The following is a 144,179-nucleotide window of genomic DNA, read 5'->3' as shown; positions in this document are numbered from 1 at the left end:
TATTGCTGGAAAAAGGACCGGCAAGACCCCTTCTCACAAGGCAGAAGTGGGAAGACCCGGCTATTGTCTGAGGTGACCTATATAACATAGGAGGTCTAGAAAGGGCTAGAAGGGACTAGGAGGCAGAGACCCTGGTGTGGAGTGAGGACCAAGGGCTTCATCATGGTAGATTAGGATTTATGGTTGCTGTCCAAATAGTAGATAAGGGGCCCTGCAGCTGCCCAGACCTGAAGGTCACTCTAAGGGGCTCTTGTTGCCTTATATGGTGGTAGCTGCTCCAGAGGAGTGCCATTTCAAGGCAAAGGGGGGCTGGAGGCTGATTATTTACTGCCTTTACTAAATGGGCCTAGTATTGCCTAGGAAAAGAGCATGCTAAGCTATGGGAAGAAAGCTCATTGGGCTAACATTGAAGCCTTGAGTTCAAGCCCCAATACCAATACACACACACACACATACACACACACACACACACACACACACACACACACACACACACACACACTGCAAATATTTGTATAGGGGTACTGTTTAAGGTAGTTGTTTTGAGAGTGGTAAATAACAAGAGGAATGAATGAATACATGTTTTAGTTGTGTACAAACCTTGTTTGTACCTTGTTCCACTCAATCCTTATAAAATCCATGTGTTAGACATTAGTAATCTCTTTTACAGATGAGGAACTAGAATTAGAGCGATGAATGCTATGCCCAACATCACATGTCTACTCATTTCAAGAGCCAGGAATTGATGCTGAATTTTACTCTGGGTTCTGTGTACTTTACTAGTGCAGCGCTGTTTTCAGTTCAGTTGATTGCACATGGCCCTGTGATCATTTATTTGTTGACAATTCTTCTGAGACAAACCACCTTCCTTTAAATTAAAAAAGGAGAAAAATCTTTTCCACCATCCTTTAAATTAGGAAAAGAAAAATGATTTAAGGGTTTGCAAGCTAACCAGGGCCTAGGCAGTTATCTTTAAATTTTTTTTCTTCTGGAAAAAAAAAAACAGCCTTGAAAATAAGTGATGTATATTAGATTGGAAGTCTTAGCCTCTAAAATTTAATAGCAGGTCAACACATTTTTTCCCCCAGACAAACCACTGCCCTTTCCAGAGATAAAGGTAGAAAGATACATGGAGAAAGTCATTCTGGTGAACATTCTCAGCTTCTTTCCCCAGAGAAACCAGATCTGGAGAGATTAATGTGTCACCAAATAAAAGAAAGTGAAAGAAAAATGGAGTAATTAAGCATTGCATCTCCAGTTTCATATAGCACCAGCATACCAGAACCCTTTCCCTCTGGACAGAAACACACTATCATTTACTGCTGGAGATTCTCACTTGTCACAAGGTACTTTATAGAATTATATTGGAAAAACACCAGTGAAATAGGCAGGCCCTGTAGGTCATATGCTGGAAAATTCCTAAATAGAAGGTTGCTAATCTTTAGGTGGCATGTGCATTGTGCAAAATACAGCTGTACTCAGATTTCCTTCTGCCCCTTTGGTGCCTTCTTCCTCTTGATCTTTCTTCTCTAAAAACTGCAAGAATTATTCATGGTTGAAGTTCTCCATGGTCCAATAACTCTGGTGAAGGAGGATGTGAATTAACTCTTTCATCATAAAATGAGATCATTGATTATTTGCAATAATAAAGTTAAAAAGGGACTTTTAGGGAAATAAAATTTTTATCTCCTGTCCCAGCACTTGTCAACTTTTAGGCATTCCTATGCTTTCGGTCAGTAACTGCTTAAGCCTTCATTGATTCCTATGCGTATCTGACTGCCCCATTCACCTTAAATAAGAATGGGAAGAAGCCGAGCCTCCTTGACCATGGACACAGGGTATCTCTACCTAACAGAAATGATCTATCTGCAACAATGACAAGGTCTTTTCCACAAATTTCTTCTTCTCAGAACAGAGCTGGGGACACATACATTTCATGAGATCAAAGAATAGCCTAAATGGATGCTGACACAGAATGCATGTATAAATAAAAAGAGATTTGTCACCTGATTATGGACACTGAGAGACCTGTTACCCACGTTTTGTGAGTAGAAGACCCAGGAGAGCCCATGACGTAGCTCCAGCCCAAGTCTAGAAGAACCAGGAGAGCTGTGAAAGTGAGCTCTAGTATGAGAACTGGAAAGCTGAGGTCAGAGAAGAGCCAATGTTTCAGTTCAATTCTAAAGGCAAGAAAAAGATTAATACCCTAGCTCAAACAGTGAGTCAAGTAAAGTCCCCTCATACTTGGCCACTTCTGTTCTAGTCAGGTCTCCTACTGACCAGATGAAGCCCACACTCACTAGGGAGGGCAATTAGCTGCTCTGAGTTCACCAATTTAATGGTTACTCTCATCCAGAAATGACATGTTCTCAATGATAGGCTCTGAGTGATAGTTAACTAAATGTCTGGACACCCCATAGTCTAGTCAAATTGACACATAAAATTACCTAAGATAAGCAGGGCACCAGTGCCTCACAGCTACTCAAGAGGCTGAGATGTGAGGATCACGGTTTAAAGACCAGCCCAGGCAGGAAAGTCTGTGAAACTCTTATCTTGAATAAAAAACACCAGAAAATAAGAAGTGGCACTGTAGCTCAAGTGGTAGAGTGCTAGCCTTGGGCTGAAGAGCTGAGGGACAGTATCCAGGCCCAGAGTTCAGGTCCCATGAACTACAAAGAAAAAAAAAACCTAACATACATATGCATTGGGGAGTCAGTTAACATATGCCTGGAAGAGATGGCTTTGGGCTGATACAAGCACAATGTATGTTACATCTTCAATCTAAAAAGGCTCTAGAGATTACTAAGTATGTATTATTTAACTATAGCTATTTGATTATCCTACCTGCTATTTTCTCTAATTGAAGAACTATCCAAGGAATTTTGATGGCTTAGCCCTTATTCCATGTAGATCAAATAACAGCTAAATTCAAATTGAAGATGGTTAGAACTTCTGGAACATTCCCCCATCTATTTGCTTTCTCCCCTTATCCACTCTTTGACATTCTTTTCCTTCCACCTTCTCTCATTTTTCCTATTTTTATTCTGAATGCCTTGTTTGCAATAACAAATAGAGCAATTTTTTAAAGTTCTTTACTCCCCATTTATTTATTAAATTATGTATTTATGACTGTTTTTATTTTCTCACATATATTTATCACTCTCTGCATTTATTTTCCTTTCAAAGTCCTGCATCTTTTTTTTTTTTGGTGTGTGGTGGGGGGGGGGGGGGAGGTCCCGTCGTGGGGCCTGTACTCTGAGCCTGGGCGCTGTCCTCTGGCTTTTTTCTTTTTGCTGATGTGGTGCTGAGGAATCAAACCCAGGGTCTCAGGCATGCAAGGCAAGCACTCTACCACTGAGCCACCTTCCCAGCCCCAATAGAGCAATTTTTAATTTAAGTGAAATAACTAATGACATTTGTTTCATAGTGTTGCTGTTTTCTGTTTTAAAATTTTAATTTCTGGGGCTGGGAAGGTGGCTCAGTGGTAGAGCGTTTGTCTTGCATGCCTGAGGCCCTGAGTTCGATTCCTCAGCACCACATAAGCAAAAAGAAAAAAGCCAGGAGTGGCACTGTGGCTCAAGTAGTAGAGCGCTAGCCTTGAGCTGAAGAGCTGAGGGACAGTGCCTAGGCCCAGAGTTCAGGCCCATGACCGGACCCCCCCCCCCCAAAAAAAAATGTAATTTCTTTGTCAAGGTGATGTACAGTGCGGTTACAGTTCCATAGGTAAGGTAATGAGTACATTTCTTGTCAAATATTGTTATCCCCATCATTTTTCTCCCACTTTCCCTCCCCCAAACTCCCTCTCCCCCAGGTTGTAAAGTTCATTTCCAACACATTGTCTTGTAAGTATCTCTACTGCATTGGTTCACCCTTTATCCTTTGTCTCACCATTTTGTTGTTCCCCTTCCCTTCCCCAAATCAGATAAACATATATACAAGACACAGGGCATCAAAATCAAATATAGTGACAACAAGGGATAAACCAAAGGGGGGAAAAATGAAAGAAAAAAGAAATAACTTTAATGTACATTAAAAACACAACAAAGAAAAATCTCTTGTTTCCATATCTTGGAGTTCATTTCAATTAGCATCATCTTATATGGCCATATATACATAGCTGTGAGCTATTGTGATCCTCTTCTAGGACTATTCTAGGCATATACTAATTATTTCAACTGAGGGAAACTAGGAACCTGTGTTCCTTTGGGTCTGGCTTAGTTCACTTAATATGATTTTTTCCAAATCTTTCCATTTCCTTACAAATGGGGTTGTGTCATTCTTTCTGATGAAAGCATAGAATTCCATGGTGCACAGATACCACATTTTCTTGATCCATTCATCTATGGAGCGGCATCTGGGTTGGTTTCATATCTTAGCTATGGTAAATAATGCTGCAATGAACATGGTTGTTCTGGTAGCTTTAGTATGGAGAGAAGAGTGAAGACAGTGGACATCCTTATCTCATTCCTGATTTTAGAGGAAATGGTTTTAACTTTTCACCATTAAGTATAATGCTAGCTGTAGTTTGTCATACATAGCCTTTATTATATTAAGGACTGTTCAATATTCCTCCAGAGCTTTCATCATAAAGGGGTGCTGGATCTTGTCAAATGCTTTTTCTGCATCTATTGAGATGACCATGTGGTTCCTGTTCTTGCTTCTATTGATGTGATGAATTACATTAATTGACTTGTGTATATTAAACCAGCTTTGCATCCCTGGAACGAATCCTATTTGATCATAGTGTTTTATTTTTTTTGCTGAGTTGTTGAAGTCTATTGGCCAGATTTTGTTGAGAAGTTTTGCATCAATGTTCATCATAGATATGGGCCTATAGTTCACTTTTATGAGTCCCCCTCTGGTTTTGGGATGAGGGTTATGGTGGCTTCATAGAATGAGTTTGGTAGTGAACTTTCACTTTCAATTTCACTGAAGAGTTTGAGAAGTATTGAGTTCTCCTTTGAAGGCCTTATAGAATTCAGCTGTGAATCCATCTGGTCTTGGGCTTTTCTTGGATGGGAGGCCTCTTATTTCTGTTTCTATTTCATTACTTGATATGGGTCTATTTAGTTGGTTTAAATCTTCTTGGTTTAGTTTGGGTATATCAATATTTGCTAGAAATTTTTCCATTTCTTCCAGATTTTCAAATCTGTTAGCATAAAGGTTTGTGAAGTATTCCCTTAATGTTCTGAATCTTGGTTGTTTCCATTCTTGTCTCTGATTTTATTTGGGTGTGTTCTCTTCTCTTTTTTTTTGATGAGTTTTGCTAAGGGTCTATCAATTTTGTTAATTTTTTCAAAGAACCATCTCTTCGTTTTGTTGATTCTTTCTATGTTTTTTTTTAATTTGGACTCTAATTCATTTAATTCTGATTTAATTTTAATTATTTGTTTCTATCTACTGGATTGGTGTTTGGCTTATTGCTCTTTTTCAAGAAGCTTAAGGTGCATCATTAAATTGTTGGTTTGAGATTTCTCCAATTTGTTGATGTAGACACTCAGAACTATAAATTTTCCTCTAAGGACTGCCTTTGCTGTCTCCCAGAGAAGCTGGTATTTTGAATGCTCATTTTTGTTAAATACCACAAACATCTGAATTTCCATTCTGATCTCTTCAATGACACACTGGTGATTCAGCAATGTGTTGTTCAGTCTCCATGAGTTACAGAATTTTCTATGGTGGCTTTTAATGTTGAGCTCTAATTTTATTCTGTTATGGTCTGAGAAAATGCAGGGAATAATTTCAATATTTCTGAATTTTCACAGATTTTGCCTTGTATAATGTGATCTATTTTGGAGAATGATCCATGTGCTGCTGAGAAGAATGTATATTCTAGTGTTACTGGGTGGAATATTCTGTAGATGTCTGTTACGTCTAGTTGGTCTATACAATTATTTAGTTTTGAAGTTTCTCTGTTGAGTTTTTGCTGTGTGATCTATCCAGAGGTGACAGTGATATGTTAAAGTCACCAACAATCAATGTGGATCTATATGTGTTTTTAGTGAAAGTAGTGTTTGCTTGATGAAGCTAGGTGCTCCAGCCATTTAGTATATATTCAGGATAGTTATATCCTCCTGTAGGAGAGATCTTTTATTAATATGTAATGACTTTCTTTGTCTCTTCTCAGTAATTTTAATTTGATGTATATTTTATCTGATATTAGATACAGGTTGCAACTCCAGCCTGTTTATGGGGGGGGACATTTGCTTTGACAGATTTTATGTTGCTATTTTCAAAGAGTAAGTTAGTTATAGAGATGCTGACTTTTTACTCTTTTCCCATGAGTATTAAATGTAAAAAAAGGTGTCATATATAAAAAGAAAAAGTATCTTTGTTAGGGAAAAATCTGTTTGAAGGGGGATGAAGTTAGAACCTCTGCAAGCTAATTGCAGTGATCTTCCCTCATCTTTGCTTACTGGATCTAATTTTCTCAAACTTGGAAGAAAATAGTAATTTTCCTAGGTCGACTTAAGCACTTCAAACTTTGCCTGAATATAACACTTTGGGGATTTAAAAATTTTTTTTCTATAACTAGTTTCTGTGTTTGTCAATAAGTGGAATTGACATCAAATAGTACTTATCTGTAATTCTGTTTTTGCAAGTGTGTTATTATATAATTAGCAATTTAGAATTACTATAATATTCAAAAGGGCATATATTTTGATAATATGCTAATTATATGGCCCTCAGAATATCATAATTTTCAAGGAACTGTGTGCCTCTGAGTGTTTACAGAATGTATACAGTGGAAAGTCAGTTCATCTGGCTTCTCAGCTGCAAACCACTTACCAAATCCCGAATGAATTTTAGAAATGCCAGCCCTGCTTTCTGAAGGGTCTATTGGAGCAGCAGATTCTGCTGATGGAAGAAGCTTTTTGTTTTGTTTTGTTTTACAGCCTAATCCTGCAAAAAAAAAAATTCAACAGAAAGCAGAAATATCAGGTGAAAGGGAAGAATATAAACCCAAGAAAGGCTATATTATCTCTCTAAGTTATGGTGTGGGATGAATAATTGAAGTGAATCTATCCATTTTAGAAGTGTTACTTTTGCTGTTTTTAACTTGGAACATTTTATATTGTGTCCTGTCATTAATTCAGTTGTGGAGAAATATTTGCTGTAATTTAGCTCTGAAATGTTTCACAGAGGCCCACATATTATAGGTTTAGTCTCCAGCCTGTGGTGCTATGGGCAAGTGATGGGACCTTTAGGATGAGGGGCCTAGTGGGTAGAAGTTAGGTCACTGGGGCTTGGCCTTGAAGGCAGTATTGTAACCCCAGTCCCTCTACCCTCTGTCTTTTGCTTCCCAGCTATCATGAAAAGAATAGACCTTCTTCCACATGCTTTTGCCACAATGTACTCTGCTGCCACAGGACCTAGCAACCATGAACTGAAACCTTTAAAACCATAAGACAAAATAAATCTTTCCTTCTTACAAATGAATGATTTCTTATCACAGCAACAGGAAGTTAATATAGTATTCATTTTAAAGAGGTCATGTATAATGTGTGTGTGTGTGTGTGTGTGTGTGTGTGTGTGTGTGTGTGTGTGTGTGTGTGTGTAAGCCAAGGTTCTAAAATACAGTAAATAATTATTCCTTTGTTCCTCCTAGAATATAGAGAATTGAAAATGTGCATAAATTCATGAGCCAGGATTGGCATGACACTAATCTCAGAGAAGATAGAATCATATTATTCAAGAGATTTTACAGGGAGAACCACACCAACTTTTTGAGTCATCATGATAGCAAAGGCAAAAAGACAGACTTGAGATGAAAATGATGTTTTAACCCAGTATATCTGTTTATAATTTCAACACATAATCAATATAAAAATTATTAGTAATTTATTTTATGCTATTTGTCTATTCTTTGTCTTTGAAATCCAGTGTGTATGTTATGTTAATAGCATACCTTGATTTAGACTAGTCATATTTCAAGTGCTCAGTACCCTCAGAGGGTTAGTGGATATCATGATTTGGACAGTAAAACTAGGTAAATCTCCCAAAGACTAGACCATCTGCTTCTCAGATTTGAGGACAATAGGTAAGTGGTTTTTTTAATGTATATTTTTATTGATGCATAAAAAGCACTCAGAAAAATACTCAGATCCTAAGCACATTTTGATGAGTTTTCAAGAACATCATTGTTTTAATTAGAACTCAGATCATGAGCTAGAATATTAAGACAACCCAGGTAGTCCTTCTTGCTCCCTGTAGACTTTTCTAATGAAATAATGTAGGCTACAATGTTGCTTTCTGTGCAGACAAATTTCCAAAGTAGACCCACATATATAATTAGGAAGAGGATGTTGCTGACATGTTGAAAACCAATCCTGAGTATTCTAGTCATGAACCTGAACCTAATTTGTGAATCCTCATGAATACAAAGCCCTCATGAGACCACACCAAGAAAGGAGGACATAGCAGACTATGTAAAAATGTGGACATATACAAAGTACTTGAGCTCAATTCCAAGAACACAGATGCACACATGCACACACATACACAATGGATATTTCTATATGTCAGGTTTCATCTAGTTTCAAAATATAGTGTGGCTTGGACTTCATCTGCTTTCTTTCTTCACTATTATTAAATGAGTAGAATGATGAGAAGAAAAACCAATTTTCAGTTCTATCTATTTCCCTGGGATGTGAACACTGGAAATGTTTTTAATCAGGCAAGTTTTCTGTTGGCATATAATGTGTGTGTATAAATACTTACATATGTATATGTGTGTATATATATAAGAAGTATAAGAAGAACTGCATATAATGCGTCTATCTATCTATCTATTGCTGGGAGAGTGAGAGGCAAAGCAAACATTGGTGTAATTTTCTGAAGACACTATTTGGAAAGTTGACTCTGAGGTTTATGGATGCAATGTGTTTCTAGAGCCAGGAAGAGGGGGTCACAGAGAGGGAGTAAGCATGAAGGCAGGAAAGCAACATTGCTAGAGATCCAATTGCACACATCTCTGCTATTTCCTTTAGTACCTTCTGCTGGGTAGGGCCAGGAGTGAGGTGAATGCCTTAAGGACCCTTCATAGAAAATAGTCCATCAATGATGGCACAAATCCTGAAAGGACAACAGAATCCCTTATTACTGCTGTGAATCTCTCTCCATCCCCCGCCAGCCTTCCCATGAGGATGACTTTTCTTGGGGGCTAAAAGTGTCTGAGCTATTTTCAAACTCTTGAGGAATGAAGGGCTAGTCTGCCACATAGCTATTTAGGTGGTTAAAGATAGAAGATGATACTGGCTAAAATCCAGCCTTTCCATAGCATCGGGACTATTTTGACATATCCTATTTTGAAAAGAGTGAAATCATTTTACAATACTGGTATAAAGGGAAAGGGGCAGCATATCCTATGTTTATTTGGTGTTTCTTAGAATATAATTTAACCATTCACGTAAAAGTCTCAGTATTCGATGGGATTATTCCTTCCCCATGAAACTTTTGGGGGTTGTTGTTTGATTGAGTAATTAATTAATTCTTTAATTAATTAATTAATTAATTAATTCTTCTTTCACTTGAGGAACAAATGAGAAGGATGAAATGAAGGGGAACATAGAGACTGTATGATAAGCAAACAAAACCGACAATCGCTGGGCTCCAGTGGCTCACATCTGTAATCCTGGCTACTCAGGAAGCTGAGATCTGAGGATCATGGTTTGAAGCCAGTAACTATCAAAACCACAGATCTGCCAGCTAAGTCTCCCCCAAATCTCCCTACTTCTCTAAAACACACTTCAAAATCCTTACTGACAAGTCCCAGGCTCTATTTAAGAAGAGGCTGTCTTCTCTCATGGCCACTTAGTCCACTCTTCACTGCTCAGTGCTGTAGCTGCATCCGGTGTTCTGACACCTCTTTCTAGACTGCTCTTCTACTTCTAAGAAGGCTTCTCTGACTCCTAGGACTCAATTAGGGCCTCTCCACATGGATCTTACTGTTTGTGTGTCTTTTTCTTTTTCTTTCTTCCTCCTGCTCTTCTTCTCTCTTTGTTTTTTAATACTGGGTTTCAGGCATGCTATACAATCACTTTTCCACTTGAGCCATACCCTCAGTTTGTTTGTTTGTGTTTGTTTGTTTGTTTTTGAGATAAGGTTTCACTAAATTTGCCAAAGCTGGCTTAAACTTAAGATCCTCTGTCTCTACCTTCCAAGCAGCTGGGATTATAGGCAAGTACCTTCATGCCCAGCATAGTTATGTTATCTCTATATAACTTCTTCTCTGTTCTTGAACAGTCACAAGAACAGTTTTCCCAGTTGCTAATGCTGTGGAACTCAGAGTATGATACCCCAAAGTATGGCACATTGGCATGTTGAGCATTTGAAGCTGAAGAACACTGGAAGAGCCTCAGAAGCAAAGGCTCCCTGACCTTTTCCTGGCCATTCCTGTCACCCACTACTCTTTCTCCCCTAAATCTAGTCACAGAAACCAGAATTCCTCCTTCTAAAGGAGGGTCATAGAAACCAGATCTCTTCTTCTGACGCATACTATACAACCTAGAAAGCTCACCCCTTTCTTTCTCCTTCCTCCTTGGAAGAAGGGCTGTTGCAGAGACAGGCCAAGAAGACTGAACAGACAGGCTGCTTTTCCCCAGTCTATTACATTATATCGCCCCCTCTATTGTTTTCTTTTTTTGCCAGTTTTTTTTTTTTTTTTTTAGTTTAGCTTAGCTTTATTTTTTTTTTTTTAATTTAATTTAATTTTATTTGTGAACATACTGTACAGAGGAGTTACAGTTACATGGGCAGGATAATGCGTACATTTCTTACCAAGCATTGCAGCCTCCTCCTTTGTTTATCCTTCACATCCTTTTTGCCAGTTTTGCACTTGCTAGCTTGTACACTTACTTGACTGGTGCTCTACCACTTGAGCCACACCTCTAGCCTGGACTGTTGATTATTATTTTGGAAAAAGAGTCTTGTGGACTTCTCTTCTCCCTGCTGTTTGAATCACTGATCATGAAGACACACACACACACACACACACACACACACACACATGGCATGGTCAGCCTAAGAAGGTCAAGGTGGGAAGGAGAAGGTTTCTATTGCCCTTAGACTCTCCCAATTGTACATGTAATGCCAGCAGCCAAGAAAAAGCAAGTTTCAGTATGGAGAATTTTTAACCTTTAGATGTCATCTGCATGCATTTTCTGTCTTTAGTTAAACTCATTGTATAATCGTCCACTAAGAATGTAAGAAGGAATGTTTAATATTATTAGGTACACAGATAAAAGTTTCTAAACAGTAAGTTCTATAGTAGAGCTTAACGACATCACAGACTGAGATTGCAATCATTCAGCCTTACCTTTTTTTTTTAAGGAATTATAGCTTATGAAGAACTTTATATGGTTAAAGTCTTAGTGTAAAAGAGTATAAATAATTCAAAACATGAGTGACAATTAACAGAGCAAAGAGATTATTCAATTTCTTTTATTTAAGAATTAAATTGTCCTAGAATTCATTTGCCTAGCGTACCAGAAGCGTCATTTACATAATAATTGATATGCTAATTAAGATCTATCTAGGAAATCTACAGTGTGACAAAGCTCTGTTAATATATTTCAAGATATTTAAGGAATTTGAAAGTTCAAATTTTGATAGACAGTAAGGTTGTGAGGGTTGGTTTTTCCCTCTAAAATCAAACAGTGTGACGTGAAAAATTAAGATGAAACAGACAAAATTGTCTTTTCAGAAGGAAGCCATTTCCCATGTGAACAGAATATTTTTTTATACATTACTATAGTTTGAGTATCCATCAACAGTCCACTGTGGGCAGTATTGGGAGGTAATATGTAATCTGTAACAGAGGATACCTAATCTGAGCACAGTGGCTTACTCCTGCAATCCTAGCTACTTGGGAGGTGGACATTAGGAGGATCACAATTTGAGGATAACTTGGGGAAAAAATTCAAGAGACTCCCCATCACCAATTAAAAAGTTGAACATGGTGACAGACATTTGTCGTCCCAGCTATTAAGGAAGTATACAGGCCCACCCAGGATTGAACCAGACACTCTCAAAGATAACTGAAGTAATAGAAGTTGGAAATGTATCTCAAGTGAGAGAGCGCCTGCTTGGCCAATGCAAGGCCCTGAGTTCAAACACCAGTATTGCCACCCCAAAAGAGGTGGGGCCTAGTACAGGTCTGACTTCAAAAGGATAGGAGTGTTTTCTCAGGAAATCTCTTGGTAGTTCTGTAAGAAGTTGTTCCCTCTCTTCTGTGCTTTCTTGTTTTGGGTGTGATTGCTGTGTGGCTGAGGTTTCCACCAATCACTCACTACTGGGCATTTGGTTGTACAGGGCACTCACCAGATGCCAGGCTAGGTGATTTGAATTTCTAACCTTCAAAGCTATGGAGTAAATTGACCTCTTCATAACTGGCCTGTGTCAGATATTTATAGAGATGAAAAGCTGAACAATATGCCCATCTCCCCACGAAATGAGTAGAAATTCTATCATAAGTGTGTAAAACTTTTTTAATGTCTATGTATTATATTTGTTTCTGTGTACATACAATGTGCCTTCCTCCCCCAGTTGCTTTTGCAATTTTGTATTTGTTATAGACTATTGGTTTGATTTTTATGTATTTTGGTGTTTGTTTGCTTTTATCCTCATTGTGATTTGTTAAGACTCTTGGATCTTTCTCATATTTCAGGTATTTGTTGAGAAATTTAAAAAAATTGAGCCATTAGCTGGGCGCTGGTGGCTCACGCCTGTAATCCTAGCTACTCAGGAGGCTGAGATCTGAGGATCGCGGTTCAAAGCCAGCCCGGGCAGGAGACACCGTGAGACTCCTATCTCCAATAAACCGCCAGAAAACCGGAAGTGGCGCTGTAGCTCAAGTGGTAGAGCGCTCGCCTTGAGCTGAAGAGCTGAGGGACAGCGCCCAGGCCCAGAGTTCAAGCCCCACGACTGACAAAAAAAAAAAAAAAAAAATTGAGCCATTATTTCTCTAAATATTTTTTTTCAATTCTCTCTATCCTCTTGGGATTACACATGGTGAGTGTCTCAGTTTACTGTCTTTCATTACTTTTCCAGCCATTTTTCCTCCATGTTTCATATTAGGGTTTATGTTTGCTGTGTCTTCTATTCACTGATCTTTCCTTTCACAAAGTTAAATCAGTTCTTAATTCCATCTGGTGGAGTTTGATTTCAGATTTTGTCTTTTTTCATCACTAGATGTTCCTTAGATATACTTTTATTTCTTTCTAGTTGGGTTATTCCCCTTGACACATTTTTTTCCTTCCTTCCTTTCTTTCTTCCTTCCTTCCTTTCCTCCCTCCTTCCTTCTTTCCTACTTTCCTTCCTTCTTTTTTTTCTTTTCTTTTCTCTTTTTTAGTGCAGGGCTTAGGTGGCTCTACCACTTGAGGCACAGTTCTACTTCTAGTTTTTTGTTTGTTTTTGTTAGTTAACTGGAGATAACAGTCTCTTGGACTTTCTTGCTTAGATTGGCTTAAAACCATGATCCTCAGATCTCAGCCTCTGAGTAGTAAGGATTACAGGCATGAAACACTAGCACCTTTCCCCTCCTCTTAGATATTAGTCACAGTGTCAGGCTCTTTGGCATTTTTACTAGTTTTGTACTGAATGCTGGATGTTAGGAATATGATATGGTTGAATGCATGGGGACGAAGGGAACTTTCTTCCATAAAATAACAACAGGTAGACTAATAAGAGAAATAGCTTGTATGGTTATTATGAGCATTAGTTGATCACAGGAAAATGAGTGTCCAATAATTTGGTGTTTAGAAGTTTGAGAGGAGAGGGAAGTGGAAGTCTAGGTAATTTTTAGAAGAAAAATAAACTATTTTCTGGAGAGATGAACAGTTATATAGAACAGATAGTAGCAGGGGACAGAGATGTCTGCATTCTAGATATGTGTCAACTCTAGCTTTCTTCCTTTGGAATCTAATCTTCCCACTGATGAGACTGTAGGGAGGGATCTTAAGGCAGCTGCATTTTTTTCAGTCACAGAAGGGAGCTTCAGAGAAAAGGTCTTGCTCTCCTGTCTGACCTTTGCCATTTCTCAGGCACTCTGTTTTAAGTCCAAAGTGGCATATTTGCGGGGGGGTCTCATATCCTGAGCCCTAACCAGGGTCTGAATCTGTCTTAAAACTTCCTTTAAAGAGTGTTGGCTTTCAACTGATAGGCCAGATTTTCGTGGCCCAAGCTCCAATGCTTTGGAAGAGAGGTCTACAGTAGCCTTTAATCTATGCTACTTTAGTTAGTGCTATTAAGTTGATAACCCCCCCCCCCACTTTTTTTTAATCTCTATTGAAAGTTCCAGGTTTTTACTATGGTCTCTTCATTTTCCCTAGTTAAAAACAAAAGAAAGAAAAAGAAACTCAGCAAGTATCTCCCAGTCCTGTAGAAGCTCTGGAAGTTTTTCAGTTTACAGTTCCTTTTCAGAGCTCCATAGAGTCATTGTGCTATATACATGACACTTAATTATCTAGCTGAAAACTCAATCAACCTGCCATGGTTTGAATACCACCACTGAACCTCATGTGGAAAATCCCCGACTCTTAAGCTGATGACACTTGGGAGAAAGGGATTCCAGGAGGTTGGTTGGGATTAGATAAGGTCCTCAGAAAGATGGGGCTATCACTAGGACATTAGTGGTTTTGTAAGAAGAGAGGAGCCCTGAGCTGACCCTCTTGCTCTGTCTCTCCATGGAATGTCAGTGCTCTCCTCCAGCCATGTTATGATGCAACACAAGCCTTTACCAGATGCCTAGTAGATGTGGGTGCCAAGTTCTTGAGCTTCCTGTCCTATTGGAATGTGAACTGCACAAACTTCTATCATTTATAAATGACCTTCTCTCAGTATTTTGTTACCGAAACAGAAAACAGACTGAAATATGACCCTTGTGTGGTGTGGACACACAAACCTAAAGTGCTGTTCCTGTACAATTCTCCCCTTAGTATTCTGACTTGCAAATTCCACTTACCATGGCATTCCCACTCTCCAACCTTCCCATGGTGCCTTTGGCTCCCCTTTGCCTGCACTCCAACCCAGCGAATATATCAGGCTGAAACAATGGTGGTTGTCCATCTCATCATACTGATTTCATTTCCTTCTGCAATCACTGTCTTGACTATTTTTCCAGTGTCTAAAACCTGTAGTTTCCAATATTTTGTCCAATTTTCCAATTATGTATGGGTATTTCCGCACCAGAGATTTATGTCATGGCTGAAAGGAGAAGAAATTTGCCCTTTCTCTTGGTTGCATTGTCACTCAATCACATGAGAAATGACCTACTTCTGGAACTGGATGCATAAGCCAATAAATTTCTTTTGTATTTTAAAACGGCATCAGTTGTATTTTTCTGCTGTCTACCACCAAGATATGTATCCTAAGTGACAGACAATACAAAGACTTAAATGACAGCTCCAAATGGAAAGTCTTACTTGGTATTTTAATATTTCTCCTACATTTCCCCCCAAAATTGATATTTAGCAATATCAATTAGCATTGCTAGCAGTGCAAACATTGTTGTAATTGAGTTGTTGCCTTCTGCACACATTTATTGAGTGCCTAAATGTAATTCAGATACTGTAAGAGAGCAAACTGCCTTGTCTCCACTAACTAGTGCTTACTAACAGAAATCTACCTATAAATGAAGATACACACACTGCAACTTATTGTGGGTTAAATCAGGTCTTCAAAGAGATCTGTGGTACCTTCTGGTACTACCTTCTGGTAACTGTGGAGATGATTTTGTTCAAAGGAGGGGCAAAATAATCAAATGAAGATAAAGTCATGCCAAATGAGAGCAGGCCTTCATCTAGTGACTGAAATCTTTATAGAAGGGTGGACTGCAGGTACAGAGAGGACACCCTGTAAGAACAGAAACATAGAGAAACACAGGGGAAAGGAATCATGAACACGTAGACGGAGATGGGAGTGAAATATCCACATGCCAAGAGTACCAGGCATGGACAGAAACCACCAGAAGCTAGGAAGAGGCAAAGATAGAAATTTTCTCTAGAACCTTCAAGAAAACTTGACTGCCAACATTTTGACTTTGGACTTCTAGCCTTCAGAACTGTGAAAACAGTAGATTGTTTTTGTTTCTAGCCACCCAGTTCATCGTACTTTGTCATAATAGCCCAAGGATCTAATACACAGCTTGATATACACAACAGTGGATGTACATAGGAAAGACACAACATTAGGGAAATAATAGTACTTCAGAACTCCTGGGTCCTGGGGAGTATCTACTAGTGGTCAGGGGAGGAACTTAACCACCAGGCACTGTTCTAGGTTCAAGAGAAGCCAGAGAAGGAGGGGTACTAGCAAAATTTTTGAAGAAATATGGATAAAAATTTTCCAAAGTTGACAAACCCCACAAATCCAACTATCCAAGATGCTTGGATCTCAGTAGCAAATAGGGATTCTGAAGTTCATCATAGCTCTGGGACAATCTCTGGAAAGGCTGCCCCCTGGTGCCAGCCAGAGGGAACTACCTCCGCCTTCTGACCTGCATCACACCATTTTCAGATAGCTCCAGAACAGGACCCTTCTAAATACAATTTTTTTCCCCTCTACTTTGTCTGGAAGGTGAAGACATCCTATCTATACCTAGATCTTAGGGCTCTCCTGCCCAGTCTTTTCTTCCTTTTCCTCTTGTAACTTTTATTCCACAATAAAAAAATAAATATCTCAAATTCTTCCACTACAACTGCTTTCTGGGAAAAACAAAACAACGCACACCACACACACACACACACACACACACACACACACACACACACACACACACACCAGCCTGTGGATTCCTCTTTTGTTCTCCTCACTCACTGATGGATTGTAAGAGTGAAATGAATTGAGGAAGATATCATTTAAATTGAGGTCGAATTTTAATGAAAACAGGTCCAGGTAAGAGGCCAAAGTGGCATTACTTGATGATAAACTAGATGGTCTGAGTCATCTTCATAGAAAGAAATGTTATCCTATGGTCTTTAGAAGAATATGAATGCTAGTGGCATCCTGGGAAGCTGGCTGCAGTCCATCTATGGGGAGACAGAGAATCATAATGGCCTTTGTATGAGTCAGTCTTTGGTCACTGTGATGAATATAGGAAAGAAATAACGTAGGTCAGCCGGATCCATTGCTTTGGGCCTGAGCCGAGGCAGAATAACACGATGGTGGGAACACATAGCAGAAGCCGTTCATCTTGTGGCAGGTGGGATGCAGAAAGAAAGGTATGGAAGGTCCAAGGAGGAAGTATAGCTTTTTAGGGCCGCCCGTAGTGACCTGCTTCCTCCAGCTAACTTCTAGCTGCTCCTTTCCACCGCGTCCCAAAGCAGCGCCATCTGCTGGAAATCAAGGGTTCAACACAGTAGCCCGCCGGGAGGACCTCACATTCAAACCAGAACCATCTTGGCTCATTACTCAAGAAACCAGAGCCTCTTCTCATGCTTCCAGAGCTAGGCCATAACTGAGCAGAGGAAAACTCATGAACCACCCAAGTGAGATCTGAGTTGGCAGATTTTGCAACATCTAGAAAGGGCCTGGAGCTAAAGCTCTCTTATGTAGCCGGGTGCTGGTAGCTCAGCCAGTAATCCTAAACTACTCAGGAGATCATGGTTCAAAGCCAGTCCATGAGACTCTTGATCTCCAATTAACCACCAGAAAACTGGAAGTGGTGCTGTGGTTCAAGTAGAGCGCTCACCTTGAGCTGAAGAGCATAGGGACAGTGCCCAAGCCCAGAGTTCAAGCCCCACGACGAACAGAAGTAAAAACAAAAACAAAACTCTCATGTTGTGGGACAACCAAGACCGCCTTAATTTGGTCCTATAAAGAGATTTTTAGTTCCCTAATCTCAAACAACAGATTTATGTTGATGTGGTACTTTGGATGCTTACTGGAATAGGGGAGTAATGACTTGTTCATTTAAAATTTTTATTTATTTATCTATTTATTTGTTTGTTTGTTTGTTTTTTGTTGGTCGTGGGCCTTGAACTCTGGGCCTGGACTCTGTCCCTCAGTTGCTTTTGCTCACGGCTAGCACTCTACCACTTGATACATAGCACCATTTCTGTATTTTTCTGGGATTAATTGGAGGTAAGAGTCTCATGGACTTTCTTTCCCAGGCTGACATCAAACCTCATTCCTCAGATCTCAGCCTTTTGAATAGCTAGGATTATAGGTGTGAGCCACCGGCACCTGGCGCATTTTTAATTTTTGCAAAGATTATTTTCACCTCTGTCCCAGTTCAATGTGGTTTAATCTAGGGCTCGAGGAGACATAGAGTAATACTAGGAGATGGGCTAATGTGAAGGTCAGGGAAGACAAAGGAAGGTTGAGAGACAGTTTCAGATCAGAGCAGACTGAAGACATTTGATAATTAAGCCCACATGAAATCCTAGATCAGAAAAAAATACTTTAGTTATAAACTACTAAAAATTAAATAATTCTGGGTGGTCAATAGTATTTTGTCGATGATGATTGCCTGGTGTTATCATCTGAGTATGATTATATAAAGGTATAATAGAAACAGAACTGGGTTGAGGGTCTATAGGAACTCTCTGAACTATTTTTGACAGTTTGGGGTATTATAAAGTTACTTCAAACATAAGAGTTAAAAAAGACAAAGGTTATCAGATTGGGTGAAAAAAACAACAAAACAGAAAATGCAACCATGTGTTATTTGAAGGTGTTCCTGCAAATGTAAGGTCACTAAAAGGTTGGAAGCAAAACCAATTAATTTTAAAGGTTAAAAATAATGTCTATCATGCAATCACCTATTAAAGAAAACTAAATTAAAAAGTAAAGAGGAGAGGATGGACATTTCCTAATGATGAAAGGGTCAATTTAACAAGAATGCATTAAAATCATAAGTATGTGTATATAAGCATCTTCCACCATCATGTGAAAATACAGACATATGTAGTGTAGCAAGGACACGTTCTGAGTAATGCATTCTTTGTCAGAGTTGGGGTCTTAAGAACAATTAATGCTCCCAGCACCTCTTCTGCACACAATGTTTCCTAGAGATACCCAAGGATTACACTGAAAAGGGTTTTTAAACAGAAGTAATGAGTTTAATATCTATTCTGTATCTACCAAAACAATTCATAGTTTTCTTTAAAATGTTAGACTAAAATTATTAAGTAGGTAAATCTAATCCTTGCAAGCAAGATTTGTCAGGGCACTTCTTTAACAACAATATTAAAAACAGAAAAAAAGGCATCAGCATTCACAATATAAACAGCAGAAACTGGGTGGTAAAAATCTTCCAAATGACAGATTCAGGCCCTTAAAAAAGGACCACTGCTTCTATAATATGTAGGGGAAAAGATGTGTGTGGATAAAAAGAGAAAAGCATTTGGGGATGACTCTGTATTGCTTTTACACTCTATGATCTTAAAGTATTCCCCTCCTCTCCCCCACCCTTTTTTTCAGATCCAGGCCTTAGGAATACATAAAAAGGGGCCAGTAATCCATTTCTCCTGAGTTATATCCAATAAGCTGAAGACATTGAAGACATTAATAGGACGCCTGAAATTCTTACTCAGAAAATGTTTAACATGTATTTTTAGAAATATGTCTTGACCATTGGAAAGTTGTATTGTGATTTTGTAACAAATCATTTTGCTTATCCAAAAGTTCTTAGCATGCCCTAATGATAGTCTTTACTTTCAAATATTTATAACATACTCCAACTTCATATTCATTTCCAAACTGAACCCCAAACTCCAATAATGTGTTGATACTAAATTTAATATAACTTAGCTGAGTTCAGGGTGGACTCTCCCTCCTGCTAGGGAGGGTGTTCAGTGTACCTTCACAGATCACAGTGGTCAACATGCCACCAGAAAGCCTTCAGGTCACACTTCCTTTCCTAGTGGTACTCGTGCCAATCATAATCCAGCCACAGTCTCTGAGCCAATTTGGTTAAGGAAGCCCAAGAGAGATCAGACTCAGAATCCTGGCTTAGGTCATTCCATTTGGATTACCTTCCTACGTAGCATTACCAGCCAAGAGAAGAACTCACAGGACCATTCTATTTACTGTGAAGGCAATACACACAACCACATTACACTTAGCACCTTCCTTCAATGCAGTTAATACTTAACTGCACAATGATTCAGCTTTCTCTTTTCTTTCCTTTTCCCCCCCTTTCCTTTCCTTTCCCTTTTTTCCTTTCCTTTCTTTTCTTTTGTTTTCTTTTACAATATTAGAGACTGAACTCAAGGCCTCATGCTTACAAACACAAGCACTTTGCTAAGTTAAGCTACACCTCCAGTCTTTGTGCTTTCAGTCTGTTTTGTCAGAGAGGAGCTCATGCTTTTGCCTAGGGCTGACCTTTGACCAGGATCTTTTTACTTCTGCCTCTCAAGTACTTGGGATTATGGGGGTACAGTACATGCCTGGCTTCCACTTCTTTTTAATGACACACTAAGTAACCAAAGATAAACTCGGGGAAGCACTTCACTTCTGCTGTGACAGAAGTTCCTACTGTTTATCCACCAGCATGGGTTACCCATTCCACTCAGGGGGTTGTCAGTGGTAAGAAGTCTCTCTGGGGTCTCCTTCACAGGAGGAGATGTTATCTGAAAGTAATATAGTGCCTCAGACATCTGTTATCACTCTTTGCCTGTGAGTGGGAATTACACAATTTTCTTTCACACTGTTTAACCTCTAGTTTAAAAAAAAAACCAGACATCTCCATCACGCAAATCATAGAAACCCAATTCAAAGCCAACAGGATGCACAAGCTAGTCTAGAGACTTAAGTAACTGCTCCTCATGGACCTCATCTATTAAGTTAAGCTGATTTTAAAGGCTTGGAGTCAAGTATACAATGAACATTATCTTCTCTGGAACTCTATCATTCAGGCTTTAAATGATCTTTTTTTTTTTTTTTAAACAGAGGGGGCTGACTTTCCTGTATGTGAGGGATCTTATTTTACCCTGTGCATGCTTAGCAGATTACCCTTTTGAATAGCCAACAGGATTTCCCACTGTTTCATGACCATTTGCACCACAGTGTCAGTCTTAGGAGCCTTTAATTTTTTTTTTTCTCCCCTGGTACAAGAAGACAAACTGCACTGAAATGGTGCCAAGATTTCACTTCATCCATCGCATGAGATGAAGAGGATTTACAAGCGTAGAACTCCCTTGAATGGCTGCCAAAAAAGCAGCTAACTTTTAAATAACACAATGTGGTGGAAAAAAACTGCCTTGTGGCAATGCACTGTCGAGAGAAATAGCAACTACTGACAGTACATGTTGGCAAGCTGTGCATGCTTAAGCACTAGAAAGGGTGAAATGTTGTCCTGTCCACTTTCCTGACACCAGGGTGAACAGTACAGGAAATAGAAGTCTTATGTGTTTATTATTGTTCTAATTTCAACCGATTTACGCAACTTGACTCTGGGACTAACTCAGTTGGGATGAAAATTAACTCAGAGGCTACATTGAAAAAGGAAGAGGTATGATAAATTACCTAGCATCATAGAAGTGTGTCTTCAGAGTTGAAGCAAATTTAGGTGCATAAAATATATATACAATGGGTAATTGTTTTCTTGACTGAAGAATTTGTCATAGTTTGGGTTGCTGCAACCAATAGCACAACTTAAATGGTATAAACCATGCTTTTTTTTCCCTCTAAGTTTCGGAGGCTGGATATTCAAGATCAAAGTTCTGGCACGTTTGAGGTCTGGTCAGTGCACAAAATGATTTGCAAAAGGCCGCCTTCTGACCGAGTCCGTGTGTGTGTGTGTGTGTGTGTGTGTGTGTGTGTGTGTGTGTGTGTGTGTGTGCATGTGTGTATGAGAGAGAGACAGACAGAGACATAGAGACAGAGTCAGAAACAGAGACAGAGATAGAGACACATACAGAGGGTAGACAGAGAGTTAGGTATGGAACAAGAGGAGAGGAGAAGAGATGGGAGAACAGAGGTGAGGGAGAAAAGGACAGGACAGAGAGAGAGAGAGAGAGAGAAAGAGAGAGAGAGAGAAGACAAAGGAGAGGGAAGGAAAATTATCTCTTCATTTTGATTTTTGCTTTCTGCGCCCATACTGGGCCTTGAAGTCAGGTCCTGGGCACTGTCCCTTAGCATTTCTGCTCAAGGCTGTCACTCTATCACTAAGTCACAGCTCCACTCCTGGCTTTTTGTTAACTAATTGGAAATAAGAATCTCGTAGACTTTCCTGCCAGAGCTGGGTTCAAATCTAGAGCCACAGATCTCTGCCTCCTGAGTAGCTAGAATTACAAGTGTGAGTCACCAATACCTGGCTTACCTCTCTTTAAAAAACTATTTTTATTATCTTTAAGTAGTTGTACAAAGGAGTTACCATTCAACAAATCAGTTTGTAAGTACAATGCATCTTGATAGATGGGAACCCCTTCTTTTTATGAGCGTTAATCACATCATAAGCACCTTTTATCATAACCTGATATAATCTTTATTGTACCTTGAAAGCCCCACTATGGAGATTAAGGTTTCTGATAGGAATTTGGGGGTGAGGGAACACAAACATTCAATCTATAGCATGAATCCTTTTCTACCAAAAGTGATTTACTCTTGGATTTCTCTGAATAGTGAATTTTCTTAATGATCTTAAGGTATAATTAGATTTCAAGAATTCTTTTCAAAAAACACTTTCTGGGAGCATGTCTACTGAATCAAATGTTTGTAATGCTAAACTTAGAGCAAATTGATTCAGGAGAGTTGATATAATTATGTGATTTAATTAGTTTCCAACACTAATAGGACAGAATGTTCATGGGTGGTATGTGAAGGTGGTCATAACTAAGGGCATGGATTTAAAAATAGACAGAATAACTGGGCATGGTGGTTCATGCCTATAAATCTTTTTTATTTTTTTTTTATTGAAAAGATACTGTACAGAGGGGGCACAGTAAGGTAATGAGTACATTTCCTATCGAGCATTGTTACCCCCTCCATTGTTTTTCCCCTACCATCCCTCCCTTCCTCACCTCCCTAACTCCTCCCTTCCCTGCCCCCAAAGTTGTAAAGTTTATTTTCCACATAGTGTCTTGTACATCTCACTGTTACAATGGGTCAACCTGTATCCTTGTTTCAGTATTTTGTTATTTCCCTTCCCCTCCCCAAATTAGAAAACTGTATATACAAGATGCAGGGCATCAGATTCAAATATACTGAAAACATGGGTTATACCATGGGGGTAGAACATAGGAAAGAAACAAAAAAAATCACATAGTACATTAGAAGTACATTAAAAAGAGCAGCAACAAAGATAAAAACTCTTGTGTCCATATCTTGGGGTTCATTTCACTTAGCATCATCTTATATGGTCATAGGTACATAGCTCTTGACCTTTTCTGCTTGTCTCATAAGATTATACTAGACATATACTAGTTATTGCAAATAAGGTAAACCAAGGGACCTATGCTTCTTTAGGTCTGGCTTACTTCACTTAATATAACTTTTTCCAAGTCTTTCCATTTCCTAATAAATGGGGCGGGGTCATTCCTTCTGATGAGTCCTAGGATTCCATTACACACACACACACACACACACACACACACATACACACACACACCACATTTTCTTGATCCATTCATCTACTGAGGGGCTAAGAGATGGTGAATTTTTTTTTTTTATTTGGTCGGTCATGAGGCTTGAACTCTGGGCCTGGGCACTGTCCCTGTGCTCTTCAGCTCAAGGAGAGCACTCTACCACTTGAGCCACAGTGCCGCTTTTGGTTTTCTAGTGGTTTATTAGAGATAAGAGTCTCATGGACTTTCCTGCCTGAGCTAGCTTTGAACCGAGATCCTCAGATCTCAGTCTCCTGAGTAGCTAGGATTACAGGCATGAGCCACTAGCACCCGGCTGAGATGGTGAAATTTTTTTTTTTTAATTTTTATTTATTTTTTATTGTGAAAATACTGCACAGAGGGGTTACAATTACATGGGCAAGATAATGAGTACATTTCTTATCAAGCATTGTAGCCTCCTCCTTTGTTTCCCCTTCCCATCCCTTCCCAGCCTCCCCTGTCCCCCCCCAGTCTTACCCCCCCCCACCAAAGTTGTAAAGTTCGTTTTCAACATGACAACTTGTACTTCACATTGTTGCAACGGGTCCACCTGTATTCTTATTTAAACGACTTGTTTTTCCCCTTCCCCTTCATGCCTATAAATCTTAGGTACTTGGGAGACCGAGATCAGGAGAATCACAATTCCAAATTATAAAGGTGCCATAGAAGGGTAATAAATTTGGGACATCTACTGCACAATAGGGTTGCTACTATTATTAGTTATTAACTAATAATGTATTGCAAAGTTCAAAATAATTACAAGTGTGCACTCTAAATATTCTCTCCACTTAAAGAGATGCATATGTTCATTAATTAAGCTTCCCAATTCCTTGGCTTTCTTAGTTAGCCATTTCTGCAAATTTGTTTTAAACCTTCTCTGAAAGATAAGCCTAGAACCTCTTCCTCCCACCTCGGTAACTACTATACTATGAATCTCTCATGTCTTGGTAGCTAGAATGGATCTTGTTTATGGCAAAGGAACAGCAGATGGTACCACACTTAGGATGGGAAGCAGCCTTGACCTTAGCAGCTCTGTGATGCGAATCTGGGGCTGGCTGTTTTGGTGGTAGGATTCTCAAACAGTGACGACATGTTTGCTTTAAGAGAAGGGCTGGAAATGTGGCTTAGTGATAGAGTGCTTGCCACCATGCATGAGGCCCTGAGTTCAATTCCTTGGTACACATAAACAAAAAATAAATAAAATAAGAGAATGTCTTATTGGGACTCACCTGTGGCCCCAGTGGAAAAAAAATCTGTTGTTTTTTGTGGTTATTTTTGTTTTTTTTTGGTTGGTTGTGGGGCCTGAACTCTGGGTCTGGGCTTTTCAGCTCCCTCTGCTCTTCAGCTCAAGGCTAGCGCTCTACCACTTGAGCCACAGCGCCACTTCCGGCTTTTTTCTTTTTGCTTATGTGGTGCTGAGGAATCGAACCCAGAGCCTCATGCATGCAAGGCAAGCGCTCTACCACTGAGCCACCTTCCCAGCCCAACTCTGTTTTTTTTTGTTTGTTTGTTTTCATTTTTTCTGGTCTTAGGGTTTGAACTCTGGGCCTGAGCACTGTCCCTGAGCAGCTATTGCTGCCACTGCTGCCACTGCTGCCGCTGTTGCTGCTGTTGCTTCCTCCTCCTCCTCCTCCTTCTCCTTCTATTGTTATTATACAGTTGATATGTAAAGGGGTCACATACATTTACATCAATCAGGTAATAAATAATGAGTACAACTCTTTTTGAACCATGTCTCCCTTCCCTCATTCTCTCCCTCCCATCCCTACCCACAAGAAGTACAGTTCATAGTCCGTATAGTGTCTAGTGAGTACCACTATAGTATTTGTTCACCCTGGTTCCACCTTTTCTGTGCCCCCCTTTACCTTCCCAAATACAAACTAACAAGACAGAAAGGAAAAGCGAACAAAAACAGCAACAATGACCACTTAAAGATGTCTTGTTTTCTCTTCTTGGAGTTCATGTCATGGACTATGATTTTATGAGACTCTTTTTTTTTTTTTTGGTCCAGTCGTGGGGCCTGAACTCTGGGCCTGGGCGCTGTCCCTCAGCTCTTCAGCTCAAGGCTAGCGCTCTACCACTTGAGTCACAGCGCCACTTCTGGCCTTTTTCTATTTGCTTACATGGTGCTGAGGAATTGAACCCAGGGCCTCATGCATGCAAGGCAAGCACCCTACCACTGAGCCACCTTCCCAACCCCTAGACTATGATTTTATATGATCATATGCACATAGCTATTTAGCCCTTGCCAACACTCCTATGTATAGCATCCTTTGGTCTCAGTAGATGAATGGATCAAGAAAACGTGGTATATATATACAATGGAATTCTATTCATCCGTCAGAAAGAAGATATTAAATCATTTGTAAGGAAATGGAAAGGCTTGGAAAAAATTACATTAAGCAAAGTAGCCAGAGCCAAAGAAACATAGGTTGCATGATTTCCCTCATTTTTGGTAACTAGAATGTGCCTATAAATATGCAAGCAAACACATGATAAATTATATAGTACTCTAGACATTCACACCCTGAGCTTCTTTTGCTCAAGGCTAGTGCTCTACCACAGCTCCATGTCCAGCTTTTTCTGAGTATTTTATTGGAGATAAAAGTCTCACAGATTTTCCTGCCCAGGCTGGCTTCAAACCACAATCCTCAGATCTCACCCTCCCGAGTAGCTAGGGTTACAGGTGTGAGCCACCAGAGCTGTAGACAGTTTTGACAGATCAGGTAGCTAGTTTCTTAGGAAAATATTGTGAACAAAAGAATTCCAAGAGACATGGGAGAAAGGGAAGGTTACTTCTGTTTTATTTGGTAGTTCTGAGAGAGGAAAAGATATGTTTCAAATTTTAGATTGCTAGTAGTGGTCATGGTTAGAAAACCAGAGAGTTCCTACCACTGCTACAAATGATATATTATCTCTTATATCCACAGTGTAGATCAAAACCTCTCTTCCCGAAGCACAGAAGCATTGCAGCATGGTTAGAACACTGTTAAATCTGAATGAATACATCACTGTTCACGTCAGTGGTAAACCTTTACTATAATCATTTCATGGTTTTTCTTTAAAATGTCAAGATGTTGGGGAATGAGAAAGTTGACCCTTTAATTGACAGTTCTTATACAACTGTCTGGGCCCTGGTTGTTTTGAGTAGAAGGTCTTCCAATCAGACAGCTAGATTTCCCTCTTGTTAGGAATGGCTGCTTTGAACTCAAAGCCCAATTCCAGCTCCGGAGGCACTGCCCCTAGCTTACAACTTGCCCTGGACATTTTACTGGCACAAGCCTTTAAAAATTCTAGAAGACTGTAACTGCTTCTACTCAGGTGAGAGTGCAAGTATACTCCCTTTCACTGGGGACCTAGCAAAGACCTGTGACTGCGACAAATGCAGTCACATCTGCCAAAAAATATCCTTCTGTGTTGTCCCTGGCATTCAAACAGCAGGTCCAAGAAAGACTCTGGAGTGGTCTTTCTCACCTACTTTTGATTTTAATCACTTATGGAGTTGTTGGTTGAGCTAGTACCACAAAGAAACAAGAAGTGGTGAGAAGAAGCAGTAGCAGGGTGGTACCAGCAGTGGAGCAACTGGAACCATTCAGGTAGGCATATCAGCAAAGCTGTCAGGCGGCTTCCATACACAGGGACCAGAAGGCTGAATGGCAAAAGGCCGACAGCCACCACCAAGCCTGCTCAGAGCTGATGTCAGAGGCTGGCAGGCCCTGCGGCAGTGGTGGTGACAGATAGGTGGCAGTCATGGCAGCCGTGACAACAGCCAGACTAAGAGAGACAGAAGAGAGATGAAGTGGAAATAGAGAGAGCTGGAAAGCAGTGAGCTGAGACTGAAGAAGATCAGAAGACTGGAAAGGGCCAGAAAGAAGAAATTACAAACCCTGGTGGAGCACTGACACATTAACACTCCTCTGCCTCACCCCAGGACGGTCACCCACTCCAAGACCGGAAGCCCAGAACACAGAGCCGTCACACAAGCTGTCCAAGATGCATGGTGCTCATCAAGTGACATGCTTCTTAAATTAAGAAAGCAAAGGGCTGTCACACTTGCCTCCATCCTTAAAACCTGGAACGTAGGAACTATAACACCCCCTCAAAGGCTGTTCAAGTAAGTCCCTGATCCCCAAGGCACAGGAGATTTAACCAGAGAGGCCAGAGCCTGCTCTGAACCACTACCACCCATCACTTTAGCTAACAAATTCCAGCCAAGAGCCTGGGGGAGCATCTCCTCACTTGCCTATGACTTTTATCCACGTAGAGAAGAAAGACTCCAGCCAGCTAGTGTAGGATAGATCTGTAAACTTCTGATTTACAATCTGCGCCTATCCAAAGCTTCATTAGCTTCCCCAAATGACCAGGAAATGACTACTAACCCAGTGGTAATGAATAACCAATCTAGAATCCAGATTATGTTTTCTAATTGTCATTTTCCAATACAATGAACCCGGCCAGGTTTCAAACGGAAAATAGACAACATGAGCTGGAAGAATGCTTCATCCTAAGGAACAGGGAAACTCTAGAAAATCCTTTGGTCATATCAAAAGGACACAAAGCCCAAGGTAAAAGGGTGTCTATTAGTCAGATAGAACACTTTGGAAACCAAACAGATTATCAACTGCAATGTAAATATGTCTCATTCATTCATTCATTCACAGATTCCTTCTGACATTTAAAACAAATCTGTGTAATATTTTAGAAATCCACAAGTTTATATGGACATTTAAAACAAAACCTAAATCTTATCTCTAGAGATATTGGGAAACAAGATATTAAAAAAAAAACCCAATGAAACAACTTTTCCATAGGGGGTAGAGTGATAGCTAGATTGATGGTAGAAGAAGAAAGGAAGGAAGGAGGAAGGGAGAAGAGAAGGAGGAAGGGAAGAACAGAGGGAGGGAATAAATTTAAATTACAACAGATTAAGTCAAAATGTGCTTATTTGTAGATTAAAATCTTAACAAGTTACAAAAAAACTTAATAGAATTAATAAGGGAGCTTAACAAGTTCATATGCAAGATCAATGTGAAAAAATTTTGTTTTTTTAAACTAGAAAATGAGGGGAGTTATTTTTGGTGGTGTTGAGGTTTGAACTCAGAGCCCTACATTTGGTAGGAAAAAAGCATTCCAACCTTTCTTGCTGTAGTAATTTTTCAAATTGGGTCTTCTAGCTTTTATTTCCAAGCTGGCATTGGACCACTATCCTCTCTCCTCTACCTCTAAGAGAGCTGAGGTTACAGACATGACCTACTACACTCAGAGCTTGTTCTTTGGGATTGGACCTTGCTGAATATTTAATGCCTGGCCTGGCCTTGAATAATGGTCTTCCTGTCTCAGTCTTCCAGGTAGCTGGGATTACATCCATGAGCACTGGGCCTAGCTTTCAAAAACTGAAATTTAAAAAAATATTCCTTCTAATTGTATAAAGCCCCACAAAATACTTAAATGCAAGTTTAAATAAACACAAAGGTGAGGCTTATATATGCAGAGAGGTATTTTTAAATATTCAGATAAATGGAGGGACATATGAATTAGAAAACTCACTTATTAAGCTGTTAATTCTTTCTAAATTTAGCTTGGATTTAATGTAATTTTATTCTAAATCCCAGCAAGTTTCTTATAAAAATTGACAAGCTAAATTTAGAATGTGTAGAAAATGCAAAAGAACTTAGATTGCCCAAAACAATTCAGATTTTTCTTTTGCAAGACTTACTATAAAACTACAAACATGAAGATATTGTAGTCATAGTAATGTAAGGACAGATATGTTGATTTAAGGAAGGGAAAAGTCGCGAAGCAAGCCTACCTATCAAGCATAAATAATTTTTTACAAAGATACCAAGGTAATTTCATATGTAAAGAGTACTGTTTTCTTCATGTGGTACTAGAACAATTTGACATGTCTGTGTACCATAATCCTTAAATCATGTCAGCTCACAATATACACAAAATTAAATTAACAATCTAAACCATAAGACTTCTAAAAGAAAAAGAAACACTGTTTTCCCTGCTTAGGGTTAGGTAAAGTGTTCTTGGATAGGGCAAAACAAAACAAAGCAGAACAATAACAATGAAATCTAAATTTTTAAAAAGATGAGCAGTATTTTTTACAAAATATGAAGTTTCTGACATTTGAAAGACATTTATCTTTCTTTGGTGTGCCAGTACTGTGACTTGAACTCAGGGCCTTGTTCTCTTGCTTGACCTTTTCACTCAAGGTGGAAGTTTTACCTCTTGAACCACACATCTACTTCCTTGTAAGATATTTTTGAGAGATGAAAAGATCACCAGGTTCAGCAGTATATACCTGTAATCTTCATGCTTAGAAGCTGGAAGCAAGAAAATAGTGAGCTCAGAGCCAGACTGGCTTATATAGCAAGACTCTGTCTTAAAAAAACTAAAGGATTAAGGATGCAGTTCAATGGTAGAACATTCCCTGGTATGCACACAAGCCCTGGATTCAATCCCCAGCACCATACAATGGTAGAACATAAATAAATATCTGATAAATGACCAGAACCTGGGATATATGAAGAATGTTTTTGCCTGTATCAGGGCTTGAACTCAGGGCTCTGCATTCTCACTCAGCTTCCTTGATCATAGCTAGCACTCTACCACTTAAGCCACACATGTAGTATGCCATTTTGCTGGTTAATAGAAATGGAGTCTTATAGGCTTTACATCTTTACATGGCTGCAAACCTCAATCCTCCACATCTCCACCTTCTAAGTAAGTAGAATTTCAGGCCTGAACCAATGGCTCATTCTTTTTTTTTTTTTTTTTTTTAAATTTTATTTTATTTTATTTGAGAACATACTGTACAGAGGGGTTACAATTACATGGGCAGGATAATGCATACATTTCTTACCAAGCATTGCAGCCTCCTCCTTTGTTTACCCTTCACCTCCCTTCCCAGCCTCCCCCCTCCCTCCCACCCAATCATACCCCCCCTCCCCCCCACCACCGACATTGTAAAGCTGGTTTTGACATGACATTTTGTACTTCTCATTGTTGCAACAGGTCCACCTGAATCCTTAAACGACTTGTTTGTCCCCATCTCCTCCACATGTTATACTGACATCAAATATAGTGAAAGCGGGGGTTACACTGTGGGGGAGGGACATACAAAGCAACAAAGAAATAATCTTATAAATGCGTTAGAAATACATGCATGAAAGAAACAAAAACATTAAAATACATATTTGAGGTTTCGTTTTCCTAACATCACATTATCTGACTTTTTCCGCTTGACTCATACCTATACTAGATATTGCAAATAAGGGAAACCATGGGACCTATGTTTCTTTGGGCCTGGCTTACTTCACTTAATATAATTTTTTCCAAGCCTTTCCATTTCCTAACAAATGGGGAAATGTCATTCTTTCTGATGGAGGCATAGAATTCCATTGTGTATATATACCACATCTTCTTGATCCATTCATCTACTGAGGGGCATCTGGGTTGGTTCCATGTCTTAGCTATGGTAAATAAGGCTGCAATAAACATAGTTGTGCTGGTAGCTTTAGTGTGGCCTTGTTTGTGATCATTTGGGTAAATGCCCAAAAGTGGGATTGCTGGGTCATTGGGGAGCTCTATATGGAGTCTTTTGAGGAACCTCCATACTGCTTTCCAAAGTGGTTGAACAAGTTTACATTCCCACCAACAATGAAGTAAGGTTCCTTTCTGTCCACATCCCCTCCAGCATCTGTTGTTGTTAGAGTTCTTGATTTTTGCTGTTCTAACTGGAGTGAGGTGATATCTCAATGTTGTTTTGATTTGCATTTCTTTTATGGCTAGGGATGTTGAACATTTCTTCATGTGTCTATTGGCCATCCTTCTTTCTTCTTCAGAGAAGCTTCTCTTTAAGTCTTTCGCCCACTTACTTATTGGGCAGTTGTTTCTTTGAGGATTTGTTGTTGGGTGGTTTAATTTTTTGAGTTCCAAGTATATTTTAGATATGAGACCCTTGTCCGTTGTATGGCTAGTAAAGATCTTCTCCCAGTCTGTGGGCTTTCTATTGATCTTGCTAGCTATGTCATTTGCCAATGGCTCATTCTTATACTCAATAGTAATAAACTCAACAATCCAACCAAAACAAAAACTATCTGAACAGGTAGTTTATTAACATAAGGTAGAGAAATATCTAACAAGCACATGCAATAAGATCATCATTATTAGTCATGAAGGAAATGTAAATTAGAAGCAAAAGACACCAATTCATGCCTACCAGACTGGCTAAAATTAAAAGAACTTACAATATCATGCACTGTAGAGTACATATGCAATAGAAGCTTATTCACTGGTGGTTTTAAATGCAAATATGGTAAAGTTCCTGTGGGAAGCAGTTTGGCAGGTTCTCATAACATTAAACATGCACACAGCATAAAACTCCCAAATTCAATGCCTGAGCATTTTCCCCAGGAAGTAAAAACATGTTCTCGCAAGAACATGTATACAAATGTTCAGGTCAGATTTGTTTTGGGGAATTCAGAGTTGCAAAGAACTCAGATGCCCAATAGCCAGTAAAAGGATGAGTGTTGAACCCCCTGTGGTGCAATTATATTTGACACAGAAGAGGAAGAAGCCAAGTGCAAGTGGCTCACGCTTGTCATTCTAGCTCCTCAGGAGGCTGAGATCTGAGGATCACAATCCAAAGCAGCTTGGTCAGAAAAGTCCTCTAGACTGTATCTCCAATTAACCAGCAGAAAGCTCAACTGGAGGCATGAGTCAAGTGGTAGAGCACCATAAGTAAAAGCAGTCAAGAGGAGAGCACAAGGCCCTGAATTCAAGCCATGGTACTAACACGAGAGAGAGAGAGAGAGAGAGAGAGAGAGAGAGAGAAACTGGAGGGGGGAGAGAGAGAGAGAGAGAAGCTACTGGTAAACACAAGACTATCGACAAATATCAAAAGGATTCTAAATGAAAGGAATCAGCCATGAAAGGCATTCCAGAAAAAAAAAAAATTATGGGGAGAGAAAACAAATCAGTTATTCCCAACAAAAGTAGGTTAGAGACATGAGGGAAATTTAGGAAGATGGGAAGATGGCAAGGTTCTGTTTCTATTATGGTGATGGACGCACACTATAAGCCATTGTCAATAGCTCACTGAATGTGTATGTTAAAATAGGTATGACCCAAAATGAAAAAAGTATCAAATTATTTCATTAAAAAACTGTACATTGTCCAGGTGCCAGTGGCTCACATCTGTTATTCTAGCTACTCAGGAGGCTCTGAGGATCGCAGCTCAAAGCCAGCTAGGACAGAAAAGTCCACACGAGACTCTTATCTCCAACTAACTACTCAAAAACAAAAAACAAAACAAACAAACAAAAACAACCAGGAGTGGAGCTGTGGCTCAAAGTGGTAGAGTGATAGCCTTGAGCAAAAGAGTTTAGGGAAAGCACACAGGCCCTGAGTTCAAACCCTACAACCCCCAACAACAGAAGAGAGAGAGAGAGAGAGAGAGAGAGAGAGAGAGAGAGAGAGAGAGAGGGAGAGAGAGAGAAAGAAAGAAAGAAAGAAAGAAAGAAAGAAAGAAAGAAAGAAAGAAAGAAAGAAAGAAAGAAAGAAAGAAAGAAAGGTAAGAAAGAAAGAAAGAAAGAAAGGAAAGAAAGAAGGAAGGAAGGAAAGGAAAGAAAGAGAAAGAAAGAGAGAAAGAAAGAGAGAGAAAGAGGAAGAGAGAGAAAGAGGAAGAGAGAGAAAGAGGGAGAAAGAGAGAAAGAGGGAAGGAAGGAAGGAAGGAAGGAAGGAAGAAGTGAAGGAAAGAAGGCAGGCAGGCAGGCAGGCAGATTGTACAACTTGACTTAATACTGTATCTTCAGAATGTAATGATAAGATGTATGTATTAGTTCAGAACATGGCAATAAAAGTCAGGCCTCACTCAATTAAAGCTCTGCCATTGCAGAGCTTTATGCAAATTATGTCAACCATACCTCATATAATTATAGAGAATATTCACTGATTTCTTTTAAACACTTTCTAACTTCCTGGTTCATAATAAATTATCCACCAAACATTAGTCACTTGAAGAACATCCCAAAATAGCCTATATGAGAAGACATCCACTTATATATATACAGATATATATATATATATATATAAATGCATAAGTTATAATACACATGAAGATAATAGAAATAAAACAAGTGTAAAGTATAATAATAGCATAACATGGGAAATTATTTGTGATGTGTAGAGAAACCAATAAAGACATTCTGGAATAAAACAAGACTAAGATATAAAAAACAAGTAAGTAGGGGCTAGGAAGGTGGCTCATTGGTAGAGTGCTTGCCTTGCATGCATGAGGCCCTGGGTTCGATTCCTCAACACCACATAAGCAGAAAAAGCCGGAAGTGGGGCTGAGGCTCAAGTGGTAGAGCGCTGGTCTACAGCTGAAGAGCTGAGGGACAGCGCCCAGGCCCAGAGTTCAGGCCCCACAACTGACAAAAAAAACAAAACAAAAAAAAAAGTAAGTACTTTTCGATCAGGAGAGTGAAGGGTATAAAATCTCATGGTATACTTGAATAATGATGATCAATTCTCTTTTTTTTTTTAAGAAGAGAGAAGCTATTACAGAAGGGAATCAGAACCAGAAAGGACTTGAACGCCAATTTCAGAATCCTGTTGTTTCTCATCTTGTGACAGAGGAATTAAAGCCCACAAGGAGAGAGACATATTAGACTTGCATCTTAAAAAAAATTTATTTGATCATCATGGAGAAGATGGATCAAAGCTAGCATGAAGCCAGAAGATCAAAGACCTATGCAGAAGGAGTGGTAATATTCTCAGCTTAGGTTATGGGAATGGAGAGGTAAGTATGAATCTAAGAGACTTTTAGAATCCAATAATTGTGTATGAAGGAGAATGAGTGGCAGACTTCAAGTTTGGGGAGTTCAGTGGAGGTGGTACTTCTTGGTAAACAGAAAGCATGTTAATACTAGGAAAATTAAGTATTTCTGTTCAAGACCCTTGTAGACTCTCTGTTGTGAAAGAATATACAAATCTACAGTTCAGTGTCAAAGTCTCATATACACATACACACACATATATAAATGCATACATACATACATATATATATATGGCAGTTGAATTTACAGATACAAATAATACTACCCCAGGAAAATGCAGAGTGTAGAAGGGAACCAGGAATAAGATCCTAGAATATAACAACATGTAAAACTCTATAAAGAAGACCTTAAGTAATGATCATGAAAATCAGAAGAGGATCAAGAGAATATGGTATCCCAGAAATCAAGGAAGGAGCTTCAAGAAAGAGTTTGTCATCAAACATATTACCTGCCCAGAAATACCAAGGAAGACAAGGACTAAGAAACACCAAATGTTTTTGGGTAGGGACAAAAACTAGATCACTACAATCTGAAACATGAATGGGAAATTTAAAATGTGGAAGTACATAACTCAGATTACTTTTGTTTTGGAAATGTCCAGGAGAAGAAAGAGAAAGAATGACAGCTAGAAGACTTAAGACACCAAATTTGTTATGATCTGGAGGAATGTTTCCCAAAGATTCATATGTTAGTAGTTTGGTCCCCAGGGTGGTACTAATGGGAGATGCTGTTGAACTTTGGGGAGGTAGAATCTAGTAAGAAGTCTTCTATCATTGGTGTAGGCCTTCAAAAAGGATTGTGTGAGCCAGTGCCTTTTCCCAGGCTCTTCTCTAACTCATTCATGGTAAGCATTTTTTTTTTTTTTTTTATTACATGCTCCCACCATGATGTCTTCCCTGGCCAGGGACCCAAAGAATAGAACCACTCAATCTTGGACTGGAACTTACTAAATCATGAGACAAAGTAAATGTATTCTCTGAAGAAACAATTGTCTCTGGTATGGTGAACTGAAAGCTGAGAAGCAGAAATTGAGGGAGTTTGGGGATTTTTTTTTTTTTTTTTTTTTTTTGGCGTTGTTGGTTTTGTTTTGTCAGGCACAGGAGACTTGACTATGTTTATATAAAGATAAGTGGGGGTGGGGGAGCTGGAAGGGGAAAATACTGAATATACAAGAGACTATCAGTCAAGGTCCAACCAGAAGACAGAAATCACACAAGATATGCAACTGAAAAATTCAGTATGAAGAGTTACGTATTTGTCACCTGATTTAAAAGGTGAGGTGAAAACATGAGAGCATATGAAAGTAGTAATAGAGAGAAACATCTAACACTTTCAAGGAGCAAAGTGTAGGAACGTTGAGGGAATGAGTTCTGCTAAGGCTTGAGTGGTTGCTAGAGAGAGAGGGGGAAAGACTGAACCATTAGAATAGGAATTTTCTTGACTATCGGAATGTGTTTAAAGTTTATGTGAAGAAGCTGATGACTTCTGAGTAGGGAAGCCATAATGATGATCTGTTTGTGACACGTAATTGATGGTTTATTTGATGATTGAGTTTGGGGGACAAAGGAAGGGGGGGGAAGATGAACAGTGTCTTTTTTTTTTTTTTTTAATTTGGGATGACTGGGAAGAATGGGACAGGAGGAAGGGAGGAAGAGGAAGTTTTGAAGAGTCTGGTTGGTGGAACTGGACAATGGAAGGTGCAGGACCCAACGTGCGCTCTCCATCCCAGGCTCGCTCTGCAGCTCTGCGCGCGCTGCGCGCGCCTCTGCGGAAGCAGCCGGTGTTGCCTAGCAACTAGAGACAACAGTGGACCCGGAGGGGCGGGCCCACAACGGCTGGTACATTTTGCAAGGCTTGAGGAGCCGGTGCTTCTCTGGACCTCCTTGCAGGTAAATCCAAGCCTCCAACTGCCTGCACAACCGACCCTGCGGGTTGGAGATCCCCAAAGGAGGGGCCTGAGCAAGCCTGGGGAGGAGAAGGTGGTGCGCGGGTGGGGACTGCAACCAAGTGAGGGGTCACCACCTTGCCTTTAACAGGTGGCAGAGCTGAAGTCCTAGGAGGAATTGTAGGGATCTAAGATTGACTGTGATGGGCTCAGGAAGCAGGGCTTAACTGGCTCTAGTCCTTCACTTTCCCTTAAAACAAAACCAGAAACAAATCCTTAGAAAACATGTCCCCCATAGGAGACATTTAAGATGTGGTTAGAAGCATTCAGAGAAGAAATTCCAATGATCAATAAAACTTGTTGAGGGCAAGGGGAACTATGGCTCCAAATCAGAAGATGCAAATTCACACGAAGCAACTGATTTTATATCAACATCTCTAACTTGGTAACTTTTCACACAGCTGTTTAACTGCTGAAGACTGATTCTAAAGAAACTGTTGGAGAAGTAGGTAACATTTTTATGTTCAACAATATTCGTTGCAGCCCGGTCCATAATATCAGAAAATTGAACCTAAGGTAGTGGCTAATAATGGTTTTTAAAATATTATTTAAATGACATGTTATTATGATTCACTGGAGACCATTGGTGAAATAAATGGGCGTAGTAATTGTCTGAATTTGCTTGTTAATTTAGGAATTTAGGAAAATGGTCTGAAGAAAAGGAAGAGACTAGAAGATGAAATTACAAAGGGGATTGGGGTGAGGGGAGAAAATGAGGGAGAGAGTAACACTGTTCAAAAAGAAATGTACTCATAACCTTACTTATGTAGCTGTAACCTCTCTGTGCATCACCTTTGCAATAAAATTTGAAATAAATTACACAGTAAACTATCAAAATAATACTAATCTTCTTGAGCTTCTCTTTGGCAGACATTTGTTTTATTCATTGTCCCATTGTATGTTTTCCAAAATCCCTGCAATAAAATGTATGACCTTTGTAAGGAAAAAAAAGTCAAGCCAGGTGCTGGTGATTCACATCTGTAATCCTAGCTACTCAGGAGGTTGAGATTTGAGGATCACCATTCAAAGCCAGACTGGACAGGAAAAGACCATGAGACTCTTACCTTCAATTAATGACCAGAAAGCCTGAAATAGAGCTGTGGCTCAAAGTGGTAGAGCCCTAGCCTTGAGCAGAAAAGCTCAGGGACACTGCCCAGGCCTGAGTTGAAGACCCATAATTGACAAAAGTGAATAAATAAAAAAATGTCATCTTGATAACTTGTTGTCCCTGGCCTATAGCAGCTGTTTACGCTCTCCCTATTATTCTCATTCTTATATAAATTAGAGCCTGCTAGATGTTGGACCTGTTTATGAAGAACTATGAGCTCATTTTTTCCCTAGAGATTAACTGATGATACTTCTCATTGGTCTAGAATAGTTTGTGTGTGTGTGTGTGTGTGTGTGTGTGTGTGTGTGTGTGTGTGTGCCTACAATGTTAGAAACACAAGGCTTAAGTAGCTACAAAGGATATTTGAGATGGAAAAATAAGTTGATTCTAGTACATGGAAGAAAATGAAAAATATTAAACCTTTTATTAATATCAAATTTCATTACATTTTGAACACAATTTTCATATTTCATTAGAATGTTCAAGAATCCATGCTAATGGCCGAACTATTCTAAAGCAAAACTTTATGATGGTAATTACAATAGGGGATGTGGGTATATTGTAAGACATTAATATAGTAGCATGTTAATATATTGGATATAGTTCATTACAAAATAAGCTTTTCCACTCTTTCACCATTTATGTGGAACTGAAGCTAGTGAGTTGAAATAAAAGTCTTTCAGAGACCTCTATGAATTCTTATGAATATGTAGACTTTAAAAATGTATGTGTGGAAGTGGTGCTGTGGCTCAAGTGGTAGAGCACTCACCTTGAGCTGAAGAGCTGAGGGACAGTTCAAGCCCCATGAGCAACAATCTGCATGTGTGTGTGTGTGTGTGTGTGTGTTATAGTCTACTCTGTTCTACTCGGTGTTGCAGCTGTTTTTTGACTTTTTTCTTTTTACTCTGCTTTTATTTCTTATTATTATAAAGTTGATGTGCAGAGGGGTTACAGTTACAAAAGTCAGGTTAAGAGTACATTTCTTTTTCAACAATGTCACCCTTCCCTCACTCTCTCCCAGCTTTTCCCTCCCATCCTCACTCACGTGTTGTATAGTTCATTTTCAACAGTGTCTAGTGAGTACCACTGGCTGCATTTGCTTACCCATTGTCCTATCATTTCTGTGCCTCCCCCTTGCCTTCCCAAAGACAGATAAACGATAAAAAGACAAGACAAAAAGAAGAGAAAATGAAAAGCACAGCAAAGAAAAAACCTCTTGTTTCCATGTCTTGGAGTTTATTTCAATGAATATTTTGTATGATCAGATGCACATAGGCATTGTGCCTTGGTGTTCCTCTGCTAAGAGTATCCTCCTTTGTCATCTCTATGTGAGAGTGACTAGCATGTCTGGGTGTATTTGAGATTTATCTTCCATATATATATATATATACATATATATATATACCTTTTGTCTCTCTGAGCTTGGCATACCTCACTTAACATAATTTGTTCTAGGTCCATCCATTTGCTTTTGACTTTTGACAAACAGTTCAAATGAGCCCTAGCCTATGGTACTCTCCAAAGATTTTCTACTTTCCCAAGGTTTCTCTTGAGATTATCATCCAAGTTCCTTGAGAATAGAGTATACTAAAATTGTTCTAAAACCAGACAATTCCACAAATCTCATTGGAGAAAACTAGATGAATTTCTTGGGTTATTCTAATAGGCACTGATATCTTGGAAAGTTCTTTGTACCTGGTGGAGTTACTCCTCTGTGGTATAGCAATTAGGTACCTATTATTCCTTTGATTTTTTTTCCCCACACAGTCTTGGACATTGAAGAGCAGGTGGGGAAGGGCCATGGTCTAAGTTTCTGTAAAATGCGTATCTTCCCAGTTTGCTTTATTATTGACCTATGGCATGTTAACCTTTTTGATATCTAGGAAAATGACACAAATGTTGATTCAGATTTGGTAGATCTTTAGAACCATTCACAAAATCAGGAAAAAAAATAGAGCTAATAATATTGTAAATATTGAACACTTACTTTGTGTGAGATACTCTTGTAGGTATATCAGAAAGATAAGAGAAAGATAATAGACACACGCACAAATGACAAAAGTAGCTAGAACTGAATCTCTCAACTCCAGCATAGGGGAGTTATAAAGATGGCAAACAATGTTTTCCTTTTCTCATGCTTTCCTGAATCTTAAAACTATTTGAAAAGGAAGATAATATTAATGATATTTTGTTTGAACCACTTATATATTCTGATTCCTTATGTGGATAGTTGTATTTATTCTTTTTAAACATTTTTATTTTATTGTAAAGATGCTGTACTGAAGGGTTATAGTTACATGAGTAAGACAATGAATACATTTCTTGCCAAGCATTGTTACCTACTTCTTTGTTTACTCTCACTACCCCTCCCCCCCCAAGTTGTAAAGTTCATTTCCAACATAGTGTCTTGTGAGTATCATTGTTGCATTTGGTCTTCCTTTGTCCTTGTTTCAGCCTTTTGTGGCAAACAATTTTTGAATTATGTAAGTAGAAGTCATATCACAAGTACATTTTAAACTGGAAATCAACACATTAATATTCTATGATCAATAGTTTTCCTTTAAAGTTGTAGAATATGAAACAGATGTTAAAATTCTTCTGTACCTGCAATTATTTCTGCATGTGTTACATTCTCTTTTATTAGGTAAAAAATGTAAATGAGAAAAGAAATCTCATCACAAGAACTTAAATAACAGATATATATACACAGTTAGAAGGTAGACATGACTCTATTCATTTTTTTTTGCATGTTTTTTTTTCAGGATGGGTAAAAAGATAAAAAAGGAAGTAGAGTCACCCCCTAAGGATGTGGTAAGTTTCTGATTTGAATACTAGTGGCACTTCAACCATCAGTTTGAAAAATAAATTGTTCAAAGGGTTTGGCATGTACCAGTATATGCAAGAACACAGGGTGGCAGAAGTCCAAAGTGTGACTAATGATAAGATTAGTCAGAGAATTCTAATAGGATATAAACAAACATGTACAACACTGTCATTATGTAATTAGCACAATTAGAATGTAATGATTAGCTTTTCCAGTATGTGGATGGCACGTGTATAGCCAAGTTAATGAGTAAATAGTTTGGATTTGTTCTTTTTAAATACTTCGCATCTACATTCGCCAGTCTCTCATAATGGGATTCAACAAAGCGAATTTTCCAAAGTAACAAGAAGTAATGCTCTGAGACATGTGTCCGGAGTATCTGATGGTGACCTTTGATGTAAGAAGTCCTGTATTTTCCTGTTTTATGAATGGAAGCCTGAGGTTACTGGATCTTTCTATTCCAAAGCTAAGTAAGGTATTTCCCATTCTCTCTCTCTCTCTCTCTCTCTCTCTCTCTCTCTCTCTCTCTCTCTCTCTCTCTCTCTGTCTCTCTCTCACTCTGTATACTAAAGCTTTACTCAGGGCTGCACACTTACAAGGAAGGCACTGTACCACTGGAGCCAGGCCTCCAGCTTTTTTTCTTTATTTTAGGTTATTTCTCGAATAGAGTCTCGCTTTTTGCCTTGGCAGACCTGGGATCTCAATTTGCCTTCCTGTGCCTTCTGCCTAGCTAGGATTGCACGCATCTGTTGTCTTTAAGCAATTACTGAAAAAAATAATTATGTTAAAGGTGAAAAATGACCTTGGACAACTTTCCATTTAGAAACACTCTGAAACATATTCAATGTGACTTCCTTCAGCTAGAATGCGAGCAGAAAATAATCCATGATACACAAACTTAGAGCATTTTAATGTTTGCAGAATTTTGCCTCTACTGTAGAAACTTCCCCTGCAAAATAGGGTGCAGTGGTTAAGACCAAAAGCTTTGTCCATAAATCCACTCATGAACTAGGTTACTTTGGCCAAGTTGCCGAACTTAGCCAAAATATTTTGGTTTTTCTTTATCTCTTACCTAAGATTGTTGTATGAACAAAACTCGAATTAACATGAAGTTCTCAGGGCCTACCACTCAGCACTCATTGGATAAGTAAGATCTAATAGTGTGGGAATCCTGTGAACTCTGCTTCACACACACACACACACACACACACACACACACACACACACACACACACACACCCTGAATACCACACAGATATATGGTACTTTAGTAGAGAAGCTACAGGAGCACCTGTCTGCCCTCCTCTAGGAAGGCCTCACAGATGTAGCCATGGTGATTTGGGAGAGCTATTTCATCATTCTAGCTTCTTTTCTTGGTTCATACTCCTACAGGGTGGCGGATCCTCCTCTTTAATCAGCATATCCTAGCTTTGCATTGATCCATTTTTTAAAAAAATTTTCCTGACCAAAAAAAAAACTGTTGGAATCTTCTTAGCAAAAAGTGAACTCATGAATATAGTACTTGGCAACAAACACATGCAGACTAAAATTGGAATTAAGCGAGTAAGAGATATGAGTAAGATCTTTAACGATAGTGCCTAGCACTCGGTAAAAAATATGGCAAATGATGACATTAAGGATATAGTTAGCCGTGTGCTGATGACTCACATTTGTAATCCTAGCTATTTAGGAAGCTGAGATCTGAGGATCTCCAAAGCCGCCCTAATCAGAAAAGTCTGAGAGACTCTTATCTCCAATTAACCACCAAAAAGCTGAAGCAGAGGTGTAGTATGAGTAGAAAAAGCCAAGTGAGAGCACAAGGCCCTGACTTTGAGCTCTGGTTTTGGCGTACGCACACACACACACACACACACACACACACACGGCTGTAGTTGAGGGAGCTGTTTATCATTCTACAGACTTGAAGGAGTTTGGATGAACTGTCCAAGAAGGCCATAATATCAGCTGTAGGAGACCAGCTAGAAACCAAAAGCCCCAGAGGCCTGGAGTACAACCACCATGATTTGATCAGGCCTGTGAGTTTGCAAGCATGGCAACTGTCTTGTTAATGTTTTTGTGGCCGTTGTGCTTTGCTGGCTAAATTTACAGCATCTGAATTTTCCACATCTCTGACCTGGTCCCCAAATCTCAATGAGTAAGTACCAGGTGATATAACACTTGGGTGAATAGCGCTCAGCACTTTATCCTCCCATGGAATTGTTCTGGCAACTAAGCATGGTGATAATTGAATCAGCGCAACAGGAAATAGTGGAACGTGCTCCTTCTGTGGATTCTAGTCTACTTCCTTTCTGTGCGACATGTCTTCTGGTGCTTGTTTTCTCCACATCTCCGTAATTTGTGACAGATAGCAGTGCTATTTTAAAACAAAAACAAAATACATCACACACACACACAGACACACACACACACACACCAATGATCGGAGGGACTCATTTTTCCCTCTTTCTCCCTCATCACAAATAAAATCATCATGAATTAGTAACACAAAGGAGTATATCATTTCACAAATAATATATAAAGCTGTATGGTTGTTACCAAGCTGCTCTACTTTGCCCTATAAGTACACTACTCTGATTCAGGCTGTAGCGACAAGACAGATTAGCTACATTCATTTTAATCTTTAAGCAGGTTAGCAGATGTATGTCTATAAGCATTCTCCACCAAAGTTTCATATTAGAGAAATACAGTCCGCTTTCTCCTGTTTGTCTCTCTTTGCTGCGTAATTGGATCCTCGTGATCTGAGAGCACTGATGTGGTAAACACATTCCAATAGAAATCAAAAGCGCCTTTTATTATGCTTAGTACCACTATAAAAGTCACTCTCCTGATTTATCTGTTTTCACTGAGCTCAACTGAATACTTTTTAGATCTGGCGTTTGAGTACAGTAGCTATTAGCCATGCATGGCTATTTAAGTTTAATTTATTACAGTTAAAATTCACAACTAAAAGGAGATCAAAAACTCAATACCACAGGGCACTGGAGCTTCGACCCATAACCCTAGCTAATCAGAAGGCTGAGGTCTGAGGATCCTGGTTTAAACCCAGAGTGGGCAGGAAAGTCCATCAGACTCTTTATCTCCTACCAACCACCAAAATGCTAGAAGTGAATATGTGGCTCAAGTGGTAGAGTGAAAAACTAAGGGACAAAGCCTAGGCCCCAAGTCTGAGCCGCAGCGCTAGCACACACACACACATACACACACACACACACATACACACACACACACACACACACACATCCTTCAGTTCCTCCACATCTGGTATATTTTAAGTGCTCAAGAGCTACATGTGGCCTGTGAATGCCAGATTTGACAGTACAGAATCAGAACATGTCCACCATTGAATTTTACTGGACAGAGCACCAGTCTTGACAGTCTTATTTCCTGAACAGAGATATAAAAATATCTCTATAAGTCTCTCCAACTGTCCAGGCATAAAAGTCAGGGCTTTGCCAAAATGCCTTTCTTTTCTGTCAAATTATTTCTTTATAACTAATTTCAGGTCGTCATTTATTTTTGTACAGAGTGTGAAATTATCATATCGCAACAAGCTTTCTGGTAACCGCAACTTCCTCATAGAGAAGCAGAAGGGATATGTAATTACAGCACAGCATTATTTATTTAGTCAGGTGGCATTCTGTTATAGCTATCATTTCATTCTCAGTGCCTTTTTAAATAAAAAATTACTATAATGCTGTAGGCACAGTAGGAGAAACAAATGTCATGCCAAGTGTCTCCACTCTTTGCCAAACATTGGTATTTTTACAGGAATACAACTCTTTAGGTTGTAACTTCCCTTTCTGCTTCTCATAACCTGTATTTTCTTTGCCATCATGATGTCTGAAAAATGTGGCAAAGGACCAGAGCATTTTCTAAACCATTAAGACATTAAATGATACGTACTATAGTTTTTGTTTAAATGTATTTTATGTTCTTTATTCCTTTGAGAATTGTGGAAATCGTAATGTATATAAACTATATCTAAATGTATTCATATAATATATTTGTTTTGAATAATGTATATAAACTATAAATGTATTCATATAATGTATTTGTATAGAAGAATTATATTTATAATGTATGTAGGTATCTAAAATATATTTAAATATATAGATTATCTATGTATATATGTAGATATATACTCAAGTACATATATATTATATATATATATATATATATATATATAATATATATATGTTCTGAATTTGTGGTAGCTGGAGAAGGTATCCAGCTAGAATGTTAGAAAACTGCCTGAAGCAATTAAGAGACTTCCTACCAATCTCAGGGGATCTTGTGCAGTCAGGGGGCCTTATGAAGGTAGTATGGAAAATGTAGTTTCTTTCTCCACACATATGGACCCTAGATTTTTTTGTGCATAATTTCAACAGGAGAATATGCCTTTTGAAGCTCTGTGAATTTCAGATTTAGCTTTTCTGACAGTACAGTTAAGGTTCTTTTAAGTTCACAAGCATTAAAAAAAAAAAAACATTTCTAGGGTACTTTAAGATATTCCTTTAGAGGGCTGGACGTGTGGCTGAAATAAGCATACTGGGTCTAACCCACACCATCTTGGCTATGTGGATAATAGAGAGTTGGGTTTAACTGGTATTATTTTATCTTTCTAGTAGAGGCAGGGAAATTCCACCCCCAGGTGATGGGCGTGCCTGAATTCCTAGAGGCAGGGGTGGCGATTTGGAAGATAGGTTACTGGACTTGTCAGTCCTTGTGAGACTCTCTATGGCCCTCCCCACTGCCTCTGACGCTGTTTAGGCCCAGACTAGCTCAGGTGCCAGGACGCCATACCTCTTGTCTCCTGCCTCCTGGCTCTCCTCCAATTGCTATGGTGTCCTACTTCACCCCTCCATTGGAGTTGATCTGGTTTGTTGGTATTGTTTTTCTGCTCTTTTTTGCTTTACTACTGTCATGGCTCAGTTTTAGTCAAGGGGCTGCAGGTCTTTGTGACAGGAGGCCACCTGCAATCACCAGCTTTCTAATAAAGACTCCCAATTACACCTCTCAAAATGTGGTCTGTTTCTCATGACTGAATTCTCATACAACATGGTTGAAGTGGTAGAGTCTGTGTCTAAAAAGAGTGAGGTTCTGTATTCCTAGCAGCATCATTAAAAAGTAAGACACCCCTGTATATTTATGGAGTACTTCTAAATTTCGAGTACTATTCTAGATAGTGATGATAGAAAAGTAATTTCAGGGTCCTTTAACTTAAGAAATTCATTCACTACTAGGCCAAGTATTGAGTGCATACCATATGCAATTGTTCAACATCTTGAGCCTCAACACAGAGACAAGTTCAAGCTCCAAGGCAACATGTCTTACGATGAGGAACACAGTTCACAAATAATATAATTCAAGTTAGTGAGAAAAGTAATGAAGAAAAATAAGACAGGATATAGAAATGGAGAGCAATAGGGCTACTGTGGACAGTAGGTCAAGAGAGACCTCACACATGGGCGAGGGGTTCATTTTTAAAAGACTTAAATGAAAGGAGGAGTACGCTACGCACATACCTGAGGGAAGCACCCTAACCTAAACACAGAAACAGGCCTTACTTTGTGTGTTGCAGGAATGTAAAAAATGCTGGCATGGCTGCAGAGTCAGAAATAAGGAACCAGGAGGAAGGTTATGAAGTTAGGGCCTTTGGGTTATGCTCAATTTTTTTTCCTAATGTACAAAAAGGAGAATCCATTGGAAGCTGGCAAGGAGATGAGTAGTGACATCAGATTTATGTCTTAAAAAATAAAATCCAGGGAAGTGGTGCTTGGCTCAAGTGGTGGAGCGCTAGCCTTGAGCTGAAGAGCTGAGGGACAGCACCCAGGCCCACAGTTCAGGCCCCACGACCAACAACAACAACAACAAAAAAGGTTAAAAAATAAGATCCAGGGCTGGGAAGGTGGCTCAGTGGTAGATTGCTTGCCTTGCATGAATGAGGTCCTGGGTTTGATCCCTCAGCACCACATAAGCAGAAAAAGCCAGAAGTGGCCCTGTGGCTCAAGTGGTAGAGTGCTAGCCTTGAGCTGAAGAGCTGAGGGACAGCGCCCAGGCTCAGAGTTCAGGCCCCAGGACTGACAAAAATAAATAAATAAATGAAGGGAGAATGTACACATTGTGGGAGAATAGGAGACTATTATCTTGTCTAATAATGCTACTATTACTGTCTAGCACATATTAAGGGCTGAATAATTGTTCATGGAATGAAATGAGTTTAAGTGAACAGATTAAAAATCCAAAAATTTTAAACAATTTACAAATCCTAGACTGTAGCCGATAGGAAGAACATTTTCTCTGAAATGATAGAAGGAAATGTGCAAATGTGGGTTGATTTGAGTCTGTGAATTGGCAATTACCGGAGTTTCCATCTGCAATGAATGATCAATGGGCCCTATTGATTCAAGAATTAGAGAAAGAGGTAGAAGGAACTTTCAAAGTAATAACAACACTTCTGCTCTGACTAGGAGGTGGTAGTAGCCATCAGTAGCTGGGCATTTCTGTAACTACAATGACTGTGAAGTACTTTTAAATATTATCCAAAAAGACACCACCTCTTGGTGAAGCTGTAGATTCACTGGACCTCTCCTTTTAGTTGGTGTAAATTGAGTTTCAAAATATTTTAGAAAAGTGTTCTACAATATCTCTGAAAGGCAAATAAATATTTAGCCCTGTAAATCATAACTCCATTCTAAGGAATATAGCCAAAAGAAGTAAATGTTTACATCCACAAAAAGTCACATGCAAGAATATTCATTGTAGTTTTATTCCTGATTGAGTTGAACTGGCAAAAGCAAAAACCCTAGCTGCAATGGAATATGAATGCATAAAAACATGATTTAGTTTTATGAGCAAAGCTGTGAATGAGTATCAAAAGTATTGTGCTGAGATAAGCCAGACAGGAAAGAGTTAAATGCTGTTTGGTTCCATTCATAAGGAACCCAAGAACAAGAAAAAGTAATTGATAATTTAAAAAGTCACAATAATGATTACTCTTCATGGAGGGGGTGAGGAGGTTTGGGGAAAGAGTTTGAAGAAATCTTTAGATATATTGGATATGTCATCCATCTCAGAAAAAATTTGAATCAATATTCTAGAAAGAGATATTTAACAACACAAAAACAGTAAATTTTGCCTGTTAATCCAATCTGATATCTTTATAAGATTTAACTATCCTTTTGATGTTTATTTTGATCATTAACATTTTTTCTATCGTTTTAAATTTTGGAGACATTTTGCCATACTTTCATGTTTTATTTCTTTTCTATTTTATTTTTTCAAAATTGAGCAATATCCTTAGTTAACTTTTCTTCTATAATCTGAAGCTTTATTAATTACCTGTAGCCTAATAGAGACAAATATTTTAACCTGCATTTTTCTATATAAAGTAAAAGATAGACAATATTTCTTTTAAACCAAAAGTATGTCCTCTTTATATCATTGGAGGAAAAAATCTAGAATTTTGTTTCCAATTAATTATTAGGGTCTTTGTTGGGGGTGGGGTTTTGTTTTTTTTTTTTTTTTTTTTTTTTTTTATTTTTTTATTGTAAAGCTACTATACAGAGGGTTACAGTTACATGAGTGAGGTTATGAGTACACTTCCTCTTGAACATTGTTACCCCCTCCATTGTTTTCCCCCTACCATCCCCTCCCTCCCTCCCTTCCCCGAGGTTCTTTTTTTTTTTTTTTGATTGTGATTAAATGATTACATAATTTCAAAGTCACAAGTTCATTCTAACTTCCCTGGAGCAAATTGTCTACCACAGTCTGTAATATATAACAGTGTTCACATGTTATATACCATATTTGTGATCAGCAGCATGAGGATATTTAGTAGTGGTTCAACCAGATGAGCGGGAGTTCTTTGTTTCTTAAGTCCTGTTAGTTTTGTCGTATCACTAACCTTTTGGATTTAGCATCCACTTATGAGGGAGACCATGTACCGTTTGTCTCTTCGTTCTTGGCTTACCTCGCTCAACATGATTCCTTCTAGCTCCATCCATTTCCCTGCAAATGCCATTATTTTGTCATTTCTAATGGCTGCATAATATTCCATTGTGTATAGATACCACAATTTTTGGATCCATTCATCTGTGGTGGGGCACCTAGGTTGTTTCCATATCCTAGCTATTGCGAACAGTGCTGCAATAAACATGGAGGTGCACGTGTCCTTGTATATTGGTTCCTGTTGTTCAGGGTAGATGCCTAGAAGTGGTATGACTGGGTCGTAAGGGAGGTCAATCTTTAGCTTTCTAAGGACCCTCCAGACTGCTTTCCAAAGTGGTTGTATAAGTGTACATTCCCACCAGCAGTGTAATAGGGTTCCTCTTTCTCCACATCCCCTCCAGCATTTGTCGTTGGCTGATTTGTGGATGTGGGACATTCTGACTGGGGTAAGGTGGTATCTCAGGGTTGTCTTTATTTGCATTTCCTTCACCACCAGGGATGATGAACATTTCCTCATGTGTTTCTTTGCCATTTTTATTTCTTCATTTGAGAAGTCCCTCTTTAGTTCCCTTGCCCATTTAGTAATTGGTTTGTTAGGTTTGGGAGGGATTAGTTTCTTGAGTTCCCTGTATATACAGGATGTTAACCCCTTGTCTGATATATTGCTGGTAAATATTTTTTCCCAATTAGTTGGTTGTCTTTCTAGCTTAGTTGCGATAGATTTAGCTGTGCAGAAGCTTTTTATTTTAAGGTAGTCCCATTTGTCGAGTCTCTCTCCAACTTGTTGTGACCCTGGGACTCTGTTCAGGAAGTTCCTTCCTGTGCCTATTAGGGGTGGGGTTTTGATATGTGTGGTTTTTTTTTTTTCACTTGAATTCAGGGCCTGGGTTCTGTACCTGAGTTTTTGTGTTCAAGGCTAGCATTCTATCACTTGAGCCACAGTTCTCCTTCTGGCTTTTTGGTGTTTAATTGGGTATAAGAGTCTCACAGCCTTTCCTGCCCTGGCTGGCTTTGAACCATGATCCTCAGATTTCAGCCTCCTCTACAGCTAGAATTAAAGGTGTAAGCCACCGGCACCCGTCATTATTAGGGTTTTTCTCCCTTACAGCACGCCAAGATTATTTCAGGAATCCTTTCTTAAGAATATTATGAGGCAGGCATGTGGCTTATGCCTATAATCCTAGCTACTCAGGAGGCTGAGATTTGAAAATCATGAATTGAAACCAGCCCAGACAAGAAAGTTATGAGACTCTTATCTCCCATTAACCACTATCAAGCCAGAAGTAGAGGCATGGCTCAGGTGGTAGAGCACCAACACAAACAAGCCAATGGTCAGTCAGTGCCCAGGCCTTGAGTTCAAGCCCTATTACTGGCACATCTTCAAAATGTTAAATTTTACTTTTTGTGTGTGTGTGTGTGTCCAGTCATGGGGCCTGAACTCTTGGCCTGGGCACTGTCCCTCAGCTCTTCAGCTCAAGGCTAGCGCTCTACCACTTGAGCCACAGTGCCACTTCTGGCTTTTTTTTTCTGCTTATGTGGTGCTGAGGAATCGAACCCAGGGCCTCGTTCATGCAAGGCAAGCACTGTACCATTGAGTCACCTTCCCAGCCCCAAATTTTACATTATTATTATACTTATTGGTCAACTACATTGATCAAAATTAGATTTTCCCTAATTGCTGGAAAATTTGCCTGGATGTATGGTTGATAAACTTTTAAATATGTGTGTGAACATATCTTTGTAATCTTGCCAGATATAAACTTAGAGAACAATAATTCTTTTTCTCTGGACCTTCTGCTTAGCTTCAATGAAGAATTAGTAGCAGGGAGGATTGGCTTTTGGCTAAGACCGCCTCTTTTCCTTATTCACATTTGTTCTGTTTCCTATAGTATATTTTCAGTTTAGTCCAACCAGTATTTTATTCAATGTGAGTACAGTGTTTATTCCCATTCAAGCCCTTCCTTGTGTTTTTACTTGATTCAATATCCTCCTTTCTCTCTACAAACACCATTTTATCCACTCTCCCATCATATCTAAAAATCCCACCACCGTTATGGACTTTTCTCCCTTTAACCCGGCTCAAATTAACCGCCCCCTGTTTGTCACAGAATTCATTGTCTCTGCCATATGGGTTTTGCACTTCATAGAATCTAAGAACTTCCTATCTGGAAAAGATCATATAATCAAATTCATTCATGTGTCAGATGAAAAGCTGTGCTAGGCGAGCCACATGTATAACTGATTATGTGAGGTTCTTGGACATTCTGACGCTATCTTTTAACACCTAAATAAGATGGTTCTTAAGCCCCAAGTACTTCTGGGAATTCTCCAATTCAAATTCTGTGGATCCCCAGAAGTCAGGCTCTTCTGGTAGGTATAGCAGTCAACACCCGCCATTGCTCCTGGTCCTGCTATGTGCTGGGTTTCTCACTGGCCGGTGCCACTGGATATGCATGAGTGCCACCAGCCCAGAGTGTATGACAGACTTAGTGCAGATATGTCTCTCTCAAAAGAGTTTTGAGAGGCTGAAGGGCAAGCATGACTTTCCTAACTCTTACGAGTTCGCATATAGACGACTGACAGTAGTTCCATAACAATGCTGGAAGATGGTGTCCTGAAATCCAGCCTCCATGTCTCCTCTATGTTGAGTATTTATTCTGGAAGTGTCCTTTTAGATCATTATTTACTGCTGTCACCTTTCCTTTTCATTTTTCCAATCTCAGGTTATTGTTTCCTTAGAGTCATCTATCTTTCCATCTCCAGCCTAACACTAAATATTAATTTCCATATCCCCAAGTAAAATAAGATGTACATAGAAAAGCTAACACAAAGAATCAGCTAAAACTTTAGAATCTAATATTTTTATTAAAAAATTTTTTTTTGCTAGTGGGGCTTGAACTCAGGGCCTGGGCACTGTCCCTGAGCTTCTTTTGCTCAAGGTTAGCACTTTCTCACTTAAGCCACAGCTCTACTTCTGGCTTTTTCTGTTTATGTGTCACTGAGGAATGGAATCCAGGGCTTCATGCATGCTAGGCTAACACTGTACCACTAAGCCACATTTCCAACCCAGAATCCAATTAGTTTTCCATTTAATATAAGCAGAGTTCATTCCTCCATGAGTCTCTGGTAATGAAAGGAAATAGTGTAATAATCAATTTTCTCCTTGAACACAATAAATGCCTAGGAGTTGTGAGTTTGTTACTGTTCATTTCAGCTACACGTGAATTCCCCCAGACTCATGGTAGAACACCAGTCATATTCTAGTCCTACACATTTTCATTATGCTTGTAGTACCATTTTCTCTGTCCCAGATTTCACCCAATTTCACATTTTGTTATATGCCTGTTTTTACTGTGTTTTTGTTGTTTCATATATGTAACCCCATGAATCTAGAGGTTGGAATGGAAATAGTGTTTATTGAGATTGTCAGAACATCACATGTAAATAGGATTCTGGTGAGGTGACTAAGCATCTGTGATGTCCAGGTATTAAGTGCTTTATATGATACTCTCTAATTCATCTTTGTTATCCCCATAACACAGAAAAGGACATTGGAACCCTAGGAACTTAAGTAACAACATGACTACATTGAGAAACTAGATCTGTCTGATTCAAGCACATTTTTCTCTCCCCATCTAACCCCATGAATTCTAAGACTCCATGATGATCATTTGGCTATCGGTGATTTTCTTTTTTACAAACAGGAACTTTACAGCAGCCCTTCTTAGTTACTTCATCTTTGCAAGATGATAATCTCTTTGAGTTGTCAAATATCATCTACTTTGATAGGATTGTGCAAGTTCATATGTGAACCTGATATTTTTCTTTTTGCATTTCAGTTTGATCCATTAACAATTGAAAGCAAAAAAGCAGCAACTGTAGTGTTAATGCTTAATTCTCCAGAAGAAGAAATTTTGGCTAAAGCATGTGAAGCCATTTATAAGTTTGCTTTAAAAGGTTTGGAATCCTTCTATTTATCTTTCTATTTCACTAGGTTCCTTAAAATATTAACTACACACTGTGTACTCTTCTTACCAGTATTTAACTTATTTTTGATCAAATGAATTCTTTCAGACAAACAGAATATCATCTAATTCATCACCTGAACATACTGTGTCTCCCTATGCACCTAAAGAGTCAGTTAATCACTGGGGCAGAATAGCCATTTAGAACACATCACTGTACTTTTAAAACTGGCAAATGTCACAGGAGTTAAAAAAATCCCCCAGTGGTCAAAGTTGGAATAATTTGAACATCAAAATAATGATGATACCCAAAGTATAAAATAATATCTATGAGCCCATACAGTCTCAGTGTAAGTAAGTGACGAAATGAGTGAGTGAAAGAGAAAAGCCACATCTTCCACAGAGAAGGACTCCATGTACTTTAGGCAAATACTCTGCTTCAGATAGCTGAGCTATAACTTTCTAGGTGTAGACTGCACTTTGTAACTGTATCAACATGACAAAGCATGACACACATTACCCCAGATAAGAGATCAAAGACAACATCAACAGGACAAATCAGACTGATGATATGTGTCCTTGATATGGTGGCACAAAAATAGTCCTTTTATTGTTGTCATTCCTCCCCTCCAAAAATGTTGTAACCCTAGTTTCATCATGATTTTTAAAAATAAGGGACATATACTTTCTTACAAGTGTTGTGGCCATCAAGAATTGCTAAGGAGACACAACAATTAACTGGTATGGGAACCAGTTAGGAATCTGGAACAGAAAGATGAAATTAGGTAAAAACCAAAGAAACCTAAGTGAGGATGGTCTTTAGCTAATAATAATGTACCCATACCAGACAATTAAGAATGTACCCTATTAAAGAAACCCTGGGTCTCCTTGGCTCAGGCCGAAATTTTCTGAATAGAGACCCGGAAACACAATAAATCAAAGAAAGGTTGGACAAATGGGATTGTATAAGGTTGCAGAGCTTCTGCAGGGCAAATGACATAGCTAGCAAGATCAATAGAAAGCCCACGGACTGGGAGAAGATCTTTACTAGCCAAACAACGGACAAGGGTCTCATATCTAAAATATACTTGGAACTCAAAAAATTAAACCACCCAACAACAAATCCTCAAAGAAACAACTGCCCAATAAGTAAGTGGGCGAAAGACTTAAAGAGAAGCTTCTCTGAAGAAGAAAGAAGGATGGCCAATAGACACATGAAGAAATGTTCAACATCCCTAGCCATAAAAGAAATGCAAATCAAAACAACATTGAGATATCACCTCACTCCAGTTAGAACGGCAAAAATCAAGAACTCTAACAACAACAGATGCTGGAGGGGATGTGGACAGAAAGGAACCTTACTTCATTGTTGGTGGGAATGTAAACTTGTTCAACCACTTTGGAAAGCAGTATGGAGGTTCCTCAAAAGACTTCACATAGAACTCCCCTATGACCCAGCAATCCCACTTTTGGGCATTTACCCTAATGTTTACAAACAAGACCACACTAAAGCTACCAGCACAACTATGTTTATTGCAGCATTATTTACCATAGCTAAGATATGGAACCAACCCAGATGCCCCTCAGTAGATGAATGGATCAAGAAAATGTGGTATATATACACAATGGAATTCTATGCCTCCATCAGAAAGAATGACATTGCCCCATTTGTTAGGAAATGGAAAAACTTGGAAAAAATTATATTAAGTGAAGTAAGCCAGGCCCAAAGAAACGTAGGCCCCATGGTTTCCCTTATTTGTAATATCTAGTATATGTATGAGTCAAGCGGAAAAGGTCAGATAATGTGATGTCAGGAAAATGAACCCTTAGATGTGTATTTTAATGTTTTTTTTCTTTCATGCATGTGTTTCTAACACATTTATAAGATTATCTCTTTGTTGCTTTGTATGTCCCTCCTCCACAGTATAACCCCTGCTTTCACTATATTTGATGTCAGTATAACTTGTGGAGGAGATGGGGAAAAACCAGTTGTTTAAGGATACAGGTGGACCTGTTGCAACAATGAGAAGTACAAGTTGTCATGTCCAAAAGGAGCTTTACAACGTTGGTGCGGGGGGGGGGGGGGGGGGGGCGGGGGGGGGGGGAAGGAGAAGGATTGGGATTAGGGGGGGAGGGGGGAGGCTGGGAAGGGATGTGAAGGATAAACAAAGGAGGAGGCTGCAATGCTTGGTAAGAAATGTACGCATTATCCTGCCCATGTAACTGTAACTCCTCTGTACAGTATGTTCACAAATAAAATTAAATTAAATTAAAAAAAAAAAAAGAATGTACCCTATTAATGGGTTATTGGGTCTGGAGTATATGGAAACTTTCTGCATTATCCCTTTAAATTTTCTAAACACAGTAGTTATCATAAAAAGGCTGTTTTAAAATTATAAATATACATCCGATTCTACTGAAATGCTAATTCAGAGAAATATTACAAACATACTAGATGGTTATTTTTTATTTTTATTTTTTGTTGGTTATGGAGTTTGAACTCAGGGCCTGGGTGCTGTTTCTTCTCAGGCTGGCTTCAAACTGCAATCCTCAGATCTGAGGACTAGCTAGGATAACAGGCATGAGTCGCTGGTGCCCAGCTTAGATGGTTATATTTCAGTTCATCCCAAATGATGATGAAATTGGACTTTGTATGTATGATATTTTAACTGAGACTATTTGAAGAGTTTAATGCAACAGTATTTTTTAACAAAATTCACGAGACTAAACTGAGCATAATTTGATTTTTAAAGAAATTATACTTAAAGCCTTGTTTTGGAACTTGGAAGAGAAAAGAAGAGATCACACCTTACTGCGGTTCTCATCTGTCAGGGCTGACCCTGGTCATCATGGGGAATTCACAGAAAAACCTGAGGGGTTCTGGAAGGTGTGGTTCATGAGAGGGGTGTGTGGCATTCTGGGTCAAATGTCAAGGGGGTGTTGGGTTACACATCTGTGGCAGCATGCGTCATCTGCTACCCAGCTGTCCCGAGGACTGAATCGTGTGTCATCTCCTCTTGTGACATGAAGTCCTAAAAAGGTTTTCATTTCATGTGCAATCAGAACAAAAATGAATTTTTTTTTTTGCTAGCAGTATTTTGTAAAAAAAAAAATAATAATAATAATCGAGTTACAGAACTTTTCCTTCTGGTCAAGATGGAATGAAGGACCAGATTTATTTACTCTACTGCATGAATCAACCAAGAAAGCAGACAAAATATACAACAGCTGGCAAGATACTGAATAGCAGATTAGGAAAGATGGTGTCACTGAGAGACGGGAAAGAAAAGAAGTCCCTGTGATCGCCCCCAGTTTCCAGGCCCCAAGAGAGAAAAGAGTAACCTGGTAGAGTTTTCAAATTGGGGAGACAGAACTGAGAGTCCAAGGAAACAAAAACAACTAGAATTTTCCAAGGGTAGAAAAGGAGGGGAATGAGCTGAAAGCAGAGAGAACTCAGGAAGTCTATAAAGGATCTCATTCTACGGAGCAGCAAGTACTCAGGAGGGAACTACTTAGACAGAGTTGTCTATGAAGAATAAGAGGTAACAGGGCCTGGTGCTCATGCAGAACGAGAAGTAACACCTGTTCCCATCAGCCACACTGAAAGGCCTCATCAGTCATGGAGAATTGCGTAGAATATACAGAACAATCTCTCTTGCATTAGTTTTAGCAAATTTGAGTCCTAGATTGAGAACCATTCTGGGACTACAAAATCTGAAAGGATCACATTGTTCCCAAGTAACTTAATTATGCTCCTAAATTTTGAGAATACAGAAATATCTATTACTAAAAACATAACATTCACAATATCTTATATCCAATACATTACTGAGTTTGAAAAGTGGCAGGAACTTTTAAAAATAGCCCACAATAAAAACATACATTAATCATTAAATCAGAACCAACCCAGATATTAAAACCACCAGAAAAAGACATTATGAGATTAACTACAGCTGTATTCCATATGTTCAAAGAGTAAGTAAAAGACATAGATTACTGGAGATGAAGACTTCAGTGTCTAAGACACAGAGGACTTGGAGAATGGATTAGCTGCAGGTTACACATTGCAGAAGGACATAGTAATGAGTTGGGCTATAGAAAAACTCTCCAAGCTGGACATGGTGGCACATGCCTATCATCCCAGCTACACAAAAGCATAAATAGGAAGATTTCAGTCCAGGTTACCCAACAAAAATTCAGACCTTATTTACAATAAAAATAATAATACACAAAGAATGAGGATATGACTAAGGTGGTAGAACATCTGCCTAGCAGAATGTGAGGCCTTGTGTTCAAACCTCAGCAATGCAAGGAAGGAAAAAGGGGAGGGGGGGGAGGGAGGAAGAGGAAGAGGATAAGTACCTATCCAAAATGAGGCACAGGGTGAAAACGATCTGAACAGATATCCCACATATATGTAACTGGCATCTCTGAAAAAGAGAGATAAGGAAAAAGTATTCAAGCTAGATGTTGGTGGCTCACACTTGTCATCCTACCTGTTCAGCAGGCTGAGAACTGGAAAATCAAACTGGAAGATCTCCTTAAGCCAACTTAAACAGAAAAATCAGCAAGGCTGCATCTCTAATTTACCAGGAAAATGCCAGACTGGAAGCATGGCTTAAGCGGTTGAGTGCCTGCCATGAATATAAAAGCCAAGAGACAGTATGAGGCCTTGAGTTCAAGTATACACCCCCCCCCCCAAAAAAATAATAGCCAAGACTTCCCCAAATCGGATAAAATCCCTAGATTTATAGTTCTAAGAAGTTTATAAAAACCCAAGACATAAAGAATATGACATAGATCAAACCAAAGTATATGATAATTTAATTGCTGAACACTGGGATAAAGAGACAACACTAAAAGCAGCAGTGGAAATAGGAAACCAAGGGAAAAATCTCAACATAAAGCAAATGGTAAGCAAGGTGATTTGTTATCAGAAACAAGACAAGCAAAAAGTCATTGGAGCATCATTTAAAAAATTTTAAATTTCAACCTAAGCACTGGTGGCTCACGCCTGTAATCTTAGCTACTCAGGAGGCTTGAGATATTAGGACCATGGTTCAAAGCCAGCCCAGGCAGTAAAGTTTATGAGATTCCTATCTCCAATGAATTTTGAAAAAAGAAATGGAGCTCCTTAAAGAGTATAACACTAGCCCTGAGCAAAAATATTCTGGGGGGGATAGTGGGGGGGAGGGAAGATGGGAAGGGATGGAAAAGGGAAACAAAGGAAGAGGCAACAATGCTTGATAAGAAATGTACTCATTACCTTGCCGTGTAATTGTAACCCCTCTGTATGGTATTTTCACAATAAAATAATAATAATAAATTCTGGAGCTCTCAGGCTCTGAGTTCAAGCCACAGAACTGGCACCAAAAAAAGTAGGTGAAATAAGATTTTTTTTCAGACATACAAAGCTGAAGTGATTTATTATCAGCAGATCCACAACTCTAGTTATGATAAAAGAAGTCCTTCCATAGAAGGAAATGTGAATATACACCAAAGAATATAGACTGCCAGAAATGATAGCATATACAATTGTTCTTGTTGTTCCAGTCACTTGAAGAGCAAATTTGTTATTTTAAATGAAAATACTAATCATATATTGTAAATTATGAAGAATACATCTAAGCAAAATGAATGAGTTACAAAGTAGAGAGGTAAAAATGCAACCACACCACTACAGGTTCTTGGATTATATGTAAAGTGGTATAAGCCTACTTAAAAGTAGATTGATCAATTAAAGCTGTATATACACCATAATGCATCCAATAGAATTAGGAAAAAAATAAGAATAATGCCAATTAAAATAACAAAGGAAATAATATTCAATTTATCCAAAAGGCAAAGATGCAAAAGAAAATGAGGACTGAGACATATAAAATAATTTAACAAGCTGAGAGCCAGTGACTCATGCCTGTAATCCTAGCTACTCAGGAGGCTGAAATCTGAGGATTGTGGTTCAAAGCCAGTCTGTGCAGGAAAGTTTATGAGACTCTTATCTCCAACAAACTATTCAGAAAAAGTCATAAGTGGCACTGTAGTTCAAATGGTAAAGCACTGGCCTTGAGCACAAAAAGGCTCAAGAACAGCATCCAGACTCTGAGTTCAAGCTCCAGGACTGGCAAAAAAAATAAAATTAAAAAATAATAATTTTAATGTTTTGTGTCCTTCAGTAGACAAGGAGAAACTGTTATACTAGATAATAAGCAAGACCAAACTATATTCTGTCTTCAAAAGTGCACACAGAATACAGAAACAAAAATAAAAAAGAGTGAAGAAAGCTTTGTAAGCAGTAACCAAAACAAATCTGGAGTGTATATGGTAATAGCAGAATAGTAAACAGAGATAAAGAAGGTCATTGTATCAAGAGGTTGTTTAAATTCTCAATATAACTATTAATCTAATATCATACTGTCAAAATAAATAAAGCTAGTAATGAAAGGAGAAATACATGCTCACAAATAGAGCTGGGGATTTCAGTACTCTTCTTTCCAAAATAAAAGCATAAGTAGATGATAAATCTTTAAGAATATAAGACTTGACCATTGATATCAATGAGTTTAACCTAACCAACTTTTGTAAAACATTCCAGGAAGTATAGTGCACAATCTTTTTCAAGGGCATCCAGAATATTTACTTAAAATAGAGTATATTCTATGCCATAAAACAAGCCTAAGTAAACATTAAAGGTTGCCAAATAATTTAAAAATATATTCTTATAACACAGTGGAACTGAATTACAAATCAATAACACAGTATTCAGGGATAACCATAACTAGGAAGTAAATAACATTTTAAATGATAGGTAGAGAAGAAAACAAAATAAAAATAACAATTAAAAATTAAAACACATACAAAAGAGAAGACAAATTATTAACATTAAGAATGAGAGTAGCAGGATGGGAAGGTGGCTCAGTGGTAGAGCGCTTGCCTTGCATACATGATGCCCTGGGTTTGATTCCTCAGCACCACCTAAGCCAGAAGTGGCACTGTGGCTCAAGTGGTAGAGTGCTAGCCTTCAGCTGAAGAGCTGAGGGGCAGAGCCTAGGCCCAGAGTTCAGGTCACACGACCAGCAAAAAAAAAAAAAAAAGGGTGGGGGGAAGTAACAACACTATGGAACTTACAGGAATTTAAACAGGTATAACATACATATCAAGAACAAATTGAATCTCAACAAATTTTACAACTTAGTTGAACTATACCAACTCATTTCTAATTCCCAAAGTCATTCAAGAAAAGATGAATATCCTGCTCTATATCTGTTATGAAAATTAAAATGGCTAGTTTTCATATTCTCAAAGAAAACTCCAGGTTGAAGATGTATGATCTTGTTTTAAGAACCACCTTCTCAGAATATGACCCATTCCTTAAAGTACACATGCTTGAATGTTACACGAGTTAAACTTTTGTACTTTAATTTTGATCTGCAGTCTATGTTTTCATAGTCTGGTGACAGCTTCAGGATCTGATCATTATTGTAGACTCTGCAGCTTGACATAACACTCTTCAGAGACAGATGACCTGTTTCTAAAATACAACTAGACTCAGTCTTACTTGTAGAGACCTAAAACAGACCTGGGTATGGTGACAAGATTACAAAGGGGGATTGGAAGGCTGACTTGGTGCAAACTGAACATGAAATTAAGCTGACTTTGCAAGCATCAGGGAAAACCCTGGAACAGCACATATACCAATACCTGAGCCCTCTGGTTCATCCTAAGAGAAAATGATTAGAAGCAGAGGAACAAGGAGGGAAAATGGATTTTTCTCTTTCCCTGTCCTTTTCCCTTCTCTCTCTCTTTCCCCTTTCCTTCTTTCTCTCTCCTCCCCACTTTCTTGGGTGCCTTGAAGTGAACAGTTCTTCGTTACCAAATATTCTTGCCACGTTGTGTGCCAACCTAGGCCCAAAGCCACAGAACCAAGTGGCTAAGAAGTGAAACGCCTGAATCTGGTCTCACCTTGTAGCACAAGGTGACCTTGAACTCTCATGCTCCTACTTCTGCCTCCTGAGTGCTGGGATTACAGGCATGGATCACCACACACAGCACTAATCCCAGTCTTGAAAGAACAAAATATAACAGGGGAAACTTCCAGAAAAAGCTGGATGCACGGAACTCAAACGACTCAACCATTCTCAGAAGCCCAGCCTAAGGTACTCAAGAAACTAACACCCCTTAAAAAATAACCCAAATTAATAATGCACAAAGGAACTAAATAAGAAACTTCTCAGGAGATGCAAGGATGGACAATAAACACATGAGAAAATGCTTAAGATCCCACTAAGATTGGCCTGTATCAAGAATATGAACAACAAATCTGGGTGGGGATGTAGGGGGAAAGGAACCCTTTTACATGCTGGTAGGAATGTGAACTAGTTCAATCACTCTAGGAGGCAGTTTGGAGATTCTTCAAAATCTCCACATAGAACTACCCTACAACCAACCCAGCGATGCCACAAGTCAGGACAGTAAAGGTACTTGCACACCCAGGCACTATTCCTGATAGACAAGCAGTGGAAACCACCCCAATTCCCTACAACAGATGAGTGGATCAAGCAAATCAGCTGCTGTGGATCATGGCTGACTCCACGTGCACCGTTACCATCATTCTCCCCACCATCTGCTCCCCTCCACACCAGGAGAGATATATCTCTGCCTGCAAGACAAAGCCAACAGAAGATTATCCTCCCAACTGCCAGACCTTGTTAGCGACATATCCACCGGCACATGAGTTGCAGATCTTAATAGGGTATGAATTTCCCCATCTGTGACAATAGATTTCTGATGGCACACCTTGAGCTGTCTTGCCTTTCTAGGCCTCCCTTTCTTTGCCTTTGGGAAGAGGGTAAGTAATGCTAATCTGCACAGTGGTCATGAGCATTGAAACAAATGGTTAGTATGGAACTTCTCATCATAGCTTGAGTACAGTATCATCACCCAGAGCTTGCCAAGGAGAGGCTTCAGAGCCCTGGGCATGTGCACTCTGAGGAAGGAAGCAGGTACATGCCCTCCCCACCCCCACCCCCCAGTTGTCTGGAGATTCAGACCTTTGGGAATACTTGTCTCCACAATTAATCACTTCAGTGCATTTCCTTATGGGATTATTTTTATTCCTGATATTATTACAGAAAATTCTTCCTAATATATTACAGAAAATCATCCTAATACTATTACAGAAAAGTAAACTAGTAATGCAAAACAATTACATTTGGTTTCTAGTGTGTTGTTTTTAGGGATTGATGCTAATGAACTTCTATGCTCATTCAAAATTTAAAAAAAAGAAAGGAGAGCAAATGCCAATAGAAATTGGAATGGTACCAAGCACATTGCTCACGGCATTGATGGTATGTGTGTATGGTTTTATTTTATCTGTGATGTCAGGTGAGGAGAATAAAGCCACCCTTCTTGAACTTGGAGCCGTGGAACCCTTAACCAAACTCCTCACCCATGAGGACAAAATTGTGAGAAGAAATGCTACCATGATATTTGGAATCTTAGCTTCGAACAGTAAGTACCACTTTAACAACAACAACAACAATCAAATAAATGCTTCCATGTAATGCCTTACCCCTGTAAATTTAACTTTAAGGGATTTATTTAAACTGATACTAACACAAAAAGTTAAATGCAACAAATCATAATTTCTTTTTCTTTCTTTCTTCCTTTCTTTCTTTTTCTTTTTTTCTTTCTTTCTTTCTCTTTCTCTCTCTTTCTTTCTCTTTCTTTCTTTTTCTTTTTTTCTTTCTTTCTTTCTCTTTCTCTCTCTTTCTTTCTCTTTCTCTCTCTTTCTTTCTCTCTTTGTTTCTCCCTTTCTTTCTTTCTTTCTTTCTCTCTCTCTCTCTCTTTCTTTCTTTCTTTCTCTCTCCAGTCCTGGGCTTTGAACTCTGGGCCTGGGCTCTATCCCTAAGTTCCCTTTTTCTCAAGGCTAGCACTCTACCACTTGAGCTACAGCACCACTTCTGTTTTTTTCTGTTATTAATCGGTGATGAGTCTCACTGACTTTCCCTTCCTGGGCTGGCTTTGAACCATGATCCTCAGACCTCAGCCTCCTGAGTAGCTAGGATTACAGGTGTGAACCACCAGTGCCCGGCTTTATAATTTCCTTTTTAAGGATTTTTTAATTCAAAAATATGTGTTAATACACATACAAATACCTCCCAAAGTTGTTGAAGTCAAATGTAGTTTTTTAAAGTTCCTCCAACAGGGAGAGCAGTCATTATCCCTTAAACTTAATTTTTTCCACAGTATAATTACATTATAAATTACTATGATGTAATTTACCTGCCTACATGTAAAATATCCATCACATATATTTCATAGTAAAGACCAAAGTTCTGATAGATTTTTTGGTGAGCAGCACTGGGGTTTGAACGCAGAGTTTCAGGGCTGTTAGGGTGGAGTGATACTATTGAGCCATATCTGCACCCTTGGTTTTCACTAGTTATGTTTAGGGTGGTGTCTTGCTCCCTTTGGAAGCCCATGGCTGAGCCTAACATGCCTATGCTGGCTTGCAGTCATTGTGGGGGTTTCAGTGCAGGCCACCATGTCCAGCCCCTCTCTCTTTCCCATCTCCCAAGCAACTAGGGTCACAGGCCGAGCCAAAGGTGCCACACTTTGATAAATGGATTTTTTGAAATTACAAACTATTGCCTGTAAAAGATAAATTTTAAATGTACATATTTACTCCTTACTTGCTTGGATGGTTTTTATATATTTGATAGTATGGTGTGATAATATTAGTTAAAATATGTTATCACATCTATTAGAATATCTGTTTGGCTAAAACCATGCACTCCAATAAAGGTTGTTTCTGACTTGTGAACAGGATGCATTTTGACAGGTGTAAATCATTTCCTGTGTCATAATGGTAGTTTGTGAGCCAGCCCATCAAAAGCCTCTGTAACTTAGTAAAAGCTTAAATGACAACTGTTGACTGAATTCAGTCCATGAAACTCAGCCTGTCAGGGAATGTGGCTAAAATCCTCATAATTTTCCCCTTCTGACCATAGTCTCAGCAAACCACAAGCAGAGATTCTTTCCCCTGCTTTCCTACCTTTCTCATTTTCTCTGCATGCTGCATGATGCACATTTTCTAATGTAATATATGCTCCATGACTTTTTTTCTTATCTGTGTTTGTTCATTTAATCTGTATCCATCCATCCATACATCTACCCATCTGCCCCATTCCATCCTGATTGGCTGGGTTTGATCAGTGCTCTGAGGAGGAGCCACATCTGCATCTGCAAAGCTTAACCAATGGGGAGTGCTGCTGCTGCCTTTGAATCTTCAATGGCTACATGGCTCTCCGGTATGATTAATGGTGGTATGACATGGTGAATACACGTGGGATGATGAATGGTGATGCTATGATGAAAGGCTTTCTTTTGATTCCACGAATTGAATGAAAACATCAAACCATTATTTAACTTGACTGCTTTCTATTGGGAGTATTTGCTGATGTGGATCCTAATTGCTTGGGAAGTTCTCCGCTTCTTAATAGAGTCAACACATTAACAGCTACAACTCCACTTTGCATACATGTCCGTGAAAACTCAGGATGAAAATGAGCAATTGGTCATTGGATGGAAATGAAAAGTTGTGTCTCCAGACTAACATGCAAATGAAGGCACCTCTGGCAGCTGCATAATTAATTCATCATTGCTGAGCAGCCTCCTCTCCCCCCATCCCCCACCAATAACTTGATGCTTCTTCAGAAATTCAAATCTTCACGTGGTTTTCATGTAGTCAAGGAAACCACTTTGTTCGTGGTGGTTCCAATAGCATGCCAGGTGCTACAAGAATTCCTAGGAGAGGCATCTCTCCCTTTTGCCATTGCAGATACTCTTGTTTTTTCTTCCTACACTCCCCGCCCCACTCCAGAATGATCTATATGCCTGTGTCAAGCTGAGGTCTTTCAGGAGAGGCATTTAAGTTGCTTTGTTAAATCATTTAACCAAAATGAAACTATATTGACATCTTCCTCCTGCCAGTGGGTATTTAGTTCAATGAAACAACATATAAGGGACTTATGTCAAAACCCACATGAAAGGTAGTTTTGGAAGAAGCCCATATTATGTTCCTCCAGGTATCTGAAGAGCATTATATGTTAGCAAAAATTGGAATGGAAGCATATATTCAAGGTCAAGAATAAATTAGACAGGTCAGCATTATGCACCAAAACTTGCGAATAAGAATGCAATGAAAACAGATGATGGGGATATCATTCAGGAAATGAAGTTCTGTCTCTCCGGTTCGATAAGTCATAGTTCCAATTCAGTTACCATTGCAAAGAATGTAAAAAGAAGGGGACAGAGATCAATACTGTCTTGAAAGTGGTGAAAACAGCAGTTTGCTTGTTCTGTTTTGCTGATTTAACCTTAAGAAAAGAAAGCTTCTATGAACAATCTGGTGTCAAAAAGCAGAAGAACAAACCAATCAATTGGGTCACCAGTTTACAGAGTTGCCAGTGAACTGGAATCATCCATTCAGCTGTAAGGATATGGTTCAGAGGAGAGGAGAGACCTAGTGAAGGGTGTTCGCAAATATCACTTGCCATTTGGGCAAAATTGAGAATGAGAAGAAAATTTCGCAGCCTGAAATCCTCTGAAATCCTTAGGCTTGTTTGGCTGCCCATGACGTGGTATCACTTGACCACAGTAGATATGGTGTGGCCTCTAACTGTGGCAACGATCAGTCAGGGAGACAGCAGGATCCCAATTCACAGAGCCCAAGTATTATTCCCCTCAGTGGAGATCTGAAGGATGTGAGAGTGGAGAGTGTACAGCACATAAGGAATGTGCATATAAGAGTTTTTAACAAGCCTATAAAAAAAACCTGGCTATGGCTATCACAAAAATGGTTCTGAGTAACACAGCCTGGATTCACATGAGAAAAACACTCACTTCCAGAGGATGTGTGTTGTTCAATTCACCAGAACCTTTGAAAGGCCCTGAATATTGTACTGAGGTTATTGTTTCTTAATTAGTAGAGGGTGTATTTTTTTTTGTAATGCTGGGATTTGAACTCAAGGCTTTGTATTTACTGCCACTTAAATGAAATTTCCAACCCCTCCATTTTATTTTTGCTTTAGTTTTTATTGTTGTTGTTATTTTAAGACAGGGTCTCACACCATTATTATTTTGATTGAACATCAGTATTCTGTTTCTTCCTTTATAGGTGACGTCAAGAAACTGTTAAGGGAGTTAGATATCATGAATTCTGTCATTGCCCAGCTTGCTCCAGAAGGTAACTTTACATCCTAACCTCAATTTCAAAAATGCAAATGGTTACTTTTTACATTTCTTAAAGTACATATTGAAAAGTTTATGAGTCACCAATTGTGAACTGTCATTAAAGTCTTGCAAACCATAGCTACATATTGACATATGAAAAAAAGGTGAGCTCATCAGGCATTGGTGGCTCACAATTATAATGCTAACTATGAGAATCTGAGGATTACAGCTCAAAGCCAGCCTGGGCAGGAAAGTCTGTGAGACTCTTATCTCCAAGTAAGTACTAAAAAGCCAAAAGTGGAGCTGTGGCACAATTGGTAGGGTGCTAGCCTTGGTCACAAAAGCTCAGGGACCACACCCTTAGTTCAAGTCCCAGGACTGGCACCAAAAATGAAAAAGAAAAGGTAGACCATAAGCAAGATTTTAATAAGTTGAATATGCATCTAACATATTGGTATTTATGTTTTTATGTACAGAAGAAATTGTTATCCATGAGTTTGCTAGTCTCTGTCTAGCAAACATGTCTGTAGAGTATACAGGTAAAGCACAAATATTTGAAAATGGCGGCTTAGAACCACTCATTAGACTGCTGAGTAGCCCAGACCCTGATGTGAAGAAGAATTCTATTGAATGCATTTACAACTTGATACAGGTAAGACTGGCTTCTAAACAGTGTTTAATTACTAGGGATGTAGCTTAACAGTAGAATGCTTGCTTAGCTTAGGAGGCCCCTCAATCCTCAACACTGCAAATTCTAGTCACAGAATTTACTTGTTTTGCCAGGCACTGGTGGCTCATGCCTACTTAGTAGACTGAGATCTGAGAATCATGGTTTGATTCAAAGCCAGCTTTGTCAGGAAAGGCTGTGTGGCAATTATCTCCAAAAACTACTCAGAAAAAGATGGAAGTGATGCTGTGGCTCAAGTGGTAGACTGCTAACCATGAGCAAAAGAAGCTCAGGAACAGCACCCAGACCCTGAGCATCCAAGATTCAGACCAGAAAAAAAATTTTTCCATTTAAAAGTAAGAGCCAGACACTTGTGCTTTATGCCTGTAATCCTGGCTACTCAGGAGGCTGGTACCCGAGGGTGGCACTTCATAACCAGTTTGGGTAGGAAAGGCCATAAGACTCTCATCTTCAGTTAACCACCATAAAGCTCTTAAGTAGAGCTGAGGCTTAAATGGTAGAGTGCTAGCTTTGAGCATAAAAGCTCAGGGACAGTGCTCAGGCCTTGAGTTCAAGCACCAAGACTGGCACACACTCACAAAAGTTAACTCAACAGTTTTGTATCATCACTTTTCAGAACTCTAAATACTTATCACCAATAGTAATATAATTTAGATACCTTTCGATCTTCAAATATTAAGTAATTATCTCTCACGAAAGAATTCTTTAAGGAATGCATATCTATTTTAAAAGAATAAGCTGGTATGCAGATTCAAGTGGGATTAGTCAAGATACAGTGTCCTTCGAGAAATAGAAATCTAAGATGGATGTCAAACCTGGGAAGTGACCTGTTGATCTAACCCTGCTAATCTAAGTGCATTGAAGGGAATATGTGACTTGTTCTATACACCAAGGCTTCGGACTGCATTTACTGCTGGTGAAATCCTAGTAAGCTGAGTGTGCCAGACAGAATGCATTGTTCCCCATAGTGAGATGCTACCCCATTGGGCTGTTTTCCTTCCCCTCCCACACCTCCCCTGACACCCACACCTCCATCCCTCCCAGGTCAGTGTCCTGAAATTTTAATTGCCTTCTCTACTGATTTCCTGATCACACCATCAACAATGATCACAACATTTCATAAGCTTTGCATCAACTGAAAACACAAAATGTCATTTTAAATAACTTTCAGTAAAAAATGGAAGAGAGCTATTAAAGCAAAAAGTGAGGGAGAGGGAGAGGGTTGATTAAGAGACCAAGTATCTAGACAGGGGCACAGATGGGCTCACAAGCTTCCTTGCCAGTGTTAGACTTTTTGTTGCTGTGACAAAATGTCTGGCAGAACGACTAAGGAAGGAAGGAAGGATTTATTTTGGCTCCTGGTTTCTGAGGAGGTACAGCGGTCATGGCAGGTGCAGCATGGTGGAGGAGAGCAGCTCATATCATGGCAGCCAGGAAACAGAGAGAAAGTGAATACTTGTGCTCAGGGCTTTCTTCTATTCCCCTTTTATTTAGCCACAGAGTGGTATCACTGTACTTAGGGTAGATCTTTCCCACTTAGTTAATCTGTAGAAAAGCTTCACAGACACACCCTGCAGCTTGCTTTACTAAGTTCCTGGGTGCTTTTCAATCCAGTCAAGTTGACAATCAGAACTAACCACCACAGAATATATTAGCATGCATCTTGTGTGGGCTTAAAGAGCCATTCTGAAGAAGAAGCTCAGCTCCTTTCTGCTTCTCTGGATGAGTCTTTACCTCATGGAACAGCTTTAAATTTAATTCCTATACATGTGCTTTTTATTTTTTATTTCAAGATTCTTTTCAGCTTTATTGTCCTATTTATAAACCAAGCTGAAATGAAAGCAAGACCTCCACAATTCTTACTAACAGAACAACTAGCAAGGAACAAGATCATTAGTACTACTGTTAAAGGTGGGGTGAGGGGAGGGGAGGAGGTTCAAAATCAAGGTATTAGTAGGGTCATACTCTTTTCCCAGAGTAGATAGAACTTCTCATCTTTACCCATGGTGACTAGCAATTCTTGGAGGTCCTTGGCTTATAGGTGGAACACTCCAGCCTCTCTCTTTGTCATCTTTTATAAAAAACATCAGGCTTATAGCGATGTCATTAAAGGCTAGACCAGACTGATCTTGCCTTACCTCATTACATTTGTAATGATTGTTGACTATTTCCAAATAAGGCCATATTCTGAAGTATGGGGCATATAATTCAGCTCATAAGGTTATCTCTAGTTGTTAAACTAAATATTCAAGGCCAGTTGAAGGAGAAATGTCGGCATGGGGGGGAAGGTGGAGCTAATGGTGGGAACTTTTCTGCCTTTACCACTGTTATATTGATTAGATTTTGATGAAAAATATAATTTAGTAGTCGGAATTGGGGTGGCTTTTCATGGCTTTTCTGTTTTCCCTTCTGTTCACTAGAGCTGTTACCTCTCACAAATGCTGTTTTCATATGTAAAACAACTTGTCCAGAATGTAGTGACCCATACATGAAGACAGATATCTTCAGCAAAGGCCACACACCTGGGCTAGCCCTACTACAAATTTGCCACACAACATAAACACTGCTTAGACACATAAAAATCTCATAGACAGTCCATTTGAAGACAAAATGCAATACTAGCATCCATGCCTTATCAATTACTATTGGAAACAGTACATTTGAATGTGAAAAGAATTTTATTATGCATAGATTTTATGGTGATGCTGTTTAGAATAACAATTTACTGAATAATAAGCAATAGATATCATAAAAGTCATTGATCTTGTTTGTTTCCTATTGTTGACAATGAGTATTTTGGTGTCAATTCAGAGTACACTTCCCTTTATTTGAAAGACAAGAAAATCAGGGATAAAAGATGAGAAAATCATGACTTACAATGTCATGATTTTACACCGCCTCCCCCCCCCCCCACCCCCCAAATAGAACTTCTCGGTTCATGAGCCTGTATTTTGCTACAGAACTTACTGATGTGATCATGTGTATTTTGTGGCAGGATTTTCAATGTCGAACTCTACTGCAGGAACTAAATGCCATCCCTCCTATGATGGAACTCCTGAAATCAGAGTATCCAGTCATTCAGCTGTTGGCTCTCAAAACCTTTGGTGTTATTACAAATGATAAAGAATCCCGGGCAATGCTCAGAGAAAATCAAGTGTTCGATCATCTTCTCAAGATCCTAGAAACGAAGGTACTTGGGTGTTCATTCAAGCCTCTCTAAGAAATACATCTCCTAAATTGGCAGAGTATGAATCAATTTTTATTATAAAGAATAACCATATCATTCATTTAGTGTTTCATAAAATGTATTAGCTTGATTAAATCAAGCTAACTATAGAGGTCATTTTAAATTAATAATAATAATAACAACTTCCTGGATTAGAACATTCCAGATTTCCTGGAGCACCTAGAATTAATTTTTTAAGCTTTATCTGTCATGGTTTTTCCTAGGATGAGATAAACAGTGTAATTTCCTTTCTGAACATTTTGAGAAATATTAGAGCTAAATTTCCATATTTCCTCCTACGTTGTTTAGGAATCAATTTCACATTTCAAGAATCTGTATGCCTTCTCCTCATATTTCCCACTTGCAAAATCAACCTAGCACTTCCTGAATAGCACAGAATGGTTCTAGAATCATTCGGATAGCTTTTGAATGTCCCCTGCCCTCCCTCCAGAGTGACATGCCAATACATAGAACGCATATCCACTGCTTCCATTCTAATAGTTACTAACTGAGATGAAATCTGACCAGGTACAATGGCTCCTGCCTATAAGGCCTGCTACTCAGGAGGTGGAGATCAGGAAGATCAAAATTTGAGACTAGCTCAGGCAAAAAGTTAATGAAACTTTCTCTCAACAAGTAAACCAGTGTGCTGCATACCTGCTATCCCACCTATCCCAGCTAAATCCAGTTCTGGGCAAAAAGCATGAAACCCTATCTGAAAAATTAACTAAAAGCAAAAAGCTGTTGGGTGTGGCTTAAGTGGCAGAATTCCTGTCTAGCAAACATAAGGTCCTGGGTTTTCAAACTTCAGTGCCAAATTAAAAAAAAATAAAAATAAAAAGGAACAGCATCCATTTTGTGATGGGAATTACCTGCATGTTTTGCATTAAGTTTCTGACTCTTAAGAGTTTTTTGGTCAGAAGTGGCACTGTGGCTCAAGTGGTAAAGTGCTAGCCTCAAGCTGAAGAGCTGAGGGACAGGCCCAGAGTTCAAGCCCCATGACCAACAAAATAAATAAATAAATAAAGAGTTTGCTGATTTTTTTTCCTATAAAAGGAGAATAATTATAACATCACACATACCACATAAAATTATTGCATACTGACCCCATTTTATACATGAGAAAAATGAGACTAACAGATTAAAAAATATTACTGTTACAGAGCCAGGAAATATGTAAAAAGTATATTTTTCAAAGTTCATACATGCATTTTAGTTGAAAAATTTCAAATAATAGTGAAGTATAAAAGGGTCTTTCACTACCCTCACCTAAGATGGGGCACAAAACCTACAGATTTGCGACCATCAACTCTTCAGTGTCTAGAGATCATTACCAGGGCAACAAGGTCAGGACAAAGAAAAGTATAAAAGACCAACAGTCTGAGCATGGCAGTGCATGCCTGTAATCCCAGCACTCATAAACTGGGGCAGGAAGACTGGAGAATCCAAGGATAGCCTGGGCTATGTGGCAAAATTTTGTCTCAAAAATAATAAAAAATAAATAAACAAGGAGTAAATGAAGCCGCATGTATTCACAGATTATTTGACTGTGTATACAGAAAACCCAAAAAGTCTACTAGAACTGGTAAGTAGATCTATCCAGGTCACAGGATACAATTCCAATATAGAAAAAAAATGGTTTTGTTTCTAGATAATAGTAATGAACATCTAAAAAGCAACATAAATACAATTTGCAGTGCGTGAACTATAAATAGTTAACTCTAACAAAGTTTACCTTTGGTAGAGGATACGATTTTTTGCACAGTTTTACCTGTGGAACATATAATATCCAGTTGCCTACTGAGTTAGAGTTTCCCCTTGATTTTCATATAATGACTTATTGATTTGTTTGTGTTTTGGTGGGCCATTTGTTACTGTGTTTCAGCTTGTGTGGTTTTATTACATGGTTCCTTCTGGCCTTCTGTCATGTTGATTTGTTTTAACATTGTATTTCTCCATTGGGCTTCCTTGCTGTGTCTCTTCCTACTTAGTTGTTGCTCTGGTGGTTGCTTAAATTTACTTAAACATACCATAATTCAGACAAATAATTAGATCTACTTAGAATAACAGTGAACGACTACAAGTAAAACACTGGATACTTGTAACAATATGTTTTACTTACTTTTCCCATTCTAAGTGTTGTTGTTGTTCATTACACATCCAACAGCACCATGTAACAATGACTTTTATTTTAACAGTCCTATATCATCTATCTTTTAAAGAAAACCAGAAGCCAGATGACAGTCGCTCACACTTGTAATTCTAGCTACGCAGGATGTAGATGGTGGTTTGAGGCAAGCCCAGGCCAAAAAATTCTTGAGCAGCCATCAGACAGAAAAAGAATGGTTTTAGTGTCTGTTATCCTAGCTAGATGGAAAGCATTAATAGCAGGATCACTGTCCAGGCCACCGAGGCAAAAAAGCAAGACACTACCTCAAAAATAACTAAAGCAAAAATGGCCGGAGGTGTGGCTCAAGGGGTAGACCGCCTGCTGAGCAATGGCAGGTGGCTTTTAGTTCAAACCCCAGCACTGTCAAAAACAAAACAAAACAAAAAAAACAAGGACAAAAAAATTTACACATCTCTGTGTGTAGTGTCTATGTGTCAGAGTTTTTTTTATATCTGTTCACACATTTGTTCCTTCCTGTACATCTACATGGTCCACTGAGTCATTTCCCTTCAACTAGAAGCATTTCACTTAATATGCTGGCATAAATTCTCACATTTTTAACTTTTCTGGAAGAATCTCCTTTTGCTTTAAATTTGGAAACTATATATTCGCTTAATAACAAAACTACTAATTAATAGATGTGCGTGCATATGTATGTATGTATTTCCGTTTAGCATGTTGCTTTTTGTTCTGAATGACATTATGTTTGGTAACATTTCAGCCACTAATTAGGACATTGCTTCCCAGAATGCAGTGTTTCCCTTGGGCTCCCTTTGAAATCTGCTTGTTATCTTTAGCTTTCTGTATATCTGCTCCGCATAGAAGCAGCAGAACCTGTGTGCCCTGCCTGGGATCCATTAATCATCAGATTTGTAAATTCACATTTTCTATATATGGCCATGTTTTCTTGCATGATATTGTTTTGTTTTGTCTTGTCTTGTCCTGTGTGTTTTTGTGTGTGTGTGTGTGCGCGTGTGTATGAGAGAGAAAGAGAGAAAGACAGAGAGAGAGACAGAGACAGAGAGACAGAGAGAGACAGAGAGAGAGAGACAGAGAGACAGCATGTGCATGTAGGTTCTCAGGCTTGAAGGGAGCCTAGACACTGACCCTGATCTTTTGTGCTCAAGGCTAGTGCTCTACCACTTAAGCCACAGCTCCACTTCCAACTTTTTGGGGGCTTATTGGAGATAGGAGTTTCATGGCTGCCCAGGCTGGCTTTGAATGGTGATCCTCAGATCTCAGCCTCCTAAGCTAGGCTCACAGGCTTGAGCCACCTGTGCCTTGTAACAAAATTCTGTTTAGATCTCACTTCCTCCGGTAATGAAGTTCAGGAAGAGTTCCTTTGTTTTCATATCACTTTTTAAGGCAGAGTGTGTCTTCGTTGTTGTCAGGAATGGAGCGACCTTCATGTAGAAGCCCTGGTAGTCATCGCCAACTGCCTGGAGGATACGGACACGATGCTGCTCTTGCACCAGACCGGGATGCTGAGAAAACTCCTGTCATTTGCAGAAAGCTCCACCATTCCCGACATTCAGAAGAATGCAGCCAAAGCTATCACCAAAGCAGCTTACGATTGTATGTCTCAACTTTATAGAACCCCTGCTATTCTCCCCTCACTAGACTTCATCTTTAATACTGATAATGCTTCTCGGTCACCATTAGAGCCTAGCATGAGACCACGATGGCAAGCCAAAACACATCTCACTGGTGAGGAGTTAGAGATGGAGAGATACCATAAATGCCCATTATCTTATTATCATCTCGCAGTTTTCAAACAGTTCCCTCCTAAATTAGATTTAAAGATTGCACTACTCCTGGCTTCGGGATGATATTGTTGTGATCCTGAAAACACTGTCTCCAGCAAGCCTTCTAAACTGACATGTATAAGGTAATTTCAAGTTGCAGCTGGAGTCTGGGAGTACTATGTAATAGATCTAGGAAAAATAATTTGCTCATAGTATATACATAATGTGGTTTTTGTTTCAGTGACAAGCCAGGTTGACATAAATCTGTAAAATAGAGGAGATTAATTTCATCATCAGTAGTTGGGCTGTAATCACAGTTTTAATTTATGTATATTTGAAGTATTTTGTTTAATGAAAAATGTGATTTTATTTTTCCCCTTCTGCATACTACTCTTAGAAATGATGACATCTTTGACTCTTTTAAGTGATGTATAGTCTAAACATACCTTCTCACGTCTGTACATTTGTCTGTGGGTAAGTTGTGGGAGACATTTCTTCCAGCCATAATGGATTTCTTCAAGACTACATTTTAATGAGGTCAGCAGCAGGGCACCTCATGAGTTAGATTATCAGTGCCAATCTATGAACAGGCTGTGAAGTTAAGATTTTATTTGTGTGTGTGTGTGTGTGTGTGTGTGTGTGTGTGTGTGTGTGTGTGTGTGTGTGTGTACTTGGTGCTTCAAATCAGGGCCTAGGCACTGTCCCTAAGCTTTTTTTTTTTAACTCAAGGCTGGCACCCTCCCACTTGAACCATAGCTCTGCTTCTGGATTTTTGCTGTTCAATAGGAGATAAGCATCTCACAGACTTTCCTACCCAGGCTGGCTTTGAACCGTGATCCTCAGATCTCATCCTCCTAAGTAGCTAGGATAACAGGTAGAACTACTGGGAGGATTTTAGTACTGGAAAAAGTTTGTCTATATAGTAATCTGCCAAATAGAACTGGTCAGCCCCCCTCCCCCAAGAATCCAGTATTCCTAGCTAACTGAGAGCTGAAGAAAGGTGTAATGGATAGATATGGACGGCATCTGCCCAGAGTGGCTGGCTCATTCATTTCTTTTATTGTCTGTGCTTTTGGTTTTATATCTGAGAACTCATTACCAAATCCAGTGTGACAAGGTCTTTCTCCTATCCAAAGGCTTTTACACTTTCCCCTCTTGCATGCAAGTCTTTGATCTACTTTGAGTTAACTTGTGCATATGATATGAGGGAAATGTATACCTTCATGCTTTTGCACAGAGATCTCTAATTTTCTAATTTCCCCAGCATCATTTGTTGGAAACCCACTTTCAATTTGTAGCACAAAGTAATTCAAGCAGAGCAACTTGTAGCTCTTTCTGGCACTCACTGCTTTCCGACTCCACTTCTTCATGTTCTAAAATAACTGCATTCCAGTTTTAAGTCGTGTCTCCTCCGTCTATATTTTAGAACCTAATGACAAAATCTGCATTGAGTTCATCTGTGCCGTTTGTCAGCATATCATGCTCCCTTTCACCAGGACTTTGCCCGACTCCAGGATCTTTGTTTGTTTATCCTCTCCCTGCTTACTAAATTCTTAGGCTATCCAGTGACCATTCTCCTACCTCTTCAAGACTTTCTTTTATCTAAAATACTCTCTTGAAATGTGTGGATAAGTATCATAAACTGTATTTTTTAAATAGAGACTGGAACCAGGTGCAGTGGTTCAAATTTAAAATCCTAGCTTCTCATAATCCCATGAGGCCAGCCTTGGCAAAAGCTCATGAGCTCTTATCTCTGCCAAGAAAAATCTGGGCAAAGTGGCATATATCTATCATGGCAGCTACATGGGAAATGTGAATATGAGTATCATGGTCCAGGCCAGCTCTATTTGAAAAATAACTAAAGCACAAAGGGCTAGGGGAATGGCTCAAAAGGTTGAGTCCCTAAGTTCAACTCTCAGTATCACCAAAAGTAAAAAGAGAAGAGAAGAGAAGAGAAGAGGGAGAGGAGGAGGAGAGAAAGAGAAGAGAAGAGGGAGAGAAGGAGGAGAGAAGAGGAGAGGAGAGAGAGAGGGAGAGGGAGAGGGAGAGGGAGAGGGAGAGGGAGAGGGAGAGGGAGAGGGAGAGGGAGAGGGAGAGGGGAGGGAGAGGGGAGGGAGAGGGGAGGGAGAAGAGAGGGGAGGGAAGGGGAAGAAAAAGGGAGAGAAGAGATTTTATATAATGGAAAGAAAAAAATTACCGCTTTTTTATTTCAATTAAATGATTCTCTTTTCCCTTTCTCCTAATTGTCAAACCAACCCCTCATCCTTACCAACTTCCTCTTCTTTGCTTTTCATTTCCATTTTACACTTATCTTTCTGTCATCCATCTTACTTTTTAAAATCTTCCTAGGAAATCTCACTTATGACTAATTCTCCTCTCGCTTGCTTATCTGCTCACAAATATCCAATCTTTATCTAATCCGAACATGTTTTCGGAATTTCTGCCTGTTATCTCTGACATTTTCCAAGCACCTCCAACGACATTACCCAAGCTCTACTTTTGGGGAGTTTTGAATTTGAGCATCTTGTCTTGCCCAAATTTACATGTGTAATCTCGAGAGGCTTATGGATGTCCCAAAGCCCATTCATCTCCTGGATCCATTTGTCTCCAAAGAACTTAGACTCTAGAACAAACAAGATCAAATCCAGATTGCCTCACTTGGCAATAGAGATTCTTTTGTTTCAAACAATCATACAACTATTGGTGTTAGCTATTTGTTCTTGCTCAGTCTCCCTTGTGCTCTGGAGCATATCGTTTATGCTACACTACAATCTTATATTTATTTTTTTCTGTATAGTCTAGATTCAGATTTTGAACATCCTAGTTTATCCTATTAATATCCATGGTCTTCAAATAGCTAGACTTAAAGAGGGTGGGAAACAAATCAAAAGTTTTAATCCCATATGTTTCAAGGTATCAATTACTTTCTGGCCCATAGCAATTCAAATATAATTTTACATGGCTTAACATAGCACAGCCTCTTCTGCTTTATATATGCTACTAGTTTCCTACCAGGCCATCATCAATTCCTACTATAATTCAACAAAAGACTTGTGCAGGGACTCTGTCACTATGGGACTCCCAGAAAGCCCAGCACAGAAGTGAACTTCTTCCATGGTCTCCATTACCAGGAAGATTTCTCAATCAGCTACCTGCCTATATAACTCCTTTACCATTGTCTTTCAGGTCTTAACTATCACTTAAAATCTTTTTTAAAAAAAAGTTGTGTGTTTGTGTATGAGTGTGTGTGTGTGTGTGTGTGTGTGTGTGTGTGTGTGTGTGAATCAGGGTGTCAGATGAGTGCTCTACCATTGAGTTTTCTTCCCAGCCAAAGGCTTACATTTTTTAGAGCTTCCTCCATCCTTTTATAACCTTCCTACATCCTCTCTAGTTTAGTCTCCTTCCTTCCTAAATGGAGTCCACCTTTACTGGCTGTAAAAACACTGGAAGCCTATGTCAGATGGATCCTCAAATTCACTGGGTGCTCACGTGGTATCTGATCTGCAAACCTGATTTTTATTAGCATAAATTAATGGTACAAAGGGGGTACACTGTGACATTTACAACAGGCATTTAATGTACTTTGATCAAATTTACCCCATCAATATTGTTCTTTCTTAACCACCTCCCCACTAGCCCCTCTTTGTTTTTGGCACATTTCATAGTGCTGTTTTCACACATGCTGCATATATGTTTTATGTATTTAAGCATAGAATACATATTTACAGTGTACTGCTATAATATTTACAAGCACACATACATATGTTACCATCTTCTTTCCCCCTTTCTCCAACAGTCTCCATTGAGATTCTGCATATAAGCAAAATTACCACCAGCTTGATTCTAGAAGCCTCTAGAAAGATAAATAATTTTTATAAATATTCAAGCATTCTCTCTGTACACATACCTGCTTAAATCCTAAATGAATGAACCCACTTGTGATGGGAAGTTATGCAAAGTGTTTTTCGTTTCAAGTTTCTCACATTAGCCTTAACTTTTGTAGCAGAACTGCCCACAATACAGAATGACAAAACAGTATTGGGGCAGAGCCGGTACCCAGAAGCTAGCACTGGAGATGACGTATCTTTCTCTTTTTCTCTTCTTCTTTTCCAGTGTTTACTGGCTTACTCTGTTTAGAATCTACAAGTCACCTCTTCCTCCTGCCTGGTTCTAGACTGCCTTCTTTCCAGATTCTGCCTGTATTTCTTGTCTGTGTTTTCATGTTCATTTTTGGCCCATCTTGACTTGTATCTGCCAGCTAACTAGACATGTCTTATTTTATATGAGTTGGGATGGTAATCCTGAACACTTAACATGGATTAACAGTGTTATCACTTAATTTTTTTTTTTCTGTTTTGGAAGTAAATGACTGCGAACTTCCAGCAATTTTTTTTCCCCACAAAGTTTAGAAAACCCCATAAGGAGGTCAGGACAAATATTTACAAAATTCTTCTTACTTTCTATCAGAAGAATTTTTTGAGCAAGAGGGTTGGCATTGTCATTATATGTCCAAAACACTGCTGAAACACACACACACACACACACACACACACACACACACACACACACACACACACACATTTTTCTGCATTTTTTTAAGGTTTGGTTTGTAGGGAAGAACATTTTAACAGCCTCCCATCTCATCCCTGCTTGGAGAGTCAGGATGTTTTTGACAGGGTACCAGTAGGAGGAAGGTGTTAATTACCACGTTGCAGGGTGGTTTACGAACTGGCATTAACATCTCAGCAGGAGCAAAGGTGGCACAATAGCTACCTCTGAAAATGGGCAAAGAAAAGCATGATTACACATGGATTTACTCCTAGCGCCAGCAAAACCTCACGGTTGTTTTTTCCCCCTTTCATGAGACTGAGTGAGTGCTATTGTTAAAGGCCATTCCTCAATCCACAGCATCTTTATTATCTGCATAATTAAAGCACAAATACTTTACTTCTCCGTGTAAAAAGTACTTGGTTAAGATGTTAATTCATCTCTTAAATCTGTTATAGCCCCGCTGCAGTCAGCACTCTTGAAGGCTGGTGAACACAGCTGGATTTTGAGAACACTCCCAGCAGGGTTGAGAAACTAATTGCCCACAGTATTTATTTATTTTTTTAAAAAAAATCTTTCCAATAATTGCACATATACTGTTACTGCAACAATTACATACTCCAATGTCAGTCTTTTCAAATTAATTACTATTGCTTCTTGGCCCGTATTTCCTGCCTCCCTCCACCCCAACAACAAAAATCCATGCTAAGCATGCGCTATTGAGGTATTCTATGCAAGCATCAGGGCTCTTGAATATTTTTTAGGCTCTAGGAAATTTTGTGAAAATTTTTTTGTGAAAACTAGTAAGGATTAATTCTTCATTACATTTTCTTTAAGACATCCTAGGAGCTACATGCTAAAGATTTGTGTGTTAACTGCAGCTTTATCATTGTCAAATACACTTCTAACCTGCATGAGTTTTAATTTGGAAGTCATCACCATGCCAGGGACTAGAAGGATGGGCTCACAAGTCACAGGGAGATCAACAGCAATGATAGGAGCTTAGCCATTGTTGGTTATAGCCTGGGGAGGACATGTCTGTAACCCATGAACAAAGGCCAGCAAGTATTTATAAATCTGGCATCATCTGACTGCCACACTGCTCTGTAAAAAGGAAGAGCCTGCCAGGTGCTGATGGCTCACACCTGTAATCCTAGCTACTCACAAGGCTGAGATCTGAGGATCACAGTTTGAAGCCAGCCCAGGCCAGAAAGTACACAAGACTCCAATCAACCACCACACACACACACACACACACACACACACACACACACACACACACACACACACACACACAGACGTGGAGCTGTGACTCAAAGTCATAGAGTGCTAGCACAAAAGCTCAGGGATAGCATCTAGGCCCCAAGTTTAAGTTCCACAGACAAAAAAAAAAATGGCTTTTGGAGAATTATTAAAGAGAATTTTTTTTCAGGCCAGTACTAAGGCTTAAACTCAGGTCCTTGAGCTTTTGTCTAGCTTTACCACTTAAGGCTGAGGCTCTAACCACTTGAGCCATACCTCTATGTCTGGCTTTTTGATGGTTCACTAGAAATAAAGAGTTTCTTGATCCTTGATCCTCAGATCTCAGAATAGACTGGCTTATAGGAGAAAGACACTTTGCTGGGCCACAAGAATTCTTGTGACGTTTTTTTTTTTTTTTTTTTTTTTTTACTGTATGGTTGATTTTTTTTTTGAATTTTTTTTATTGTGAAAATACTGTACAGAGGGGTTACAATTACATGGGCAAGATAATGAGTACATTTCTTATCAAGCATTGTAGCCTCCTCCTTTGTTTCCCCTTCCCATCCTTTCCCATCCTCCCCCTGCCTCCCCACTCAATCCTCCCCGCTCCTCCCCCCCCCCCCCCCCTGCAAAGTTGTAAAGTTCGTTTTTCGACATAAGGACTTGTATATCTCATTGTTGCAATGGGTCTTGTGACATTTAAAATAGCAACTTAGTTGCTGTTAGTTTCTGCAAAAATATTTCTGGAAGAAATTAACTTGGTTAAAACATGAATAAGCAATCACTTGGCTCCACAGTTGAAGTTGTAATCTAAATTATGATCACCATCCTCAGAATACCCACCCTGCTGCAATGCTATTTTAACCATGAAAATTGACTTTATAAAGGTTAAGTTATAAAATTTACAAAGGCAGTTAGTGGAGAATCAGATCTGACAGTATTTTGAAGGATCTGAAAATAACCAATGTATAATGCTGTTAGTTCTCACACTAGTGTGTGGTACCTTTTTTGATGCTAAAACTAAATTTGGTATAAACTTATTTACAAACATAAAAGTTAGAAATATTTCGATTTAACTAGGACACAAGTTTTTAAAATTTAGAGTTCAGACAAAAAATAGGTTTTGGTGCTCTAATTTAAACATTTACTTTAGTGTAGCAATGAGATTTTAAAAACAACTAAATCAAGAAGAGAAAAAAATGCTAAGGAGACAGAACATTTGAAATGTTTGCTTTCAAGCTAGGGGTGGAGCTCAGTGGTAGAAGAGTGTTTGCCTAGCCCTGGATTTGATCCTTGGCATCACAGAAACACAACCAATCAACAACAACAAAACAAACCCACTGTAGGGGCTGGGAAGGTGGCTCAGTGGTAGAGTGCTTCCCTTACATGCATGAGGCCCTGGGTTTGATTCCTCAGTACCACATAAGCAGAAAAAGTCAGAAGTGGTGCTGTGGCTCAAGTGGTAGAGCACTAGCCTTGAGCTGAAGAGCTGAGGGACAGCGCCCAGGCCCAGAGTTCAGGCTCCATGACCAGCAAAAAGAAGAAAACAAAAAAACACTGTAGTTTCAGATGTAGCCTCTTACAAGGTATTTTTAGTGATAGAATTTCGTGAATATCATGATATAAACAGAATCCTAACTTAGTTTTTTAATAGATCAATTATGGCAATTTCTTGTGATTGTCATCATTTTTGTTATGATTGTAAGATAGATAGTCAGATAGACAGATAGATAGATGATAATAGATAGATAGTAGATAGATGGATAGTTGTAACTCCGTAATCCATTCCTCAATTGTTGAAGTCCTGAAGCTGGGCCACAGATGCTCAATGCCTGGTTTTATATTCACCTTTACCATCAAGTCAATAGGTTTTAGTTTTTTTGTGAGTGGAGACCCTGTGTGAAGACAGTGCATTGGGTCTGCATATGTCTAGTGTTAAATGGTGTTTCTTGCAGAAGAAATCTAAAAATTTGCCTCTTCTTTAGTATGGAATTTTCTTCCGCATAGTATCAAAATAACCTCCCATAAGGGGAGAAGAGAATTGCAACATCTATGACTCATTTTGTCTTATCTCTGTCTTCTAAAGGTTACATACTACGCCTGCTGTTTAGTTTGTTTAGTTCATACTTCAGCACTAACCGGGTAGCCTGTATTCCTGTCATACTTTGGATGGGTCAGGAAGAATTTGTAATGCAGTTTTTATAGCCAGCTTCTGAAGTTGTTGTTTTGGTTTGTTTGTTTTCCCTTTTTGGTTTATGAAAGCTGAAAATAGAAAACTTTTTCATGAACAAGAAGTTGAGAAGAGCCTGGTGACCCTTCTAGGTTCGGAAAGTGATGGAACTAAAATCGCTGCCTCTCAAGCCATTTCAGCCATGAGCGAGAATTCCAGCAGCAAGGACTTTTTCAGTACTCAGGGTACGCAAACTACCAAGGAAGTTTTGAGAATTACATATGGGTGAGGGTAAGGGGGTGAAGGATTGGCCGTTTCCCAGAGTGCCCAGGCATTTCATCTTTTTTCCTTTTGTCTGTAGGGATTCCACAATTAGTTCAGTTGCTGAAGAGCGACAATGACGAAGTGAGGGAGGCGGCGGCCCTGGCCCTGGCAAACTTGACGACTAATCATCCTGCCAATGCCAAGTAAGTGCAGTCTAGCCTGTCCTGGGACGTGCACAGGCCAACAGACTCCCACTGACTGTGTTATTTTGGCTTTTAGGATGGACTATGGAAAAAAAAAAATAGGAAACTCTCTTGGTTTATTTTTAGGATCTCTTATGAGGTTAGAACCACTAGGTTTCCTGACGATATTACAAAATCTGTCACTGTTTCTCAGTTTGTTGAGGAAATAGTTAAGCCATGTGATTCAGGCTACCTTCACCACCACCCCCACCCCCCCAGGTGCTGGGGCTTGAACTCTTGGCCCTAGGTACTGTCCTTGAGCTCCTTTTGCTCAAGGATAGCACTCTACCACTTGAGCCACAGTGCTACTTCCAGCTCTTTGTATGATTAATTGGAGATAAGAGTCTCCCTGACTTTCCTGCCCGTGTTGGCTTCAAACCTCAATCCTCAGATCTCAGCCTCCCAAGTAGCCAGGATTTATTACAGGCGTGAGAGCTACCAGTGTACCTGGCTCAGGCTAATTTTTTTTATAGGAGTTGCTAGTACAGGGAAAAGTGGATCATGCTGGAAATATTATTAGAGACATTATAGAAACATTTCACAAATCTAGAAAAAAATGAAATAATCCATTTTGAAAAATGTAAACATTGGAAAAATATCAAAACTTTAAAAAAAGATTCAGCTAAAAGAACTGGGCAAAGATCATGGAGAAAAAAGCTGGGCACACACCCAACTTTCATGGTTATAACCACTTCCTCATGTGAGAATCAAGCCTACTTTAAAAAAAATCTTTGGAAGGGCTGATATCAAGATGTATTGAACTCATAATCTGACTTGAAACCCCTTTGTGCAGCTACTTAAAATAAATCATTCAAACAATCTTTCAACAAATGAAGCCAAGACTTTGCAAATGTACCTAACTTTTTGGGGTACATTCATTTATTAAATAGCTAAAGTGGACCCCACAATGACACATGCCTATCACTCCTCAGGAGACAGAGATAGGAGGATGACAGTTCTATGTCTGTCAGTCAGCAACCGTGTTCTGTCCTCCAACGGAATATAGGTTGTTTTACAAAACAAGTAATTCCTGAAGTCAAGTTTATGACTATAATCATTCCATGCCTTCCCCACATCTCACTGGGTATGTGAGTTAACTTATTTCTTGTTGTTTTGAGTCGCTGTGGCTAAACTACCCTTTTCTAATTTGAACCCTCCTCTTCTCCCCTTCACACACTTAATCTGTTCTCAACCTTTCTTTCCCTCTCTCTACTCCCACACAAATATTTTGTGAGACCTCAGTGGAATGACTAAAAATCTAACAATGCCTAATGAAAATATAGCAGAGATGCTGAAGTATTAAAACAAAACTGTGTTCCTGCATCAGCTGCAATCTTTGATGCATTAATTTCCTAAATTAAGAAAAGCACACAATTTCTAGAATATGGAGACAGAGGAAGTAGCAATTTTAAAATAGCATTTGCAGTGATTTTTTTTTCCCCCTCAGCAAAGTCATACCACAGGGGGGAAAAAAAAAACTCTTAACAAAAGAACTTCTGTTTCTAATGCATTTAGATTACCATATCATCTAAAATGCTTCCTAGGCTATCAGAGTCTATAATTGTCTTGATTTGATGTGTGTTGTCTGGCTACCCTCACTTCACAGTTTTGTATAAAAATCAGACTATTAGAAAATGGTAAATCATTTTTAAAGGGGCTTCCTTCAGATTTTTCTGTTTCAATTGAATTAACAAGTTTACAGTAATCTGCATTGAATCAACATAGAATTAGGACTAGATCTCTCCCACAACCCACTTTATTTTTTATCATTTACCTTTATTGTAAAATTTTAATAGCAGGTTTTCAAACCTCTTATTGACTTTATAGCATGCATTTTTCTTAAATCTTTTCTTTTTATCTCATTTGTATTCAGTAAGAGGTTCTTTCTCCATGTCCTTGAGATCTATATAGTTTTGACTTTCAACTTTTAGAGCTAAAAATATTTAAAATTAAAATATTAAGTAAAGGATACTTGGTTCCTGTTGAAGGGGAGAAGGGTTGAACACAGGGCCTTGAGCTTACTACCACTTGATATAGGCTTCCAGCTCTTCTATTTTGCTTTTGCTTTTGAGACCAGAAAGAAATTGGTAGCGTTCTAGGTGCTATGTGCACACCAAATGCTGAAAAGCAAGGTTGAAAAGATTCTCTAATCTGAACCTAGCAGAGCCACATTGTCTATCTTCCTGCCAGCCTTATTGCATTCATTCCTAAAGCAAAACAACACAGAAAAATCACAGCAAAGCCTATAACCTGTTTATCTAATGGAAAATGGTTTCTCCCCAGCTTGTCTTTAACAATCTGTGAGCCTTGACTCAGTGCTCCAGAGATTCTGGCCTCTCTCCTGAGATTTGATCTCCTTCAATGATTAATGATTGGTAATGAATCTGATCGAAAATCTTTAAAAATCCTTCCCCTGCCCACCCACCCCCAGTCCTCTGGTTGACCATACATCCTGCTGTTAATCTCTGCAGAGGAGGACTGTGGCTGTCACTCCACATGTAGTGATGTTTTCAGCCCCCTAGGAAACTTGGGGCCACTTCTCCTTCACTCACTGAGTATATTTTGTGGGGAGCAGTCCCTTGGGGCTTGCAATCAGTTTTGTGGGCCCCCGTGGGCAGGCTGCCAGTCTCGTGAACTTTTGCCATTTCTTGTGGGTGTGGTTGCCTGAGCTTGTAACTCCCTACCTTGGAAAGTTCTGGTCCAATCCCTTCCTTTAGCTCCTCCCAGGCCACCCCGCCCCACGAGTGTGTGCTCTGGATGCGCGCAAGTCCCAGGTGTCTGGGTTGTATGCATATGTGATTGTAGTATAGGAGATTGTAGTTCACACAATTACTAACACTCAGCAACTCTTTTCGCTTACAAATAAGCTAATATTGTGGAGGAAAATGAGATGAAAATCAAAATAGGCCACAGAGAATGTTCTGCTGAGAATGTTCGGCAATTACATTCAACTGCCAGCAGTATTTTGTACTTGAGGTCTAAGGCCTTTTATATTCACTGCCTTCAAAGAGTCCTACCATGACCACAGTGTTTCAGATTGCAACATACACACACACACACACACACACACACACACACACACACACACACACACACACACACACACACATATGGTTCCAATTGTCCTCGCTGCCCTTATTTTCTAATATACTACATCTCACCTGCCACATTGGTTATTATTATAGCCCATCTCCACCACCAGCACCCCTGAAGGAATCAACCATTTCTGTTGGTGTGGAAACCACGGCAGGCATCTGAGAGAAAGCAAGCTTATAGGAAGTCTACTTCAAGCAAAGCCTAAACCCTCTGCCACCTAACTTAAAATAATCATCAGTGTTGTTTTGTTTATTTTGTATAACTTAGATAGTAGAAGCCAACAGAGGGATGCACAGAGGCTCACCTGTAAGAGCCTTCTATTCATTCTTTCCATTCTTTATCCTCAGAATAAGGGTACGTGGGTAAAAACACACACAGCAATGAATACGAATAAAAGACCTTTTTGAAGGCAGCAGAGGAAAGAGCAAGAACAGCTTAGGTTCACTTGTGGTAAAAGGAGAGAATATTGTTACTGAGATAAATGAGAAGGCTAAAACAGCTCCAGCTACGAAAAGAGGTAACAATAGAAAACAAGAGGCAATGGCAAATTTTAAATGTGAAAATCCAGTTAGTTAATTGGGACAGGTGCCCTTTCCTGGGTATACTGCTACTTTGTTTGAAAATTCATAGTCTCTGAATAGTTTTTTTGAGATAAGAAGCTGTTTGTTTTTGAACCAGAATATTTTCTGCCAAATTTCATGTTTTATGAACCATATCAACAATTTTTACATTTTTATGCAAATACTAAGAATTGTTGATGGCTGACCTGCACAGAATGAGACTATTGGAAATGGTTAATTTATAACTTCACTGCCATCTGTTGGTTCTGACCAGAATTAAAGTTATCCCCAGAATGAAAAGAACTCAATGTTTCCTTTTCCTTTACCCATACTAACTCAATTTGGCCATTGGTAAACTACTGACAAGATGAGGAAATAAAATGTATTTTAGCAAATAAATAATGCAATGAAATAAAAATATAAAGAGTAGTAACTCCAATCAAATTAATAATAGATAAAGTAACTCAAAAATGCAATGGTTTTGCTGTCATAAATACATAATCAAGACCTACTCTATGCATAATGCCATGGGTTACTTGGCCTAACCCTGGTTCTTCATGCTCACTCCATGCAGGATGGGGCAATTTCTCAATATTTTAGAACCTTTTAGCTCCATTTTCTTGTTGTTTTTTTTTCTAATTAATTACTTATTTTATTTCTTCTTGACTGCCCACAACAGTAGTGACCTAAGACCATTCTCCACAGTAGCATACATAGTGGTTACTTCAAAATAAAAGTAATTGATGGATTGCTGGGCCACTGCCAAGCCTCCACAATAGCAGAGACAAAGAACTCTTCTCCAGGGACAGTCCTGCTATCGTGTGACCTGTGGTGGGGCCACACAAAGGAAGTGATGAGTAAGGAGTACACCGCAAAGGCACCCCTAAAGTTCTATGTGCATTTCAGCGCCTGGGGTACCTCTGAATGTCTTTTAATTGTATGAGTGTCCTCAGCATATATGGATGACCCATCACATTAAAGTTCTCCTTATTATTACAAAAAGGAAGAATCAACTAAATGCTTTTTGATGTCTAGGATTAATCTTGGAATAATATGCCTAAGAAAGCCATAGTGTTTATAGAGAAAAAAATGGTATCGCACATACACCATCTTATGTCATATTTCAAAAGTCACTGCCTTATCTAGTGCTCCAATATAGAACAGCCAATACTGTGTTGCATGACAGTGGCCTTGCTTAAGTAGAGGAGTGCTTGCCTTATATTACTATGTACATTTTCACTCCCCTAAATAAAGCAAGGGAGAAAGCAGGTCATATTCTTGTATATTTATTTGCTTCAACATTTTAATTTTTAGGTCTTACACTAATTACAATATCTTTGGAATTTCCCCTCTGTTGTGACCATAATGATGGTCATTTTGAAGGCAAGGAGAACCCACAAAATATCTCAGAGTTACCAGAAGATCCCTCTGCACAAGACAGTGCTATTTACAAGTGGAGATTATTAGACGTGTGCTCTCTCCATCCTTTGAAAAAACAAACCCTAACCCCCTGTCCTACCTACATTGTCCTTGCTGGCCAGTGCACACAGATGTACTTCGAATACGTATTCTAAATCACAAGATCACTTATTTAAGGAAACGTTGACCATAGACATAATCGATGGAAGATGCAGACTCAACTTGAGGTGTAGTTCGGTCCCAGTGTAAAGCTGCATTGTTATTGTCTTTGTCATGGTTGTTTTTCCTTCGCTTTCTTTTGTTTTGTTTTGTTTTGTTCATAAGGAAAAAAAAAAAAAAAACCATTTTCGGAGTTGCCATTCCCCTTGGCCCACAGTAAGGGAACCGCGTCTTTATACTGACCCCTAGTGGCCATTCAGGAAAGGGGCCTTGGGGGAGGGGCAAAAAAAAAAAAAAAAAGCGGTGCATTTTCACGGAAAGCACACGTTTAACTAAACCCACGCTCCGGTGAGCCTAAAATCACAGTTTTGAAACATTAGCCAACCATGGCGATCTGGGAAGCCTTTCCTTTGTGATGCTTTAAAAGAGATGCCTGTTCTGCCCCCAAACAGCAGGCGTGTAACCGAGGTGTACATGGTGTTGTCCCCTTTGGTAGTGCTGCCCCTTGCCCAAGGCACCTGGGTTGAGCCAGTGGCGACTTGTCACCGTGCTGGGTGGCCACATGGGATCAATAGAACACACAAGAGCAGCGTACACTCCCAGGAAATCTCAGCGCTAGCAGCTGCTCGAGATATACATTTTGCTCCACATTCTTCTGTGTTCCAGAAGGGGATCGTCCTGTCTTCCGATTCTTTTGTATAGAACGTTGTTATAAACGTCTAGGTCCTCACCATCAGCATGCAGACCAGGAGCGGCTCTTGCAATATTAGCTGGACTCATTTTAGAAGGCTCAGTTTGGTATGAAGAATGAGTTCAACCCTGTTAATTTCTTATTAAAGATCTATCAAGGAAATTAGCGTTATTACATACTTTAAGTGCACTGGTGGGCTCATAGCTGTCATCCTAACCACTCAGGAGGCAGAGATCTGGAGATTTTGTGGTTCAAAACCAACTGGGACAGAAAAGTCCATGAGACAGATTCTTACCTCCAATAAACCACTCAGAAAAAGCCACAAGTGGTGCTGTGGCTCAAGTAGTAGAGCACTAGCCTGGAGCAACAAAGCTCAAGGACAGTGCCTAGGCCCTGAGTTTCAAGCCCTAGGACTGGCAGAGAGAGAGAGAGAGAGAAAAGACAGAGACAGAGACAGACAGACAGAGACAGAGAGAGAAACAGAGACAAAGAGAGACAGACAGTGGGAGAGGGAGAGAGAGAGGAAGAAGAGAGAAGAAAGTGAGGGAGGAAGGTCGGGAAGGAGAGGGTGGAAGAAAGGAAGGAAGGAAAATGAAAAAAAAAAAGAGTCCTAGCAATGTAATAAATGTCTTCATGCCAAACTTCTGAGTGACTCTTGTATTCTGGCTGCTCAAGTTTGTTTACTGGATACTTTTCAATCCATGCTCCTCAGACCAGATTCATGCCCAGAATTGTTATTGCATTGATTATATCAGACTGGATACAAATCATACCGGATTTGAAAAACAGGTTAGAATGAAAAGCTGAATTTTGCAATAAAACCACTCAATTCCACATCCCCATTTGGCGTCTGCTGATGCCTAGCCGACCTTGACAAACAGTTTGAATTTGATTAGCTACCGGTTTTGTGAGGCTTAGTAAATCTCATAAAACGTTCAATTAGAAAATTATCCATGCTGCTTTTATTACCTACAGAACAGGGGCTGATATTTGCATAACACCATTTTAAAGTTGCCAGGACTCTCAGGTTTAATATCCATCAGAGGATTGTCAGAGGAAATTATCAAACAGCTTGGATATCTTTATATTGCCTGATTCATATATACATCCTCTTTTTTTTTTCTTTTCTATTCCTTTTTTTTTTTTTTTTCTGCTGGACTAGGGCTTGAACTCAGGGCCTGTGTGGTATATCTTAGCTCTTTCGAACAAAACTGGCACTCTACCACTTGAGCCACTGGTGGTTAATTGGAGATAAGATTCTCATGGACTTTTCTGCCTAGGCTAGCTTTGAACTCCAATCCTCAGATCTCAGTCTCCTAAGCAGGTAGTATTATAGTATTATAGTGAACCATCGGTGCCTGGCTTTGACTCTCACCTATTTGATATCAGATCGTTCCTCTGGTTTGTCTTCAGTTAGGAATGATCCTTAGTACTCATTAATTACCTAGTAAATGGAAAGATTTGAATAGCATCCCTGAGGAAATGTTCTAGCTCCACCCTGCTGGTGTCTAGCTGAAAAGTAATCTAAGAATGAAAATCTTCTATGCACATGTAAAATGTGAAATACATTTTTCCCCCATGACCAGATAAAAATCTCTCACCTAGTGGTTCATGAGTTTTCAAGAATGATGTTGAGACCTATGGGGCAGGCAATGATACCCTCTTAAATACTACAGCCGTCGTCCCAGGGAGGTGGTCATGGCTGATGGTTGCCATATCCACTTTGCACATAAGGAGACTGAGACACAGTCTGTATCAGACTCAAGGTTCCCAGAAATAGGATGGACACCCACTGGGGCAGTTGGCCCTGCACATCCCCAGGCTGCTTGCTGGAGTGGGCATTCCTTCTCAGGTCCTGCTCAGTACTTCTGAGGCCCAAAACTGCTCTAACCTTCCCCCTCTAGACCCTTCCCCTCCAGAACTTTCCCTCTGCTTTTAGAACCCCCTGGGTCGCTGCACATTGGCACATCCTGTGCGTCCTTCAGTTCCTCTCCTCCATTTTTTTGTTGTTCCCTTGACCTCCCTTCACCTTTTCTTTTTAGGCAGTGCTGGGACTTGAACCCAGGGCCTGGGCTGGTCCTTGAGCATTTTCCAACTCAAGGCTAGTGCTCTAGCACTTGAACCACAGCTCCACTTCTGGCTTTTTGCCTGGTAAATTGAAGAGTCTCACAGAGTTTTCTGGCTAGACTGGCTCTGAACCATAATCTCAGATCTCAGACTCTTAAATTGCTAGGATTATAGGCATGAGCCACCAGAGCCTGGCTCCCTTCTGTATTTCTCTCATTCCTCTTCTCCTGGTTCTCTGTGACTTGGGAGGGGGGATTTGCTTTTAAAAAAAAGTCACACTTTTTCATGCCTAAAGAACTGATAAGGGGTCACGGCATGGCTTAGTTGATGGAACACCAGCCAATGAGCAAAAGCAGTAGATACCAAGTTCAAGTCCCGGTTCCAGACCTAACAAAAGAAAAGAAATGATGAGTGTGAGAGAAGAAGGGATTCAAAGTCAGAGTACCATGGTTTTAATCCTATGTTTGTTGAGATGCATCATGAGCAAGGTTTAGTCGAAAATGTTCTCAGCTATGAAACAGTGAAAGAAGTCTAGAATGTCCACTCTATTTTATATATTTCCATTATTACCCTTGCACGATGTTAGAGGCTTGCTCAGCTCCTACTAATGGGTGGAGGGGATCCTATGCAATGACTTTCTCTCTCTCTCTCTCTTTTTTTATATAAGTCGTGGGGCTTGAACTCAGGGCCCCGGGCGCTGTCCCTGAGCTCTTTTTGCTCAAGGCTAATGCTCTACTACTTTGAGCCACAGCTCCACTTTTGGTTTTCTGGTGATTAATTGGAGATAAGAGTGTCGCAGACTTTCCTGCCTGGGCTGGCTTTGAACCGTGATCCTCAGATCTCAGACTCCTGAGTACCTAAGATTACAGGCATGAGCCACTGGCACCCGGCAGACTTTTCTCATTTTTGTCACAACATTCACCTATGAACTTGGGGTTCTCCTCCAATCATTTCAACACATTGGAGGGCTGCTTTCTGTGCCAGGTTCTGCCCTAGCTGTCTGTCGGACACAGCAGGGAAGGGGACAAGGTTCCAGGAAGGGAGACCGTGTTACATGGCAGTTGCAGAAGGTACTTCCAGGCCAGGCACTGATGGCTCGTGCCTGTAATCCTAGCTACTCAGGAGGCTGAGACCTGAGGATCATGGTTCACAGCCAGCCTGGGCAGGAAGAGCCATGAGACTCTTATCTCTAACTACTAGAAAACCAGAAGTAGGGCTGTGGCTCAGAGTGGTAGAGTGCTAGCCTTGAGCAACAAAGCCCAGGGACCTCACCCAGGCCATGAGTTCAAGCTCCACAACCAACAAAAAAAGAAAAACTGTTGATAGAAATATCCTAACACCTTGAACCAGAGCTGTGCCTATGTTTTATGAGGGAGAAGGTAGCCATGCCAAATGAAGAGAGCTGTTCTTTCTGGATGGCAGGTAGATAATTACTGTTGGGTGTTCTAGATTCAAGTTCAGGCTTTAGGGAAGTGGAACACTGTGAATAGATAGGTCAATAAAGACTGAGCATCACAACATGGGAGAAAATTGCATTTGATGTCCCCCAGAATTTGACTGACAGCCTCAAATCAGTAATACACACACACACACACACACACACACACACACACACACACACACACACACACACACACACACACACACACACACACACACTGTTCGTGGAAGCGCTGGGTTAGCACACACACCAGACTCTGAAATTATGTAGTTCTTTGTGAGAAACCATGATGTCAGGACAGCTTTAATACCAGAGAACACTAGAGAAATCATACCTACAGAGAACCACCAAGCATGATAGAAACAATTTGGCTTCACATATTTCTTAGTATTTGTGTTTTCAGTTTGCTTATTTTGCTCTTGGCTGCAAAACACAATTGTATCTGTGGCTAGCTTTTTTTTCTGTAATGCTTACTTTAAATGCTTACTTCATTGTAAGCTTTTGCCTGCAATCTACTGAAATTCTCTCCCTGTGTCATGAAAACTCCCTTCATACTATTTAAGGGGAGAAAATTCTCTTGGCTAGTGGTTTTGTTTGTTTGTTTTTATCAGTCCTAGAATCTATTCAGAGTTTGGGTGTGAATATTCCAGCATTTTCTAGCTGTGGGCCTGCAGGTGCAGGGTGGAGGGATTGGGGGTTAGGAGGGGGGGAGAATTGGCCCACTATTTGGGAATCTGAAATTCATCAATTAAATGCACATACTTGCTTCTTGGATCATTACCTTTGTTGAAATACTGGCTGGAACAAGTCAGGAGTCCCGTTCCCAGCATCCTCAGCCTGGATGTGATAATCAGGAGATAACTTGATAACCGGCTCATCAGAATGGCCAGCGTCCACCGCCGCCTGGGCAGACTGCCTATCAGCCCGGACAGCTTAGCCCTGCCACCCTCAACTCTCGGTCCAGGCTGCACTTGTGCCATCCCTGACCCACTCACGGCGTGTCTGCCACCAATATGTCTTCCTCGATATGACAGGACTCAGGGAGACATATGAAAAGTCATGCTGGTGCGAATGGTTGTAATCACTTGTTAACAAACAAGGTTCTTATTGCCAAAATAACCATCTGTTCCATCGGGTCCCACACATTACCCTGTATGTGGGCTCTGCTAAACAGATTTCCAAACTTCCCAAGGTCACCCTGGATTCCTATAACCAGCTTCGACAGAGGAGTTCCATAGGAACCTCACACCATCGAAAAGATCCCATTCCAAGAGGACCCAAATGCTGTCAGCCAACCATACCCTCAGAGTCAATAGCTTCCTACAGACTAATCAGAAATGTCCCTCCTGAACCAAAAGTGGCTGGGCTTCTATCATAGAGTTCTGTCTCACGTGCCAAATTACATTTCTTGAATTCCCATCTAATGGTTAGCTCGGTTTCATTGGAGGAGCCTTGAGGGTAGGGGTGGGGGAAATGAACCAATGTGAAGAGCAGAGGCCTTTTGTGATGAAAGATCTCAACTTGGTTGTATACTAACCTTTTTCCCAGATGAAAATTGAGTGAAATTCTCTCCCTCCTCACTCCTCAGCACATGCAAAACTCTTCTCACTCATCTTCATAGAACTGGAGCTTAAGGAAGTCTTCCATGTTGCTTCTAAGGAGGAAGTATCAGAGGTGGGCACAGCACGAGAGGGACTGGGTGGCCCTGGCATTGATGGTCAGGAGCCATGTTACAGAGGAAGGGGTGGCTGAGGTGAACCACTACTGGAGGGTGGGCAAGATGGACAGGGGAGGGTGGAGCATAGGGGACATCCATCCAGACACCAGTGCGCAACAGCAAGCCACCAATAGACACTAATTGTACCATCGGACATCTCCATAACACCTGTCCTGAGAACGTTCTCTTAATGTGGGCGTTGGGGAGTTCCATGACAGATCGAAGAGTCTTGTATTAAACCTGCTTCTGTGTAAGATCCTTTTAAAATCATTACCTTTCTCTGATACTGGGCATTTGTGCCTACACATAGCATATTACTAGCCTGGTAGAAAATCCAAATTCAAATGTTCAAGTAGGGCTTTTAATTAAATGTGTATTGCAAAGCTAGTGGGGAGGAGAGAATCTGAACTCAAATTGCAAGTGAGGGATTACCTATATTTATGTCAACCCACAAGAGAACATGTTGACTTGGACTTCGGAGGATGCTAGAGACAGGAGAGAGATTTGGGAAACAAAGGGAGGAGGAAAGTAATCGGGACTTGGAATAGCTTGGATGCATGTGACATGTCAGACATCACCTTTGTTTATACACATCACATGAAAGAAACAGATGTGTGTGTGTGTGTGTGTGTGTGTGTGTTTTATTTTGGGCTTTTTTTTCAGTTTAAACTTTTCCTCAATTAAACTCTCAACTGTATGGGGGCTAGTGATAGCAAATATCAGAAAATATTTTTTAATTTTTATGATGACAATATGGTCCCATAATTCTGGATTTGGTAACAAAGCAGTTTTTTGTCTTCTGTTCCATTCATTTGGATAAGGTCATACTAGTTAGGCAACCAGAATTTTTTAGAAAAATATGACAGCTCTCAGCATGTGTTCTTAATGTCAGTAAAAAATAAAACAATGTCTTGGGTTTGAAAGAAAATGAATGCAGCTTTTTTTTTTTAAAGTACAAATCCTGCACTCCATTTCTATAAATGAAATTCGTTTCTTTTCAGATAAGAATAGATTTCCCACCAGAATTAATTTCATTATTCCTCTTAGACTTAAGCAGAGAGCTGCACATAGCAAATGAGATGCGTTCGTAGAATGCAGGCTTTTTCACCCAGCTGTGCGTGCATGCTTTGTCTTTCTGCACCGGTTTTTATGTTCAGCGTAGTAAAAGCCATCTTCCACTGTGGGACTAGAATCCTTAGCTTTTTAAACAGCTAGAATTTTATGTACTTCCCTTTGAGTCTCTCCATAAAAAGCAGAGGGGAAAGATATATGGACTGGTGCAAAATATGCCTTCATGAAAGAAAACGAAGTCAGAGCAGAAAGACTAAGGGCTCAGACACACCTCATGAGGGCTCCTGTGTCTCTACCCAGTTTCTTAGTTACTTCATTTTCAATAGAGCCCTTAAGAATTTGTTGGTATGCATTTAAGTACTTCTGGCTTTTATCATACATGCAATTGAAATTTCTCCATTGTATGTTCTTTACTAACCCTCCAAGATGTTAAAAAAAAAAACACTAGTTCTCAAAGGAATCATGCATATTAGCCAATACATGATGATACTATATATATAAAGAGAGAGCACTTGATTTGATGGACTGATTGGATCAGGTGCCTGAAAAGTAACTCAAGGGAATTCTTTTTCAAAAGACATTAAGTATATAGCAATTAGAAAATATACAGAGCTTAAAATTCCAGGGACTATGGATATGATTTAGCAGTAAAGCATGAACCTAGCAGGTTCAACCCAAGCCGAAAAGAAAAATCTTTCAGGCTTTTTATCCTGTTTATAAAAATTCAGTGTTTCAATTGTTTAAAAAACTATGTAAGCAAAAATATGAGACATTTCTAATAAACAGAACAGAACCTCTATTTTTTCTTTCTTATAAAGCCAAATAAGCACATTAATCAGGAAAGAGAATTAGTCATAAAATTATCTCTTGAATGTTTGTCCCTAAGAAAGGACATTAAATGCTAGTTCTTGGCTTTTGTAATGGGATTCAGGGCCTTCTAACATCTGCCCAGAAAAAAAAAAAATGGAGATACAGGAAAAGGATTAATGGAACACCAAGTACTGGAGAAAGAGTTAAGAATGGAACTTGGACATTGCCTTTGCCTTGGTAGTCAGTAAGATGCATTCAATGCTTGAGTGATTTACTTAACCCAGGGGCCGGCCCCAACCCTGGCTTAACACTGCCAAGCTCCTCATCCACAGCTGCCACCACTTATGTCATCCCTGTCCAGTCCCTCTTACTCTGTTTCCTTCTGGGCTGGTTTGCCCACGATCCCAAACTCTTTTCACCCAGGCTACCCAGATGGACAATTGTCCTGACTTCCAGTCCCCCTTCACAGTCATAAACTTAAGTGACAGTGCTCAAGTGCTTCAGGAGACAGGGGCTAGGCAATCAAATAGCCTTACTTGGCCCCTTCCATTTAGGTTATTATTTATGATCTTAAATGAAAAGAAAATGTGTAAAAAACTAACTTAAAGAGACATTTGTGTGATTGCAATCTGTTATTTCATTGTCCTGATTACAACTGCTAACACAATGCAAGTGGACTTTTGGTACATAATTTGGCATCTTCCTAGAGGAAACCAGGTAAATCTTGTTTAAGCTTTTCTTGCCATTTGAACATCTATTTAAAGTAACACTAGATATTGAAGAACCTAATTAAGTTATCCCCACACATTCAAATACATTTTAAAAACTATTTTGTAAGCTTTATGAATGAGTAAAAAACAAGGACCATCAGAAACATGCCTTGTTTTGAAAATGAGATTTAGGCATTCTCACCGTGAAAACCATGTTAAGATAATGGATAACAGTAGTCTTTATAATGAGAGGGAGAAAGGTTGGCTGAATAGGTGTGTTACCAAAATTATCAATCTTGTTTCTGATGTTTAGTTTGTAAAAGCAAAATTTAATAATACTTTCCCTACCCTGAACACACACCTCTGTGCTCAATCATTGATGAATTTCTCCTGGCTCCCTTCCGCCTTTTTAAGGTTTGGTTTTTCCCTAACAATAATAGTATAATAGATTTTCTTTGATTAAAATTTCCCTACTTTTATATGCCTCAATGAATTTTAAAAGTTAAATTTTAAAAGTTAAAGCCTCTTGAGTGCAGCAGTCAAATAGTTCTCTAGAACCCGAAACTATTAGAAAAAACAAGATTAACTGCATTAATTAATTTCAGCACCTGAAATCCTCCCCCCCCCCCCCCCCCCCAGACCTAGCACCCAGTTCCGGCTTCATCCTGTAGACAAATTAATGCATCACTCAAGGTGCGTTTGTGCTCCTTGGTAGTCGAACTCAGTTGCAGGGAGCAAAGGCCAGTGAAAGCCCCTCTCCGCAGAGCAAGAAAAAGTGAGATGCCATGGGAAGGGTGGATGGACCGCCAAGGGCTGGGGGGAAAAAAGGTTCTGTTTTCAGTTGATCCCTTGCACCGAGGCAAATCAATGACGTTCATTTTCCTCAGTGCTACTGCAGAAGCCGACGCTATCGATCCGTTAATAAACATCCTGACGTGCAAACGAGACGGCGCCATCGCCAACGCAGCCACGGTCTTAACAAACCTGGCAATGCAAGAGCCCCTGCGCGGGGTCATCCAGGGCCACGCGATCATGCAGGCCATGGTGGGCCCGCTGAGCTCCACGAACACGAAGGTGCAGAGCAAAGCCGCGTTCACCGTGGCTGCCATCGCCTGCGACGCAGAGGCGCGGATCATGGTGAGAGCTGGCGAGAAATTTGGTGATGGAAGCAGAGTTCGCTTCATGGCAGATTAGGGCAGCCTGAGGGCCCTGTCTCTGTGCAGAAAGCATATTGTAATACTCTGGGGCTCTGGACTGGAGACTACCACCTCTTCTTCCCGTCCCCCCCTTCTGTCTCTGATGACTTTTATCTGTTATACTTCCTTTCCGTGTTACACAGACACAGTTCACTGACACACATCCATTTAAATAGCTAAGACACCAACTGCTGTGTTCCAGGCACTGTGCTAGACATTGGAAACACAGGACTTTTTTTTTTTTTAAGTGTCATTCGGTGGGTGCCAATGGCTCACACCTATAATTCTAGCTATTGATGAGACTTGAGTTCTGAGATTCAAAGCAGATGATGAAATCCTGACAAACTGCTTCTGAAGGCTCTTCTCCGAAGTCATCTTCACTTCAAAGGACACTCTGGGCTCCTGCCTGCAATCGATGTTTTCCCTCTGAACTCCGATCTAAATATAAATCTAAACAATCTAACACATTTTTGCATAGTTGAAACCTTATATCAAGTAGTGAGACCTTTTTAAAACATTCATTTTGATACCCCCACCCTGGAGCTACAGATGTAACCCCAGGGTCTCACACATGCCAGGCCAGCACCCTAACATTAAGCTACAGCCTCAGTCCCTGGGCTTTTAGCAATACAAATACATATATATATATAGCCTCAAACTCAAAATCCTCCTGCCTTGATTTTTCAAGTACTGGGATTATCCATGTGCACCACTATACTTAGCTATACTGAATGCTATTAATACATGACATTTTGGCTTCTTGCTTTTAGTTAAGAAACTCTGGTGGCTTGGAGCCCTTGGTACAGCTCCTGTACTCTAAGAAAGATGACGTCCGGAAGCACGCCAGCTGGGCTGTGATGGTCTGTGCCAGCGATGAGCCAATATCTCTTGAGCTATGCAGGCTTGGGTGAGTGCATGATGTCCAGTTTCTGGCTCAGACAGAGAGAAGACCGTGGAGAGACACAGTATTCAGACCCAAGGAGTCTATGTTCCCACTAGCTACCAAGCACCCTGAGGGTTTCCAACACAGGACCTTTGTTAGCTCTAAGCCACCAGGAGGTCGTGTGTCCTTCTTTTCTTGACCCCTTGAGGGCTCCATCCCTGACCTTTATGCAACCACCAATTTTTGCCTTTTCTGCTTCTTCCCTTGATAAAATGTTTTCCTTTTTTTTTTTTTTTTTTTTTTTATTGTAAAGCTACTATACAGAGGGTTACAGTTACATGAGTGAGGTTATGAGTACACTTCCTCTTGAACATTGTTACCCCCTCCATTGTTTTCCCCCTACCATCCCCTCCCTCCCTCCCTTCCCCGAGGTTCTTTTTTTTTTTTTTTTTTTTTGATTGTGATTAAATGATTACATAATTTCAAAGTCACAAGTTCATTCTAACTTCCCTGGAGCAAATTGTCTACCACAGTCTGTAATATATAACAGTGTTCACATGTTATATACCATATTTGTGATCAGCAGCATGAGGATATTTAGTAGTGGTTCAACCAGATGAGCGGGAGTTCTTTGTTTCTTAAGTCCTGTTAGTTTTGTCGTATCACCTAACCTTTTGGATTTAGCATCCACTTATGAGGGAGACCATGTACCGTTTGTCTCTTCGTTCTTGGCTTACCTCGCTCAACATGATTCCTTCTAGCTCCATCCATTTCCCTGCAAATGCCATTATTTTGTCATTTCTAATGGCTGCATAATATTCCATTGTGTATAGATACCACAATTTTTGGATCCATTCATCTGTGGTGGGGCACCTAGGTTGTTTCCATATCCTAGCTATTGCGAACAGTGCTGCAATAAACATGGAGGTGCACGTGTCCTTGTATATTGGTTCCTGTTGTTCAGGGTAGATGCCTAGAAGTGGTATGACTGGGTCGTAAGGGAGGTCAATCTTTAGCTTTCTAAGGACCCTCCAGACTGCTTTCCAAAGTGGTTGTATAAGTGTACATTCCCACCAGCAGTGTAATAGGGTTCCTCTTTCTCCACATCCCCTCCAGCATTTGTCGTTGGCTGATTTGTGGATGTGGGACATTCTGACTGGGGTAAGGTGGTATCTCAGGGTTGTCTTTATTTGCATTTCCTTCACCACCAGGGATGATGAACATTTCCTCATGTGTTTCTTTGCCATTTTTATTTCTTCATTTGAGAAGTCCCTCTTTAGTTCCCTTGCCCATTTAGTAATTGGTTTGTTAGGTTTGGGAGGGATTAGTTTCTTGAGTTCCCTGTATATACAGGATGTTAACCCCTTGTCTGATATATTGCTGGTAAATATTTTTTCCCAATTAGTTGGTTGTCTTTCTAGCTTAGTTGCGATAGATTTAGCTGTGCAGAAGCTTTTTATTTTAAGGTAGTCCCATTTGTCGAGTCTATCTCCAACTTGTTGTGACCCTGGGACTCTGTTCAGGAAGTTCCTTCCTGTGCCTATTAGTTCAAGTGTCTCTCCTACTCTGTCCTGCAGTAGTTTCAGAGATTCAGGTTTAATGTTAAGGTCTTTAATCCATTTTGAGTTGATGTTGGTGCATGGTGATAGGCTGGGGTCCACTTTTAGTTTTCTGCATGTGGCTGCCCAGTTTTCCCAGCACCAGCGGTTGAAGAGGCTGTGTTTCTTCCATTGTATGTCTTTGGCTCCTTTGTCGAATATCAGCTGGCTGTAGGCCTGTGGATTTATATCTGGATCTTCTATTCTGTTCCATTGGTCTTCGGGTCTGTTTTTGTGCCAGTACCATGCTGTCTTTGTGATTATAGCTCTGTAGTAGAGTTTGAAGTTCGGCATGGATAGCCCTCCCATATTGTCTTTATCCCCTAGAATTGTTTTGGCTATTCTAGGTCTTTTGTTGTTCCATATAAATTTTTGGACTGTTTTCTGTATTTCAGTGATGTACGTCATTGGGATTTTAATAGGAATTGCATTGAATTTGTATATTAGTTTTGGAAGTATCACCATCTTTACTATATTAAGTCGGCCTATCCAGGAGCATGGGAGGTCTTTCCATTTCCTAGTGTCTTCTGCAATTTCTTTCTTTAACTTTTTATAGTTCTCATTAAATAGTTCTTTTACATCTTTGGTTAGGTTAATTCCTAAATATTTTATTTTTTGGGAGGTTATTGTGAATGGGGTTGCTCCCTTTATTTCCCTCTCTTCCTGTACATTATCAGTGTATAGGAAGGCAACTGATTTTTGTGGGTTTATTTTGTATCCTGCTATTTTGCCGAAGTGACTTATGATTTCTAAAAGTTTGGGGATGGAGTTTTTGGGATCGTGGAGGTATAGTATCATGTCGTCTGCAAAAAGGGATAGTTTCACTTCTTCTTTCCCTATGCGGATCCCTTTAATGTCTTTTTCTTGCCTTATTGCCCTGGCTAAGGGTTCTAGGACTATGTTGAAGAGGAGTGGAGACAGTGGACATCCTTGCCTTGTTCCTGTTTTTAGGAGGATTGGTTGTAGCTTTTCCCCATTAAGTATAATATTGGCTATTGGTCTGTCATAAATGGCTTTTATTGTTTTTAGAAATGTTCCTTCTATTCCTATTTTCTCCAGAGCTTTTAGCATGAATGAATGTTGAATTTTATCAAAGGCCTTTTCTGCATCTGTGGCGATAATCATGTGATTCTTGACCTTGGCTCTGTTGATATGCTGGATTACATTTATTGACTTACGTATGTTAAACCATCCCTGTGTCTCTGGGATGAAGCCTACCTGATCATAGTGTATTATTTTTTTTATGTGTTTCTGGATTCTGTTAGCTAGAATCTTGTTAAGGATCTTTGCATCTGTGTTCATCAAGGAGATTGGCCTGTAATTCTCCTTTTTGGTTGGGTCTTTGCCTGGTTTGGGGATGAGTGTGATATTGGCTTCGTAGAATGAGTTTGGGATAGCTCCCTCCTTCTCTGTTTCTCTGAAGAGCTTGAGGAGTATGGGTATTAGTTCTTCTTTAAAGGTCTTATAGAATTCTGCTGTGAATCCATCTGGTCCTGGGCTTTTTTTTGTTGGAAGACTTTTGATAGCTTCCTGTATCTCATTATAGGATATTGGCTTATTTAATTGGTTAACTTCTTCTTTGCTCAGTTTGGGTAACTTGTATTTCTCTAAAAATGCATCCATTTCCGCCAGATTTTCTTCCTTTAGAGAGTATAGCTTTTGAAAGTAGTCTGTTAGAATTGTTTGGATATCTTGGGTACGTGTTGTGATGTTTCCCGTGGCATCCCTAATCCTATTAATATGGGTTTCCTCTCTTCTTTTTTTAATTAATCTTGCCAACGGGCCATCAATTTTGTTTATTTTTTCAAAGAACCAGCTTTTTGTTTGGTTTATTTTGGTTATGGTTTTCTGATTTTCTAATTGGTTAATCTCTGCTCTCAATTTGGTTATCTGGCTTCGTCTAGTAGCTTTAGGTCCCATTTTTTCTTGTTTTTCTAGCTGTTTTAGTTGCAACATGAGATTATTTACTTGGTCTGTCTCCATTCTCTTGATGTGGGCACTGAGGGCAATAAATTTGCCCCTCAGGACTGCTTTTGCTGTGTCCCACAAGTTTCTTTGTGAGGTGTTTTCATTTTCATTGAGTTCTAGGAAATGCTTTATTTCTTCTCTGATCTCTTCTGTTACCCAGGCCTTGTTAAGGAGTGTGCTGTTCAATTTCCATGTATTAGAGAAATTTCTGCGGTATGCTTTGTTATTGAGAGCTAGCTTGATTCCACTGTGGTCAGATAGGATACAGGGGATTATGTCGATCCCTTTGTATTTGCTTAAGTTCCTTGAATGAACTATGATATGGTCTATTTTGGAGAAAGTTCCATGAGCTGCTGAGAAGAATGTGTACTGTGTTGTTTTAGGGTGAAATACTCGGTAGATGTCAGTTAATTCCGCTTGAAGTATGGCCTCACTTAATTCGGTAGCTTCTTTGCCAATCCTCTGGTTGGTAGACCTGTCCTTTGGTGAGAGTGGCGTGTTAAAGTCTCCTAGTATTATCGTATTGGGATCTATTTTATTCTGTAAGTTTGAGAGCATTTGTTTAACATATCTGGGTGCACCGATATTTGGGGCATATAAGTTGATGATGGTTATATCCTCCTCTTGGATTGTTCCCTTTATTAATATGTAGTGTCCGTCCTTGTCTTTCTGTACTGATTTTAATGAAAAGTTTATTTTGTCAGATATCAGGATAGCTACACCTGCTTTCTTATTGGGGGAATTTGATTGGTAGATCCTTTTCCACCCCTTCACTCTGAGTTTGTTTGTATGTTTGGCTGAGAGGTGGGTCTCCTGAAGGCAACAGATGGATGGGTCTTGTTTTCTGATCCAGTCCTCAGTTCGTTTTCTTTTAATTGGCGAATTCAGCCCATTTATATTAAGAGAAAGTATAGAGAGATGCATTGTTGTCCCTGCCATTCCGTTTTCCTAAGTTTTTCTTCTTTCCTTTCCTCCTGTGCTTGCTCAGTTAGACTTTGAGTAATGCCTGTTTGGGGCAGGTCCCAGTTCCTGGTTGCTTTCTTCAGGTTGTGTCCCCCCTCTTAGAATTCTTTGTAATGCTGGCTTAATGTTTATGTATTCATTTAGTTTTTCTTTGCTATTAAAAGTTTTCAGTTCTCCATCGAATGTGAATGCTAGCTTTGCCGGGTATATCAGTCTGGGTTGGCAGTTATTGGCTCTCAGGGCTCGTATGGTGCTTTCCTAGGCTTTTCTTGCATTCATTGTTTGTGTGGAGAGATCTGCAGTGATTCTAATTTTTTTCCCGTTGTAGTATAGCTCCTTCTTCATTTTTGCTGCATGCAGGATTGTTTCCTTATTATTCAGATCCATCATTGTTACTATTATGTGCCTAGAAGTGTTTCTCCTGGGATCTTGCTTGTTGGGTGTTCGATAAGCTTTTGTGATGTAGTTAAGATGGTCGTTTTTGAGGTGGGGAAAATTTTCATTGACTATCTTGTTAAATAGGTGTTGCATTCCCTTGCTCTGGAATTCCTCACCTTCGTCCACTCCGATTATGCGAAGGTTAAATTTTTTAGCATTATCTGCTTGCTCTTGAATTTCCCTTTGGTTTAATTTGAGTGATTTTTCCTTATCTGTCACTTTTTGGTCCAGTTGGTGTATTCTGTCTTCTGTATCTGACACTCTACCTTCCATTTCATTCACTCTGTTGACCGTGGCTTCTATTGTGGTTTGCATGGTGGAAATGGATCCCTTTATGGATTCAATGTTGGTTCTCAGAGTACTGATCTCACCTCTCAATGAGGTGAGATCAGTATGCATTACCTCTAATTTGGCGTTTATCTCACTTCTTACTGAGGTTTGTGCAGCTTCTATTTTTGCATCCAATTTTTGTTTGATATCCTGTATATCTTTTGATAGTTCATCCTTGTGCTCTTTCAATTTCTGATCCATTTCTCGCTTTATTTCTTGAGTCATTGCCTCCAGCAACCCTTGGATGTAGTTTTTGTCTTCCATTCCTGCTTTGCTCCCACTGGGGCTCTCCCCTGCGTGGGTGCTGGCTTTTGAGGTGAGCTTGCTGTCCTGGGTAGTGGTAAACCTTGTGATTTTTCTCTGTGATTTTCACATGGGGGTTCAGGAGACTGCTCTTCAATCTTGTTTTGGTGTGTCTGTCTTTGCTTGGTTGCTGATTCTGTATTGGTAGAGAGAGTCTGTGCCTGATCTGGATTCTGTTGGGAGCCTATTTCCAGCTGCTATTCACTTAGGATTCTCAGCTCTCTGCTGTAGCAATTCCCGCCTTTGGAAGGGTTGAGCAGCCTAGACTGCTTGTGTTTGCTCCTGCGGGTGCTCTTGGGAAGATCAGATGCTCTGGATGCACTCTCCCAAATACTGGAGTCTGTTATGGGCTCCTGATGTGTTTTTGTTTGTTTGTTTTGGGCTGGTTGTGGGCTTGAACTCTAGGTTTGGGTGCTGTCCCTCAGCTCTTCAGCTCAGGGCTGGCACCCTACCGTTTGAGCCACAGCCCCACTTCTGACCCTTTTTGCTTTGTTCAGGTGCCGGTCCCCTGGCCTGGTTCCGGCCCCAGCCTGGAGCGCGCTCGTTAGGCCTGTGCTAATGTGTATACCACCTTGGTTATGCAGCCTGGAGGACACAGTTCAAATTTCTTCTACTGTTGGTAGTCTTGACCCAGGGGCACTGTTCCTGGCTTGAGCATTTAAGCTCCCTTCCAGGGGCGCTCTTGCTCTGGCCTGGCCAGCAGAGTGTGCTCCACCGGCTGGTGGAGCTCTCGAACAGTTCCCAGTTTTAGTGGGTCCTGTGGTCCGGGTGTTGGGGTAGGGAGTCTAGGTCAGGGTCTGGGGATTCCCTCCAGCTCTGGTCTCCCTTGATGGATTCCCTGTCCCCTGATGGGTACTCACCCTGTAGGTCGTCAGTTGTTGTTGCAGTCCGTCAGTTGTTGTTGCAGTCCGAGTTCAGTTGGGGTGGTTGCGGGCTGGGTTGGGCGGCCCCCCGCCGGGTCGTTGCGATCGCGATTGGGCGGGTGGTCTGCGGACAGGTCCCTTTGTGGCGCTGCTGGTGCCGGGCGGCTTTGGTGGGATGGAGCCTCTCCGCTCCGGTGGAGAGTGATGGGTGGGGTGGGATCCTCCTGGAGACTCCGGGCTGGTAGGTTTCTCTGTTCCTGGCGATCCGCTGTTCTGCAATCCGGTACCTGGTGATCTGCAAGCAGCCCCCTGTGTCTCTGTGGCTCCGGCAGCCCCCGCCGGGCCGGCTGGCCGGCGGCTTGGCGCACTGCCGCGCGGCCAGTAAAGGTTGGGGGAGGGGTCTTCGCTCTTCTCTGTTCTGAAATTCTTCTTTTCCTCTCTTTCTTTTTTTTTTGTTATTTTCCACCTCTGGTTTTTCTCTGAGTGTTCGTCTTTTTGTTGTTGTCGGTCTCTTGGGGAGATTAAAGGTTGGAACTCGAACTCTCTTTTTGGTTGGAGAGAGCTGTGGCGTTTCCCTACTGCCCCGTCGCCATCTTGGTCCCCCTTCCTTTTGTTTTCCTCTGCTTTCACCAAGCACAATCTGCCTCATCTCTCAGATGCAAGGCTAAAATAAGTGAGCCAAGACGATTGCCTCTATTTTTCTCCCCCACACAGACCTTTTCATTAGACTTCAGTATTTAACCTCCATCCAATCCCTCTTTGCTTACAACAGATGAGTTTAGTTGCCTTTAACATAGCAGAAAATAGGGTATTAAGGTTCCCTAGGCAGGCTCACTCTATTAACTTCCAAGCATTTTTTATGCTTTGGAGATAGTACCCTGTTAGCTAAAATACTAGGTCCAATACTACTTCTGCTTTAAATGGACAAGGACTTTTTCTTCCCTAGAAGTGTCAGTATTAGTCAGCTTTCCACTGCTGTGACAAATAACTAAGATAAATTCACTCATAAAGAGGGGGTATTTGGGCTCACAGGTTTAGGCTTTCAGACCACAGTTGGCTAGGAGTGAGAGTAACCTGATCATACAGTGGCTAATAAGCAGAGAAATTGGGGGTTAGGGTCCAAATTTATCAAGGGCATGCTCCCCAATGATGCAACTTCCTCCCACTTTGCCAGACCTGTTGGTAGCTCCCTTACCTCCCAATAGTGCTACAAACTGTGGACCAGCCTGTAACACGTGGCCCTTTGACGAACACTCATCCAAACCATAGCAGTATTCTCCACCGCTGTTTGAATATGAATTACTGCCTGGCATATTATTCTCAAGAAGGATAGATTTGTCTTCATAATTCTGTCAGGATTGCTTTTCTCTAAAAGGTTGGGGGTGGGTGGGTGGGAGAGCTTTCTGTCTCAATTCTTCATTCAAGAGCCTAAGTGTATAAATGGGAATTTGATGTTGGATTGCTTATAGAAAGGAAATAATGCTTTTTGCTTTTATTGACAGGGCTTTAGATATCCTTGAAGAAATTAATCTATCAATAAGTCGAAAAAATAAATTCAGTGAGGCAGCTTATAACAAACTGCTTAACAACAACCTTCCTCTGAAATACAGCCGGACGGGCCATTTGTCATCAAATAACATAATTGGTGATGGGTTCTATGACTGTGGTCAGGTAAGTGACACCATTTGTGTGCAGTTCAGTTGTGTTTGATGGTTTTTTCCCCTTAATCATGATGCTATTACATTACCATTTATAAGCACCAAGTGTAATTTATATATATTTTTTTACAGACAGTCATGTGAAAAAATGCCACCTCTATAACTCTGGTTGTCGACTTCTACATTTTTGTAGTTTTAACTAGAATTATGTTTGCTTGTACTTAAAGTCTACTTGCAAACACCAATTGCAAGTTTTAGGTAATATGAAAGAGGTTATACTGTATGTGACTCAGTTGTAGGTTTCTACCCAGCATGTTCAAGGTGCTGGGTTTTATTTCCAGCATCACACACACAACACACAAAGATGTAAAAGGAGCTGTTTAAGTTTGGAATTCTATTCCTTCTAGAGCTTAAAATAAGTCATAATACTGGACTTTAAGATGTGGAAAAATATACTAGATTTTAAGGTTTAAAAGAATATTAGTTCATTGATCCGAGTATATCGCGAGACAATATGTGATTCAGTGTTGTTGAAACAGGAAGTGAGAAATGAGAAATCAGAAATAAACACTTCAAATCCTTAGGAACTTTTGATGTAGCTCCTTCAGTTGGAATTCTTTATTAGAAAACAAAAGCAATTTTTTTAAGTGGGGGAGTTTAAACTCCAAAAATCTAATTCTAGGCAAACCTGGGAAACTAGCAGTCTTTAAAAATCTGAGATAGAAGTAGGATTGCAGTTTGAGGCCACTTCCAGCCCTCACTCCCAAAATGGAGTATTCCTATCTCCAAAAGAAACAACTTGTAGCTGGCTGCCAGTGGCACACAACTATAATCCTAGCTACTCAAGAGATAGAGATACAAGGATCTTGACACAAAACTAGCCAGAGCAGAAAAGTCTGAGACACTTCATCTCCAATTAGCAGAAAGCTGCAGGTATGGCTCACGTGGTAGAGAATCTGGTGAGCAAGAAAGCTGACCAAGTGGGAAGCCCCAGTTCTGGAGTGCCAGCCCCTATCTGAGAAATGAAAAGCAAGAGGGTTGGGGGGGGGTCAAAGTGGTACCACACCGCCTAAGGCCCTGAGTTCAAATCCTAGGAACATAAAAAAGTTGTTTTTTAGGAATGCCAAGAGCTCCCTAAGCCAGGAGAAAGTTGCACAGGGGAAAAGAGGAAAGTAAAATCCCAAAGAAGAACAAAAGAGTCAGTGATGGTAACTCTGTGAGAGCACCATCAGATCTTCTTCTAGATCTGCTGGAATTCCCTTTTCCTTGTCCTCAATGTTAGCAAGACATGTGTCTTGGCTTAGAAAGGGATCTCGAGCCATTTGATGGGAAAGACATCTCAGAAGGTCATCCAGGCAGCCCTCTTCTCCTTGGCTAGCTTTGTCTAGCCTATCTTTAGGTACCCACAACACTTAGTCAGTGGTTTCATTACTTGGTTACTTTGTGACAGTCAAGCGAGGTATACAGATGGGTTTGTAAATTGACATTCTTCCAGCAGCTAACACATGGTCTGAAACAGCTGAGGCAGTAAATAGGAGCTGGAGGTTGTATCCTGCTGAAGGGGAAAAATGTCCATAAACTTCAGATTTACACTTGTATTATATGGATAGTGTGTGCATAATGAATTAAGACTTGACTGGGCGCTGGTGGCTCATGCATGCAATCCTAGCTACTCAGGAGGCTGAGATCTGAAGATCTCAGATCACACTTCTAAGCCAGCAAATGTCCATAAACTTCAGATTTACACTTGTATTATATGGATAGTGTGTGCATAATGAATTAAGACTTGACTGGGCGCTGGTGGCTCATGCATGCAATCCTAGCTACTCAGGAGGCTGAGATCTGAAGATCTCAGATCACACTTCTAAGCCAGCCTGGGCTGCAAAAATCCATGACATAAAAAGCCAAAAGTTCAAGTGGCAGACAAGAGAATTAAGAATCTTCAAACACTCTATCAAATTATGTTCTATCAGAGTTTATGTTAAACATAAGAAACACGCAGTTGGCAAAATTGGTTAAATTCCTATAGAAAACTAAAGCTAGATCCTTAAATATCACCTTGAACCAGAATCACCTCCAAATGGATCAAAGACCTTGAAGTCAAAGCAGACACCCTGAAAACATTACAGGAAGGAATAGGAGAAACTCTAGGGCTCCTTGGCACAGGCCACAATTTTCTTAATAAAGACCTAGAAACACAACAAATCAAAGAACGGTTGGACAAATGGGATTGCATGAAGCTGTAGAGCTTCTGCATGGCAAAGGACATAGCGAGCAAGGCCAATAGAAAGCCCAAGGACTGAGAGAAGATCTTGACTAGCCATACAACAGACAAGGGTCTCATATCTAAAATATACTTGGAACTAAAAAAATTAAATCCCCCAACAACAAATCCTCAAAGAAACAACTGCCCAATAAATAAATGGGCTAAAGACTTAAAGAGAAACTTCTCTGAAGAAGAAATAAGAATGACCAATAGACACATGAAGAAATGCTCAACTTCTCTAGCCATAAAAGAAGTGCAAATCAATACAACATTGAGATTCCACCTCACCCCAGTTAGAATGGCAAGAATCAAGAAATCTAATAACAACAGATGCTGGAGGGGATGTGGCCAAAAGGGAATCCTGCTGCATTGTTGGTGGGAGTATAAATTTGTTCAACCACTTTGGAAAGCAGTATGGAGGTTTCTCAAAAGACTCCACATAGAGCTCTCCTATGACCCAGGAATCCTACTTTTGAGCATTTACCCAAATGATCACAAACAAGGCCATACTAAAGCTACGAACACAACTATGAGGTAGCATTATTCAACATAGCTAAAATGTGGAACCTACCCAGATGCCCCTCAGTAGATGAATGTGAGACACACACACACACACACACACACACACACACACACACACACACACACACAAAATGGAATTCTATGCCTCATCAGAAAGAATGACACTGCTCCATTTGCTAGGAAATGGAAAGACTTGGAAAAAATTATAGTAAGTGAAGTAAGCCAGGCCCAAAGAAACATAGGTCTCATAGTTTTCATTATTTGCAGTAAATAATATATGTCTAGGACAAGCAGAAAAAGTCAAAAGCTAGGTACATATGACCATATAAGATGATGCTAAGTGAAATGACCCCCAAGATAGAGATACAAGTGGTTTTATCTTTCTTGCTATAGTTTTTAATGTACTTATAAGGTACCATGTGATTTTTTTTGTTTCTTTTGTATGTTCTTCCCCCATGGTTTAACCCCTGTTTTCACTTAATTGGATTCTGGTGCCTCGAATCTTGTATATACTAATTTTCTAATTTGGGGAGGGGAAGGGAAATAACAAAATGCTGAAATAAGGATACAGGTTGAGCCATTGTAACAATGAGATGTACAAGACAGTATGTTGAAAACAAACGTTACAACTTTGGGTGGGGGGGAGGGAGGTGGGGTTATGGGGAGGGAAAAACAAAGGAGGAGATAACAACACTCGATAGGAAATGTACTCATTACCTTATTCAAGTAACTGTAACCCCTCTGTACAGTATTTTTATAATAAAAATAATTTTAAAAAATAAGACACATGCAGAGAAATTAACTTTTCAGTTCTCAAAATCATCTTACAGAGCAAGGCTGGCTCAAGACTTCTGCCACTGAAGGAGCTGTGCATGCAGGAGCCGAATGACCTACGCGCTGTCCTGTTAGTCAACAGCAAATCTGATGCGTGAGTCTTTTGTGAGAATAAGGGCATGAAGGAAAGGACTTTTTTTGTGTGTGTATGTGTAAATGTGTAAAGATGCCTGGTATTCTTCTTTTTTTGTATTCACCACCACCATAAAGATAAAATCTGGTCCATCAACACAGAACCTAGCAAGGAACAGCACCAAATAATCTAAACAGCTCTCTGCCCTTTCCTTCCATGCCATATTGCCAGTCAATTTCCAGCAGGCTTCAAAAGTCAGGGGTCCTGTCTTCCGACTAGACAGGAGCAAATCAAGAGGGATTATGCTTACAAATCTCCTGGTATGCTAGAATGTAATTACCCACCCAACATTTCTTTGAAATAAGTAAATAGATGAGAAAAAGTAAAGCTTTATATAATCCTAGCTACTCAGAGATTTTGACGATCTCAGTTTGAAGCCAGCCCAGGCAGACAAATCTGAGAGACTCTTAATCTGCAATTAACTAGGAAAAATTTGGAACTGGAGGTGTGGCTCAAGTGGTAGAGTGCTGGCCTTGAGTGAAAAAAGCCAAGCAAGAGCGTGAAACCCTGAGTTCAAGCCCCAGTGCTGGCACAAACATGGAGAAAAATGAAAGCTTCAACATTCTTTAAAATGACTGTACATTATGTATACACATACATATGACTAGTATGAAATGCTTTTGTCTCTCTCCTTTCTGGGTTTGAATAAGTATATCACTTGAAATGTCTCATCCAAATATGACTTTCAGAAAGTAATGTTGTGTAAGATCAAGCCAGTTTTGATATATTTTATATGTGCAAAATTTCACATGTGTAAAATTTTAGCTCTCCCCCTCCATCCATGGAAGACAAATCATCAGATGTCGGTTATGGACGAAGTATTTCTTCCTCATCTTCCCTAAGAAGAGCAAGTAAAGAAAAGGCCAGGTAAAAAAAAATTTTAAGAAAAATTTTTATATTCAAATGGCTTTTCCGCCGAAGCTGGGAATGGAACAAAAAAATAGATTTTTAGATTTTGTCATTAATTCTTGCTGTGGCAAGGATTTCTGGAAGAGGAGACAGGAAATCTGGGTGCTGTAACTGTACAGTGATGTCAAGCCAGAGGCCTTAGTGCTCTGGGTAGATTTAGTTTCTATGGCCATAGCTAAGCCTCGCTCCCTGTGCTTGCGAAGGCTGAAAAGAATCGAATCCTAATGGCAATTAAAAGGTGTCATAAATGATAAGTGATAAAAATATAATTATAAAAGGTGTTACCAATGATACTTGCCCATGTAACAAGTTGTGTTTTTCTGTGTGTTTGGAAGTGTTTCTGTTAAATGACAATATATATGCATAGTTCTCGTTTTAGTACTGGATTTGGCTCTCCCTCAGAAGAGAAGTCAGAACCTCCTTCAGGACGAAATACTGTTGTTTCCAAAAGTGGGGGCAAGGAGAAAGGAGTGAGGTAAGACATGTCGAATCCTCCAACTTATAATTATGCCAAGTTCTAACTACAAGCTGGGCTGGTAAAAAAGGAGAAATGGCTTTTGTTTGGTGGTGTTGGAGATGGCCCTAGGGCCTCACACAAGGTGGGCAAAGTGTTCTACCAAAGGAAATGGCAAATTTCCCAGTTCAAAACTGCCTATCTCTCAGGCTGCGGGTTGAGATATAGCTCTGTGGAAGAGAGAACAAGTTTTATCTCTGAATTTGCTGTGCTGAATGAGGCATGATATCCAGGAAGTCTTGGAAAGTACCTTTATTTTTGTCCCTGTCTTTCAAATGTACCCAGGGTATTTCTTCTGACTCTGGATAGGTTACTCATCTCTCTAGTCCTAGTCAAACTCATTTTTCATGAAGACACGTAGGAGAGTCAATTAACTTAATTCCTGTTGATCCACTGACCTGTTCCTTACCTCCTTAGGCATTACTAAAACCAGCATGTCTACTTCCTCCTAAAGCTTTTCCTCATAAACACTTTTCTCCAGTTGTGAAGCTGGTAGCTTATACTTGTAATTAGCTACTTAGATTGGTGAGACCCAGAGGATTGAGGTTCCAAGCCAGCCCAGGCAGAAAAATCCAGGAAACTCTATTTTCAAAATAACCAGCAAAATAGCAGGATAGAGTGGTAGAGTGTCAGTCAAGCAAGCAAGCTCAGCAAGTGTGAAGCCCTAAGTTTAAACCCTATAACGCATGCATGTGCACACACACACATCCACACAAATACATATACACAAATTTCTTTTGGGGGGGGGGTCCTGTCGTGGGGCCTGAGCTCTGGGCCTGGGCACTGTCCCTCAGCTCTTCAGCTCAAGGCTAGCGCTCTACCACTTGAGCCACAGCGCCACTTCCAGTTTTTTTCTTTTTGCTTATGTGGTGCTGAGGAATCGAACCCAGGGCCTCATGCATGCAAGGCAAATGCTCTACCACTGAGCCACCTTCCTAGCCCCCACAAAATTTCTTATAAGAAATGCACACTAGGGGTTGGAGGCATGGCTCAGTTGGTAGAGCAAAAGTGTGAGGTGTGCCCAGTTCTAGTCTCAGATCTAAAAAGAAAAGATGAAAAGAAATGCATACTAGATGTATTCATGTAGTGTATGCTCTCCTTGGCATTCAGACTAGTTTTTATAATATGAAGTCAATTACACATGAATTGATCACACACACTTAAATATATATAATTTTTGTTTCCTTTTTCATATCTTTCTTCCAGTCCCCTCATCTCTGAAGTCTTTTAGATACTTACAATATATGTTTTAATGTTTCTGCCTTTCAGATAATTTTGATCTCCGTGATGAAGAACTTCTAAAAACATTTCCGTTTTAAAAATAGCTCCCTACAAAGTCTCTTTTTTACCCATACCTCAGTTATTTTCATTTATTCTACCAAATCTTGAATAACTCCAAATGTCTGTCAGAAACAGGCGTAGGTCACTTCTGAGTCATACCGAAATACCTCCTCACCATCATTCCCTGCATTTGTCTGACCCTATGACCAGAACCAAAATGTGTAAACCATGTCTGTCCCCTAAAAGTCAAATATTTGCTTAATATTTGGGCAAGGAAGCAGTCTCTTCTCATCGTGAACTTGTGTTTATTGTGATGTCACTAGATACAAAGTGACAAAAATCTGCTGGAAGAATTGAAATATAGAAGTGAGACCAAGCCACAAAAGCTGGCTGAACTGCATTGCCTGTGTTCAGGACCTAGAAACCACCTTGTTCAGGACCTAGCTGCCACCTTGTAACTCCACCCATTTAAAGCCCCATTCTAGCCTGTTCTGGAAACTTCTCTCATCATGCCTAAGAGCTAGGGAACTAGGTCTAGGGTAGAAAAGTAGGTGTGTCACAGGGCAGCCTCTCAGCCCATGCTGGAGTCCACCAAATTGCCTGGACTCCCAGCACCTCAGCCTCCTCTAGTTTTAGCAGCTAATTGGCCTAGTGGGTTCAAGTTTTAAACTCCATCCAGTCTTCCATGGGTTGTGACTCCATGTTCTTAAAGTTCTTGCTGTGTTCTGTGGATCAGCCCAGAGTGCACACCAACCAGTTGGAGACTTGGGTGATCATCTGTCCCATAGTTCAGTGCTCAGAGTCTCCATGTGGGCTGCTTGAGAAGCGAGGGCCCAGACTACATATGCACAGATCTGGCTTATGCCTAGGAAATCGAGAACACTTCTGTGAAGTTGCTCTCCTGAGCTCTTTGCTGTCTTGTCTTGTGGGGTTTTGGAGCTTTCCTTTGGGTCCTATAGCCAAAAACCTTCATTTACCTTGCTCTGCTATACTCTGCCATGGCTGCAGTCATGTCTACAGCCAAACGACTGGATGGCTGATAGACTGGAACAGCAGGCTTAGCTTCAGGGGATCCTGGTGTCCCCATTGCTTCCTCGGTCACACGATCCCCATTTCACTGCTGTTACAAACCTGGAGAAGAATAAGAAAAGGCAAAATAGAGCAGGGGCTTTGCTTTATGGAGTTACTGGGTCCCTTAGAGCAGTCCAGAACAGGGAACAGTAGAAGAAATTAAAAGGATAAACTATCAGTTCAGTAGAAATTCATAGCTTTTGTCTCTTCTGATCTTCCTGTAGCTATTTACTTTCCAGGGTTCCCAAATAACTATTAGGTATTTCCTCTCCTGTTTCCTGTGTTATAATCATGCTCAACAGGAGACCTGGGTACTGTGCATTTCTTGGAATAAAGAACTCATATTACTGGGGATTTTTTTTGCTGTTGTTGTTGCTCAACTCATTAATTGATGAGGGAAAACCAGTGAGATGTTACTATTGGTTCCATTTGAGGCTCAAGGTATTTTTATATCCTGTTGAAGCAACATTGAGAAACATTGCTGAATTATGTAGGAAACTGGGTAATATCCTACCAGACAAGAAATTGCAACCTTTGGAAGTATCTTTTCCACTGGATAAAGGTTATTCCCATATTTGATATACAAATATCCACATGGTGACTAGTAATTCTCAAAGCCTGGAATTTTCAATTCATAACAAATAATATCTTTACTTCTGACTAAGTTAATAACTATTTTTGCTAAGTATGCTTCAATCAATCTTGGATGAGCCTTTCCTGTTCTATAGAAATATGCCATCCTGGTTTTGTTCAACCCTATATTAATTCCATTGAAGAATAAATTCAGGTCCCAACTGGAAACAAGTCTACTGCTTAGATTCTGTAAATGGTTTCTTTTTTTCTTTTTTCTTTTTGTATTTCCATCTCAGTAGATATTTACTATATGTGGCAGCCACTTTGGTATATAACATGTAGAAGTCTAGTACATGTGCTTTGTAATAGCTGTCAATCTCATTATATTCTCTTCCAAATTAACTTTTCCAGTATAATGATCAGTCAATAAATGGACATTTCAAACCTGTGTGTTGTATGGTTCTTAAGGCAGAAAACATTTCATTCCAGTGATGCACAGAGCATCGATTAGTATTTGTTGATTTGATTCCCAGACGATGTGATTCTAACTGTTGTAGTTGACTCTCAAAGGAAAGGCAGAGGGAAAAAAGAAGAGGAGAAAGTGAAAGAGGAGGAAGATATTAATGCAGTCCCCAAACTGACTGGAGAAGGCGTCCCTGAAAAAGAATGGTACCCTCCCCATGACCCTGACTTCTGTGTGTATGTGTACGAGGTCACCAAGTCGATCCTGCCCATAACCAATATTAAAGAACAGATCGAAGTGCTCGCCAAGTAAGTTCTCTTGGTAGACATGCAGCTTAAATGTCCCATGGTGTGGTTTCAGTGGATTTGCTTTTTCTTGTAGCCAATGTAAATAAACCCACCAAAACAAAACTGAAGTTCAAGGCATGCTAGCTCTGATGTGGAAATGAATTTAAATAATTCTCAATTTCTATGTTAAGTTTCTGTGAAGAATCCAAGGCAGAGCCTCGGGGTGACTTACAGGACACTGTCACTGGCTAGGAAGATGGCTCAGTGGTAGAGTGCTTGCCTTGCATGCATGAGGCCCTAGTTTTGATTCCTCAGCACCACAAAAGCAGAAAAAAGCTGGAAATAGTGCTGTGGCTCAAGTGGTAGCATGCTAGCCTTCAGCTGAAGAGCTCAAGGATAGCACCCAGGCCCAGAGTTCAGGCCCCAAGACCAACAACCACCCCCCGCAAAAAAGCTAAAACAAAAACAAAAAGGACACTGTCATTTTTAGCTAATCCATTAAAAATACCTTTTGGTGTGATCTTGAAGACGTTGTGCAGGAATCAGTGTTTGAAAATGGAATCATTCTTTATAGGTATATGAAGTGCCCAGAATCTAAAAGAATCCTACTGTCAATTATCTGTAGACTAACTAACACATATGTTATCTTGAATACAATTAGCCACCGCCTGCTTTTCTGTTACATGTATGTCTGATAGTTTGTTCTGCTTGTTGTCTTGAAGTGGGGGGGGGGTAAGGATCCTGAGAGTCAGGTGCTTTGGCAGGACAGGACTCTGTCCTGTTGACCCAGTGTCCACAGTGACTGGGAAACTGTGAGGGGTCAGGGATCCCTGGAGGTCGGTCCTGACACTAACCTCCAGCAGAGCTGCTGGCTTGTACAACAGCTGCCGTCTCCATGGGAGCTTGTATCTACTCCAAGGAGAAGTGAGGAGCGGTTGTCAAACCTGGATGTGACAACCATAAGTGTCACTGCCAGATCACTAACTTCTTGACAGGCAAGATGGAAAGAGAACAGATTTTTGGCACCCCACGTTGCCCTGATGTCCTTGATGGCTCGGAAGAACTCTGACTCAGCCCCTCCAAACATTTCCCTCACCGTTTGTTCCTAAAGGAAATGCTTTCCACTGCTCTCAGTTGGTCTTCTTTTAACCTGAGCCCACAAGTTCAAGTGCAGACATGTGGTCTGAGGCCCTTGGTTCTTGGCATTCATTAATGTCCTGTTGGCTCATGGTCCTACATGGTACTTCTGAGCTTTCCCCTTCATCCCTTTCTCTTTGTTTCTTTACCATTACTCTTCCCACTCTACCAGATAAATGATGATAAACCAAAGGAGACGCCTTCCTTTAGCTCACAATTTTTCCTTTATTCAAAAATCTACTGGCCTTAGATGACTGAATTTTTGGGGAAATGTGTTTTTAGTTGACAGAGGTTTTGGAAGTGTGTTCACTGCTTTCTTCAGAGAATGCTTACTATTACAAGAAAATCACAAAGTATCATAATTGTATCACCCATTTGCTATGAATTCTCCCCTTTGGTCTCTTCCTCTCTTCTTTTCTACCCTGATTTCAGTATTTTGTGATCTCATGTTTTTCTCTAAATTAAAAACTTTTTTTTCAAAGAAAAACTAAAAAATGTCAATGAGTCTAATGGGGAATTTTCTGTCTTTTTACTTTAATGCCTTGGATCTCAATTAAAACAGTTAAAACTACTGCTGCTGGTTCATGTTTGTAAACCTAGCTACTCAAGAGGCCGAGATCTGGAGGATCTTGGTTAGAAGCTAGCCCAGGCAGAAAAGCCCATGAGATTCTATCTCCAAAATAGCCAGCAGAAAAGCTAAGATGAAAGCAAGACTCAAATAGTATAATACCAGCTTAGCAAGTGCAAGTTTTCTGAGTCTAAATCCCAATGCCACCAAAAAAATTCAAACAAAAAAAATTTTTTTAATTAACATTAAGATAAAAATTTAAAACTCCATGAACATTTGGTGTGGTATGGAATTACATCTTGTTATAAATATTAGGAGATTATATTCATTTCCTTCTTTGCATTGCATAAAATTGCTAGAATTTCAGTTTATGTACAGGTAATGGTTTGAAGATTGCAATCCTAATGTTAATGTGCTTATTGTAAATATATTTTTAAAAGCAAAGCAAATAATTAACTTTTATGCATATAATTGTACATATAATGTTATTGCAACTTTATACTGATTTTTTTAATCACCATACAATTGACGCAGGTATGTGGCAGACAAAATGGGCGGTAGGATTCCAAAAGAAAGACTACATGATTTCAGCTGGGAACTTCACATAAGCGAGCTGAAATTTCAACTTAAATCCAATGTTTTACCAATTGGATATATCAAAAAAGGAACCTTCTGCCATCGAGCTTTGCTTTTCAAGGTATTTAAGGTTTTGCTTTTTTCTTTTGTCTGATTGACGTTAGGTTAAAATGTTTTGTAGATCCATATCAAAGTGAGCCAGTTGCTAACATTTAACTGGATAATATCAATCCTAATATTTAGACTTCCTTATATTTTGACCTGTATGTGATCGTATATGGACAGATGTACATAAATACACATATATTTGGGTGTGTGTATATATGCATACAGATACACATAGATTATATACATACACACACCTACAACATTTATCATACACCTTGTGACCAAATACCTGAGACAATAACTTCATGCAAGAAGGATTATGTTTTTCTTCCTGGTTCCAGAGTCTTCAATCCATGGTTCTTTGCTCCATGGTTTTTAGCCTGAGGTGAGGCAGAACATCACAAGGGTACAAATGTGTGGTGGAGGCTGTTGACCTCATGGTGGCCAGGAAGCAGAGAGAGCAAGAGAATGACCGTGGAATGGCCATGCTTCTTGGCTTCCTCCTCCTTGCCCTGTTAGTCTATCAGGTCCCCAACTTGGAAGGTGCCACCTACATTTGGGGGGTGGAGACTCCCACCCCTGTAGTTAATTCCCTCCAGAAATGTTCTTAGCGACTCACCAAGAAATATGTTATACTAATCTCCTAGGCATCTCTCAATCCAATCCAATTGACAATCAAGATTAATTGTCACATACTTAATATAGGCCAAAGCTTCTGTTATAGGTCCTGGAACTTTTAGAGTTACTAAAACAAGAGCCCCCAAATTCAGGAGGTTCCTAAGCCAGACATTTTCCAAAATGTCAGGAAAGGGAAAAGGAAATTCCTGGTCACCAGGTATGGTGGTAGCACATGCTTATAAACACTGAAGTCAGGAAGCTGAGATCAGAGGATTTTTTGTTCAAGGCAACCTAGATCACATAGCAAGTTTAAGAGTTCAAGGTTAGCCTGGACTCATGACTATATCTGATAAAGAAGAAAAACAAAAACATTCTAAACATAACAAATATCTTTATGTAAGAGAGTCAGTGGTTTATGGAGGAATGTGGAGTTGGTTACCTGTATCCCAAAAGTGGGGAGGGAGGGAGGTAGATGAGGCCTAAAGCTGACCATCAAACACCATGTGAGTTTGCTCTTTGTCCTGAAATCTAAGAAAACCACTGAAAATTGCTAATAGACATGACTTAAAAAATCTATTTAGGCAAGAGAGGGACTCCATTTAAGCAAGGCTAAGACTAGAGGTAAGACCAATTAGAAGTGGTTGCAGAAAAATAAATGTATGTCACCTGTACTGAAGCTGTGTGCATCAGAATTTTCATAGCTACAGCAAACTATCTGAGAAAAACGTCCCTGCTTTTCTGTGGAGGTTGGAGGACTGAGGCAGAGTCTTTCTATATATCTCAGGCTGCCCCTAAACTCATGATCCTCTTACCTCAGACTCCAAAGTGCTGGAATTACAGGCATGGACTGCCCTGCCTGGCTTCTTAGAAAACCACTTTAAGGGAGGAGGGACAGAGGTGATAATCCATGGACAGTTTGCTGTAGTGTTTCTAGGCCTCAGTGAGGCAGCACATCACAGCAGAGGGCATGATGGAACAAAACTGCTCACCCCCATGGCAGACAAGAAGCAGAAAGGGGGAAGGCATACAGAAGAGGCCTATCAGGATATAACCCCCAAGGACCTGCCTCAGAGCCTACTTCTACCAGCTAGGCACCCACCTCCTAAAGTTTCTTTAATTTCCCAAAGTAGCACTACCAGCTGGAGACTCAATTCATGAGCCTGTAGAGGACCTCTAATATCCAAATCCTAATACCATGAGGCACAGATATGGAAGAGGGGGTGAAGTTAGAGAGCAAGCAAGCAAGCCAGACAGAAAGACAGAGAGAAAGTTAAGAGCCATAAGCAAAGGGAGTTGGTGGCTACCCAGGTGTAGGACAAGAACTTTCATGAGAAGAACAGGAGGATTTTCCAGACTTTGCCCTTATTCCAGACTCAGACATTATTCATGTATTTGCATCTATATCCAAGGTCTGGCATACAACAGGAGCTGCGAGACCATTTTGTAACCTACTGATTGAATGTCTGAAATTCCTACCATCTCCCAAATACCTATAAGCTTCATTACATCCATGTGTATCTTACCTCCAGTTCCAAGGCAATTTTATTTATAATCCAAATGCTTTTCCTAATTTCTTGGAGTTTTTAATTCTTCCTCCTCTTTCAAAATCTAAACATGCTTAAGTCTGCAATAAATAAAGAGAAAATAGAAGTCTTTTGTCATATCTACAATGACTATTGTGACTCCAATTATGATAACCATTTGTAGTGATAACCATTTGTAGTGTATGCATATGTGGGGGGGGGCTTCAGTACTGGGGCTTGAACTCAAGTCCTTGGGCATGGTCCTTTAGCTTTTTCTTTCAAGGCTGGCACCCTACCATTTGAGCCACAGCTCTATTTCTTGCTTCTTAATGGCTAATTAGAGCTAAGAGTCTCACAGACTTTTTTGCCCATGATCCTCACATCTCAGCTTCCTGAATAGCCACGATTATAGGCATGAGCCATTTGCAGCTGGTGTTAACTGTCATTTTGAGCCACATGCCAGGCAGCTGATATACATCATTGTGAAGAATCTCAAAATTGAAGTAACTATCATTGCTTTAAAGACAAGAAAGGCAATACTTGGGGAAAAATAGTTTACCTAAGTTCAGCTAGAGATGGAGCTAGGCAGCTTAGATAAATGGTCCAAAGTCTTGATGATTTATTAATTTCCCTCCCTGCCCACTCACCCATCTTTCAGCCCCCATTGCCTTGCCACTAACCCAGGCCAGCCATTTGCCTGACCTTACACTCTTATACTTACCCAGGCTGCAGAACATAGAAGCAGATGCAAGGTGTCTAGACATAGGTGAAGATTGGGAAAAGGGTCTAGACATAGGTGAAAATTGGGAAAAGGGTCTCAGACACAGAGCTAGAGCTCTGTGTCTGAGACCCTTTTCCCAATTTTCCTCAATAGCTTTCCCTACTTCTGTTCCTCTCCTCGCAGAAACAATGATCTCACACTAGCTGAGGAGGTTACACACTCAGACGCTGAGGTAACTCTGAGGTTATACTCTGAGACTCAAGACAGATAACCTTGGAAATGCATCTAATCTCAGCTTTGCAACATAAACTAAGAAATCTCTATGGTTTCTATTATTTGAAGTGCTTTTACAGAGAATATATTTTTATTTTGGAAAATGTCTTCTGAGGGCCTGGGAAGATGGCTTAGTGGTAGAGTGCTTGCCTAGCATGCATGAGGCCTTGGGTTTGATTCCTTGGTACCACATAAGCAAAAATAAAACAAAGAAATAAAAGTAAAAAGAGAAAAAAGAAACATTAAAAAAAATTTAAAAAAAGAAAATGTCTTCTGAATAAATATATGTATACACATGCACACACATATATACACATTTATATATGTATATATAAATAAATGATGGATAATAAAGATGTATTTAGTTATATAGGTAAATGTGGGTCTCCCTGTCCAGACTGGACTGTGAGAGCCAATACTGTTTGCATTGGAGTTGACTACACACTTGACTTAGCTAGAATGTAAAATGTTGAAAATGACAGCTATGCTTGATCACCTGGGTCTTCCCCCAAACAGTTCCGTGCAAGGATTGCATTAAGTGATCAAGAAATTAATGTCGAGGTTACTAAATTAACTCAGTCATCCTAGCCTGCTGACACTATGAGTGCTTGCTCAGTCCCCTTCCTCCTCAGAAGCACCAGGGACAGAGGCATTTCGGTCCTCATTTGTCACAGAGGAAGGAAGGGAAGCCAGACAGGTGGAGTCACTGCTGATGTGTGACTCTCAGAGCTGAGCTGAAATTTAACCCTGGGCAGTCTGAGCCAGCTCTGTTATTCACTATGGAATGGCTGAGAGAAATCCAAATTACTCTAAGTATACATTAAAAAAAATAAAACAACCTCCAAATTTTTTTTTAAATGAGGGTAATTAGAAGAGACAAATCCAAGGGACATGAGCAACCTCTGATGAGGTAGCAGCCAGCAGCCCAAGAGGGAGTTGTCAATCACAGCTCAGCTTCTCCTGCCCGACAGCTGGGTCTATGTGACACAGAAGGGAGAAGCTGGAAATAAGTCCCTCCCATTTGATCCATTCATCCAATCCCAGTGCACGTGCACAGAACAGCCCTCATCTGGGGAAGATGGATGTACACACTGGAGCTGAGACCAAGTAGAAAGAACAGTCTTCCTCTGGCTACCTTATCCGTCTTGGGCTGACAGAGAACAGAGTATATGCCCAGAAAGTGTCACTTCCTGGTGGGTCCCCCACAGAGACTGGGGCTACAGATCTTGGGGCCCAGGGACTTGTCATGTTTCATCAGTCCCCCACAGTATTCCACATTTTCAGCACCCTGTCTCAATAGGTCTTTGCATGAGATTTGTATTCCATCTTCATCCAAGGTGAGAATCCAGCCCGGGGTCTTTCTTCCATTATGACTGTCAATTGTGGATCTCTCGTTTCTCCCACAGGCTCTGGCTGACAAAATTGGTGTTGGCTGCTCTCTCGTTCGAGGAGAGTATGGTCGGGCATGGAATGAAGTAAAGCTGCTTAATGAGTCCCGAAAGGGAGTGACGGGACTCCTCCCCAGCCCAGACCTGTATATTGTGGATCTCATGTTCCATCCAGGATCATTGATGAAGCAACAGAGCAGAGAGGCTGATATTTACCAATTTATTTAAACTAGCTAAGCCCACACAAGAACGGCTCCAACAAGAATCGTGCTGTAGACATTTCTTCCGAAGAAGTTCACTGGTTGTGTTTATTCTTTCAATAAAAGTATTGGGAATGCTCAGTATAGAAACTCAGATTGGACAATGGTGTGTGCTTGATTTCAGGATTGAGGTAAGAGTTCAAGGTCCTATTTCAGAGCATCTTATACTGAGATATCCTTCACACATGCTCTTATGGCCCTAGCCAGCACAGCCCCCTGGTCCCTAAGGGGCTCATCTGTCACCTAGGAGTCACCTCTGAAGGTTCACAGTACTGGTGCCAGGACGGGGTGACTGTGAACTTCACTGTTGTTCGTCATTCATCAGGAACACTTGGTTAAATAAACGTGTGTGTGTGTGTGTGTGTGTGTGTGTGTGTGTGTGTATCATGTATGTGTGTGGTGTAATTTATTGCTTGCTGCTGGTGCTTTACCACTCAAGCTGTGTCTCTACCTCCAGCTTTTTGCTAGTTAATTGAAGCTAGAGTCTCTGAGACTCTGAAGATGAAAAGCAAGTGTAAATGTAGGAAAAAAAAGGTCAAGGTCAGAAATGAATTTAGCATTCACCATTAATATAGTGAAGAACGAGAATCAGAGGCATGACTCCAGTGGTAGAGCAGGAAAAAACTGAGAGAAAGCACAAGACCTGGAGATCAAGGCCCAGTATTAAAAGAATATTGGAGTCAGCTCTCTCATTCAGAGAAAAATGTTATGTGCTCTATAATATATCCTGGGGTCCACTAGATAAAAGCCCAGAGCAGTTTCTCAGAAGGATCAAAGACCAGAAGGATTCCCTTTGGGCTCTTCATAGTTAGTTAAATGTAATATTGAGAAAGAAATAATAAACCAACCTCTTGGTAAATGTTGACAGGAATTTCCATAAGATAATTGTCTAACATCCAGGAAGAATTAGGTAGAGGTGCCATTCAGAGCCACCCAGATAGGTACCAATTTTTTAATCCTGTGCATGCTGTGGAAACTTTTTTTACTTATTTTTTGCATTTTGGAGATAATTCTGTACGTGTACTCTCTCTCCTCTCTCTCTCTCTCCCTCTCTCTCTCTCTCTCTCTCTCTCTCTCTCCCTCTCCCTCCCCCTTCCCCTCTCTCTCTTCTGCTGGGATCTAGATAATTACTAAGAGGAGTAGTTTAAATTGTGTTGTCAGATGGGCAGATGGGTCTTTGAAAAAGAGTAGAGCCATTAAATGAAAAAGGTAGAACCATAAAGTTAATAATCAACTAATTATAAAAAGAAAATGTGCTGATCGCCAGTGGCTCACTTCTGTAATCCTAGTTATTCAAGAGGCTGAGATCTGAGGATTAGGGTTCAAAGCCAGCCTGGGCAGGAAAGTCCCCATGAGACTCTTATCTCCAATAAATCACCAGAAAACCAGAAGTGGGGCTGTGTCTCAAGTAGTAGAGCACTAGCCTTGAATTGAAGAACTCAAGGACAGTGCCCAGGACCAGAGTTAAAACCCCACAACTGACAAAAAAAAAAAAAGAAAAAGAAAAGAAAACACAGCTGGGTGCTGTTGGCTCATGCCTGTAATCCTAGCTAGCAACCCAGGAGGCTGAGATTTCAGGATTATAGTTCAAAGCCAGCCCAGGCAAGAAAGTCTGTGAGACTCTTATCTCCAGGTAACTATCAAGCTGGAAGTAGAGCTGTGGCTCAAGTGGCAGAGTGCTAGCCTTGAGCACAAAAGCTCAGTGACAAAGAAAGTACGGGGGGGGGGGGGGGGGGGGGGAAGGGAGGTAAGAAGAGGAAGGAAGAGAAGGGAACATATTAAAGACTGTGAAACAACTTTAAATTAACAAAAAGTATTCATGAACAATGAAATTTTAGTGAGGGTCTCAATAACTGAAGGGATTCCGCATGTTCTGATGGTGAATTCAGCAGTACAGAGCTCTCAGTGTGTCCACATTAATATGCACAAGTTGCATAATTTCCACTAGAATCCTGGACCTACAAATAGACAGAAAATACAAATGGAATAATGTAGGTAAATGCCTCTATATTTTAGAATATGTATTGAAAAGCAATATAAAACAGTATGGTACAGGCCTAAAAATAAAGAAATTAAGACTAGATATAGTTCAGTCTATTATTCACCTGCCATTTATCTATCTGGGACTTAGTATTATAAAACTGGATGTTTTGTCCAATAGGAAACTAATAGCTTGTCTACTTAATAAATGGTGTTGGAGAAAAAAATAATCGTAGCAATGGAGGCACTTTCCATGAATGACAGAAAAAAACAGAAGCCATAAAAGAACACATACGATATCTGGAGATGTGGCTGAAGTGATAGCATGCCTAGGAAGCACGTGATCCTGAGTTCAAACCCAAGTACTGCCAAAAAGAAATTAAGAAGGAACATAGATTGCAAGTTTAACTATGTAAACCTTAAGTTCTTAAATAACGTTGTTCAAAATAAGTTCAAAGTAACCCTGGAAAGAAAAGATTGGAAGGAAAAAAGACTAAGAATATAACAGACTAAATGTTAAATTTTTTTAAATATCCTTATATAAAGCACTAAGAAAAAGACAATCTACTTGGAAAATAGACACCAACACTTACAACAGGCCCTTGATATCCATGGGCATATGGTGCCAAGGAGACCGCAGCTGAAGAAAATCTGCGAATATGTAGGATGCATAGAGTTCAGCACTGTGCTGTGGGTTCTTAATTCAGTTTTCCTGTGACATCACCCAACTTCTGCTAAAGACTGGCCACCTTTTAACACATCAAACATATTCTCTTCTTCACTTCTATTGAGCAAGCACATTGTGCATCCTTTTGGGATTGACAAGATTACAGTAAACTTTTATATTGCTTTTTTGGAAACCATTGCTTTGGGAAGAAACAGACTGAATTTTTTCCCACAAAATTAAGGGCAGGGAAACAGCAGGTCACACAGTGATTTAAACATAGCTGATGATAAATGCAGCGCTGACAGTTTCTCTGTGTTAACTGTGTATGAAATGCAATGCATACATGGGAATTTACGTTTTTTTTGTTATTGAAGCTTCCTTTGATTAAAAAAATATTTTGGCCACACTTGGTCAAAATTACATATAATAAACCTAAGAATTAAGCAAGTTTACCCTATACATTTCTATAGTGGTAACATATCATAGTAAGCTAAAAGATTATCATACTACATGTCAAACACAAATCAAGAGAAAGAGCTCTGCTCCACAGTTATTCAAGGCCCCAGGTTTCTAGAAGCCTGCTATGGCTTGGATATGGTATGGCTCCCAAGTTTTGTGTGCAGTCTCTTAGAGAGGATCACAAAGGCACAATGCCTCTTGTTTCTCAGATCATATAAAATATTTATCAAAATAAACCCTAGTAAATGGTAATGAGAGGGTTTTTTCGTTTTTTTATTGTTTGTTCATTTTCCCATCTTTTTAGGGGGGTAAGGGGTGGCACAAAAATGGATGGACATCAGGTGAACAAATGCAGCAGTGGTAGTACAAAGTACATTGAAAATGAACTATACAACTTGTGGATGGGGACAGAAGGGGATAGTTGGGGGCGGGGGGAAATGAAGGAAGGGATGACATTGTCCAAAAAGAAATGTACTCTTTATGGTAACTCCTTCTATATATCACTTTTATGGTACCAACTAAAAAGCAAACAATATTTGTGTGCAAGGAAGCATGGTCCCTAACGGAATAGAATTGAGAAGTGGTGCGATCGTTAAGAGGTGGGGTCCAGTGGGAGTGGGTTGAGTCATTACCCACCCCCATGAAGACATTAATGTTGGCCTGGTACAATCAGATCTCCCAGGAGTGGTTTGGTTTCACCAAGAAAAGATTAATATTAAAGAACATGTCTGGCCTGCTCCTCTCGCTTCTTCACTCACCATGTGGCTGTTTCTCTCTGTCTCTCTGTGTCTCTGTGTGTATGTGTCTCTCCCTCACCCTCTCCGTCTCCCTCTCCCTCCCTCCCTCCCTCCCTCTCTCCCTCTCTCTTACACACACACACACACACACACACACACACACCTGCCATACCACATGCCATGTTATGACAAAAGCCTTCTCCATTTGTAGACTTTTCAGCCACCAGATCATAAGCTATGAACAATTTAAATACCACCAAGAACAGACTAAGACAAAATCTCTCCAAGTTGTAGCTGTGTTTCCTAGATATAAGACTTCCCTGGGGCTGGGAAGGTGGCTCAGTGGTAGAGCGCTTGCCTTGCATGCTCGAGGCCCTGGGTTCGATTCCTCAGCACCACATAAGCAAAAAAAGAAAAAAGCCGGAAGTGGCGCTGTGGCTCAAGTGGTAGAGCACTAGCCTTGAGCTGAAGAGCTGAGGGACAGCGCCCAGGCCCAGAGTTCAGGCCCCACGACCGGACCAAAAAAAAAAAAGACTTCCCTGATCATTGCAGTAGGAGAGAAAAGTTCTGAGGATTCTGTTCAGGACATGCACTTCCATCAGAAACATGGTACTTGGTTAAGGCTAGATCTATACACTATGGGAGTCATATTAGAAACACAGAGATTTGAGTCATAGACCTGACTGTGCCTCAAACCCTTGGGAGATTTTGAAACCATATAGATATGTATATGTGTGTATGTATATATACATATATAATTTCATATATATACATGCACGTATACATATATTTATGTATACTTATGTAACTATAAACAGCCATAACTACATAACTATATATAACATAACTACATAACTATATATATATACATAACTATATCAGTATTTATACTAAAATGATATAACTCTATCTGGTTGTTGCTCTGCCAGAGTAAAAAACTAGAGTTTCACTTGGGATCAAAACATTTCATCAATAACTTTAGAAATAGCTGTTCATTAAGTCAGGAGATGAACACTGAAATAGAGCCCTTTGTCCAAGTTTTCAGCCTCTGAGCAGGTTTTGGCATAAGGGAGCCCTGGAGTTTAATAAGAACACATCCGATTTCAAGCGTTATATTCCCCTGCCAAAGAAATGTTCATAATGCATTGTTATCCATGAAAAATGCTTTTCTAGAAGCTCAAAGCAATATGTAAAATCAAATGGATACTGACCTTTTCTTTCTATTGAGGCAAAATTCTTGTCACTTGTGTCTCAGCAAGACATCGACCTAATCTTCCTGCCAGAGATATGGATGGATGGAAATGAACAGCAGTCGGGGGGTGGGGGGGGAAGGGGGCAAATTTTAGAACCAACCAGAGAAGTCTGCACTCCACATAAGATTTGTTTTAAAACTCACCTGAAAACTTACTAAGGTCTGGATGGAAAATACTGTTATTCTTGGTTATTCAGGGTATACCAATACTAAACCTTCTCAGGGTTTAGTATTTAAAGGAATAATTCTTTGTTTAAAATTACTTGAGCATTATATAGATCACTGGCTTAGGCTTTTTAAAATTTAATGCCAGAGATATTAGTTTAATAATACATGTGGACTTCACTTCCAAGGACCATTCTCAAAATATTGAATGTGACCATATTAATTAAGCAAATTCAGATAAAGCTCCTAAGGATTTCACACACTACAGGAGATCTGTAGATCAGCCAATAATTAAACCATGCATCACAATTGTAAAGGTAAAAGCATTGTTCAAATTCAGCACCTAGGCTCTGAGTTCAAGTCCCAATACTGACTTACACACACACACACACACACAATATTATTGGAAAAGTTAACTTTTGCTATAGTGATTCCATTTCTAAATTAGTAAGCCTTTATTCTTGAGAAGTAATATAATAAGCATAGTAAAAAACCCAGTCATTAGAAGCAGAGCTTAAATATTGCTTTTCCTCTTTACTAGCTGTGTGACTTTGAAAAAAAAAATGGCTTAACCTTTCTGTCCCTCAGTTCATGCCTCCAGAAAGTGGTAATAAATAATAGCAAACATTTGCATATTGCCTGCCGGAGACTATTCTGTACAGTTCTAACTTTTCTAGAACCTCTGATGTAACCCACAGGTAAGAAGAGAGAAGGTGGAGGCATAGAGAGGCTTCGTAATTTGCTTCCTTTCATTTATCTATCAGCCAGCTAGCAAGTGGCAGCATTTTCAGGCAAAACCTGGCTGAGCTTCAGAGGTTTGGTTTGCAGCTTGTAGGTCTCATAACAGCACTGCAAAGATGAAGTAAGATCAGCATGTGGACGTGCAATTCTACTCATTGGTTATGACAATGTCAGCAAAGCCACAGCTAACCCCTGGACAATCAGACTGTAGCAGGAAAACAGACATGGGTCGGCTTCCGCTCTTGGCTCATAATTTATTGGCCCTCTCTTTAGTGCATTGTGGAGTTATGGATCTGCAAAGGACTTTACTTAACTCAGTCTCTGGACATCTCAGCTAAGTGACCAAGAAAGTCCCACCCCTCTCCCCAGGCTCCAGGCATTTTGTCATAGCTTCTCAGTGTGTGAGTTGGACCTACTTGATATTTCTTCAATAGGTGCCAAATTCAGACACCCTATTGTTCAGTAAGAAAGATGATGAATTTGACACCTGACCTATCTTCTGGGTACTTAGGCTATGATGTTATGCTACTTTCAAGCTAACTTCCAGTTTTATGGCTGCTGGCATGAGTTGGAGACAAAGGACTTCAGGATGCACAGCAAAGCCAGCAGCCCCAACCTGCATACTGGTCCCAAGTATCCTGGGGACAAAGTAAATGAACCAGGGAGACACTGAAAATGCATAAGTGGTATGATGGAAGGAGTCTAAGCTTAGCAAAGGCACTGTTGTTGTTTTATTTTGTGATGCTGGGGATTGAACCCACAGCCTTGCATGCGAGGCAAACTGCTTACCCTTTGAGTTATTTCTTCAGTCCTTTTGCTTTTACTTTGTTTTGTGACAGGATCTTGATATTACATTTGCTTAAATTGGCCTTGAACTTTCAATCCTCCTGTCTCAACCTCCCAAATAGCTGAGATTACTTTCCAAAGGCATATTTGGGAGAAAGCATGGAAGGTATCCTTATTAACCTCCTACTGTATCTTTCTGCTAAATCTTTTTGTCTACAAGCTTGCATCCAAGTTCAAATTAAGCCTTATCTTCTTCCTTTAGTTCTTAGGTACCACCTGCTCTACTGATGATCACTTACAATCATGTCTTGGCACTCGTTTGGCATGTTTCATGATTACTGCCTGAAACTGATATTTTTTTTCCCTTGGGGGCCTCACACTGTCAGTCAACTTCATTCTTCAAGAATGGCATTTTAGGAGGGGGGGACCAAGATGGCGACGGGGCAGTAGGGAAACGCCACAGCTCTCTCCAACCAAAAAGAGAGTTCGAGTTCCAACGTTTAATCTCCCCAAGAGACCGACAACAACAAAAAGACGAACACTCAGAGAAAAACCAGAGGTGGAAAATAACAAAAAAAAGAAAGAGAGGAAAAGAAGAATTTCAGAACAGAGAAGAGCGAAGACCCCTCCCCCAACCTTTACTGGCCGCGCGGCAGTGCGCCAAGCCGCCGGCCAGCCGGCCCGGCGGGGGCTGCCGGAGCCACAGAGACACAGGGGGCTGCTTGCAGATCACCAGGTACCGGATTGCAGAACAGCGGATCGCCAGGAACAGAGAAACCTACCAGCCGGGAGTCTCCAGGAGGATCCCACCTCACCCATCACTCTCCACCGGAGCGGAGAGGCTCCATCCCGCCAAAGCCGCCCGGCACCAGCAGCGCCACAAAGGGACCTGTCTGCAGACCCACCCGCCCAATCGCGATCGCAACGACCCGGCGGGGGGCCGCTCAACCCAGCCCGCAACCACCCCAACTGAACTCGGACTGCAACAACAACTGACGGACTGCAACAACAACTGACGACCTACAGGGTGAGTACCCATCAGGGGACAGGGAATCCATCAAGGGAGACCAGAGCTGGAGGGAATCCCCAGACCCTGACCTAGACTCCCTACCCCAACACCCGGACCACAGGACCCACTAAAACTGGGAACTGTTCGAGAGCTCCACCAGCCGGTAGAGCACACTCTGCTGGCCAGGCCAGAGCAAGAGCGCCCTTGGAAGGGAACTTAAATGCTCAAGCCAGGAACAGTGCCCCTGGGTCAAGACTACCAACAGTAGAAGAAATTTGAACTGTGTCCTCCAGGCTGCATAACCAAGGTGGTATACACATTAGCACAGGCCTAACGAGCGCGCTCCAGGCTGGGGCCGGAACCAGGCCAGGGGACCGGCGCCTGAACAAAGCAAAAAGGGTCAGAAGTGGGGCTGTGGCTCAAATGGTAGGGTGCCAGCCCTGAGCTGAAGAGCTGAGGGACAGCACCCAAACCTAGAGTTCAAGCCCACAACCAGCCCAAAACAAACAAACAAAAACACATCAGGAGCCCATAGCAGACTCCAGTATTTGGGAGAGTGCATCCAGAGCATCTGATCTTCCCAAGAGCACCCGCAGGAGCAAACACAAGCAGTCCAGGCTGCTCAACCCTTCCAAAGGCGGGAATTGCTACAGCAGAGAGCTGAGAATCCTAAGTGAATAGCAGCTGGAAATAGGCTCCCAACAGAATCCAGATCAGGCACAGACTCTCTCTACCAATACAGAATCAGCAACCAAGCAAAGACAGACACACCAAAACAAGATTGAAGAGCAGTCTCCTGAACCCCCATGCGAAAATCACAGAGAAAAATCACAAGGTTTACCACTACCCAGGACAGCAAGCTCACCTCAAAAGCCAGCAGCCACGCAGGGGAGAGCCCCAGTGGGAGCAAAGCAGGAATGGAAGACAAAAACTACATCCAAGGGTTGCTGGAGGCAATGACTCAAGAAATAAAGCGAGAAATGGATCAGAAATTGAAAGAGCACAAGGATGAACTATCAAAAGATATACAGGACATCAAACAAAAATTGGATGCAAAAATAGAAGCTGCACAAACCTCAGTAAGAAGTGAGATAAACGCCAAATTAGAGGTAATGCATACTGATATCACCTCATTGAGAGGTGAGATCAGTACTCTGAGAACCAACATTGAATCCATAAAGGGATCCATTTCCACCATGCAAACCACAATAGAAGCCACGGTCAACAGAGTGAATGAAATGGAAGGTAGAGTGTCAGATACAGAAGACAGAATACACCAACTGGACCAAAAAGTGACAGATATGGAAAAATCACTCAAATTAAACCAAAGGGAAATTCAAGAGCAAGCAGATAATGCTAAAAAATTTAACCTTCGCATAATCGGAGTGGACGAAGGTGAGGAATTCCAGAGCAAGGGAATGCAACACCTATTTAACAAGATAGTCAATGAAAATTTTCCCCACCTCAAAAACGACCATCTTAACTACATCACAAAAGCTTATCGAACACCCAACAAGCAAGATCCCAGGAGAAACACTTCTAGGCACATAATAGTAACAATGATGGATCTGAATAATAAGGAAACAATCCTGCATGCAGCAAAAATGAAGAAGGAGCTATACTACAACGGGAAAAAAATTAGAATCACTGCAGATCTCTCCACACAAACAATGAATGCAAGAAAAGCCTGGGAAAGCACCATACGAGCCCTGAGAGCCAATAACTGCCAACCCAGACTGATATACCCGGCAAAGCTAGCATTCACATTCGATGGAGAACTGAAAACTTTTAATAGCAAAGAAAAACTAAATGAATACATAAACATTAAGCCAGCATTACAAAGAATTCTAAGAGGGGGGACACAACCTGAAGAAAGCAACCAGGAACTGGGACCTGCCCCAAACAGGCATTACTCAAAGTCTAACTGAGCAAGCACAGGAGGAAAGGAAAGAAGAAAAACTTAGGAAAACAGAATGGCAGGGACAACAATGCATCTCTCTATACTTTCTCTTAATATAAATGGGCTGAATTCGCCAATTAAAAGAAAACGAACTGAGGACTGGATCAGAAAACAAGACCCATCCATCTGTTGCCTTCAGGAGACCCACCTCTCAGCCAAACATACAAACAAACTCAGAGTGAAGGGGTGGAAAAGGATCTACCAATCAAATTCCCCCAATAAGAAAGCAGGTGTAGCTATCCTGATATCTGACAAAATAAACTTTTCATTAAAATCAGTACAGAAAGACAAGGACGGACACTACATATTAATAAAGGGAACAATCCAAGAGGAGGATATAACCATCATCAACTTATATGCCCCAAATATTGGTGCACCCAGATATGTTAAACAAATGCTCTCAAACTTACAGAATAAAATAGATCCCAATACGATAATACTAGGAGACTTTAACACGCCACTCTCACCAAAGGACAGGTCTACCAACCAGAGGATTGGTAAAGAAGCTACCGAATTAAGTGAGGCCATACTTCAAGCGGAATTAACTGACATCTACCGAGTATTTCACCCTAAAACAACACAGTACACATTCTTCTCAGCAGCTCATGGAACTTTCTCCAAAATAGACCATATCATAGTTCATTCAAGGAACTTAAGCAAATACAAAGGGATCGACATAATCCCCTGTATCCTATCTGACCACAGTGGAATCAAGCTAGCTCTCAATAACAAAGCATACCGCAGAAATTTCTCTAATACATGGAAATTGAACAGCACACTCCTTAACAAGGCCTGGGTAACAGAAGAGATCAGAGAAGAAATAAAGCATTTCCTAGAACTCAATGAAAATGAAAACACCTCACAAAGAAACTTGTGGGACACAGCAAAAGCAGTCCTGAGGGGCAAATTTATTGCCCTCAGTGCCCACATCAAGAGAATGGAGACAGACCAAGTAAATAATCTCATGTTGCAACTAAAACAGCTAGAAAAACAAGAAAAAATGGGACCCAAAGCTACTAGACGAAGCCAGATAACCAAATTGAGAGCAGAGATTAACCAATTAGAAAATCAGAAAACCATAACCAAAATAAACCAAACAAAAAGCTGGTTCTTTGAAAAAATAAACAAAATTGATGGCCCGTTGGCAAGATTAATTAAAAAAAGAAGAGAGGAAACCCATATTAATAGGATTAGGGATGCCACGGGAAACATCACAACACGCACCCAAGATATCCAAACAATTCTAACAGACTACTTTCAAAAGCTATACTCTCTAAAGGAAGAAAATCTGGCGGAAATGGATGCATTTTTAGAGAAATACAAGTTACCCAAACTGAGCAAAGAAGAAGTTAACCAATTAAATAAGCCAATATCCTATAATGAGATACAGGAAGCTATCAAAAGTCTTCCAACAAAAAAAAGCCCAGGACCAGATGGATTCACAGCAGAATTCTATAAGACCTTTAAAGAAGAACTAATACCCATACTCCTCAAGCTCTTCAGAGAAACAGAGAAGGAGGGAGCTATCCCAAACTCATTCTACGAAGCCAATATCACACTCATCCCCAAACCAGGCAAAGACCCAACCAAAAAGGAGAATTACAGGCCAATCTCCTTGATGAACACAGATGCAAAGATCCTTAACAAGATTCTAGCTAACAGAATCCAGAAACACATAAAAAAAATAATACACTATGATCAGGTAGGCTTCATCCCAGAGACACAGGGATGGTTTAACATACGTAAGTCAATAAATGTAATCCAGCATATCAACAGAGCCAAGGTCAAGAATCACATGATTATCGCCACAGATGCAGAAAAGGCCTTTGATAAAATTCAACATTCATTCATGCTAAAAGCTCTGGAGAAAATAGGAATAGAAGGAACATTTCTAAAAACAATAAAAGCCATTTATGACAGACCAATAGCCAATATTATACTTAATGGGGAAAAGCTACAACCAATCCTCCTAAAAACAGGAACAAGGCAAGGATGTCCACTGTCTCCACTCCTCTTCAACATAGTCCTAGAACCCTTAGCCAGGGCAATAAGGCAAGAAAAAGACATTAAAGGGATCCGCATAGGGAAAGAAGAAGTGAAACTATCCCTTTTTGCAGACGACATGATACTATACCTCCACGATCCCAAAAACTCCATCCCCAAACTTTTAGAAATCATAAGTCACTTCGGCAAAATAGCAGGATACAAAATAAACCCACAAAAATCAGTTGCCTTCCTATACACTGATAACGCACAGGAAGAGAGGGAAATAAAGGGAGCAACCCCATTCACAATAACCTCCCAAAAAATAAAATATTTAGGAATTAACCTAACCAAAGATGTAAAAGAACTATTTAATGAGAACTATAAAAAGTTAAAGAAAGAAATTGCAGAAGACACTAGGAAATGGAAAGACCTCCCATGCTCCTGGATAGGCCGACTTAATATAGTAAAGATGGTGATACTTCCAAAACTAATATACAAATTCAATGCAATTCCTATTAAAATCCCAATGACGTATATCACTGAAATACAGAAAACAGTCCAAAAATTTATATGGAACAACAAAAGACCTAGAATAGCCAAAACAATTCTAGGGGATAAAGACAATATGGGAGGGCTATCCATGCCGAACTTCAAACTCTACTACAGAGCTATAATCACAAAGACAGCATGGTACTGGCACAAAAACAGACCCGAAGACCAATGGAACAGAATAGAAGATCCAGATATAAATCCACAGGCCTACAGCCAGCTGATATTCGACAAAGGAGCCAAAGACATACAATGGAAGAAACACAGCCTCTTCAACCGCTGGTGCTGGGAAAACTGGGCAGCCACATGCAGAAAACTAAAAGTGGACCCCAGCCTATCACCATGCACCAACATCAACTCAAAATGGATTAAAGACCTTAACATTAAACCTGAATCTCTGAAACTACTGCAGGACAGAGTAGGAGAGACACTTGAAATAATAGGCACAGGAAGGAACTTCCTGAACAGAGTCCCAGGGTCACAACAAGTTGGAGAGAGACTCGACAAATGGGACTACCTTAAAATAAAAAGCTTCTGCACAGCTAAATCTATCGCAACTAAGCTAGAAAGACAACCAACTAATTGGGAAAAAATATTTACCAGCAATATATCAGACAAGGGGTTAACATCCTGTATATACAGGGAACTCAAGAAACTAATCCCTCCCAAACCTAACAAACCAATTACTAAATGGGCAAGGGAACTAAAGAGGGACTTCTCAAATGAAGAAATAAAAATGGCAAAGAAACACATGAGGAAATGTTCATCATCCCTGGTGGTGAAGGAAATGCAAATAAAGACAACCCTGAGATACCACCTTACCCCAGTCAGAATGTCCCACATCCACAAATCAGCCAACGACAAATGCTGGAGGGGATGTGGAGAAAGAGGAACCCTATTACACTGCTGGTGGGAATGTACACTTATACAACCACTTTGGAAAGCAGTCTGGAGGGTCCTTAGAAAGCTAAAGATTGACCTCCCTTACGACCCAGTCATACCACTTCTAGGCATCTACCCTGAACAACAGGAACCAATATACAAGGACACGTGCACCTCCATGTTTATTGCAGCACTGTTCGCAATAGCTAGGATATGGAAACAACCTAGGTGCCCCACCACAGATGAATGGATCCAAAAATTGTGGTATCTATACACAATGGAATATTATGCAGCCATTAGAAATGACAAAATAATGGCATTTGCAGGGAAATGGATGGAGCTAGAAGGAATCATGTTGAGCGAGGTAAGCCAAGAACGAAGAGACAAACGGTACATGGTCTCCCTCATAAGTGGATGCTAAATCCAAAAGGTTAGGTGATACGACAAAACTAACAGGACTTAAGAAACAAAGAACTCCCGCTCATCTGGTTGAACCACTACTAAATATCCTCATGCTGCTGATCACAAATATGGTACATAACATGTGAACACTGTTATATATTACAGACTGTGGTAGACAATTTGCTCCAGGGAAGTTAGAATGAACTTGTGACTTTGAAATTATGTAATCATTTAATCACAATCAAAAAAAAAAAAAAAAAAAAAAGAACCTCGGGGAAGGGAGGGAGGGAGGGGATGGTAGGGGGAAAACAATGGAGGGGGTAACAATGTTCAAGAGGAAGTGTACTCATAACCTCACTCATGTAACTGTAACCCTCTGTATAGTAGCTTTACAATAAAAAAAAAAAAAAAAAAAAAAAAAAAAAAAAAAAAAAGAATGGCATTTTACCACTTAAGCCATACCTTCAGTCCAGCTCTGTGTGTGTGTGTGTGTGTGTGTGTGTGTGTGTGTGTGTGTGTGTGTGTGTGTGTAATTCGAAATAGAGTCCCCAGTACTTGTCTGCCCTCTCTACCCTCAAACAGTGATCCTCAGATCTCAGCCTCCTGACTAGCAAGGATTATAGGTGTGAGCCCAAGTCTGATACTTTCTTGATGCACATTTCCATTTACATAGCAGTTAAGAACATGAAGTCTTTTCAGTCAGATAGATGTGCAGTTGAGTCTTGCTTCTGTCACTCTTAGTTTTCCTTTAGAAAAAGTGTCACTGTTACATCTCTAAAATGGATGGGCAATAATAGTAGTTATTTCACAACTTTGCTGTGGAGTGTAAATTTGACAGTACACATTCAGTGCTAAACCAAGTCTCCACAATCAAATCAAGTTAGAATTTTAAGAGTTTATCATGCATAAATGGAGACCAGTTGATAAGCTGGAGGTGTAGCTCAGTGGTAAAGCATGTGCTTAGCACACTCAAGGCTCCAGGTTCAATCGCCAAGACCACAAAAACCCATAAAACAAAACAAAAAGAAAACTGGGAGTCCTCGAGATCCCAATTTTATGGCAGTCATACACACACAGTTTATGAAGGAGGAACTATTTTTAATATTTCCCATGATTGGCTATCTTATACTCTTTTTACAGGGTAGCAGCTGCGTTGAGCTGATTTGCCTGCAGCTGATTGGTTTATTTTCATTCAATCCTAATGACAAAGATTATTTGCTTGGCCAAATTGCAGTCAGGCTTCTAGATCTTCTGCTTCTGCCAGCTGTGTGCTTTCTTTTTAAAGTTCAGTTTTGGCAAAGAGCACCACTAAGTCACTTTGAGATGAATCTACATCTTCAATATCTGTCATCCTCATCCTTCACCACCCCAGGATAGATGTAGGATCCCCTCCTAGCCTGCCCTCACCAAGGGCTCTAATCAATTACCCCAAACCCCCTAAGCATAATGCTTCTGCTTAGTAACTTTTCATCCATGGACTCTGCCTGGTCTTTGGATATAAGTCTCTGCCAGCTCATGCTGTATTCATAGGGGGGCCCAGTCTCTCTCTTCCATGGCAAGACTGTAGCAGTGGTCTCCATAGAAATCCCAATGGTCCTGAGCAATGATGATAAAGAAAAAGAAAAACATTTGTGTTTCATTATGTTTAGCGTTAACGTTTTAGGGAAATCAGGATGAGCTTTGTTTTGTTACCTGACTGTGTATGGACAGTTGGCCTTTGTGTTGAACTGTGGTCTCAAGTTTATTTTTCTTTAATACCAATAGTTAGCATTTGACATCTGCTCACTATTTGATAATTCCCTCACCTCCAGGAAGTGGGAAGTATTTCCGGTCTGGCATGGATACTTGAACTGTATTTGTTGACTATAAGTGTTAGACTAACTGATCTTAAGGGCTAAAATGGGGTTTTAATTAGTTTTGTTTCCACTTGGATACTTTGGGAAGAAAGAGTTTGATGGGAAAGAAAATCACTTAATCTCTGATTGATTTCCTTTCCTGTTAAGGGTGGAGGGTATGGATGATCGCACAGTTACTTTTGAACTTGATGTGAAAATCGAGGAATTCTTACTGATTAGGAAGTTTGTGTTTGAAATTATTTCCCATTGGACATGAGTTCACACCTTGACTTCACATACATGAGTTCAATACCTTGCCTTCCCATAGGTAACCCAATTGTAGAATTGAGGCTGGGGATGTAACTCAGTGGTAGAGCAATTTTCTAGCCTGCATGAGGCCCTGGAGCTCCATTCCCAGGGAGGAAGAGAGGAGGAAGGGAATAGCATTATTTCCTGTGTTTTATGATTTAGTCTACAACTCAGTAGGTAGAGATTGTCTTGGTTTTGTGACTCACCTACACTCTTTCAAAGTACTATTTGTTAAGATGACTTATGTTCTTGTTAACCTTTCAACAAAGCAATAGGGATCTGTATTAGTTTAAGAAATTTTGTGTGTGTGCCAGTCCTGGGGCTTGAACTCAGGCCCTGGGCACTATCCCTGAACTTCTTTTGGTCAAGGCTAGCACTCTAGTACTTGAGCCACAGCTCCATTTTGGTAGTTCACTGGAGATCTGAATCTCATGGACTATCCTTCCCCAGCTAGCTTCAAACTGCCATTCTCATATCTCAGTCTCTGAGTAGCTAGCATTACAGATGTAAGCCACCACTGCCTGGCTTCATTTTTTTTGTTTTTTGGGGTGTTTTTTTTACCCAGGACTCAGAAAGGAGCAGGCCTCATTTCTCCAAGCCCCTACTAAGCAACCTCCAAAGTAGCTACACTGCAATGTAGTACAAGTGCAAGTATCTGGGTCTGACCTCAAAGGAACGAGCAGAATGAGATTCAACAATTTATTTTCCAGCCTTCTATCACTATGGCCATATACCTGATTGTCATCAACGTTTAGGAGGAAAGGTTTGTTTCGATTCACAGTTTCTGAGGGTTCCGTCTATATAGGCAGGTCCTGTCACTTTGGGCCTGAAGAGTGGCAGGATATCATGGCATTGTGAAGCAAAGTTGTTCCCTTTAAAATGTCTGAAAGCAGGTGAGCGCTAGTGGCTCACACACGCAACCCTGGCTACTCAGGTGGCTGAGATCTGAAAATCGAGGTTCAAAGCCAGCCAGGGCAGAAGAATCCATGAGATTCTTACCTCCAGTTAACTACAAAAAGCCACGAGTGGAGCTGTGACTTAAGTGGTAGAGTTCTAGTGTCCAGGCCTTGAGTTCAAGCCATGGGACCAGCAAAAAAGAAAAGAAAGAAAGCAAGAAAAAGAAAGAAAAGAGGGAGGGACTGGGAAGGTAGCTCAGTGGTAGAGTGCTTGCCTTGCATGCATGAGGCCCTGGGTTCAATTCCTCAGCACCACATAAGCAGAAAAAGCTGGAAGGGGGACTGTGGTTCAAGTGGTAGAACGCTAGCCTTGAACTGAAGAGCTGAGGGACAGTGCCCAGGCCCAGAGTTCAAGCCCCACAACCGACCAAAAAAAAAAAAAGGGAAAGAAGGAGGAACTAGGGTCCCAGTAGCCTCTTCCAGGCACATCACAATGACCTAACTTCCTGTTACTAGGCTCTATCTCCTGCAGGGTCCATCACTTCCCCAAAGCACTCCAAGATGGTGGTCAAATGTATGCACATGGGATGGTGAGAGACACTCTACCTCCACCCTATTAACAGCTCATAGGTAGCTGCTCTCCCAACCCCTGAAGACAGACAGATGAGACTGAGAAAGTCCTGGCTGGTTTTGCACAGGAACAGCTGGCATACAAATGGAATCAAGCACTCTTAAGGAGTCATTAATCATACTGATGAGAACAGCTGAAACAAACAGCACTCTCCCTAAGTACTTACATATCTGACACACAAATCAAGTGATCGTCCAATTAGTTTATTTATAGCTTCCTTTCTTCGAAATAGCCTAGCTTTCCCTTTGTTTTCATCGTCTTTTACTTTTAGTAAAACCCCAAAGAACCCAGACAAATGCATTCATATTTGTATTATCGAGTCATTTATCTCCTGACTCATTTGACCGTCAGTCATTATCTGTACACACAATTTTCTAACTCTGTGATTTCCTTTATTTAGCTTTCCAGAAAAGGAGTTTTTTAAAGTCTCATTTTATTAATACAAATAAGAAAGGGACAGAGAGATAACCAGGCTGGTCCCTTAGACCCTCACAGGATAGAAAGCCTAGTTTGTATTCCTTTTTATATAATTAGTAACTCCCTTATGAATTAGGATGAGAGGAAAAAGCTAGCCATTGAATGAGATCGGGAAACTTTCCTTATTTTGTTAGTAATGTCCTTATCTAAGTAAGACAATAATAAAAGCTAAAAGGGCTGGTGTGTTGCTCAGAGGTACAGCATGCATTTCACACATGCAAGGCTCTGTGTTTGAGCCCCAGCTCTCTGCAAAGAAAACAAAGTGTGGGGAGGGAATAAGAATGGATTTCAGAGCTTCACTCAGAAGTGATGGTCTGAAGCCCCTGCTAGCTGGTTTTACCAATACTTCCCCAGGTTAGCATCCGCGAAGCCCTCCTCACACCCATCAGCCATGACAAGCTATGCCAACACTGATGAATTAAAAACACTGAATGCATAGGATAACTAGCCGTTCCCTTTTCACTCAAATCCCCTACAAAATGAGTGCCCTAAGCCTCAGCTGCTCATTCAGATGTCGACCTGAGGCATTCAGAGAATATACTCACAAATCCAAAATCCCACAAAAAGGAATCCAAGAAATGAGGAAGGCTTGGATAAATCTCTTAAGACTGACCATCTGAGACCTTTGAGGGCTAGCTTTGAACTCACCAGCAAATTATTGGCATAGTTGTAAAAGAAAAAAAAAAAATAAGAGAGCTAGTTCCATGCTCTTCCCAGTTCTTGAAAATATGGGCAGGACTAGTCAGTGGGGAGGGGCAATGCAGCCACTGGGAACCTCACCCCCAGCCTTCTTATTGTTTGTTGTTGTTGATTAATTTTATTTTCTTGTAAAGATGCTGCACAGAGAGGTTACAGTTAAATCAGTAAGGTAATGAGTACATTTTTTGTCCAGCATTGTTACCCCCCACCTTTGTTTTTCTCCTACTATCTCCTCCCTCCCCACTCTCTTGTTTTTTGTTAGAGTGTATGTGTGTATGTGTCTGTCTGTCTGTGTATGTGTGTGCACGCATGTATGTGTGCTAATTCTGGGGCTTAAACTCGGGGACTGGGTGCCATCCCTAGCTCAAGGCTAGCACTCTACCACTTGAGCTACAGCTTTACTTCTGGCTTTTTGGTGGTTACTTAGAGAGAAGAGTATCCTGCCATTTCCTGCCTGGCATGGTTTTGCAATCCTCAGATCTCAGCCTCCCTAGATTACAAGCGTGAGGCCCCTGGGCTCAGCTTTTTTGTAGTCTCTTATGATGAGTCAGTCTTCCCAGGTTGCTCCTGGGGAAGGGTTTTTGAGTTCTCCTGGGGTATGGGAGGGCAATTCTGTTTATAGGCAGACAAGAGATTTCAGGAACCAAGTACTCAAATTTATTACTAGGCACCACAGAATATTCTGGATTGTGTCAGCCTCAAATTATTTCCTCTGGTTAGGTTTACTTGCAAAATCTCTCTACTTGGATTAAAGAGCTAAAGAGCTGAGAGACAGCGCCCAAGCCTAGAGTCCAAGCCCCACGACTGACAAAAAAACAAAAACAAAAAAACAAAACAAAAAAATACAGCAAAGAAGGAAGGATTTTTTTAAATCAACCACAGATTTCTGTTGCTTCTTGTCTTTGTTTTGCTGCGGAGCTGGGGATGGAACACGGGCCCTCCCCCATGCTAGGCAGGTGTTTGACCACTGGGGTACAATCTTGGGCCCAAATATGTATGTTTGATGTATTTCGTTCCACTCTACTTCTAAAAAAGTTAATGGCCTATTGAATATGCAGATTTTAATTCTAACTGGAGGAGAAAACATAGGCAATCCCTTAGCAAGGGTATTTGGGAAGAAGAGCTGGGGACCCCTGTGATCCTCGTGTGTCCTGTACTCACACTATGATCCATTGCTGGCTGATTCCCTCAGAGGAAAGCTGAGAAGGGAAGAGCAGACTGCTGAGAGAAGAACTTGGGCGCCTTACATCACGGGCACCCCTCCTCTGGGGATTGGAGTCACTGCTCCTTTCTCAAAGGTCTTGGCTCTGTGGAATAGTAACCACAGCCTACGACAAGCCAGATGATGAATAGGATATTGGTGAGCAATTACCCAATACCAAATAGGTCCATAAATCAACATGCCAAAGACAGGTACCACCATCCAGGGCAGCTAGAAGGGAAAGCAGGCACCACAGCCCTGGGATGTGGCAATGAGGAACAGAGGTGGCCATCTTCCCCAAGGGAAGGTCTCCTTCCTGGGGAGAAGATACCTCTGATTCCATCTGGCTGGGGTTCATGCACCCCTACAGAAGGCAGGTGACCCCCAAAGGAGGGTTAGAAAGCCATAAAGAGGGGAAGTTCCATCTTGAACACTCCTGCGGACGAGCCTCACTCCCTTCTGATCTCCAGAATGGCAAACTTCAAAAAAATAAAAGAAGCTTTAGGATTCCCAAAGATATATAGACAGATACACACAGATAGATGAAGAAGCACCTAATAACCACCCCTAGCTCCATGGCCATGGGGAGCTGCCACTGTAAACATAAGGTCCCTTCAAGGGTTCTTAATGATGGGTCTGTAGACCCGGATTCAGAGCTGGATAAGCGGTTCACTTTTATCCTAAGTTCCCATCAAGACACCCACTTGATGGACGTCCAAAACTCCACAGTCACTCACCATCTCCCAGTGCAGCATTCCTTTACCCAAAAGACAGACAGCTCCACTCTGAAAATATTACAGGATGGAATAGGAGAAACCCTGGGTCTCCTCGGCTCAGGCCGAAATTTTCTGAATAGAGACCCGGAAACACAACAAATCAAAGAAAGGTTGGACAAATGGGATTGTATAAGGTTGCAGAGCTTCTGCAGGGCAAATGACATAGCTAGCAAGATCAATAGAAAGCCCACGGATTGGGAGAAGATCTTTACTAGCCATACAACGGACAAGGGTCTCATATCTAAAATATACTTGGAACTCAAAAAATTAAACCACCCAACAACAAATCCTCAAAGAAACAACTGCCCAATAAGTAAGTGGGCGAAAGACTTAAAGAGAAGCTTCTCTGAAGAAGAAAGAAGGATGGCCAATAGACACATGAAGAAATGTTCAACATCCCTAGCCATAAAAGAAATGCAAATCAAAACAACATTGAGATATCACCTCACTCCAGTTAGAACAGCAAAAATCAAGAACTCTAACAACAACAGATGCTGGAGGGGATGCGGACAGAAAGGAACCTTACTTCATTGTTGGTGGGAATGTAAACTTGTTCAACCACTTTGGAAAGCAGTATGGAGGTTCCTCAAAAGACTCCACATAGAGCTCCCCAATGACCCAGCAATCCCACTTTTCGGCATTTACCCAAATGATCACAAACAAGGCCACACTAAAGCTACCAGCACAACTATGTTTATTGCAGCATTATTTACCATAGCTAAGATATGGAACCAACCCAGATGCCCCTCAGTAGATGAATGGATCAAGAAAATGTGGTATATATACACAATGGAATTCTATGCCTCCATCAGAAAGAATGACATTTCCCCATTTGTTAGGAAATGGAAAGGCTTGGAAAAAATTATATTAAGTGAAGTAAGCCAGGCCCAAAGAAACATAGGTCCCATGGTTTCCCTTATTTGCAATATCTAGTATAGGTATGAGTCAAGCGGAAAAAGTCAGAGAATGTGATGTTAGGAAAACGAACCCTCAAATATGTATTTTAATGTTTTTGTTTCTTTCATGCATGTGTTTCTAACGCATTTATAATATTATTTCTTTGTTGCTTTGTATGTCCCTCCCCCACAGTGTAACCCCTGCTTTCACTATATTTGATGTCAGTATAACATGTGGAGGAGACGGGGACAAACAAGTCGTTTAAGGATTCAGGTGGACCTGTTGCAACAATGAGAAGTACAAAATGTCATGTCAAAACCAGCTTTACAATGTCGGTGGGGGGGGGGGGGGTATGATTGGGTGGGGGGGAGGGGGGAGGCTGGGAAGGGAGGTGAAGGGTAAACAAAGGAGGAGGCTGCAATGCTTGGTAAGAAATGTATGCATTATCCTGCCCATGTAATTGTAACCCCTCTGTACAGTATGTTCTCAAATAAAATAAAATTAAATTAAAAAATAAAAATAAAAATAAAAATTAAAAAAAAAAAAAAGACAGACAGCTCGCATTTCAAGTAACTCCTTTTCTTTGCCCAAAGTGGTCCCACAGCTTCAAACTCACCAACATGCCTCCTGACTTGGGGCTTCTTCAGACACTACAAAAGATGTTACCCCAATCCCTCAGAAAAGGATTGTAGGTGCACACCTACAAAAGGGCATTTGGGAGGCAAAAGCAGGAGGATTGTTTTGTTTGAGGTCAGTTTAGAATGTATAGTAAGACCATCTCAACAAAAATAAGGAAATAAAAATGAAACAATCAGCACAACGCTGGTGGCTCACACCTATAATCATAACTACTCAGAAGGCTGATCTAAGGATCGCAGTTGGAAGCTAGCCAGGGCAGAAGAGTCCTGGTGAGACTCTTTATCTCCAGTCAACCACCAGAAAACCAGAACTAGAGCTGTGATTCAAAGTGGTAGAGTGCTTGCCTTGAGCCAAAGAGCTCAGGGACACTGCTCAGGCCCTGAGTTCAAGCCCCATGACTGGGCAAAACAACAAAAAACACCTCTGAAGTTAGGGGAATTGAAGATAATTTTAGGCACACCAAGAAAAACTATTCACTGCAGAGACTAGAAAGTCATCCTTCCCAATGTTACTTAAGCAAGCCCTTCTTTTATATTAGAAG

At 40.2% G+C, this 144,179-nt stretch overlaps 1 protein-coding gene across 1 annotated transcript; it reads left to right on the top strand.

Moving 5' to 3' along the window:
• Positions 1-40,637: 40,637 nt before the first annotated feature.
• Armc3 (armadillo repeat containing 3) lies at positions 40,638-121,675 on the top strand. Its single transcript, XM_042686203.1, has 19 exons — positions 40,638-40,748; positions 43,819-43,890; positions 52,084-52,201; positions 61,591-61,716; positions 65,387-65,455; positions 65,919-66,094; positions 69,126-69,320; positions 72,918-73,101; positions 81,324-81,476; positions 81,593-81,698; positions 96,366-96,615; positions 97,445-97,581; positions 105,523-105,691; positions 109,297-109,394; positions 110,199-110,300; positions 110,722-110,817; positions 114,352-114,552; positions 116,771-116,933; positions 121,462-121,675. The coding sequence occupies exons 1-19, from the start codon at positions 40,638-40,640 to the stop codon at positions 121,669-121,671; spliced, it is 2,736 nt and encodes a 911-aa protein (XP_042542137.1). The 3' UTR covers positions 121,672-121,675.
• The last annotated feature ends 22,504 nt before the right edge of the window (positions 121,676-144,179 follow it).

The sequence above is a fragment of the Dipodomys spectabilis genome, unplaced genomic scaffold (assembly GCF_019054845.1).
Source record: "Dipodomys spectabilis isolate Male_0828 unplaced genomic scaffold, ASM1905484v1 ptg000096l, whole genome shotgun sequence".
NCBI classification, from domain to species: domain Eukaryota; kingdom Metazoa; phylum Chordata; class Mammalia; order Rodentia; family Heteromyidae; genus Dipodomys; species Dipodomys spectabilis.
Note: the sequence above shows the minus strand (reverse complement) of the source record. Positions and strands in the feature narration are given on the sequence as shown.

Bases quoted from the DNA above. Each gene is read 5' to 3' on its own strand.
- Armc3 (XM_042686203.1), top strand. From the start codon at position 40,638: ATGTGTCCGGAGTATCTGATGGTGACCTTTGATGTAAGAAGTCCTGTA. The intron at 97,582-105,522 runs GTGAGTGCATGA...TTTTATTGACAG, and splicing joins CTTGAGCTATGCAGGCTTGG to GGCTTTAGATATCCTTGAAG. The intron at 110,818-114,351 runs GTAAGACATGTC...TGACTCTCAAAG, and splicing joins GGCAAGGAGAAAGGAGTGAG to GAAAGGCAGAGGGAAAAAAG.